This window comes from Buteo buteo, chromosome 26 (genome assembly GCF_964188355.1).
Source record: "Buteo buteo chromosome 26, bButBut1.hap1.1, whole genome shotgun sequence".
NCBI lineage: Eukaryota > Metazoa > Chordata > Aves > Accipitriformes > Accipitridae > Buteo > Buteo buteo.
The window spans coordinates 3,674,478-3,817,135 of NC_134196.1; the positions used below are offsets into that span (position 1 = coordinate 3,674,478).

General features: G+C 43.1%; 5 protein-coding genes and 1 non-coding gene across 7 annotated transcripts; 2 read left to right on the forward strand and 4 right to left on the reverse strand.

The window, feature by feature from the left end:
- Positions 1-879: 879 nt before the first annotated feature.
- ELK3 (ETS transcription factor ELK3) lies at positions 880-39,995 on the reverse strand. Its single transcript, XM_075057860.1, has 5 exons — positions 39,543-39,995; positions 22,378-22,586; positions 11,665-12,459; positions 6,232-6,354; positions 880-2,502 (listed from the first exon to the last, which is right to left on the reverse strand). Exons 2-5 carry the CDS (start codon positions 22,582-22,584, stop codon positions 2,404-2,406), a joined length of 1,224 nt encoding a protein of 407 aa, XP_074913961.1. The 5' UTR covers positions 22,585-22,586; positions 39,543-39,995; the 3' UTR covers positions 880-2,403.
- A 42,667-nt stretch (positions 39,996-82,662) lies between these two features.
- TRNAD-GUC (transfer RNA aspartic acid (anticodon GUC)) lies at positions 82,663-82,734 on the reverse strand. The gene has a single exon. It is a non-coding gene; the product is annotated as a tRNA-Asp (tRNA).
- Positions 82,735-83,046: 312 nt separating this feature from the next.
- On the forward strand, positions 83,047-100,089 carry LTA4H (leukotriene A4 hydrolase). Its single transcript, XM_075057928.1, has 19 exons — positions 83,047-83,239; positions 84,320-84,450; positions 86,525-86,645; positions 87,141-87,209; positions 87,899-88,003; positions 91,238-91,290; positions 91,944-92,016; positions 92,326-92,466; positions 92,653-92,676; positions 93,693-93,763; positions 93,877-93,988; positions 94,945-95,089; positions 95,171-95,274; positions 95,634-95,704; positions 96,274-96,328; positions 97,187-97,282; positions 97,800-97,882; positions 99,119-99,223; positions 99,560-100,089. Exons 1-19 carry the CDS (start codon positions 83,087-83,089, stop codon positions 99,678-99,680), a joined length of 1,833 nt encoding a protein of 610 aa, XP_074914029.1. The 5' UTR covers positions 83,047-83,086; the 3' UTR covers positions 99,681-100,089.
- Positions 100,090-101,714: 1,625 nt separating this feature from the next.
- Positions 101,715-117,018, forward strand: HAL (histidine ammonia-lyase). Of its 2 annotated transcripts, XM_075057734.1 has the most exons (21): positions 101,715-101,798; positions 102,660-102,981; positions 103,432-103,492; positions 103,654-103,681; positions 103,974-104,048; positions 104,147-104,219; positions 104,304-104,370; positions 104,558-104,595; positions 104,677-104,802; positions 105,906-106,045; positions 107,525-107,572; positions 108,616-108,763; positions 108,848-108,943; positions 109,062-109,120; positions 109,929-110,009; positions 110,883-110,948; positions 111,037-111,202; positions 113,633-113,767; positions 114,859-114,967; positions 115,065-115,134; positions 116,198-117,018. In XM_075057734.1, the coding sequence occupies exons 2-21, from the start codon at positions 102,735-102,737 to the stop codon at positions 116,345-116,347; spliced, it is 1,983 nt and encodes a 660-aa protein (XP_074913835.1). In that variant the 5' UTR covers positions 101,715-101,798; positions 102,660-102,734; the 3' UTR covers positions 116,348-117,018. The 2 variants fall into 2 exon arrangements, with proteins under 2 accessions (XP_074913835.1, XP_074913836.1); XM_075057735.1 differs by lacking the exon at positions 101,715-101,798 and having other exon boundaries at positions 102,657-102,981.
- Positions 117,019-120,138: 3,120 nt separating this feature from the next.
- On the reverse strand, positions 120,139-132,455 carry AMDHD1 (amidohydrolase domain containing 1). The gene is made up of 9 exons (XM_075057930.1): positions 132,270-132,455; positions 131,183-131,289; positions 130,120-130,184; positions 129,266-129,543; positions 124,965-125,190; positions 123,865-123,989; positions 121,408-121,501; positions 120,846-121,006; positions 120,139-120,393 (listed from the first exon to the last, which is right to left on the reverse strand). The coding sequence occupies exons 1-9, from the start codon at positions 132,404-132,406 to the stop codon at positions 120,279-120,281; spliced, it is 1,308 nt and encodes a 435-aa protein (XP_074914031.1). The 5' UTR covers positions 132,407-132,455; the 3' UTR covers positions 120,139-120,278.
- A 6,783-nt stretch (positions 132,456-139,238) lies between these two features.
- SNRPF (small nuclear ribonucleoprotein polypeptide F) lies at positions 139,239-140,538 on the reverse strand. The gene is made up of 4 exons (XM_075057815.1): positions 140,423-140,538; positions 140,201-140,326; positions 139,914-139,978; positions 139,239-139,359 (listed from the first exon to the last, which is right to left on the reverse strand). The coding sequence occupies exons 1-4, from the start codon at positions 140,423-140,425 to the stop codon at positions 139,293-139,295; spliced, it is 261 nt and encodes an 86-aa protein (XP_074913916.1). The 5' UTR covers positions 140,426-140,538; the 3' UTR covers positions 139,239-139,292.
- Positions 140,539-142,658: the final 2,120 nt, after the last annotated feature.

Genomic DNA, 142,658 nt, shown 5'->3' on the forward strand with positions numbered 1-142,658 from the left:
TGGGAGGGGAGGCGTGGGGCTGTGTGCTGAGGTGTGGTGAGCCTTTTGAAAAGAAAAAAATCTGCCTTATTAATAGTAAGGCCGTGGAAGAAACAAAATCATGAGCATCTGGATGCTTTTCCTTTTAAGAATCTTTTCTCCGTCACACACTCCCACGTCTCGTGTTCATCTGGGTTTTTTGCAGTGTGGTATTCAATACTTATTAAGTTGAAGACCAAATTTTCTTGAGTATCTCTCTTGACTTTTTAAACTCCTAGTGAGAGACACTTCATCTCTATGCCTTGTTCTCCCATTAGCTATACTGGAGTGTACAAGGCGAGACTACTGAAGTAGGCATTCATGCTTTTTTAAAAAAAAGAGGCGAGAGTTGCCTCTAGAGTACAAATAATTGCCTCTCTGTAACATGGTTACTGAAAAATATTCTATGTACCTGGGAGGAATCCCTTGAAAGTGAAATGTTTGATCTGCAAGCCCTTGTGATTTATCTCCACGAGGCTAGTCCATCCCAGCAGTTACCTGCTGCCTTCCAACCTATTCTGATTTTACTTCATATAAAGTTTCCCCGCACTCATAAATTTTGCGTAGGTCCATCTTCTGGTTTTGACTCCGTGGGCTGGTATCTCTTGTTGCTCTTAAGACGCTGAATCAAGCGAATGACTTCCCATACGTTTCATTCTCTTTCCTTACATCTTGCATCTAATTGCTCTGTTTATCAGCACTGGTACTTCAACAGAGATACGGCAGCTTTTTATCCCGTTAATTACTGCGAGTGAAACTGAGGAGTCATTTTTGGTTGTGCAACTCAGGAGCCTGAGGAAAATTCCTGCTGTCTTTTGTCAGACTACCTCTGCCCCAAAAATGGCTTTTCAACATCAGAACTGCATTAATAAAATGTTTATTTAGCACCTTTCAGGTTGAAGGATCCAAAAGCACTTTACAATTAACTACACACATCATCACTGAAATGCATCCAAGCAGAAAAATCAGCAGACAACTCACTGCATAAATTTCAAAAAGAACAGACTTTTGGCCAGCCGCTTGGCCAGAAAGGAAAGTAGAAGCTTTTAATGACCTGTAGCCAACAGGATTCTGATTTTGGTTTGGGTTTTGAAGGTCTCATCTGAAAAACCTACATGGTAAAGCTGCATTCAACCCACTTTAGCCGCCTCAGACAACTGAAGATTTGCATCGGCCTTGCCAAGATTAGAATCTGTGGTGCCAGGGAGTCTAGCCTAATCCTAACCTGACATTTAGATGACTAAGCCATCACCTCAAGGTAGAGGACATACCCAGTAAATTCAAGTTGCAAGTATATAGTAACACAGTGCTGTTTTTTAATCCAGAATTCAGCTGTTTATACATAAACATCCCACATGTACAGTATGCCTCTTCACAAGCACCAGGCATTAATTTACAGTCCTGTAACTTTTCCAGCTTTGGGGGAAGGGGAAATGCGACCTTCTGAGCTTTAGTAGCTAGAATAATCTTTCTAGGGAAATAGTAGAAGGCACTTGGCACGACTGAACAAAGCACCTGGAAATTCTCTTATCGGGAATGATCCTCATTCCCTGGGAGGACAGAGATTACCTGCACTTTCCAGCTGTACTGTTGACAGTTCGTAAGAAATATACGCCAAATAAATTCTGAGCAAGGTCTCCTTTTCTACAGAAGTATCCTCAAATGCTGGAAATCTCACAACTATACACAGCCCCGTTCTTCCCTGTTGCAAGTCAACAGAAGAATTTGGGCGTAAATGTGGCTTTGTTACTCCTAAATGCATCTCCTGACTGTAACGTTGATTACGTTTTTCACTTCAGCAAAGAAAAATTATAAGGCTATTTTTATACAATTTGAAAGCACTTAATACAAAGTTACATGAATACATTGCATCATATGGCCTATCCATGGAGAAAATACTGAAATACTACCATAGGGCTGTTCAATACTAGTTTTTTCTTTCAACTTTTTATCTTAATACTAGAAAATATATAAATCATTTACATGACATTATGCAAAAGAAGGCACAGCCGGTTATAGTTTACACAAGCACAATGCATAATATGCAGGAAAAGGGATTAAAAAGAAGCTTCACATCCTTATTAGATACATTGTTGCAAACCATTAAGAAAAGTACTTCATCAACAACAGAAGTGTTCAACACTTGAGAGCTATGATATAAAAAAAATTATAATTCATTTAATGCAAAACAGATTTATATATACTTTTATATATAAACACTGTTTAAAAATGCTAACATAATAAAAGTAGATTATCCATGTAATGAAAAGTGCAAACCAAAGTAATAGAGGGTTTCACAATGTCCTTCTCATGACACAGGAAAAACTAGCCCATAGGAATGAAGTGTTAAATCCACCAATAAGTCCTTGGCGTGATGAGGCGTCATCAGGATTTCTGAGCGTTTGGAGAAAGCAGTACTGGAGAAGAGGCTCCGTCCAGACTGGGGAGTGGCACTGGTATGTGACCATTTAGCAAAGTTGGAAACTGTAAGAGGCCAAAAGGTAAAAATTACTCTTTATCTCAAAGCATTCAGCCCAGAAGCACATGCATTTAGCATTAGCAAACGACTCCAGATGTTTCCAAGACTTGTCATTTCTGTACAGTAAGATACATACCAAGTGCCTGCCTCAGCCATTAGGAATGTAAAATAGAGGATGAAACCTGAATACCTTGTAAATGTATGGGGATGTATAAATCTATTACTGGCTATATTTTAGACAAAAGTTCACATAACAATACATTTATCATCACCCTGGGAAAGCGAATGCTGTAGAGAAATCTTTGCCGTCCATTCTGCTTCCAGAATGTTTTTCAGTCTACAAAATGCTAATTAAAATACATCCTTTTTGTCTGCCCTTCATAAAAGCTAAGCAGGAAAGAGCTTTGCAAAAGTGAAAGTCGAGATGTAGTTCTAGGGCAGAAAAAGTACAATTATGAATACAAAACATGGGGAAAATTACTCTCGAGTAATTACAGTTTCTCTCTGTATTGACTAAGAACCCATAAACTAGCTACGCCGGATCATTCAGTATGTGAAGCAGAATACATTGTCATTTAGTATTAACCTCCTCCTTCTGAAATACTGTGCAAAAAATACTTACTCAATACATAAGCTGAATATTCCTAGTTCATGACAGCATCCTGCCTATAACTTGCCTGCAGGGATGTGTATTGGCTAGTTCTTAACATCTGACCTGAGAAAAAGCAAGGCAAGTAGGTGGAATAAACTTGCTGCAGCATGAGGCGGGAATTATCCCAGCAGTAGATACTGATCTGGCCTCGAGGCGCTGGGTTTCTGTTGGCGTGAGAGAGGCAGAGCTGGATAACAGAGCTCCTGACTTCAAGTGTCTGGTTTATTTTTACCCCTTATCAGATCAGTCCTCCAACAGCCATCTGTGGTGTAATCAAGCTCTACACGTGCATATAATCTGCTTGTAACAGGATTACTCTTCCAGTAGGATGTTAGTCCATGATATCCGTCTTCCAACGTTCAGCTGAAAATCGTTCCGAGCAGTGCAGGCTCAGCAGCATGCGGGGGGGCTGGCACCACGCTCCTGCTGCGGCCAGGACTGGCCGATACCTCTATTTTAACCAAACCAAAGCTCAGGAACTGTTGCTGTCGCTTCTGCCAAGACTAATTAAAACACAGAACTTGGATTACAAGCTCTTGCTTTTCTAGCCTAGGTTTCTGAAGTGAGACATGTAAACTACAATGTGTTTCTTCTACAGCTAACAAAAAGAGGGTTGTGTGATCTCTGGTGTCTGTCGAGGCGGGTGGCATGCTGGCACTACGGCCCGGGATGCCAACGATGCTGATGTCACGATTTCATCCTTCCCCTGGTTTCCAGCCCAACCCAGCCCTCTTCTTCTTCTTCTTCCTGTTGTCTCTGGGGCCGGGACAATGCTCTTTGTTCACACGCCTCCATACAGTGGGGATCTGGGACTTGACTATGCCCTCTCGGTGCTACTGTCTATACAGGAGTAACAAAGAAAATACGCTGAATTTAGTTGGCACTTAATTCAAGCTAATCTGGTAGTCCTTAAGTTTGGCTGCATTTTCTTGAATTAACCAATTCTGTGCAAGTCTCTTGCTGTTCCAGTTATGTGGTAATTTCAAACTAATGATGACACATCAAAAGAAGTTTAATTACACAGCAGTGTGGCTTCAAAGGGAAGGCTTTCCAGGTAGGTCAATATATCACGGTAAATTGTGCAGAAGGAGGCTGCAGATTTCAGTGATGCTCTACATAGGCTGTAAGGGTGTAGAGGCGTAGGTGTATGGGAGTTGCTTTCACCTTATAAACATCGAAGGAGAGTTTTTTACCAGTTAATAAGCATCTACGTGCTCTGTGAGGGAGTATGCACGTAGTTGTGTCCAGCACTGCCAGAACAGGCTCCTCCTCGTTCGTTAAAGGAGGAACCGTGCTTTCCCATAGGCTTGTTCTGGGCTTAGCGGGATGGCTCCTGTCCTGGTCCTCGTACTATTCAAAGACTGGTACTAAAGCACTGCAGGTAGTGCCAAGCACAGTGCTATTGTGAAAAGCAGCACACACCTGAAAGAAAAAAATAAGGGAACCCGATCTCTCCTCCATGCACACCAGCAGGCAAGGGTGCAGAGGCAGGCAGACAGCCGCAGAGCTGCCCTGGGCTCTAGCTGCTGGCAGGCTGTTGACTCCTTCAACAATGACCAAACATTCTTTCAATTCCCAGCACAAATGACCAGGTGAAAGCAAAAGCAACTTGTGAAGCAGCTCCAGCTCCTTCCTCCATTCCCCGACTAGCTGCGTGGAGGGCGAGCCCTGCCCCAACACCTACGCGGGATGACCAACAGTTCTCGGTGGGGTTGGCTGGGCTTCAGCTGTGGTTGTTGTTTCCTATTTGCTGTTAAAGTAAAGCTTCGTGCTCTACAGACTCGTCATCGTGGCCTCTGCCTGACTCGAACACCGTTTACAAGGAAGGCCCTTTGGGTTTCTCAGAAGGGAGAGCCAAGGCCACTCTTCACTTCCAGTTCCAGCAGGGGCTGGCCAACGTAGGTCCGTACAAGCTCATTCCAGGCCATGGTGCAGACCCTTCTCTCTCAAATGAAATGTCTGGCTGCTTTTGACCACGGGTGCAAAAGTAAGATCTAATAGGGATAAATGAGTTTAGCTGAGTCACAAATAAGGAGCCCCAGGGCTCCATGCTCAGCTGTGCCAGTAGAGGTAGAAGGACTTACTGCCCCAGTGAGGACTGTACCTGGGCAGAGCGCTTGAGCGAAAGCCCAGCCGCGGAGTCGGGCAGTCCAGTCCCCGCGAAGGTTCAGAGGCTAGCACAGGGTTCCCCTCCTCTGTTCGTGTTGGCCCATCAATCACAGCAGTCGGGGAGTTCATTCCAGGGGTGTCCCTCCATTCTTCAGCTGCTCAGGTGACCATCAGCTTCTTGTGCTTCTTGCCAATCAGCATAATTTCTTCTGTGACCTACTGAATTGGCTGTTCTGCAGCAGCTACACCCGGAGCTGCTAATTCCATCCCCACCATCCTCTTCCTAAGTCTCGAGCAAATGCTGTGGCCACTGTGGTTTACTTAACTTTTGTATTTACCACATCTCTCTCAAACTTTGAGATTTTTACTCTCCCAGTACCCATGAGAGAGGGGACAATGCTGCCTTTCTCCTGTTACATACGGAGAGGTCATGTTCAGAGGTACGAAGTAACTTGGTTGAGGACACATGGATAATTTGCAGGAGAACTGGAAATGGAGCCTTGAGGTTCAGAGTGCCCTTATTGTAAACACAACTATGCCCTGTCTTTCTGAGTGAGAAGCAGCTCATTAAAACAGAAGGATAAACCTACACCCACCTTACTGCATGAGACCCAAATTGGTCTTGGTTTTCCCAGAGTCCATGTTCCACCACTCTCCTGGCTGGTCCCTGACTGGTCTGTACTCTCTTCCCGAAGCTCTGAGAGCTCAGTTACCTATTCCTACTGGAGTCCAGCATTTATTTCTGTTTCCTTCATACGATATGTGTGTGCTTGCTGCAGTAGACACTGTCCTGTAGGTTCGGACTGTGCCGCCAAGGCTTTGAAGAGGGTACAAATAAATAGGCTGCTCTTTGAAAGTGCCTGTTAACTCCAGTATTTTCTTAAACTATTTGAAAAGACCAGCAGATGCTCCCCTGCTGTCTCTTCCACATGTACACTTTTGGAAATGAAACCTGTGCATTGGAAAGACCTACCTGGAACAGAGTGTTTGGTCCCTGCAGCCTGGCAGGACTCAGAGGAGCAACAGGACTGAGGCTGCTCCAGAAATGAATGCTAGACAGCAGCGGGCTTGGGGTCAGCAATAATCCATTTGGGGTCTGCAAGACAAAAAAAACACCCCATGATGCATGCCTTGGGAGTTACAGCTCCATACAGTACTCACAATCCCTTAAGTTTTACACTTCACCTTCTGGCTCTTTTTTCCCGTGAATTCAGACATACAGCATGCCGAGTATACTGGCCAGCAGCAACTGCCCATCCAGCCCTGCATCCTGTCAATACTGGATACCTGCACATTTAATATTCCTTCATACACAAATTGATTTCATTTCTATCACAATTTGCTTAAGGAAAAGCACAGTTATTGTTTATTTGAACCACGCTCATGTGACTGTATAAAATACAATGCATGCCCCAGTGTCTGCAAACACAGCCTGGTCTCCTTCAGCATAATTTTCTACCTTTTGAAGGGCAGCAATTACTTGAACTGACTGCAGCTTTTAAAGCATTAATGCAATTGCCTGTGGAGCCAAAAGAGCCACTGCTGGTCTTTGAAGTTTACTCCTCTGATGGTGCCTGTTCAAAATGGAAGAAGTTTCAAGAAACTGGCAGCACACAGGCTGATGCAGCGAGAGGCAGGGGTAGGGGTTGGGTGCCCAGAGGGACAGCGGAGAGCACAGCTAATTGTTTGAAAAGAACCAAAGTGGCAAGAACCAAGAATCCAAGGCTTTTCCCAACTCGGAGGTGGCTCCTTCCAGGGCCATGGTGCACTCGGATTGCTGGGAATGCTCTTAGCACTTCTAAAGCACAATTGGAGTGGAGGTAGAGTTAAAGCACATGCAAATCTCCATTCAAAGGAAGAATCACATTAATTATTCTGTATCCAGAATAACTTTTATCTTTCCAAAAAAAGAACATGAAAGTAATGTGACAGTTTTGAACAAAGTATTTGGCATAATGAGTTAATCTCACCAGTAATCTTGATGCCAATTATCAAAATTAGTGCTATTTAGCAAAGCATTTAATGCAATTTGAGTGCACACTTAGCAAGTAAGTACACGTTTCACTGTGTAGGACAAGTGCCTCAGTGCTCTGCTGAACTGGGCCATCAGTTTGTCCAGAGTTTAAAATATGTAAAGAGAAGACAGAAGATAAGGAGTTATCTCCTCCCCCTAGTAACCAGCACGTCATGCATGCTGGTACCTGCTAGCTTCCCACCAGGCCAGAAATACAAACTCCCACATATGGCAATTGCAACCAGGAGTCTCACTTAACAACTGCTTACGCCACGGGCTGTCGCATCCCCGTTGCCAGGACTCTGCGGCGAGCAGGCTCAGAAGGCAGGTACCACAGGTCATGGGGATTTTCGAGTGACGGACGTACTATTTGCAAAGCAGTGCCTGAGGGATCGGCTGCGGTGTTTGAGGCTCTGTGCAAATGCACAGGAATACAGAGCTGCTCTGACGTGCTTGCACTGGAGTTCGCAACAGGGTCAAACAATTAGTTTAAGCCCAGCAAGAAGAGATGGGAGAGACAAGGTGTAGCAAACATTAAAGTCCTCCCGGTGAGTCCGTCCCAAGGTGTCCGAAAGGCTGTTTAATACAAAGAGCTTGGCTGCTCTTGAAGGGGACGATTTCTCTAAGGAATCTCAAAAGAAGCGGGGTTCACGGAGAAATGCAAAGGGAAAGGACACTGCCATCTCCCTTGTGCTGAAGGTGGTGGATCAGAAACACCAAACCCCGTGGAAGAAACCACAGTTACGTCCCAAGGAGTAATAAACATGTGATATTGCTGGGAAAGCAAAAGGTGTTGATGCATTGAAACAGCAGGTATGAGGGTCATAGGAGTACCAATGAGGTCAGGGTTTGGATATATTCGGGTGACAACAAAAGGGGCAAAGAGTGGGTGGAGGCCTGGCAAGGAGAAAAATTCTGTCTTGATCTTGTCAAGTCACAGCTCTTGTCAAGATACCACGATGCTTTCATGGGGCAGGAAAACAGCAGTACCAGTGAGAACTCCCTTCCTGTGCCGCCTTGCAAGCTGATGCTCCACGGGCAGGCGGCTATGGATGGGGATTTACAAGACTGACAAAGAACACAACAAATTAGGTCAGGATAAATTCTCAGAGATTTACTTACAGAAGAGCCTACTAACCTTAAAACCAAAGATGTAAGCAGCAAGACACGACAACATTTGACTAAGGACACAGTATTGTGCCAACTGTACTAAGACTTCCAATGAGCTACGCCTCGGTTCTTTATTTTTTTCTCTAAGGAGCTGCAGATATCCAGAACTGAAAATGCAGTTCTTGAGAGGATCTTTTGAAAATAATGAAGAAAACTTGGAGGTGTTTATTCCTACCTAGATACAGCCAGAGCAAGTCTTCAGAGAGAGAGGAGGTTTGAAACTGAGCTGTCCTCCATTCATCTCTGGAAGCATGTTAACATGCCCAACAACAGCGCTAAGCAAAAGCTCGTGTCCTCTGATGATCAGAGCACTAATGTCTGCAAGTTCTGCCAGAGCCAAGAGCCAGCCCAAGCAAGCCTCCAAACCTGTTAATATTTAATGCAAAAAGAGCACAGGGCCTCCCAGGCTTGTTCTCAGTATCGCCATCAGCCAAGCGTCAAAACCACTAGAGGAAACGTGAGTGTAAACACCACCACAGCACAGGCTATCCTTAAATTACATGCGGAAATTGATGTGTCACTTCATTTTCTGCCCTCACGCAGCTATACATCTGGTATCAGATGTGGAACCCAGTGGGAAGTTCCTACTTAAAAAACGGCATTGTAATCTAAGCACAGGAACAGTTTAAATAGAAATAATGCATTGCACAGTTAGGATTATCTTAAGCAATGATGTTCATGGCTCCTGATTTCTCTGACAAAGAATGCATCTAAGTACAATCTTTCTTATCACTTCTAGCTGTCAGATAACGGACAAGTGCTGTCACACATACATTACTTCCCAGGTCATTAGGCACGTGCTGGAGCCTGAATGGTGTATGTGGATACAATACAGACCACGCACATGCTGGCTGCAGGCACACTACTTTGTCCGTAAGGAAACAGCATGTTGTAAATGTTACAAATGCTAAAATAGAGGCCTGAAGAAAAAGAGTGAGTCAAAATTATATATCCACATTAGCCAAGGGAGAGCCAACAAAAATAACAGGCATAAGTAATCTGTAAAAAAAGCAAGTACTGAACAAAATCTAAATATCTCTCTTCGAAGCTAACTGAATGGAAAGCTGACATTTCTCTACCAAAGTATGGTACTGTATGCACTGTCATCTTCAAACCCATTTTTCTCTTCTGAAATTGGTTGGGCATATTACATGCCCTTTCACAGGTCTCCACCCAAGGCTATTTCTCATGACCAGCACGTACAGTGGAAAGCCATCTGAAATACCCTTTCAGGCAGCAGGACCTTCTCCCAACCTACATCACTCCTGGAGCAAGAACTAGTGTCTGACATCCTGTCTACCACTGGGATCTGATAAATCAGAGATCGTTTGAGACGTGATGCACGCTCTTTCTAGGACAATGGGATGACCTGCAGATTTCCAGCCTACAATTATGGCTTCAGTTATTTTGCATTGTGGTATTACAGTTATCTGAACACAGCTGTTATATAGTTTTTATTTTATATTCACTAGGTCAAGTATTTAGGATGCAGGGTGCTTCTTACTCACGCTAGAAATAGAAGGCTAAAAGAGAGGAAAAAAGCTATGTTGCTGTATAGCCAAAAGTTTAAACAAATGGACCCTACATGGGTGCCATCTGCCTCTTCTGTGATAGAATAACCTGTATAAAAAGATTTGTAATCGCATTAAGTTGGACAACAATCATCACAGCCTTAGCTAGCCATCCTGCTAAAGGAGGGCCACAATCATCCACCTAATTCCCTTCTACGTCTTTCAGGGGCACTAAGTACACCAGTTTATAAATGAATGAGGAAATTAAATGTTCAAAGAAATAATTACAAAATGAGAAAAGAAATCTCTGTTCATACTGAGTTTGGGGGCAGCAGTAGATTAAAGCGAGCTTGTAATAACTCATGTTGTCATTGTGTCTGGTTGGCATCTGATATGATTTATTTGTCAGATTTGCTCCTTATGAGCCAAATACTTACTGTGGTTATACCACAGTTAGAGGTTGTAAGAGTCTGTCAATGCACCTCAATTTTGGTTTGCCACACTTCTGTTCTTCCTGCCAAACATAACTTCACTTAAAGGCTTTACGATGTCAAAAATGACAGATAACAGCCCACAAAATCTTTCTTTGCGACACAACTTCACATCTCGGTGACTTACAGGTGTGTCTGAACTGCAGTGGCTTTGCACAAATTTGTGCCGGCTGAAAAGCTCAGTAAGAGCAAGTGCTGTGCTGGCCGAGAGGACTTGCTGGTGCTCTCACCTCTGGCAGGCTTTGCCGCACTGCAGGCATCATCCATGCAAAACCTCTTCCGACAGGGAAGAGGGAAGGGGATTCTGGATACAATGGGACCCCTAGACAGCCCTTAGTAAATGAAAGCTTGTAATGCACACCTTTCTATTTATGTATTTACCGTTCAGTTGGTTTCATTCAATGCCAGTATTTGCATCAACTTTTATTTCGGGGAGGGGGGGGGGTGTTAGGGGCTGTTCCCCATTGGGATAATTTTGCTCTTGGATTCTTTTGTCTAATTTTGCAGTGATAGCATAAGACAAAACTCACTAATGAACACACCTGGTCATTATCTACGTGATTTTCCTCTTCTCCTCTGAACTGCTAGATTTTTTTCATAGACTTGCTTGAAAACGAGAACTCGCCATTGACGTTACCACAAATAAGTGATTAAAAAGAACAGAATAACCTAGTGGTTATTCAGTAGGTCTGTACTGAAAGGAAGCTCTGGCAAATACTCTGTGGATCTGTAAGACTTTGGAAATCGAAACTGGCTTAAGAGTCTTGTCTTAGAAACCACTTAATTTGCTCCATATTCAAAAACTAATTAAAAGGTCGCACTGTTTGAATGGATACATCTAGTAGAGAAATCTAACATCCCACCATGCACATGCTCAGGTCGTGACCTACAAAACCCTGTGTTTTTCTTGTTGGCTCTTTCCTGCTTGTTTTGTAGACCTGGAAGTTGGTTTGAACTGATAAGCCATTCGTTCATGTTAACTAACGGCTGCCCATCTCGTTATCCTTCCAGGCAGTCTGTGAGCTGTGATGGCTTTTCCCACACTCATGTAAGGAACCCCAGGAGGAACCTGCTTTCCACCCTTTGTTCAGACCTCTGCTATGTTTCCCTCTTCCCCATATGTTTTTCCCATCGGATAATAGCATATAGAGCTAACACTCTTGGCCACACGGAGGGAATACCTGGCTAAAGCAAGAGTACAGGAGACAGGCAGGTCTCACCTGTGCAGTGAAGAAAGCTGGAGTCAGGGATCCCGAAGGAAGCGCGGGGCTGTTGAGGGCGATGGAACCGATGTCGGTGCTGGAGAGAACCATGGGTGGGGCGGAGATTTCCAAGCCTTTGGGTTTTTTAGCCTTTGGGGGAAGAGATGGAGATTTTGCCTTGGAGCCTGAGGAGAGGTTCAGAGGCTCAAGGGAATCTGAGTCGTGACAGCTGGACTCAAGGAAGAGGCTCCTGTGTTCTGCAGGGAGGGGTGAGGTGGGAGACAGAGACGGCGACCTGGAGGAAGATGATGATGGAGATGAAATGCTGGCGCTGTTGGGTAGCATTAAGGAAGATATTTTAGCTGATACTGAAGAGCTGAGAAAAGCAGAGGCAGCTGCTGTTTCAGAAGTGGAAGGCAACGACACGATGGGCCTCATAACTTGTTTGTCTGTTTTGTTTGTCACAAATCTTATAACAGTCCGAACTTCTTCGACTGGTGTGTTTCCTTCTGACTTCTCCTCCAGTTTTTCTGTTTTGATTGGCTTGTAAGGGTCTGGCTGGTTCTGCAGAGAGTTGATAGTGAAAGAGGAGTACAGGCCAGAGTGGATATATTCATTACGGCTTGTGCTTTTCAGTGCTGACAAGCTGTGCTTGTGCTGATCCCTGCTCTCGGAAGGCATCTTACAGTCGCTGTCCTGCAGCAAAAGGCTCTCTCTGCTGATTTCCACAGCATGTGGATCCATTTTTAAAATCTCAGGAAAGGAGACAAACTTGTACACAAATTTTTGTCCGATCACTTTCTTGATGATGTTCTGCAAATACAAAAGCAGATGCTAGAAAGATCAGTGTTTCAGAGGCACTGAGTACAGCAAACATAAGGGGGTTCACAAGGGCAGGGGGGCACTGCTCGCTCCTCAAGCTGAGCAGGTGATTTCAGTGGGGTTCCCACCGCTGCTCACCCCTGCTTCATTCCGGGAACTCTGCTCAGCCAGGGAGACCACCCCCTGCTGCTCATGGTGCCTAGCAAAATCATCATTACTAGGTGATAAAGACCTACTGGTGGACTGTTTTCCTCCCGCTTCCTCTGAGGTAGCTTGGGAATATGTTCTTTCCAGTAAAAACAATTCCACCGCCTTGCAGACTCGAGCTGTGCCACCATTTCCAATTCACAACAAAGGCAAACTCCTTCATTTATGCCTCCCAAAACTGACACCAACTACTCTGGGTATGAAATACTCTTGGAATGTCTGCAAGGGACAAAACCACCTCACCCCCCACCTCCAGTCATTTACGCTCTCTTCCCGACCACATCCAGAAGGATGGAACACTTTGACTGTCCTTCTTTCAACAGTCACGAACTACGTCTGTGACAAATGCAATCGCTTGGATGGGCTGGAAAAGTACTTGTGTCCTGCTGTGGCCCCTGTGCTATCTCGGGGTTTGTGTTCGCCTCAGGACGCTTGCTGGTGCAGGCAGAAGGTTTTCATCAGTCTAAACTGGCTACTGAAATTAATTATTTTAAAAAATCCCAAACCTCTTAAAGGTTTGTAGAACTATTTATTTTTTTCTTCCTATTTGCCATAACAAAAGTGTCCCCTTTATGGAAAGAACTGATTCCCTTTGAAATCGGAATGTTTCATGAGGGTCCTGTTTCCAGTCCTAGCTCTCCTCCTCCAACCCCGGGTACACTGCCTGCTCCAACACAATGCGCGGCATCCCCAGGGACACAGCGTGAGCTCCTCTGCAGAGGCACTTTATGGCACCAGGTACTGGCCTGGCCTAGAAAAAGGACTGGAACATTGACCACCCTAAGCCAAGTGCTGTGGAAGACAAGAAGCAGTATTTCCTGAGATTTCCATAGTGATTTCTCTCTTCTTGAAGCCCCCAGTGGAGAGTTTAAGTCACCTCTGAAAAACCCTTTCCAAGAAGTTTCCCTTTAGCGCAGCACAAGTCTGCTGCACCTCCAGCTGATCCTCTGCAAACAGACATTTGCTTTGCTGTGGATATGGGAATGTAAATATTTACAGTATTCCTAAAGATCTAATTTGTTTTTCATTCTACCACAGATTCCAAGACCAGTAGAGGAAACATTTGTTAAATTGATTGAAAATGAAAAAAAAAAAAAAGAAAGAAAAAGGAATACAAGCATCATCCCTATTTATATATGGACAGTACCTAGTGCTGGGTGCTTGCAGTGCCTGCACTACACCTTTTTTTGTCACAAAAGCAAGGCTCATTTTGGGAAAGAAGAGTCTGCCCTTGGGTATCAGAACCTCTTCTGTCTTTCAGCTGAGCTAGTGCACTCTGTAATTCATCTATCTGAATGTCCTGGCATTTCATTCAGGCACCTTCTTGAATACAAAATTAATCTTACAGAGAGCCCTGGGATGTAGCTTTGCTTCACAGGTCAGGAGCTGTGGCACAAATGGAGAAAGTTGTTTCCCCAAGTTGGTAACAGGGATCTGTAGCAAGAAGAATTAAATTCAGCAAGCTCAGACCAAAGGCACAAAGCTGCTCTCTTCTATGCCGAACTATACACATGTCTACCCACCTGGCGGATCCTGCAATGCCTGTTTTTGCCCTCCAAAAGTTCAGGACATCCAGTTAGCCCAGAGGATCTCAGTCTGCATGAGCTTTAATTCCCATGGCTTTGGGCTTGGTCTAGATTTTTTTTTTTTTGTGCTAATTAGGTGAAATGTTGGATGGACGTACTTTTTCTGCACTCTCAATATTACATTCTTCTTTAAAAAGGCAAAACCTCCAAACTACTCATTAAAAGGAACACCCCAACTGGATTTTGTTTTCTTTTTTTAAAATCTATTTTTTAATTTAAAATAATACCTCCCCTCAGCTCCTGGCAGCTTTGAGTTACTGTTACATCAATCACTAGCAACTGAGATCCCACTTGGAAAATGTGACTCCCAGCAGAAAAAGATTACATATATATGAGTGGCACTTTTACACTGGTGCAGGCTTAAAACAGGGGAACATTGCTATAAAAAGCAACTGAACAGGCTGGTGAGTTTATACTTCCTCTGTCGTTATTAAATATAGTTATATTTTAAGAAGGTCTCTCAGTGCGGCTCCTCTGACTCCGTAAGCCTGCAGCAAAGGCCCACTTAACGATGGCTGGAGATGAAAAGGACTTAAATGCAGATCCCTCAAGCACTTCGCAGGCTTCTCTTAAATGTGGAGCCTGAGGAAATCTCCATCAGCATGTAAGAGAAAATAAGGACGCAAATTAATTAAGTGCCTCTGAAATGCCACTGACTTTTCTAAATTTTTTTGACAATTATTTGAAGTGCAGGTAAAAAGCAGCTTACTTTTACCATCACCTCGGTGACCTGTCAGAATTATTCTGAGCTGTGGACGATGGTTCAAACCACAGAAGACAGTGACAGGCATCATGACAAGTGGGGGTTTTCCACCCTCAGTTTGAAAGGGCAAAGAAGGCTTCCTTATATTAAGGACTGCATTTGCAGGGAGATTAGACCACTTGCTCGGTAGCAGGACAGTAACTACACGTGCACATTTAGCCCTTTTATTTTGTTGTTTGAATTTTCTAGGTAAATTCCCTCATAAGCAGGCTTGCTATCAGTGCTAGCAGCTGCCAGCCAGGCTGCAGGAAGCTCCGGGGCTGTGCTGCTGGGGAAGGCGGCTGCTGGGCCAGTGCAGCTGCTGGGGAGGAGAACTGGGCAACCCCGCCAGGAGCAGGGGCTTCACTCAAACAGCTTAAAAAAAAAAAAAAATCTTATCAAGAGACAACACTTTGACATTTAGAAAGAGGGCAGGGTGTTGGGAATGCCCCTTTTCTGTTGGCTTCTTGACTGTTCCTCACTTGAACATTTTACACTTCACACTTTCCCTCCTCTGTCCCCAGTCTGTAAAACAGCGACTACAGCAAACGTCACCAGCCCCCATTGCAAAGTGCTTTGAAAGTTGCTGATACAAACCAGGTACGGCACTGCCCGACGTCTGCTCTAGCACATCAGCCATGTTAGGGAGCTCAGGCTTATTCACACCCCATCACTTCAGACACTCTACGAGCATCTCCAAAACCAGCGTTACCCAAATGCTCTGAATCACCAGCTGGAGTGATGGGTCTCTTCCCCTGTCCTGCTCCACAGACCAGCTGGCTGAGCTAGATGCCAAAGGCTCAGTGGCCTGGTTCCCCCTGCAGCTTAAACCAGACTATAATGTGGTTGGGGGTTTTTTGTGTCAACTACGCATAGGCACTACTTCTTTTGGAAGCCCTCGTGAATTACACAAGAGCTGTTTGCCCATCTCAACAGCGCATGACCTCTGGGTTTCCTTCCATTTTTTTTTTCCTCCCAGAAGTTTTCCTGTGCATTGGTGCAACTCAGACTTCATTTCTTCTATCATGTGTTTGTGCTTTATTTTCATCAGCTCTGACTCTTACTCCCTGTTTGAGCCATTTAGAGCAAAGGTGTAACTATACTACCAGTGTGACACAAGGATTTTAGTGGCTTGGCTCAAACCTGTTAGCTAGCAAGTTTGCTGGCTGCAGGAGCCACTCAGGAGACTGAGCTGGGAAATGGGACCCAGTTCCTAGTTGAAATTCAGACTCATGAGGGGCCTCAGGGGCAGGATGACCAGATCGAGACTTTTTTCCTCCTCCCAGGCAGTGACCTATAATCGGGGTGCATGAGATCTCAAAACTTATGGCAGAACAGGATGAACTTGTCTGTGGGTACTAAACATCCCTGTTTGGGAAATAGGAAGAAGGACCAGAGCTGTAGCTGCTGCACTTAACTCCCATTTGGATGTGCTGCAAATTCCCTGGCTCCAAGAGTACCAAGGGATGCAACACGTGTAGGGACACTTAGGCTATGAATTCCTCAGAGGACTCTACAAGGGGGGAGCTGGGCTGCCTCCAGCTATTGGGAACCCTACCCAGAGAGAGGGCTGCTCACCCCCCAGTGCCTGAAGTACGTAAGCTGGCAGGAGGTACCTGTGGCTGCATGGTTTGCTCCAAAAAACAGGGCGTGTGCCCACATCAGCGTGCGCAGGCAGGCAGATTCTGTTAACATCATACTTTATGCGCTTATGCTTATTATACTGTGCGTAGAAGCTAGATTTTGTGAAATTTTTGATGGAGGCACAGGTGCTACTAGATCATGCACCCGTACTGACCTTTGGAAGCACAAGGCTCTCATTTAGCCAGATTTCAGTCTCTCCTCACCCACCTCCATCTGGAAGGCAAAGGCCATTCCTCTGGCTGGCACCTTTAGCCAGCTTCTCTGCTCTCTCTGCTGCAGTTTACTGGGCGTCCCTTTCCTCTCACATCAAACATGAACTATTTGTCACTTCTTTTGGGGGGGGTTCTTGGGTTTTCTCCTCTACCCATCACCTCTTACTGCATATCAAATTCTTTACTCACATCTTTCCATAAGAACAGCACTCAATAACCACTTTTATGCCATTTCAGACAAGCACTTTCTTGACTTCCACACATCACTCTTGAAAGAATCTCCTTCCAATTCTCTAATGCTCCTTCAAGTATTTCCTTATAAGACCTCTTATCTGTACCACTACAAAACGTATAGCTGGTACTCTAGCACCATCATACCGCTATTGTTTCATTGTAATATTCTACTTCCCCTGAGGTAACTCAAGAGAAGACCTTCCCAAAAGTAAAATAATAAGTTTCCATTATCACTTTATATCCTGAAGTTCTGTAAGCAGACCAAGCAAGGGACCCTCTTCCCAAAACAATTCTTCCATGCTGCCACCCACACTTTGGCACTAAAAATAGGAACTAGTAACCAGGCTACCGGGTCTGACCTGTTATGGGAGGGGAGGGAATGCCATGGGCACCTCTGAATCCTCAGAGCACCTGAGAAGCTCTGTCCCCTGCACTGCAACAAGCACAAAGAAGCCCGTATTATTTGTATACTATACATCATACTGCCAACCCATCTAAACAAGCGGGCAGCCACTAACTGAAACTAAAATGATTTATTCTGTCTTTAGAAGACAAATTGAATAGCACTCACTGAGTAAAGCCTGGGGCCACATACTGTTCAGAGAGGATGCAAAAATATTGAATAGCTGCTCATCGCAACAGCATGTGACTGTGTAATTAAAGATGCAGCATAACTCATGCAAACATTAAGGTTACCCAGGGAACTGTGACTCTTGCATTTCCTAACTTCTGAGGGCTTGACTTCCACAACTGTTACATCCTATTAATGTCGGTATCTGCATGTAATTTCCTGGATTTGCCCTCCTTCCCTCAAAAAAAACCTCATGGGGAAAACTCACTAGCTTCCCTTTTGTGGTGTCATCTTTAAGTATTTACAGGGACCTTTAGTAGTCCTGAAACCTCTAGAGACTTCCAAAAGGTATCTGTCATTACAGCTATCAGAAAAACAAAGTAACTGCGCAACTTCAACAAAAAGAAACCTACTAATCCTACTTATAAAGATATCTCAGTTCTACACATCAAGCTAAAGTGCTCTGCGTGGGAACAGACGTGAACGGTTTCCTTGCCTGAAAGCATTACAAGAGATTTCTGACCAGCAGAAGTGTGTGACATGATGGACATGCTGCTCAAGCTGCAGGTAGAGAGAGTGGAGGATGCCTTTCCTCAGCGCTATCTGTCATCTGTTCTGCTGCTCTGTTGAGGCAACAGGGGAAATGCATTAAATAAAAAAGGGGGGAGGGGAATTCAGGTAACAAATGAAACAGAAAATGGAAAGTATTCAGATTATCTACAAACCTTTAGCAACCAGAATCATGGTAGCAAATTACAATCAGGACATGCCACACTCTACGTTTCCTGGGGTGCTTTATATGTGAATTTAACATAAATCTAGCCATCAGCTTCAACAGCACATCATGCTTGCTTTCAAAGCCAGGCTAAGGAACTTGTCCTAATTGTGTTATTTTCTCCAGTACTGGAATTAATTTACTTTTAAGTTCAGATGAATCAGATGATGAATTTTAACAAGCCAGCGTTCCCCCCAAGCAAAATGGCAGAGCTCATAAACCTCCATTTATCCAGTGATCAGTTTTTATTTCTCCACGGTGAATAATTTCAAAGACAAACCATGAAGCAGTAGCTCAGCTAGTATCAGCTGTATGCAGTAGCAGCAGAGGGCAGCCCAAAAAAGGAAGGCCCATCCCATGTGCCACCATCATTTCTAAAGAATCACTGCCCTTTGCCTCAAACTCACATGCTGCCAGATCATTTGGGTTGTAGGTAGGGAAGTCCCTGTTGATAATTCCACAACCCAAACAAAGTCTAGCCCAGAGTTCTGCCTCTTGCCTTTCCTGCTGCTGCTCCCCAGCCTGCAGCAGAATGTTTATCCCATTTCCTCGGTGTGCATCCCAGCACATCCAGCTGCCAACACATCCCTCACTGCCAACAGCAAGGGAGGGGACAAGGATCTCAGAAGGCTCCTTAAGGCCACCTCAGGGTCAAGACTGCTCTTGGTTTATCCCACAAATTGGTGAATGGTCCAGAGGAGAGGAGTGCAAAAGTCCGAGAGAGGCTCTTACACTTCACCAGCCCTTTAAATAGCAATAGCCGTGGTTTTGGTTTGGGGTTCAAACCCTGATCACAATACATGGGGAAGAAAGAACTCATCCTTCTTTCCATCTAGGAGCTACGACCTCCATTGGGCTGCAGAACTCCTGGAAAAATGGCCAAAATCCTTGTGCCACACCTAGATAAAATTTGCAGACAGAAGAGAGCACAGAGTCCAAGAAAGCAGCTGTAAGAACAGCAAGCAGTCACCTCAGCCAGAGCCCTGGCGAAGAAACTGTAGAGCCACTCCTCTGGCAGATGCTGCGTGAGCAGAGACGAAACAGATGACAAAGGTGTGGGTGTTCGGGGGGGGGGGGGGGGGGGCGGCAACTGAAAACAGTACAAGGGTAAAAAAAAAAGGTTAAGGGATAAAAGAAGAAAAGGAGCCTCAAGTGAGGAGCCACTATATTCCATTGATTTGAAGAGATCAGAGACGTCTCAAAGGAAAAGCGGTACAAATACCTCATCCCTTGTTTTTAAGCAATGCCTGTTCAGTCACTAACTGTGTGTATTTGGGCTCTGCCTGCATATGCTGTTCATTCACCAGCAGGCACTCTGTGTCCACTGATGCTAGTCAAGTTTATAATCAGAGGGGCTGGAGTCATATAATGAAGCGAGCTTCCCCATGCTGAGCAGAAGCCTTTTTAGCACTTAGTGAAGGGGAATTCATCACACCAACTGCTCGGAACAGCCGCTGCACTGTCCTCTCTGAATCCTTTTGTGCCTTCTCAGTCAGGCCACCTTTGAAACACGTTAAGTGGAAAAATCTGACTTCTAGTGGACAAAATACTAAAAACATTTCATTGCAGAACTCACAGCTCTAAAAAACTCTTACAGGAGAAGAAGGAGTCCGTCCAAATTCCAATGTAAGTAATGAAAAGTGATCATCAAATTGCGCACAGTTAATTTGCAGTCAGCCTGTTTTTTGATTGCTGTGTTAGACCAGCTGCATAGTGCCCAGCCCCACTGTGCCCTTCAAGAATTAGTGCACTACAAATAATACATGACAACAGTACTCTGAGCTCAGTTCAGCAACAATATCTAGTTTCCTCTGCCTTGTGCAGGCAGCAAGCATGCCATAACTGTGCTGAACACTGGTGTTACTCACTGTGTAATCTCATCTCACTGCCTTTTCTGAAAATCAGTATGACAACAGACCAGTAAGCATGGCTATGAAGTTTTCCTTTTTAATATCCACAATCTCTAACAGTCCTTCTTTTTAATATTTAATCTTCAAAAATATAGGAAATAGTAAAACATATGAATCTAGACATATTATAAAAAAAAAATCTATTTAAGGGGAAGTAATCCTGAAAAGATTTAATATTAATTGGTGAAAACAATATAATGTTCATCCAAAAAAGGCTGGAGAAACAATTTGGAAATTCCTTGAATTTGCTGGAGTCTGAAATTGAGAAAGGTGAATATGCAAGATATTTTAGCATCTCCATATTTGTGTTCTACAATTTTTTCCTTTCAGTATCTTGATACATCTGAGAGATTCCCTTCAAATATCCTTCTATTACAGCAATCTAATACATATCCTGGTTATTCCCTGTTCTCATTTTTGCATTCTCTGCTGTACTGTTGCCACCTTGCTTCATGCTGAAGAATAAAACTAAGGACTAAATGTCAAAGTGAAGGATGGTTTCACAAGAGTGACAGTGATCTTATGAACTCCCACTATATAGCAGAAATTTTCTTTTCAGAGGCGTTAGCTTCCAGTAACCTCTAGTGGCCTCTTCTAGATTGTGGGCATGCTCACAATGTCTGAAAATCAGAAGCAAATTAAGTGATCTAAATAATTCCAGATTACTATGTTCAATATGTTATTATTTCAGATTACAGTTTTAAATGAAGAGGTTGAAAGTGGAGCTTTCAACAGCCAACAGTTCTGCCCTAAGTGTACGCCTACACTATATGCCTGTAACCAGCTTCTGAGAGTGTGCAAATAACCACAGCTTGCCAGTTGTAAGGTTGCTGCCTAAATTGTGCTGACTCCTTGGGTGTTATTAGTTCTATCAAACCTCAATAAATGTATCTGTGAAGGAGGGGCAAAATTCAGTAGGTCTCGCAAAGGCAGAAAAATTGGATGAAGAATCCCCTGCCTAAGCACATGTTCCACTATTTTGACTTGAGATACCCAGAAGGTAAGTTCCCAAGTGGGAGTAAATTTAACATTCTACAGCAAATACAGTCTTCACCTGAGATGAGCTCAGCATGACACTACTACCTTGACAAATAGACCCAAACATACCTCTGCTCTGACACCCACCATCTGCCCAGCCGCTTCTGCCTCTGTTTGCTGCTCTTATTCTGCACTTTCATCCAGTAAGGCATCACATTAGTGCTCTCTCATATATATTGCTGGTAATCAAATGATAGCAACATATAATCTAGACTATTGTTGAAGATAATGCAGATTTTGTCCTAAAATGACATAGTGGAAAATTTCCAAACTCTTACAAACACTGAGCATTAGATAAAGGAATAGTTACAGTGAGATCCTTGTGAGGTAATACTGCACTGTCGTAACTGTAGAAGCATTTCAGCAGTGTATTTCCAGCTAATAAATTAGGACCCAATACAATTGTAGAAAAGATTTACCAGAAAGCTCAGGCAAGACTAGGTAAAACACTGGCCAACAGGATCTATGCGTCCCACGAAAACTCAGTGGACTTTCCCAGTAGAAACTCAACCCCACCCTCTATGCTGTTGGGTTCTTTGTTTGTCTTTTCCTTGTTCTGACACGGGTGATACCTGCTGGTAAAGCTGCCACTCTGCCTGCTGCATCGCAGAATCACTGCTTTCTACCACCTCCCTGCATTCCAGATGATCCTATGCAGGCTGTAATAATCAAACAGTTCTCCGTTATCAACAGTTATTTTATTGTTGTCAAAAGCTACAGAAAATATTGGGTAGCCAAACGCATAAACACATGAAAGCATCAGTAAGTGTAAACCTAGGTCAAAACCTCCCCTCCTCAGGAAATGGGATGTGCAGTGTTTTCCTTTGCATCTTTCAGCTGCCCTCTTACCTCCACTGTGATTGCCTTCAAGTACTGTTGTCTGTTGTAAAAACTAGTTAGAGGAACTTTTGAATAGCTTCCACATAGAGGTGAAATATTAAATGGTAGTGTTTCTATTTTCTTAGTCTGCACGAGAATAACAAAATTTACCTTGTCATAATAGTATCTGAGCGCGCGGCTCAGCTTGTCATAATTCATATTAGTTTTGTTTTTTCTGAGTCCCCACAGCTTAGCCACTTCTTCTGCCTTGAGTAGCTTGAATTCGCCATCATTAGACGTCCAGCAAATCAGGTGCTCATGTTTCTGGTCTAGCAGCAACTGCAAAAGGAACTGCCACAGTGTGATTGCACTCTCCATACCTACAAGGGACAAAGGAGAGCAACAGTGTGAAAAACATTTGGGAGCAGGTGTTCCACCCAATGCTCATTTCAGCAATAAGCTCTGTGTAGGAGTCATCCTACGTAACTGAGCAAAGGAAGCAACTATATCGTTTACAACCAAACATCCACAAGACCTACAGGTCTTGCATTCCCGTTTCAGTACTTTTTCCACTGCTATTTTCTGAAGGGACACACAAAATAGAGTGAGTATTTAGAAAAGCATTGCCCGCATAGTTCACATGGTACAGGGTCATCTCCAGTTGCTGTCTTCAATTCAATGTATGCAACCACCCTTCAAAGGAACATACAGGGGGCAAAAAAAGGACTTGATGTAACCATCCACTGAAATGAGCCAAAAACCTGCTGTTTACTGTCATGAGAAGTATATTGAAGTTGTTCGGATATGTCACTGTGAAGAAGGGGAGGAAAAGGGAAGACCAGAGTCGTTGCCTTTGGTTAGAGGACGAGAAACCACATTCTTTCACCCTCCCACCACACTCTCCCTTCCCTGTGTCATACAGCCTTTACGCATTTTGTTTCTTCCAGGGCCTGAAATGGCTCTTGCTGCTTCTGTTTGTCAAGTCAAATAGCTCAAAAGATATTATCTATCTTGCAGAAATGCTGAAAGTTCAGTACAGTTAAGCACAGTAAAGTAAGTGATGTTTACCCTGAACCTTTCTCTAACAGGGATCTTTCCTTTCATTATCATATGCATGACTGAGAACTAGGAATATTTTTAACGGTGCCTAAGTCTCACTTTTAAGGTTGGCTGAACATTTTTTTCTCTAACTGCCTGAGCCCTCCCCAGAATAAACTTTTTCAGGGACTGCAACAGAGGGATAAACTTAAGAATGACTATATTCCAACTCAGCACAGGCACATACACAGCTTAAAACTTGGGAACATTACCGCTGAAGACAATTTATTATTGTAATGAAGATGTAGCTAAAACTGACCTTTTAAACTACAGAACTACAAAATGAGATTTTCTCCTGCTTTCAACAACATTGCCAGCCTTAGCACGTCAACACTATATCAAACCATTTTTTCTCGGCCTCTTCTGATACTTAATTTGGACATGTTACGTCTAACTAAGGCAGATTTAAAGATGCCGGTAGTACTGGGTTAACGGACTATGCTGCTAATGGGGCTAATTATTACCTGACTTATCTTTGTACATGGATATACAGTGGATATTTTTGTCTTTATCTAAACGAGCTCATGATTTTTCACTTCCTTGCTCATTTTGCCTCCTCATATATTACTGTTTGTGTCCTAATAGATTATTGCATGGCCAGAACATGCCAGGCTTACTGCCTGACGTCTCCCTTGGTGCAGTGACCACGAGAGGGCACAAGACCTCCAGCTATCTGCCACCCGGAGCGGCAGGAGATCCGCCTCTCCCAAGTCTGCTCCAGCACTAGGGAAATCAGGTTGCATAAGCTTCACTAGTGTAAAAGCACAAGTTTAAGATACCAGAGGATGGTGTCGATAGTTTTACAGAAAAACAGAATTTGGAGCTCTATTTTGGTCCAAATAATTTCTAAGTACACTGGCCAAACAAGGGTTTGCAGAATTAATGATGGTTTTCTTACCCCTGCAAAAGCCTTATTTCTCTAATTAACTGAGAATCCAGTCTGAATGACAAGGACAAAAACACCTATCCCTGACACCCAGCTGTGTAACACAGTAACTACAGAGCACCTTCAAGAGATGGCAGAGGTTCCCAGGACTGCCAGGTATCCTTGAAACCAAACTGCCTATATGGACAGATGATTTGGTACTTTCAAAGGTTTGCGTTTGCTTCACTGCATTTTTTTATCACTTTACACAAATCCTTTTCCACATACCGTAAGGCAGAAAAAAAATGTATAGCTAGAATTACATATACCTGAAAGTTATACACTTGCTTTAGTCTTTAAAAGTTCCTTTAAACTACAGCATCTGTGCAAGTATGAATGTCTTTAATGAATTATTTATCTGTAACATCATAACTAATAAAGCATCCCTATTAATCTGGCATCATATATACTTACTTTTTATTTAGTATTTATAAATTTTGTAACTTCACTAAATGTGTGTAGGTATATACAGCCATACTACTTTAAAATAATCTTAGTTTCTGTACATCACATACTATACAGCAATACTCTGCATAATTTCAGCTTGTATCGTACAACTCTTCTGAACAAGAAATCACAAACAGAACCTTTGTTGCTCTGAAAAATTAGAAGTAACTTATAAATTTCTTTCTTGAAAATTGTATTAAAATGTCTACAGGTGTCCCATGCTACAAAGACCTGTCAGCAGAACTTCAGCTGAGGAAATTAAAGACGGAAGAGAGTTATAGAAGCACTAAACCAAACTCCACCACCATGCCACTCGCCAAAACAGTACAATACCTCAGAGGTGCAATTCTCTTATCTAGACCTTAAATTATATCTTCCTTCAGATCATCAGCAGTCATGCGTCTTCAGAGAGTTTAGGTGGAACTGAACTCACAGTGACATGCATTTTGCTGCCATCTCCTCCATCCCCATTCACCTCTGCCCAAGAACACTCAGAGGGTAACCTACAGCTAACGTTGCACTACGCTTTCCATTATGAACCTGTTTTCTGATGCTTATTGTTTGTAAAATTAAACAGTTTTGGATTCCACTTTATCTACTGAGTGTGGGCCTCACGGTGACTCAGCCACAGGCATAACATGAAATGCACGGACGTGGGCGAGGACATCCTACAGGAGCACCCACTCCACACTATCTGTCCCGGTGACTAAGGAGAGGTGACTTCCATCAGGTTATTATAGAAAAGGTTACTGCCACCTTTTCCAAAGAGGTTCAGTTCTTGGTGATCAGTTCTTCAACCAGCCGAGATACTCACATAATCTCTGGGGGGCACTTCAGGTGCTGGACCCAGGGCAGTTGGCTGTGGTGGGATCAGATTTAGCCAGCTCCTCGCCACCCTGCTTGCCTTACCATCAACTCTCCAAGTGCATAGCTCTGAACAGGCTTTAGAAAGGACCCGGGCACCTCAGAATTCAGCATCGATGTGCTTAATTGGTACGTGCATGAATCTCCTACTGGATAGGACCAAAGTCTGCTCATACAGAAATGAGATTATAACAGCCCAATGCTGCATTGTACTCCATGTCCATCTGCCACGGAGCTTCTGTGTAAAGCTTCCCATACTGCTTCTATAACAACTGTATCTATATGATTCCTACATGAGGCAAATCATGCAAATTACATCTTCAGCTTATCATTAATTGTATGGTCCTTTTTTTTCTAAGCACCCAACTTGAGGTGTTCAGGTCTGAGTTGCATTGAATATTCACAGCTGTAACTACCTTTAACAGAAGCTTTGCACTCAGCATATATGGTGATGTAAAATCTTAAATACCTTTAATTTGGTAAACTGGTATTAATCTTTGCATCTCATTTCCGTTCTCTAAAATGTGTTTTGCAGGGGAAATCCAAGATCCTGCAGTGACAGGATTTTTAAACTGATGCAAAATATTTCATTTCCAATCAAGTGAACAGAAGTATTAACCTGCCTTTCTCTGTGGGCACCATTTTAGGATTCCACAAAGTATTAACTATCCTCTTGGGAGGACAACGTGGCCACACAGTGTACTAAGCCTTAACTGGTGTCTCATTTGAGTGGTAGAGCAGAAGAATCACGACAGATGTATTACAAGACATGTCATTTAACCACAAATGTGCTACCACTATTAAAATTTATTATAAATTATGACTGGGAGGAGTCAGAAATCTTCAGAAAACACTGTATTTCATTTATGTGTTTTCTAATTCTTTTGAATTTTTACTGACTCAAAGGGAATTCAGCGTCTTGCCTTAATTTGACAGAAACGGGTGTTAGGATGTGGTCACTTCCTAACGGGCATGTATTTCACATTTCATTCAACTCTTTATTAATATTAAATAGTAATAATAAATATTCCTGTTACTTCTGTGCTCAGTACAGGATTTGAATGCTAGGCAATAAATAATACATGGAACCACATACTGAATTACATGGAATAGAAGAAAAATAGTTTAAAAAAATCACTTATTTAGATAGTGACATCCATTTATGGTACAGAATGAGACAGGCAACCTATGTAAGAAATATATTCTGTGTCATGGAAAGCCTAATCAAAATTCATATAGACAAAAGAGTCAATTATTTTTTTCATCTATTAATACATGGGGGTTTGCCATCTTACCATTTTTTAAATATTTATACAATGCATTTGACAGTCAAAGATATTTTCTAAGCCATGAAACAAAATTTGCCAGGTTGGCCTGACCTAAATAGCCTAGTAATTTTACTTTGTGATCAGTTCCACTACTGCTGATGCAAATAATCACTGGCATAGCTAGAAGGAATTATACTTGGAAATGCTGCATTAGACAGCAAAAGGATATTTCAGGACCGAGTTTTCTGAAAGTCCATTCCTCAGGCAGCTGTGACGGGTAACCACACTAACACCCTCTGCATTACCAATTTACATTCTTTCAGATGTGTGCCCCCCCATACAAAGCCTACCAACTGCACAATCAGTGTGATACAATGTGATCTCCACATATCAAATTTTAAGTTCAGGACTGATTCGGGAAGGAGGTAACTCAGAATATCTGTGCTGATAATACTGCCCTTATTAATTTCAACCAAATTCAGGGACTTACGGAAATGCCTAAACTTGGAGCGGCAGCAAAGTCAACACCATAAGCCTCCCTGAAGAGAATAATAGAAAAGGACAGAGACATCCACAGGACAAAGCATCCCATCTAAGAGATGATTTTCCTGTAAAGGGCGTGCCCAAGTTCCTCACTTAGGTGAGGGGCCCAAATGCCAAACACTGTCTCTCCCCTTAGTGTGTGGAGAGTGACTTCTACCAACACGAGCAAGCATTACGAAAATATTATGCAAGTTACACTAGAAAGGGTTAAGATGCATGAATACATGTGCTGACGAGCTGCATTACCATTTTTTTCTGACCAAGACCATACATACAAAATTCTGTATGACAAAATGTCAGTAAAGTGGCATTAAGGTAAAAGAAAAAAAAAAAGTCATTAACTTGCTGGACAAAATAAAACAAATAAGCAAGCCATCTTAAACCCAGGCAGCAGAAAACCAGGAGGCTCAGAGACAAAGCTAGCTAAATAAAAAGCTCAGTATCAGAAAGATTTATGACATGAACTGTGAGATAAGTAGGATACTCTTTGGGGCACTAAGTTTTGCAGGACTCTTGCACAAGGAAAGCTGGAAGAAAAAGGCAGATAGCTGGAAAGCAGCTCTGCAGCATTCAGGACCTCTGCAGAGGTCCTTAGCTTCCATACAACTATGTTACAGCTGTGTTCTTGTCTTCCATTCTCCCACATACTCTAGGTTTCCTACCTGGATTCTTTCTCCCCATTTTATGTTAGCTTCCCCACAGCCTTTCTAAAATAAAGAGATATACTGCTGATCCTGGACAATCAACATGAACAAGTTCTGAAGGCTAAAACCAGGAATCCCTCCAGGCATGAGGATCAAAAACGAGTGCTTTGTTGCTTTAGAGGGTCCGCAGAGGAACATCTGGGACTCTGAGCGATAAACCAGGTCGTGGGACTTGGGGCAGAGGGGGGACAGCTGAGTGGGATAGACTGGCTGGGGAGCCCAGAGGCTGAAAAAATCAGCTGGAGATCAATTAAATCAGGAAGACATAAAAGCCATGTTAGCCAACATTATGCACTGTAGGTAGTCATAGAGAGATGGTGATCAGACACGTACATGAAAAGGATTAAGAGGCAGAGTCAGGGCAGGGAAATTCATTTCCCTTAGTGTATGAAGAAACTGCTGATTCCTTCTCCAGCCAAAGCAGCTGCAAAAGATTCAGCTCCTTTTTGTATACCCCACCACAGCAGGCACACACCTCCACTTATATTTCCCTTACAGGCAAGTGTGTGCTTTTGCAAGCACACAGCATTTCTCTGTAACAGATGCCTTTTTTTTTTTTTTCCTTTTCGACTACTCTGGAAAACGTGTGTATATTTTTTGTACATCCATTTACTGCTTTTGTATCCTAATTCTGGCCCACAGCACGTTTCTCTGAGCAGCGTGACGTGGGGCATTGTTAGCTTCTCATTCACGTTAGCATTCGGCTTCCTTTATTTCTGCAGGTTGCAGCCAGGAAACTGGAAAATGGGCCACAGGAAACCTGGCCTCCTACATCTGTCCCAGTTTGTAATAGCAGCTCTGGTTTTATTTTTCTAAGTGTCTCAGGTTCATTTTAACCCTTGAGATGACTGCTGCAATAACATGTTAAAGAACGTGACTGTTTTGTCATTATTTTTTTTAACCACCATTTCTCAATACTAAAATTTGAGATTTGGCTAAACCATACTCATTTCTAAAGTATTTTAATATTTATAAAATAAACAGTTATCTAAGTTTTAAAAAACTTTTGTTGGAAACTACCAAAACAATTCCATTCCATAATGACAAATATCAAAGAGTGTATTTTGAGAAATATATGGAATAAGGCAGTCTCTAGCTGTTTCAGCTATATACATTTTTAACATAGTTCTAAAGCAAATGTCTATATGGAAAGTTGAACAGCTTACAAATCCCCTAGGCCAATTTTTCTCTTTTACATTTTAGTTTCTATAAAAAATTGAAGCACACTTGTTTTGCATTTGATTACAGAAGGAAAAGGGTGCTGCTCATCCAGAAAAGAAACTTTTCCAGAGTAATAAAAAAATCAGTCAGCCGTAACATACTCCACTGAAAATTCATCTGTACAACGAGTATATCATGAGAGGTTAAAAGACAACTGCCAAATCTGCCCAAATGTTTGCTCAGAAACATTTGAAAGAACAAGGCAAAAGTCTGAGTCAGTCCTCACACTTTATTTCTCAACAGAGATGCTTCAAGGGTGATAAATAGGATGTGGTTGGTGAAAAGTTAGTGATTCTTCCAGAAAGGAGGAAAAACAAATATCGATTTGTTTACTCAGAAAGTTTTCAAATACTCATCAAAGGAGATCTTACTGCTAATTTAATTGGCCTTGAAAAAATAAGCTTGCAACTAAGTGTGTAAATGTACCTGTTTTAACTTGATGCAGAACTTTCTCTGTTAAAGGTAATAAATCAAACTAATGGTGCAATCCATACCCAGGGCACTTTAGGGAACTATGTGTATGATACAGAATGCTGGTAATTTTTCCACATCCAGCAACCAGGACATTTCCTGCCAGAGCATCCTCCGAGTTCTTCCATTGTGTTGAAACTGCAAAAACTTTCTAAATCAGGACTTCCTCCTATTATATTTTAGAGGCGTCTTTCTGGGAAATGCAGATTCAAGTGAAAAAAAAAAGAAATAGGAATTCCTGCAGCACCACCCAGTGGAAACACTAGAAAAAGTTACAGAGTGCCCAAGCACACAAGTTCCAATTTGCTGCAAAACTACAGTAATATTGCCGCACAAACCCAGACTGGTTTAAGGATGTGCCAAAAAAACACAGAGGGTTTTGCTGGCCCATGTACTTAACATGAGTCACATGAGGTATGTATGCCTACTCTGCCACTCCTGTGTAATAGTCTCCTCTTCATATTCTAACGTAAAAGATTATTTACAGTAATAATTTACAAGGTCTCTTTCTTAAGCATGAATACCCACTGTTCTGGCCCAGCACATTTAAAAAAATAAACAGACTCTTGTGGTTAAGAGCAACACAAAAGAGACAGCAGCAAGATCTAGCAAAATATTATAGGATAACATCAAGTTCCACTGCAGAAAAGAAAGCATTCACACACATGTCCAGTAACGCTTCCAGCAGGTACATTTGGTAATACAATGTTTGCAGTTTTTAATTATTTTAACTAAGTCAAAGAAAGGCTGAGGCAGATGTCCAAAGGAAGAAAGTTCTGCAACCTCCAAATTAATACAACAAAGGACTGGTCGCCTGCCAAGCAGAGGTGTGATGACACCGCCTCTAAAACACGAGTGCTTTCAGATTCTCCATAAGGATGTAGTTCAAGAAACAGGCTTAATCCAACTGGAGTAAAAGCCCTAAGCAGGAGGGAATATGGCTAGTTGCCTCCCTGTGAAAGGCTTAAAAAAATAACCTGCTCAACTATTTCTAAAACTAGCTGTAAACAAAACTACATAAATCCATAATGGCTCCAACCGTTCACCTTGGGACAGACGTAAAATGAATGCAGACTCCTCACACTGCTTTCTGTCTGCTCATGTGGTGCACATCTGTGGCACGCTGGCAATACGCTACACTGCAATCCGAGGGACTTCTGCTTTCAAAGCCAGCCCTATATGTTTATTTTTCCCATATGACTTTCTTTTACATTTTTGTCAGCATCAGTAGGACACAGATCATGATTATTTGACTGTCCTATATAAAATTTCTGATAGTCCCTTTGATAAATTCAGAGAAAATATGCACACACAAAAAAAATAGCTAAAGAGGGCAGAGGATACAGCCTCCAGGAACAGTGGCTATTCTGAAAGTTTACTTGATGTATCAAGCCATGATTACTCCCAAATGTAAATGCTTTTTCCTTATCTGTACCTCCTTCTTAAACTGAAGTATTAAAATTTCCAATTTTGTGGCAGCAGACCGAATGCTTTGTAACTTATGCTAGTGGCTCTAATATTTTAAATGGTGTATTAATACTATCAACTGTCTCAAATGTCACTTTTAATACATTTTGTATTCCAATTTTTAAGCTAACCTTCCCCTCTCGACTGACTTTTCCTAGACTAGAAACTCAGATAAACAAGCAGGTCTTTTTAATACTGTGAGCAGAGAGGAACCTGGCCAAAAGGACAGGAAACACAGTCCTGGGAGCTCTGTTCAGGCAAACCGAGGTGGCTGGCAATTTCCGCAAGACCTGAAGCACAGCAAGATCACTGCAGCTTACACTGGCAGTCAGACTCGCCTTCCTATACACACTGAATTTTCAGAATTTGCTGGATTAGCAAAATGAGCCATTAAACTATTAAATAACACACAGGGTTACCTGTATATTCTCACGTTGCAAGGGGAGTCAGTCATAGCATTATACTGAGAACAGTGTACCACAATTCAGCAGATGGTAACCTACATACATACAGAGATGTTTTACCTGGACAATTTCTTCCCAAAACATTAGCGCTATTGCAATAGTTCTTGGAGCACAAGCCAGGGTGTAAGTTCCTTAGTCATAAAAAATGAGCAACTACTCACAGCACTAGTCAAGGTCTGCATTTCTCACTTTAAATGCTGTTATTTCTGTGTGCAACGGTCTCATAGTAAACACCTAAATTAAGAATCACTCTTACATGTCAAAATCTCAAAAATCTGCTGTTCTCCTTCTTTCTCCATGCTAATCAAAGTTCTGCTATGCATGTTTATCACACGCTAAGCTAAACTGAAACCCAATTAAAAGATTCTTATCTCCTGACATTATTCACTTGTCTACTACACCAACAAGAACCTGAAGGTCACACCTACACATTTCCCCTAACATCGATCATTAAACACTGGAATACCCAACAGAATGCATCATAAAATACATGAGATTTCAGCCACCAGAAGATCTGATTGTTACTCTCCTGTACTGTCTGTGTCCTGTGTACTTAAACTAATTCTCATGGCTGCTGTGAACTATGAAGGAGAGACAAATGGGACACTATTTCAATGATGACAGCAAACTTTGCTGTATACAAAGTGCTTAGATTGCCTATGCTTAGAGGTGACATCAATACACCAACTGGTTTGTTAGTGTCTCTGCTGCTCAGGATATAGAACAGCCACTCTTTTGATTTGTACGCTGAATCCTGGGTAAGATTCCACGTTTAAATAAAATGTAAAGACTCTATCCCCTCTCCTCAACTTGGATGAGACTGCTCAGTCAGTTTTATTGTACCCTACTCCCAGGGAGTCAATCCAGCTTTGATGCTGCTGTGTTTTGGAAGCATTTGCATTGCAGAGCTTCAGTACTGAAGCAGCAGCACTGAAGGAGTGCTGCAGTCATAGTTTCTATACCAGCCCTATTCCACGCTCGCAGTTTGCTAAACTAACCACACACGCCAGTTGCTCTGAGTCTGCTCTGAGTCACCAGACTTCACAGAGGTCTATATCTAGAATCTAAACCCACATTCCCATCTCAGCTATATTAGTATAGCATGGAAGAAAGTCTCTGAAGGTAGTCAACTTTCTCCAGATTTCACTAACAGAGCTGCAATAGGAATTCATTCTTACTTTCTAAATGCTTTTTAGAGATTGTTTCTTCTCATGAATTACTGTTAATTGCTGGGAAGAGATAACAGTGGTACTTGAGTCTATAAACTTTTTGTTTGTGCTGTATTGTGACTTGATACAACAGAGGCCACTCAACATTACCACAGTATAAACATTTCAAAACAATAAGACTCATTAGCATCCTTCCCAAAAAGCTTAAACTGAAATACATCTGATCAATTTTCTTAATATACAAGAAAAAAAAAAAGAAAGATGAAGAAATATACAGATACAGTAAAGAGGTGCTGTCACCACATTAGAGGCAAATGGATGCATAATAGAAATCTGTTTTCCAGATAACTGTCAGCTGTTTTGCAAAATGAGAATGGGAAACTTATAGGAGGACATTTGATTAAAAACATTTAGATTCTTTAGATGAAGTATATAATCAAAGTCTACTCTTTTTTGTACAACTGCAAAAGTGTATTTTACACAAACTTCTTTGTTCACTAATAATTTCAGAGAAAGACCCATCTTGTAAAATTATATTAACAGGACTTACTGCTGAGGTTAGTGCTTAGAAAGGTTTTACCAATTTTAAATGATTGGTAAGAATCATAAAAATGACAACCAAATTACTCATTCCATAATTCAACGACAGCTAAAACTAGAAGACAACATGTAAGATACAAGTCTTCCTCTCCTAGTACCTCAAACTATCTTCAAGTTAGGATCCACAAGATAAAAAAAAAGTATACTTTAAAGCTGAAGAAACTAAGACACGGTTGTTTGCAAGACAGCCAAAATACATTAACATGTAGTAATCGGTATTTGCAAAGGTTATCCAAGCTATATTCTGAATCTTCAAATATTGAGTAGTCCATTGGCAGAGACACAGACGTGACTGAAATGACTCCCTGAAGCGGGTCTGGGGGAAGCCGTGGAGTGGGCAGTGTCCTTCACACACTCAGCACATCCTGACACTGAAAAATTTAGAGCAAAGCTATGGAAGACGAGGAGGACACTTGGACAGAGCGCAAGAGCCACTCCAATGCCTTAGTTACATTCAAGGCCTATGCTAGAGTTCGAATGTTTGCAACATGCAGTTAGTCTCAGTGCATTAACAGAAGTGCTGACACACTCAAAAACAAATACATCCCTAAGTGCTTTAAAAGATCAACACAACTACGTTTCTGGCTTCCGACAGAAATTCTTCTCCTGAAGACCCTTAGCTGTATCTAACCGCTCAGATGTAGACAGAGCACATTATATCATCTTTAGAAGCCTTTGTTTACATGGTTGATTGATAATTATCTTAAAAGTTCATAGGTGCCGTCAGCTAGGTGAGCAGTTTTCAACATGTGGTCCATGCATGCAGGGGTCAATGGATTCCTCCTGAAGGAGAGGCAAAATTACCCCAGTACTACTACAGTAGGCTCAACTGCAACATAGGCATCTGCACAACTGCTCCAAAATAATTATGGATCCACAGACACAAAAAGGACAAACCCCACTGCTCTAGATAGTCAGGCAATGCTACTTGAGCAAGCAGGCCAAAATCAGACACAGTTGTTGGTAACTGTAACGCCATCGCCACATGAGTAAAAAAGTATAATTCTCAGCTGAGTTGTATCTGCTTAGGACATGGCAAAATTTTGCCTCAGATGTTCTTAACTGTAATATAACTTTAAAATAATTACTTAAATACTTAGTTATTCAGTACACGGCGAGATACTGACCATGAATTACACTGATTAAGCAGATCAACAATTCCAGGGTACTTTTTGGTACTGCAAAAACTACTGCGGTATTCATACAAAATTAAAAATGCAGAATGATTATACAGTTATTAATTGGCATTGAATTAGCTGGCAGGTAGCGCCGTAGCGGTACTTTCATCTCAATGCTTATGGCAGGTATTTTCTTCAGGTTTTGCTTTTAGAAAAGCAGCAAGCTTCCTTCAAAGAGCTTTGAATGACAATCCACTCTTGACAGCAAACCCTTAACAATTCGAATTCTGATACCATTACTGGCCTATAAAACCACAATGGGTTAAAGAAAGTTTTAAGGACGAAGATGCATTTTCTTTTTGTGAAGTGCACAGGTAAGAGGTACTTTGTGCTTCATCTGCTTTGTTTCCATACATGCATGCAGCCTTGTATTTTGCAGTGCAGCGAGCTGGACTTCCTGTGCCTACACCTTGACATTCTCCTCAAAATCGTGACTAATTCTTTAATCATTCATTATTCAACAAAATACTTCAACATGAGAACAGGCATATTCAGTCTTTCAAGAGCTCTCAACAGCCTCCAGAATATTAGTTGATTCATTTAACAAGCCACAGATGAAGTAAACATCTGTCTAATGATTCAAGACTGTGAGATTCCCTATTGTGGGAAACACCAAGGAGAAAGCCATGGTGAATCAATCCAAGGATACACAGCACAATATGATTTTCAAAGGCCCCTAAGTGACAGCCTGTTGCATGAACCATTGGGTGCGGTCACGAAAGACACACAGCAGCTCAAAACCAACAGTACTCTTTGAAACTGGCCCAGGCTAACACGTGTCCTATAATCAGCGTCACAGCTCTAAGATGGATTCAAGCAGCAGCATCCAGGCATGCTGCACACCCGAGCCGCCACCACCAGAAGAAAACCGTGGACTGATAAATAGTCTGAATTGCACAAAAGAGTCCAACCTGCCATATCTTTGTGGGAAGTACTAGCTAATTTACCAGTTCTTTGCTATCTTGGATTATTTAGTACTTGACAGAGAACCACTCACAGAGGTAACGGTAACTACATGAGCATACAAATTTTATATGAGGTCACCAAAACACACTCGCTAAAATAAATTTTTATAAATACATGCATCACAAGTAACTGTGTGTTGGTTCTCCCAGCCTTATCCCACTCTCCCTTATCTTTAGTAGCCAAATGTCTGTTTATTTTGGCATCTATTTCTTTCTTCTGAAGCAACATGTTGTCATGTGGTTGCATTCCCAAGGCTAAGGTTTGTGTTTTCCATAGAGCTGAGGGACCTCCATGTGCCTGTCATGTACACCTATCTTCCTACGTGTAAACATATGATCCTCAGAGCAAGCAACAAGCTCCGTGCACCTTGGTGAACCTGCAAAATTACTTTCATTCTGTGCTAAGTCCTCCAGAACATATTTTTAAACTAAGGTAGATTTCAGCTTCAGTTATAGTTAAGTCACTTGATCCTTAACACCTTCCCTTAAGAATACCTCTATCATAAGAATGCCTTCATCCCAAGAAGGGCATTACAACGAGAAGGTAAAGTTTACATAATTGGACTTCACGCACAGCAAAGGGGAATACTTCGGTCTTTGGAGTGAGATACCTGTTTTGTTTTCATAATTTAAGTTTAATGAAATAACATTAAGTAACGGGAGCAAAGAACCACTGTGAATCAGTAAGCAGTGAGAACTGCTAACGAATAAAACAAAATAGATTTTTGTTTCCACATATAAAAGTGTCCATGTGCACAGTGGTTTATAAACACAGTTACAAGGAAGGCTGTAGCTGAGTTTCTTCCCCTGAGACCATGTTGCTTATTTCAGCTGCTGTGTCTAGATGGAGTTGGTGATACCAAAAGGATATAAGCCTGTTGTTTTTTTCTTTTTAGGAACAACTGATGGAGGTTATTTGGAAAATCGAGATATAAGCAATTATGATAATATCTCATCCCTTAGCAGACAGTATATATTCTTCTCACACACTTTCATGTTTTGTAAATTAAAACAGGTAAAGAATAAAATCTCAGTGACAGACATTTTCATTATTTCAGTGGAAACCATCATGCACTATTTGATATTTGGGGAGTTTTTTCTGTTCCAAACAGAACTGTTGTATTTTTAACACATCTTTGGATTACTTCTCATTCACTCTTTCTACCATATAGAACACACAACCAGTACACTACTACTACATCTGTTTTTCTACGAGGACATCAAGATGTTTTTACTTACGCTGAGTGAATACAACATATGAAACGTATATAGTGTAGATAGACTATATATATATCTCTGTACATATGAACGTGTGTGCTTCATCTACACTGATTCAGTAGATGGCACACTGAAATTCCAGCAATATTTAATGCAGTAAGCGGCCAATTTAATGTCCGGATTTCAAAGAGAGATAGTAAGAGCTAGGGAACGCACTTCAGTAAGAGTTTTGGTGTTGTACACCACACTAACTCTTCCATAACATAATCAACAGATTTTTTTAACATTATGCACAGTAATGAACCTCTCTCTCTAAAATGTAGAATATTACAAAAGCAAGAAAACTCCAAAACCGAAAATAGCTCCGACTACCTGATGACTGCATTTGATTGAAACAGAGATTGGGCATTTTCTGTTTTACATACTATTCTAAAAATTCTTCTCTGCCCAACTAGGAAATCAAGAGGCATCTGTGTCTGGAGATCGTGTCACTAATCCATTAATAAAAGTCCTCTGTAAAGTGATGTTAATGAAGAATCTGTGCAGCTTGGACATAGGAAGTACAGGAAACACTGAAGATCCTCAAAGGTAAACATGTGGTACACTGCAATTAGTCCTCCATCCAAGTACTACTTTTTTGCACAATATTTGCTACTTTAATGCTATCACATGACAGTTCAAGTAAGTAGCTAAGTGTTATTTCCTATTACATGCAATTTTATTCACATTTTTTGACATTTCCTTAAGTTAAAACCCACTTGCAAGCAAGACTCCATTTTCTTTGTTTGCCCCAAACTTTTTTTTTTGCAAAAAGTTGTTAATTTCTAATTTGAATTAACCATCAGTGGGGCATGGCAAAAGTCTTTCTAATTCTGAACACAGACTTCTTTCATGACTGCTATGAAAATAAATCATCATGAAATAATTACACAAACCACTAAGTCCAAAGTGCTATGTACAAAAATCACTCGAAGATTAGATACGTAAGCACCAATACAGGAAGGTTATGTGAGTGAATATACTTCTCAAACATGCCCATCACCTCAGTATCTTGGTACAAGACTCTTTTAACCACACAATTACATACAGTTGTCACAGATGCACAGAACATGCTTATCATAACACAGCCTTCTGTGTACCCCATTTCTGTACCTCACCCTACAAAACTATTTATGCATCAATTACATTTAATCTGAAAGAATCGAAAAGCCTGTATGAGGAAAATAGGAGATGAGCCATGACTTTCTGCTTGAAATTAAATGAAACCATTGACTTCTGAAGTTGTAGTCCTCATGACCAGAAAGATGCTGCATTGTATAAACTTGTCTTAGCACTACACCCCTAAGTAAATAAAGATGTAACTTGCCTCCCTTTCAACTGCAATGTTAGAAAGGCTGACAGGGCTTCACAAAACCCTCCTGTGTTAGGGAACGGAAACTCCTAATGAGATTAGTTGGTGTGTGTGCAGACATTACTTAGCCATGACTAAATGGGCTCTCTTCCTGCAGCCAGTGGAAAATTCAGGGAACTTTTTCCCCCTGCAGCATCAGAGTCCCTCTAACCTTCAGCAAAGCCAGATCCAAAAACAACTCTCCACTTTCTCTCCCTTTCTCTCTCTCCCTCTCTCTCCTGGGTTTTTTTTTTCCCCCTTCCCTTACAAACATTTTTAGTGTTTTTTCGGTTGGTCGTGGAAACTATCCACGTCGGCCAAGGGGTCTTGGGGCAGGGGGTGGCTAAGAAAAGCGGGGAGGGGGAGGGCCGGGGAGAAGGCAGATGACTACAAAGGAAACTGTAAAAAGGAGCAAATATATAAACCTGAGGGAGAAAACCACAGAGTTTCTTTGTGAGCTGCAGTGACTCATTTTCAAGATGTTGTCTGCTGCCAGTTTCAAACCGGAAGCGCATGGCAATTAGTCTTGCTGTTTCCAGACAAGCCAGAAACTCTCCCGACACTTTTTTTTTTTTTTCTTTTTTAAAGCCCCTTCTGCAGTTTCTGCAGGAGCCTTCCCCACACACACACACACAAACAAAAAAAAAAAAAAAACAAAAAAAAAAAAAACCCGGCCCCTCTCGGCCTCGCAGCAGCGCCGGGGACCCCTCGGCACCCCCCCCCCCGCCGCCGTGACAGGCGGCCGGGCGGCCCCCGCCGCCCCAAACGCCGTTATCGTGATGCTGCTCCTACGGGGCGGCCCCGGCAGCCGGACACCGCCGGGGAAAGGGGAGAAGGGTCCCCTCTGAGGGGGGGTCCCAGGGCTCCCCCCGACCCGCTGCGCCCTGTCAGGCATGTTGTGTTGTGTGTCCCCCCCCCCCGCCTCTCCTCACACGCTCCGTCCCCTCACCTACACCCGCAGCTCCCGGGGGGTGGGGATGGCGGCGGGGCCCCCCTCCCCGGGGGCCCCTGAGGCGGCGGGACACACACAACCCCCCCCACAGCCCCCCACCACACACACACACAGCCCCCCTTGCCCTCCACCCGCCGCCCCCCTCCCCTCGTTACCCCGGGCCCGACCCCGGGGCAGGACCCCCGGCCCCGTGTGGGGCTCCGAGTCGTCCCCCCCCCCGGCGCTCCTCACCTCCAAGCCCGCCGTTTCCCCCCCGCTGCCCCACCAGTGAGGGGTGGGGGGGGACACGACACACACACCCCCAAACCCCAGCAGCAGCCGCCGGGCCCCCCCCGAAGCCCCCCCAAAACTTCGCAGGAGCCGGGGCGGGCGCGAAGCGCACTTGTACCTACCCAGAGCCTGAGGGACTTTTCCGCTCTCTCCTGGTAGTTTAGAGGGAGCCGAGTAAAATCCCCCGGTTCTCCATGCTGACAGTCTTCTGCGAGCGCTCTGTTGCTCTTGTAACGAGATCCTGATTTTTTTTTTTTTTTTTCCTCCCCTCTTTCTTTTTTTTTTTTTTTTTTTTTTTCGGCCGGGGTGTGTGTGTGTGTGTGTGTGTGTGTGTGAGAGAGAGAGCGAGCAGGAAGTCAGAGCAGTCAGACAGAGAGCCGGCTCACTTCCTTTCCTGCATTATTCCCCAGGCGGTTTGCAGTCTGTGTAAACAGGCTTTTCCTCCCCTCTCCCCTCTCTCTGGCCACTGATGTGCAGCATGGCTGTAATATAAGACACACACGTAGTAAAACGGGTTAACGGTAACTCCGCCGGCTCGCAGGGAGCTCCCCCGACCTCCACCTCTTCCTGTGCTACACCCCTGGGGAGGAGCTTCCCGCCAACCCAGCGCTTGGCCCACCGCTGCCGCCGGGCTCTGAGGTGGCTCGGTGGAAAACGCACCCCCCCGTGGGGGTTTGGGTTGGTTGGTTGGTTGGTTGGTTGGTTGTTTTCCTCGGGGGTGACAGTCGTGAGGCGCTGATGAAGCGTTTTACAGAGGGACGCTTCAGGACGGGGAGGGGGACGACTCGGGGTGAAGAGGCGGCCGGCCTCGTCCCGTCGACGCTCGGCGGGGCGTTGGGTTGCCTCCGCTTTGGGTCGGTGGAGGTTGAGGGGTTGGGTGGAGGTTGAGGGATCGGTGGAGGTTGAGGGGTTCTGGAGGTTGAGGGGTTGGTGGAGGTTGAGGGGTTGGGTGGAGGTTGAGGGGTTCCGGTGGACATTGAGGGGTTGATGGAGGTTGAGGGGTTGGTTGGAGGTTGAGGGGTTGGTTGGAGGTTGAGGGCTTGGTGGAGGTTGAGGGGTTCCAGTGGACGTTGAGGGGTTGGTGGAGGTTGAGGGGTTGGTGGAGGTTGAGGCGTTGGTGGACGTGGAGGGGTTGGTGGACGTGGAGGGGTTGGTGGAGGTTGAGGGGTTGGGTGGAGGTTGAGGGATCGGTGGAGGTTGAGGGGTTCTGGAGGTTGAGGGGTTCTGGAGGTTGAGGGGTTCTGGAGGTTGAGGGGTTGGTGGAGGTTGAGGGATCGGTGGAGGTTGAGGGGTTCTGGAGGTTGAGGGGTTGGTGGAGGTTGAGGGATCGGTGGAGGTTGAGGGGTTCTGGACGTTGAGGGGTTGGTGGAGGTTGAGGGGTTGGGTGGAGGTTGAGGGATCGGTGGAGGTTGAGGCGTTGGTGGAGGTTGAGGGGTTGGTGGACGTGGAGGGGTTGGTTGGAGGTTGAGGGGTCGGTGGAGATTGAGGGGTCGGTGGAGATTGAGGGGTTGGGTGGAGGTTGAGGGCTTGGTGGAGGTTGAGGGGTCGGTTGGAGGTTGAGGGCTTGGTGGAGGTTGAGGGGTCGGTGGAGATTGAGGGGTCGGTGGAGGTTGAGGGGTCAGTGGGGAGCGATAGATCACTGGGTGCGCTCAGTTGCCTTCCCAAGATGGACCTGGTGTTAGACGGCAAAGGACAGAAATGGCGCAGCAGCCTCATTGAGGGGAACAGCGACTTAAAAGTCAAGGGGCGCCCAGGTCGTCGAAGCGGAGCTGGATCTTCCAGCTCCACGTCATACCTCAGGGACAGAGCAGTGGTAGTTTGCCCATCAGGTTTTGACCCTCAAGCTGTAGACCTCAGATCTAAACTGTTGGTTTGGATTTATTAAAAGGCACACATTTCCAGTATTTGGAGTTTACATCCTCTATGTCTTTTCTTGCATCTCATATATCTGCATTTTACTATTTCTAACTTTATTTGGAAAGTCTGAGAGTGACTGACATTATCGTCCATCTGCCCAGTGCATCAGTGCTGTTCAATGCATAGTATTTTAAAATCAATGCTGCGCCGCTATTTCTTTTAATGGTCACGAGATTTATCGTTCCAGCACAAGAACTGCAGTTCAGAATGTTCTTGATGTGCAGTGACACAGAAGCTATGATTATTTTTTATCACTCTGTTGGGTTGTTGCTTACGATGTCGCTGGGAACAAAAGTATGCTTTGATGGAATTAAAAGGTTCGTCACAGTTGGCCACTAAGCATTAGTCAATAGCATCCGAACAGCTGGCGGTGAGCAAATTGCGAGTCTCTTGTGGAAGTCCATCAGGTTTCTTCCTTCTCGTCCTCTAACATGCCATGGGGGAGCAAGAATAACACGGTACTGGCACACCAAATTATGTAACTTTGTTATTTTCCTTAAATAATGCCCTTTTAGAAGTCCTCCTGAATTTTAGAGTACAGATGTGAGGTCTGCTAAATCCTCATTTTGTGGTTCCCAAATGATGAAGCAGTAAAATGTTTAACTTGAGATAGTATATTTCCTAGATTAAAACGCACAGTGGATGAAGTCCTTGCTGTGAGCGTTAGTTTAAGTGGGATGCAGGAATCAGTCTTTCTTTGGGAACTACAACTGAAGACCCGGGTTTGCAAAACCAGGGCAGCCAGAGAAGCTTTTATAGTACCAATATGCAATGTTGGGCTGACAGGTGGGGGTACCAGCATTCATCTTCTACATTTATCTTTCATTGATTTTGTGAACAAGAGACGAAGCAGAGATATTCCAGAGTTGGCTTGACCAGTTATTGGTGCGGAGATCTGAGAGAACAAACTCTCAAAACCAGTATAACTTCTTTTCTTTTACAAAGAGTAAATAACACTATGTCTTAAAAAAAAGATGTTTAAAAATTAAGATGTTTCTTTTATTTATTATGCTGTAACTTGGTTGATGGCGCTAGAATTTTTTTTACAGCACCAGTCCTTTTTTTGTCTAGATCATGAGGTAGAAACCTAAATAAAGCTGCCACACTGGAGGTTGGACGGCCACTGGATGAGGGCTCTTCATATTACCCTATGGATGCTGGAAACGAAAGTGCAGAACTTGTTTAATGGAATAAAGCCACCAGGATATGCTGGAAACATGAGGAATTCAGAAAGCTGTGCTGGAAGTGGAAGAAAATGGGAGCTTTTGGCCAGGGTTACTGATTCTAGCCCTATGGATGTCATCGGGAAAATATTTTTGGAAACTACATCTATGTGCTTGATAAAAACACTGTGTTTTACAGAGTGGTTGCCGAAACTCTCTCATCTGCAATATCTGCCTGGCTAAATTAATCTAGACTTACATTTATCCTTAAGGATTATCTGATGCAAAAATAAAGGATGATGAATGAGGAAAATTGCAGGTTTGTATTGTGTAGGAGCCTTTTTCTTCCGCAAAAGCAATTCCACTCAGAAAACCTATTAACGTAATCATAAAAATGCTAGTTATGTTTTCAGTAGAGTCACTAGACAACTTCTGTGTCTCGATTCACATCCATTCATCAGCATATATTATCATTACAGCTGTTAATTATAAAGCCCGAATCCTGTCCTCAAGCTGTGAAGATTTGGGGTTTTAGCTCTGGAAATTGTTGTTCCTTGCTCGGAGTTGGTCCAGACAACAGCTGTCGCACTCGTAGAGGACTAAGTGTAACTAGAGACAGCTCTCCTTCGACCAGTAAGGCAGGTTACTGCTGCTGAAAGTCCTAATCTGATGGGTTCAGGGGACCCTTGAACAAACATATGCACCCAGGATGTCTCTGTGTCCTGTTTATCTAGGGAGAGTGCAGTTTGTAGAAGAGCTTGTGTTTATAAACCTGTCCTTCTGTTGAAAAAATTGCCCCAAAGCATTCCTAAGTATAGTGACTATAATTCTGCCTCATTTTTATTAGATTACATCAATTAAGAAGCCAGGCTTTGTCTGTCCTTTCAGATTGTTTCCACCATATTTTTAAACTGTTCATAAATCTCATGTGCTGTTGTAATTAACCAATCTAAAAGAAGGAAACAAAAAAAATAAAAGTAGATTTGCTGTGCTTCAGGTGTCTGTTTAAGCTCTTCAGGCTGAGGCTCGTATCTTTGTTGGTCTAGGTTTTAGTGTAATTTCACTCCGAGCCTTGACTCCCACTGTAATTAAATTATTAAATTGAATTAAATAATTGGAATGTCACTTTGCGGTACGCAATTTTCCTTAAATGTGCATAGATGCTTACAGTCGTATGTAATTATCAAGAACAAAGTTGAAAGCAGTTGGAAATAATTGTTGTTTCATTTAATATTTTAACTGTGAATATATTTAATGAATGTATACATTGCTTAACCTTCTCTAAACATTTTGTGTGTCTTTCCAGATTACAGGCTCTGTAGTGAAGAGACTTCAAATTTGTGACTGCCTTTATGACAACTAACACTGTATGTTCTGTGGGGGAATCACTCGTAACCATTCTTCTCTCCTATTTTCTGGTAACTCTAGCTTGAATAACCACCGGCCAGGTTACAGGGGGATTTCCAGGGGATTTTGGAAAGGGGGTATATAGAAACTAGTTCCCTGAGTTGGAATGACAGCCTAATTCATGTAGGATTCTTGGTTGCCCTTCACAACATACTATTTAAATGCCTTGCAAATGTTGCATCAATATCGATGAATGTTCCTCTAGCAGGTTTGGCTTTTCTCTTTCACACTTTCCTGTAGCTGGACAAACACGGGCTTCAGAGCCAACAACTTCATTATTGCAAAAAGTCCCGGGGGATCCATACCACTCACAAAGTGGTCAGGTCCTCAGTTTTATCTCATCTCACAGGCAGCTTCACTGGCAAGAAAAGTGCTGGTGCAATACTGTACAGTGCTACCTCCAGGGTGTAACACTGACTCCAAACCCATGGAAACTCAAGAGATTGGACTGCACGTTGTTCCCTGGCAAGCATTATTTCTTCCTGGGCTTTCTGCTGAGCTATCTAGGGTAAAATTGTGAGCTTTAGAAAAGGTTTTAGATGGCAGGCATCAACAGAACTGTGTTCTCTGTTAAGAAACCTCTCGTTCAAAGTTAGATTAGTGGGAAAAACAATTGCATGTCATCATCAAAAGGTTCAAAACGTCATGCCACATTTTCTGGAACAAAGAAATTCTGCAAGTTTTAACCTAAAATGTTTCCTGTCAGAGGCAGGAGAAGGGCTAAGTGGTTCTTCACACCATGAAACAAGTATATTGTGCAGATGGTGGGACCTCGGCAAGAAAGCGGGAGCCTCTTTCATCCTCCCAGGGACTTCTTTTTCCTTTGGGGAGCATGTTCCAGTCCCTCGTGACAGAGGCTGTGAATGAAAATTGCTGCTGGGTTGCAATTAGAAGTCTGCCTTCAGTCTTAAGGCAATGATGTTTTGGAGACCCCGAGGTTTTCCTCTTCTCCCCTACCCACCCATCACCACCACTACCACCCCCCGGAAGGCTGTGGTGCTTGATCAGGAAGGAGTGTTTGGGGGAAATTACTGCTTTTACACTCCTCTTCCTCTGGCACATTTTTGCTTTCCTGAATGTTTTGCTTTCCCTGTGTGTTGTTGTGGAAGAGAGCACATGACCCAACACGTTTCGAGTAAAAGCATCACTTGCGTGTACAATTTCATTAGGTTTGCCTTCTTAGTGAAAGATTTATAAGGAATTACCTCCTGTGTGCAGTGTAATTGCCTATGATTTTTTGTCATTTAAGGAATGTCGTGTCTCTGTGTGTTGAAGGAGCTTATAGCACCTAAATGAAGAACCCATGAAAACAGGGAAAGAGGATTCCAAGAATCTTTGAATAACCGTGAGGTCTAATCTAACTGCAAAGATTAACTGTTTCAGAGGTCACCGTGCTTCTCTTAAATCTTTCAATCTGTTCTACTGCAATTTCTTTTCCAGGCTAATTAATTAAATTTCTGAGCTAGAACTTACTTGCATTTTATCGGTCTCTTTCCCACCCTCTCCCCATCTCCCATCTGTCTATTTTAGTCTAACCTAATCTCTAAATATAACTTAACCAAGGTATTTCTACTGCCAAATATCACCATAGCATCTGAATATAATTAAACTGCTTTTACTGTTCTCAAAAGCTTTTGGTCAAATGGAGCGCAGCTCACTGCTACTTCTCTTCAACCCACACTAATTCTAAGATTTTTAAATGACGAATGAAATTGTGCAGATTTTATCTTCAATACATGACCTTATAGCTTTTATGTTTCCCAGTATGACACACACTTTGGGAGACATTTCTACTTAGCAATTTTCAGTTAGGTGTGAACGACAATATTTTTTTCTCTTCTACTTACTGTGTATTTTATTATGATGTTCCAATGATTGTATTACTGTGTTTGTAGTTACAAAGTTAATTATGCATGTTCTTGGTGATATGCATTTTCTAATAAAATAATCAATGTTTTCTTAAAGCCCTCTCTGTTTTCATACTCCATAGCCATAATTATAAACCTCATATAAAAGACACTTTGGAAAAGCAAATAAATCTTCAAAATATCTTTGTTTTTTTAAAGTCAAAACTAACTCCTTAACCAGTCATTGGTGCAGACCATAAAGTACATGCATTATGTGTTTCTTATGGGAAATGAGTGCTACTAGGAAATTATAGCTGCCTTTTGCTTGCTAGAAAATCCTTTTTCTAAGTCACATTACACAAGAAAGTTAAAAAATGAATGTATCTTACTTCCTTTACCTTACATGTGCATATGCACTCATTTTTCTTGATGAATGGTAACAGAGAGAGACTTCAGAAAATAATTCAAAGCGTGTAAGTTAGGACCCTTCCGTGAGTGATACGGAGGTGCCTGCTTCTCTCTGATGACCGTGCAGGGATCCTGGGAAGCCTCCCCAGATAACTCAACCGCCCAATTTAGATGCTTAGAGTTAGAAGACATAGATATCCCTTAAATTCATATTCTGCCTTCAGTACAGCTGAAATGTGGAATCGCTTTTCAGCTGTCTATGAGAGGAATTTATTCACAGGATTTTTGTTATACATTTGAATGACAAATACGAAAAGCTTTCAGTGTAGACATGCTCACATCTAAGTCATTTGAAAGTGACAGCGTTCTGATCCTTCTAAAAACTCAAGTAATGCAGGCTTGCAGTGTAAACTTGATCTTGTTCCTCCAAAAAATTCCCAGTTTGTACATCTTTCATCTACTGGTTTGCTCTGTTTTAGATCAGGACTGCTGTCCTGCCTTAAATACACACGTTGAAAAGCTGATACCTGTTTGCCCATCTGATACCCTTTTATCACATGCTAGTGATAGTTACAGTTCTAAGAAGATTGCTGATGTGCAGCCAAAACTACGATTATATGAATATTGCCTTGGTTGTGGTTGTGCGCTCGTCTGGGTGTTATCCAGAGATGCCACATTTACACGGAAAGCTTTTTCGATACAAACTGTAGGCTCCTTCATAACCAGACTCAGCAAAACACCATGAACACAAGCCTCAGTCCATACTTGCTACACAAGTACGTAAGAGTTAACCATGTGCTCTTTTGTTGTGCCTAACACAAAATAAAGTCAAGCAACCACAAACCTAAGGGAACAGCTAACATGGCTTTATCCCACCATTGGCACCAGCACCAGCATGGCTGCTCCAGGTGAGGGGACAGGTCTTCAGCTATACCCCTCTCATCCACATTTCAGCTGCATGCAACACCAGATTTAAGCACGTTCTTAAGCTTTGCTGAAGCAAGATCTTACATCCTTGTGTAAGAGCTAGTAGTAACCTTGCTAAGGTTATGGCAAGTTTCTTTTGACTTCGGTGCATTTCAGTCAGGGGTTTATTGTGGAAGTGATCTTCAGGGGAACTTTGGTTAAATACCAAGTTTCTTCAAAATCCTATACAGATCGTCGTATAAACTTGTTAGTCCAGCACGTGCTCGTTCTATTAAAAGGAGGATGCTATGACAAATGGATTATTGCTTACATTACTCCATGCAATATAGCTCACATAATTCATGTTAAAAATTGCTTTGAGATATTATTGTGAGAGAAATTGCAAAAATACATATACACATAGAAATGTATAGTAAACTATGCTGTAATGTAAGTAACATTTAAAGAGAAAAAGGAAATGTTACAAACTGTTGGTAAATTTTTTGGATGCTGTTTATGTTTGAACTTTTCTCCGTTTTCCTGTAGAAACTTCCGTATCCTCTTCCTGTGTCCCTACAAAGTTTTGTACAATGCAGAACAAGAAATGCTACAGGGATTGTGCTCCACCTTTCTCCTTCCTGCTGGGATATCCTTTCTGTAGAGAAATGTAAAGTATGTAATATTCAAGTAAAAATGTTATATTATTCTTTATCTCAGTCACTTTCTGTTATCTACAACATATCAAGCTGAGTGTACATTGGTTGCACCACTATTTTTACGTTTTTATGACATACCAGTTTCTCAGCCAAAGGTAGCTAAAATCTATTACAAAGTTTCTTGTTTTCCAGAGTCTTATCAAGGGTTCATGTCTAAGCCAAACAAGACAAGGGTGGGTTGGGTTTTTCTCTTCATTGTTTCGACTGAATTAACAGGAAGGGGGGAGTGCTTTACCTGTCTGACACTAGAGCAACATTCATTAGCTCCCACTTTTCACTTGTCTGTCTGTCCAGACTCTGTCTGCATCCTTGTGGGAATTGCATGGGAATTTCTTAACTCCCAGTAATAAATAAGGAAATTAGTAAGGGCCTTTGATCTGAGTTCCAGTCTTAATTCATTCTAAAAGTCAATACTTACAATAAAATAAAGGAACAGGACTTTAAAGGCTTAGTTAATGTTAATGCACCATGTTCCTGAGCAGTCAGTGTAGGCTTTTACCATTGTACTGTTCCTCTGCATGTTGGAAGCCTGTTTTATAACCGTACACACATATAAATGCAGATGTATATATGTATGTTTCTCATTTAGACCATTTAGCAGTTCTTCCCTAGCAATAGCAATGAGGCACGATGGTGGTCAAGACAGAAGAGAATTATTCTGTAGTCTGGTAGACAGAGAAGATCAGAAAACAAACTGATTATTCGTTTCAAATGAAGTTCATGTATGGAAAATAATGAATGATATGCTGGGCTACCGAATTAAAATAATGTAAAAAGGCAGAGACTTTTAAAAATATGCAGAGGCTTCAGACAATTTGTTGAAATACATAGCAAATGGGAAGTAGATATTTTAAAATTTACCTTTAAAATAATACAGAACAAAACTCCTCTCTCTGCATGGATGAGATCTGCTGAGTTAAAAGTTTCTTATAGTTATCCATCTTTTATTTTCCCCTCCACCTTTTCTGATCATGTATCTATCTTACTGGCTTGTTTAATCTTTCTTTTTGTGCTAAATAGAACAGGCAAACAGAATAAGGGGAAATGTTTTTACTTGTAGGAAATTAATAGTATGAAGAACAAAATAAGGATGTAGCCAGCAAAATTTGTTATTTAAAATTTGTGCCTTTGCTGATTACCAAACTGATTAAGAAGTATATATCAATTTAACCTGTATTTTATTTATCATACCTATTTATATTATAATGATCTTGCCTGACCTTTATTTCTGTAAAAATTATTTCTTTAATAATAAGTAATTTAGCACAAGGCTAACATATGGCAAGGAATAGTCCCTGAAAACCCCCCTGTGTTTAAAACTGATAAAATGACACTGTAAATTGATGAGAGTGTTTTTTTTCTAAGCAAATCACAAGATGGCAGTTAGCAGTGGGAACTGTACTTTTGCATGTGGCAAACATTTATGATTGTGTTAGAGCATTTGCTTTTGTGGTTAATAGATTTGACTCCAATTCCTGTTCTGCTCAGGCTCCCTCATGTCTAAATTAACAGAACTGTACTGAAATTTTTGGTATTACTCTGAATTTTCATTGGGCTAATTATGAACAATTTCAGAACCTTGTTGGTGTTTCAGAAATAAATATTGACTTCCCAATCCCAAAGAGACAGAAATTACTTTAGCCCTTTTTTTTTTAAAGAAATGAGTCTTTTGTGATCACACACCATGTGAATGCAGGTGAGGGAACCTGCATCTGTGCGACTGTAGGTTTGCACACTGTGATGTATTTGCATGGCGTCTGCCAGTTCTCCCCCATAACAGGTAACCCAGCTTTCCCATTTCAGCCAAATTGACAGAAATGCTCTCAAAGGTCCAACCAACATTACTTCAAGTTCTATGAAAATTCTGTGAAAATTAGCTCTTGGAAAGAAGACCCTGTTAATGTGACATCAGGAGGAAGCGTAACTGAACTCAGCAAGTCACAGACACCAGTGAGTCCACATGATGATATGTTGTAAATGCCTTAATCATGTGATTAGAGTCAATTGGAGCTTGCACTTACTAGGCACCAAAAAAAAGGTCAAAATATGTAAAGCCATGTGAAGCCAGACTTCATTATCTCTTCCTTTCTGGAACAACTTGTTTTTTTGCACAGCTCCACAGAGATACAAATTCTTCGCTTCCCATCCAACACGCACAAAAGGCTGCTGGGAAAGACTGGACTCTCTTGGGGCCAGTGTTATGCCAGTTAAATGTAGATTACTTAACAGACTTCAACCTGCTTCTCCTTTGTTATATCTTTCCTCTTTGGTCTTTCTGGTTCTCTCGATAATCTTGGTTTGCTTATCAGAGCCTCATGAAACCACACTTCGGAAGGTATAGATAACTCTATTCTGCTCTCTGGATTAACCTCAAAAGCAGTGCAAACTGTTCAATACCTTCCCCCAGAGGTTGCAGGAGTCTTCTTTCCTTGAGGGCATCCGTGTAAAATTGCACATGTGCTAGTGATCTTAACAAGAACAACATTTATTAAAAACAAGGTGAAAACTCAGCGAAAACAAGAGAGATGTGTATTTTACCCTAATTTATCAGTTACACTTCTGATCAGCTATATTAGATAAGACGGTCTCAGCTGAGTTTTACAGAGGAAGAAAAATACAGACAAGTAGCTTGGTGAACAGCTTGCTTCAGTCTCCAGAGGGTTCTCTTGTTGCACAGCCAGCCAGACAGTTTGAACCAGTGGCTTTCTGAACTAGTTTCCCCGATTACCTACGTGCCTAGGGCTGTACACTCACTGCTTCCTCTAGGACGAGTGGAAACCTTTACGTACCCATACCAGCATTAGTAAAAGTGGAGTTATGAGACACATAGGTAGTTGGTTTCATGTGATGCTTGTGTTAGCACATTTTTATCACTAAGTTATTGTGGTGTCACAAGGGGAACCTGGGCTCCATGGAAGTGGACAGGGGATGCTCTAGTAAAAAGACTTTTTACTGAAAGTAAAGAACAGCCTCTTAAAAGTTTAGCAACTATTTCAGAGCCTGCATTTTCAGGTTGGTTGGTTTGCTTAAACATCATTACAAGCAGCTCCAAACAATTATTTCTTCACCCCAGAAAAACAGTTTCATAGTTGAATTAAATTTTTAAAAAGATCTATGTGTGTGTTTCTATGAGGATTTTATTGAGGCAAAGACACATCAAGAAGATGAGTCCTCTGTGTAATTCTGAAAACAGCGAAGCCAGGATCATGACTTGCGTCTCCCGTGGGACGTAACCAAGTTGGGCATTTACCATGATGCTGAAAGGGTTTCCTTCCTCTTCCCCATACTTCCCCAATTAGCATGGTCTGCGAGACCTCCATGCACTCAAGGGCCCCATCACTAGGTCATGGCTATAAGTCATATTTAGAGCAGGGCTGCATCTGCCCCTGCAGGTTCCACAGTCTCCACTTCCATTTCTCTCCCATAAGCAAAAACCTTCCTTTGGGGCCTGATACTTTCCTCAGTCGAGCAGGACAGCTGTCAAGGGATTTTATGTTTGTGAAGAAACAAAAATGAGTCACAGGCTAAAGATTAATTTAATAACCTAGAAACAGATGCCCTTGAGGATGTGTGGTATAGTAGAGGAAACGGCAACTTCTATCATGCTTGTCTTTCTCCCAGCAAGAATCACCTCTGTCTTGCCTCACTGGAGCTTTGCCAGCTTCTTTTAAGGTAGGTCTGCCAGTTTAGAGACCTCTAGGCACAAAGAAAATCTGGAATTGTAGCATTTCAGTCCTTTTTAATGAGTTCTTCTGCTCACAAAACTGCTTAATTTCCGTAGAGCTCTACCAAAATAGAGTCGGTGCCTGTTTTCCAAGATGCATGTTGTTTCATCACCCCTCTTCAAAGTTCTGCGTAGCTGTGAGTGGGGTGGAACAGAGAACTGAGATGTTCTGGGTCTCGTGGCAAGGGTGCCGGGAAGAGATGAGCAGTTATTGATAGTGGTCCTTTGCTTCAGGAATGGAGAACTTGGCTGTTTCAAGATCTCTGCTGAACTGTGAGAATATTTTATATCTTTAAGGGAATATTATCTTGCAGTGATTTGCAAATTACTGTATTGTCACCCTTCTCGGGTCTGGAGAAAAAGGGAGGTCATCTGCCTGGAAAATATGTATTTGTACTTACATGAGGAGGAGGTGGAGCCCCGGGTCTCAAAGCTAGGGCTTCTGGCATTGTCTGCTAACCTGTTCAATTAAATTGCTTAGAAAGGGGACGGCAATCTCTGCTAGCAAGATATCAACCACCCTGTCACTCTGTAACAGGTATATGCTAATTGTGTGGCTTCGAGCAAGACTTACACTGAGTCATCTGTCTGGAGATGACAAGGAGTCATCTGTCTTTGAGATGAGAATGGGATTCTTCCAGGGTATAAAAGAGGAAATATCAAAGATGGAAAGTATACAAAAGCCATTTAATCTAATATCTCCAACTTCCTTGTATGCAGCATGAAAAAGGTCTACTCTGAAGAGCCGTAAAGCAAGCAGCACATTCTATGTAAGAAGAGAGAAGTGAAGTGAAGAGAGAGGAGAAAGGATTTAAACTGCATTCAGCTATACCTAACAGCTTACGCTATATATACTAATATCCTAAATCAGGAGTTATACCCTCAAATGTAGCTGTTTGTGGGCTTGTACACCCAACAGAAATTCTATGTGTTCACTAATATTAATGCTTATGTACAGGGTTGCTCTGTACTGATTGTGCTACTATATGAGATACAGTACACTACTGGGTCCAACATTAGGGCTGCAGAAAATTATTGGTCTGTAAAATATGAACTGAAGAAAGTTTAGAAGTGGCTGCTTTGGGCTGTCATCATTGGTTAAGAAGTTTCAGAAAGCCCTTGTACTGATGTCCTAATTAAAGAACTCACTTTTTTTTTGGTCAATGAAATCAATGAAATCTCTGCCCCAAAAAATCAAAACTGTTGTCACATTTACTTTCCAATATTTTGGAAGTTGAATTCTTGCATATTGTAAGCCAAATGCACCAAAGAATTCGAGTCTGTACCTGTGTGTGTAACATCTTACATGTCTTAATATTACAAAGAAGAAAATCAGGTAACAACCAAATCCCTGATTTTAGTCAGACACATACTTGGGATTTTTTGAGTGAGCCTGTATTTTGAACATCAAAGTTCACTGAGAATGAGGATTCATTTGCTAGTGGGAATAAGGACTGTAGCTGTGTGTGCTAAGTGTTCAACAGATAAGGATGAAGCCTCTAACCACACATTTTTTTCTTTGTGGGTTTTCAGGTGTGGCTTTTATTATGTTCTTCCTCAAAATAGTGAGGAAAAAAACAGTTTATGGTATGTATGTTAAAGTGGTTAACTTCTAGATCTCATTGGGATGAACTCTATGCTTTGCAGATCAGTTGTACATTTTTCTAAACCTTTCAGCCTAGAAACAACCCACACACTGCAGTGGAGTGTATGTGATGTTAATATCTGGAAACTTCAAAGTAGCCTTAGTCTCCGATTTATAAAAAATAAAAAAAACATCCTTTTAAGTAGCATAATGATCAGCTGCAGAAATCTTAGACTACAGCCTCATTAGTGTCATAATTTAGCAAGGAAATTCTTGATGAAGATAACAGATCATCTTTCGAAGTGTCATCTCTCCAATTTTTTTTTCAGCTATGCTGCAGAGACTTCCTTTTGCTAGCTAGGACTATTTTATTTGCTCTCTTCAAGTCATGTCAGCATTTATTTGGCTTCTGCAAATCCTCACTTACTTTGTTCTTTTCATTTATTTTTTCAGGCCTATGATGCTGTATTTTCACCTTATTTTTCACTTTTTCAAATATGTTGTTTCCATATTTTGAGGATATATCAATAAATCTGGCTTTCTTTGCCAAAAAAATAGGTTTTACAGGTCTGGATTTTATTTTATATTCACATTTAGATTTTTTTCACATCTGTTTCTTTTTTGCAAGTATTCTGAGGGAATCACTTTGCTTGCATTTTTTTCCCTTTATAAAAGCACTCAAATTCTGTTCCTATTTATTGCAAATGTTTTCATGTTCAGCTATCTGCAAAATAAAATTCATTTTCAGCTCATTCTTGTTTCAAAATAAAAAAGACTATGGTTTTAGGAGGCAGACAGGAAGCTATGCCCTTTTGACCCAAAGAACTAAGAGGAAGGTTGGGAGGAAGATGATAAAGAAAAAGCAAAGGAGGATACGATCTGTGTGCACTGGTCCTAGATCTTCAAAGTTTTAAATTATCCCAGGAGGAGGTGTTTGGGGAGCAATCCCAGGCAGAATGTGGAAGCATGTTGTAGTCCACCATGCTGTATTGACTTTTTCTCCCTGTCCCCAGAACTGTAACTTGTGTATAGCTATTCTAGCACATTCCATAAAAGACTGGGTTTCTGTGATCCTTTCAACAGGTTCTGTGTGAAATTAGTGTTTCCGAGCACAAAATGCTCCTGAACAGTTATGTCAGTCTAGGAAGTGCACATTACCATGGAAGTGGAAGCCTCGGCTACACAGATACTTGGCATCATGGTTTCTTTTCTGCACCTTCCTCTTCTTCACTCTTTCTCATTTCATCATTTTCTTCCTTTCACTTATATACTTCTCTATCTTGCAGCTTTTTCTCTTTTTCTTTAATATTTATGTTTATCCTTTTTACACCTCCCAGCCCTCTTGGTAATCTCCCAGTGCCTGTTGGAAAGGAAAACAGGGCAAAGCTTATCTTTTCCCATTCTGCAAATGAAAATCCAGAGGATGCACACAGAGAGATGCAGAGATAGGAGGAAGGAGTGCTGTTGCTATGGGAGTCTTCCCTGCTTCCTCTCTTCTGCAAGAGCTTATCCTTGGAGAGCCCTGCAGGGTCCTGGAGACTTGGGACAGGAAAGGGCTCTGAAACTCTTGCCCAAAACAGAAAACAGGTAACTTAATCCTCCTTTTATCCCACAGGAACCTGAGGATGAATGGGTGTGCCCAGCAAGTGTGACAGCAAGGCAAGAAATTAGAAACAGTCCCGTGAAGGAGGAGGCTGGAAGAGAAGAATGGGCAGAGATGTCAGGACGGTGCTTTATACTTCTTGGCGTGCGGAAGGACAGGGAAAGGCCAGGAATGCCGCTGCCTCCCTCTTGCATTGCCCAGAAGGTATGGCCCTCTCGCATCGGCCAAGCGGACGAGGACCTGGGGAGGAATTCCCAGTGCCAGTGTGTGTACCAGGGCTCCTGCTGGCCTGGGGCAGCTGAGTGCAGAGTCCTCCTGAGAGCTCGGAGCAGGCAGAAGGGCCCAGCTGGTAAAGGAAAGGGACAAATGCGTACGGGCCTTTCTTGTAAACTCAGCAAGGTTTTCAGAGTCTATGTCATGACATTTTATGCCTTGCCGTAGGTTTCTCCTGGTGAGTCAAACACCTTGTACAAGCAAATCATTAGCTGCTGCAGTGAGCTAAACTTGTCTTTAATTACAACTTCTTCCAAACGTCTCAGACAGTTGAATTTGTGACCCTTAACATTTATCAAACCAAACTTTCATACATCTGTTGGATTGAAGTGCTATTGGAGCTTACATTTTCAGGCACTTACACCAAACAAATATGAGTTTAATAAATGTCTGAAGACTGTGATGAAATTGTGGTAGAGAAGAATTTGGTCCAGTCTCTTCAGAATCAGGAAATATGTAGCCAGGTACAATAACCCTACTTCATACTTGCATGGGTAGATGCACATGAGTTTCTCATAAATTCAGTGACTTCATTCTTGTTGATCATATTTGACAGCTTTTACATATACTTGTCCACTTAATATCTTCCCAATACAGCTGACAATGAATAAAATGTAAAGTCGCTGATAAGCCGAATTGCATGTTTCCACTTAAATCTGCATTCCTTGTTGGGTCCTTTAGTTGGTTTTCCTTAGAAATGCCCCAGTGTTTTGCCTGCTGTGTTTGCAGTATACCTGTACTTAATGTTCTTCCATTTCCTTTGTCTAGCACAAGATGCTGTTATTCCACAAAGTCCCAGGGAGAGTAAAAAAAAAGAGAAAAAAATGTTAATTTCGGAAGTAAATCTGCTCAGTGTTTCATCCCAGCATCCTGTCCTCCTGCTGCTTTTTATATGACCTTTTGCACTGCACAGAATTCATTACTATTGTAAAAACCATGGTTTTGTTTCTTACAAAATTTCAAGAAACCCATGCCCTGTTTTAAAGTAGATGGGATTCACAAATTGCAAAAACATGCCTTCTTCCAAATCCTTTTCGTTCAGTAGCAGCTCTGCAAATTTGCTAATTAGAACCACTAAACCAAAACACCCCAGTGATAACACCATGCAGAAGGAAAGGAGAAAGCGTCGTTATTGCTATTTTATTTACCATTTCACTGCAGGACAGCAGAGGAACCCTAACCAGGTCAAGACGGCATTGTGTCAGGTGCCGTACACAATAAATAGCAGTTCCTGCTCCAGGAAACGTGAAATTTGTGCATATATTTATAGCCAAGTCTGTGGCCCCATGGTAACTCATTTTGTGATTACCTCTACAAATGCTAGTGTCGGCACCCAGAAATGTTTGTTGCAGCACACAAACACCTGTGGTTTTCCTCGGGCTGAAGCCCAGTATAGTTTCACCTCCACACAAGGGTAATAGTGCCTTAGTGTAAATGGAGCGGGATAAGACCCAAAACACTTTGTGTTCTTTAAATGAAAGACACTTTATACACATATATGTTTACTGAAAGGCCTTTCAAAGAGGCATAATTACGCAGGCATCTCTGTGTAATTCGCCTGGGTCAATGCTAATATTAGAAAGTACTTATTCTGTGGGTCAGACGTATTGCTGCAGCGTGCAGTCCCTGGCCTGTGTGTCCATAATAAATCACTCTACAGAAGAACTAGACTAACCAGTATCTGTCTTGGCTTTTTTAACTGCAGACCACAAACACTGATAGAACCTAAAAAGTTTGCTCAGTCTAGACCGAGCGGAGAAATGGAGGCACACGTTGAATTTGCTCTTTGGGGAGTACATTCTGCTGCTTTTAAGGAGGCAAAGTCTACACAGGACACCAGAAATGTCAGGCTGCGCACAAGAGCAACAAATGCTAATAGATGGTTCCTTGAAAATCATTTAGGTTAATACAAAATAATAGGTTTGCAGGTGTACTTTTAGAGCTTGGGAGTGCGTCTAGCGTCTCTGGAAAGTGCTGGGTCGACTGTCCACACGCAATCGGCGGCAGCGGGTGGGACGCTGCCACCTTCCTTGTCCCATCCTGGAGGGGACCGGTCCTTCCCTCCTTGAAATGACCCGAGGAGCCGCGAAGGCTGCCGTCGGAGACACGCCAAGCCATCCCTTCTCCATCGTCCCCGGCTCCTGCAAGGGCAGTCGTGCAGGAAAAGCCACCCCGGCCGGCTGACGGGGTGAACCGTTGAGCTGAACCGGCAGCCGATGACCACGTCGCCGCTGCCACGGTCTCCTCCTCGCTCCTCCAGAGGCCGGGAGCGAGGAGGGCCCTGTGGGCCGCGGTGGGAGCGGGGCCGCTGCCTCCCCTCCGCCGGGAAGGCGGGCGCCTCGTTTGACTGGAGCTACGTTACAAACGGCGGCCAAGGCCAAGGGCTGGCGTATTTGCAACCCAAAAGCCCCCACGGCGCCCAAAAGCGCTTGGCTTGGGGTAGCAGGAAAGGACATGCTGGGCCGTGGGTCAGCCGCGGTCTCCTCAGCAAAACACACGGACCCTCTTTGAGGGAGACGGCCTCCATCTTGAACCACGGCGCAGGCCGTCCTTTTGCTGTCTACCCGGGGGTGGCGTGTTTGTCACAGCGCTCGGGGTCTCCTTGGTGGAAATCGCGCCTTCCGTGGAAAACGAAGTGCTGCCTCGTCAGGGCCGAGGGATGCTCGGAGCGGAGGTTGCTCATGGTTTTGCCCGGCGTCCATCTACGGACGCACGTTTGGGGATGGAGACGTTCCTCTGGCCGACTGTCCCTTTTTTTCCTGTGACTTCCACCCGGGTGTCCCCGAAGGCTTTTTTTAAGAGTCCTCAAAGCAGTCGTTTAAGGGCAGTGCCAGCATCTGGGGGAAAGCGCCGCGATGGGAGGGCTGCACCCAAACCAGGACCCCCGAAACGGCGTCCTCGCAGCCCCGATACTCCCATCCGCGCCGCGGCCGCCGCGGGGGCCCCTCACGCCGCAGCGGAGCTGGAAGCCAAAGGCAGGAATTCCTGACTCGGCTGACCTGAATCCAAATATCTGAGATTAAGAATGAAAAAAAAAAAAATTAAAAAGCAGTTAACTCTTTTCAACTGAGTTAATAATTGATGCATTTTCCAGGCTTGCGTCTTGTCTGCCTGGGAGCAGGAAGCACTGCCCCTGAAAAAAAACCTTTGAGACACCGTTTTCACGTGTTGCCTTGGCCCGTGGGGGGTCACAGAAACAGGCTACCACCTGGGATGCCCAGGGCTGCTCAGCCTGTAAAAATACAAGCATCCAACCCCCCCAGCATCCCTCCTCGGAGCCCAGGATCGATACGCATCAATCTGGAGAAGGCTTTAAAGGGTTATCGGGCTGCGAGAGGGAAGGGTGGGGAGCGGAAGGCGCGGGGGGAACCGCGGTTCTCTTACAATCGTCAGATCAAGTCACAGGGTGGAGGAGGATTTTCCAGATCCTCTGACCTTAAGGTTGGGGAGTGAAAGGAAGAGGAAGCACATTTGCACAGATCCTCTGTCAGAGCTTCCTCAGGGAGGGGCTCGGTCCTTCTGGCCCTTTGCGACATGCGGGGCCACGCACACACATACGCACAGCTAAATAAACACGGGAGCGAAGTTCAAAGTGGACCCACAGGAGAAAAACCTCGTCTACGGGAACCTGTTATTAACACTTGTGTTCGCCAGCCCCCCACATCTTAAACATTCAGTGTTTAACCAGCCATAAAAGAAAACATTTGCTGGGTATCAGGAATACCTTGCAGTCCTGTATCACTTTCTATGATTTTTCACTCGCCTTATGAGGCATTAAGCCTGATTAGGCCTTTAGAAGACTCAGAAAAGTAGGGAAACTGAGGCGTAAAACATAAATTAGTTGGTGGGGTCACTTGGGAACCCTGTGGTAGAGCTGGGCAGGGAGCAGAGACCCCATAGTTCCCCATCACTTACTTTGCACCTGATCCAAAGCCCATTGAAAACACCAGGATTTTTTTTATTGACTTTAATAGGCTTTGGCTTAACCTCTTCTGCCACAAAGACATTATCATCTGTATTTTATGGCACATCCGTCCTGCAGAACAGATGTCTGAATCCTCAGCATAGGTTTCTGGGACAGTGAGACATATTAGAAATAGGCATGAGATAATCTCTTTCATTTCCCTATTTTACTTTTTTCTCAAAAAGTGATCATCAAAAGCAGCAATTGAAAGGTTGATTAACAATACAATAACATTTCTTCTATGTTTTTTTCCTTCTCCCTTGTTTCTCCTCTTGGTCTTCTTTTTCTTTTTTTTTTTTCCCCCTCCTTATTTTGTTTTCAAGCTACAGGAAATGTTAGCGTGGGCCATTTTAGATTAGGCACAGTATTCAGTGGGTGAGACCCTCCCTACAGTATATTTCGAAGAACAATTAGGACGTTATAACTGTGAAGAGGCACTCAGACCTGCACAATTCTCAGTAGTTTATGTTTTCTAATCCTGAATAATTCACCTCCTGCAGAACATGAAAAATAATAACCTAGCACGCAAGGAATTCACCTCCTTACGGTAGCAGAACAACTGCCTCAGCCAACGTGTCAAATTCAGTAAGTGCTCCTTTCAACAAGCATTTTTTTCTGTTCCACACATTATATTTGTGTGTGTGAGTGCCTGCGGCAGTGTAGTCTCCTGGCAGGTGAGCCAGCTGAAGGTAACTGAAACTTTTTCTTGAGTCACTAAGCTAATTCGGTGAGGGTAGAAGCCGTGTTAGCATCTCTGTCGACCCTACGGCTGGATCCTCATCTCAAGTGGCAAGGCAGTTCCGTCTGCGCAACTCTTGGTCCGATCACTTTTCAGCATTTGCCCTTTGTTGGTTTGTCAGTCTTTCTTTAACACATCTAAATCATTCTGCTGCATTTTCTTTTCTATCCACCTGTACTCCTACATCTCTTCCTTTTATCGCTCCTATGATGCTGATACACAGAAACAATATAGCTCTTCCAGTGGCTGCGTATTTTAATCTTTTGACACGAGGTGGTGTTTACACAGCGTTCTGTTCATCACAGCATGGAAGAAACAGACCCTTTAAACAGTGATTTACAAAGCCTTCAATCTGACATTTCATATCAGAGAACCACTGGTTCTGACAAATAAGCCAGCACATCTGAACGTTGGTATGCTCTGTCTTTTTAATGTTTCTTTGCTTCCAGTCATCAGCTTCAGTTTAGTCTACGTATTTCTTCCTCTTACTTCTCAGTACTTTACTCCTGTGAAAGAGATAATAATATTTACTGGCTATTACCTTCTAGAGGTCTAAATTTTATTCCAACAAGATAACAAAGATAGCAATAGGCCACTTCTGATTAGATTTTATCTCTGCCTATTGGAAAAAACCCACTATTTGCACAGATAAAAGGACCTGGACAGAATAAAAGCATGAAATGCCCTCTCCTTAGAGGCAACTAAAATCTCTTGCCTTTATGGTTTAAAATTGCCTGTGAAAGGGCTTTGCCATCAAGAAGTCTGCCAGTAGCAAAACCCGGGCTCCAGCACGTTTTGCTCACTGCTGGACTTCTACCAGCCAGGTCATGGTGGAGAGGCAGCGCTTGTAATGCTGGTGAGTGTCTTTTTCCAGGTCATCTCCATCCAGCCCCATGCTGCAGAAAGTCTCCAGGGTGTTCTGTACAGGTCTTCTTCAAGAGGCTCCAGGGTGAGAAGAAATGGTAGGAATTGGCCAGCTTAGACTGAACTCGATGCATGAGCACTGACAATCCTCAACTGGAATACGCAGCACAAAAATTCAACCTTATCTCCCAGTTCTCAATAATGCCTGTCCTCACTGTTGCCATCTTGATAAATATTGTGTATATGACCTAAGTATTTATTGAGTTTTGACCTGTTTAGACTCCTGGATGCTTCTGAATAACCCTAATATTCTTCTTTTTGCAGCTGTTGAGAAAATTGCAACCCTGTAATAACCTGCAAGCTGGACTGCTGGCTGCAGAGTCAGAGCATCTTTAGCATCAGCGATTCATCCAGTAGCTGCAATTTGTTGTAGGTGTACCCGTACTTGTATACTGGGAAAAAGCTCCCTTCAGTACAAATTTCGCTTGCTCGGTTCTCCACTTGCTGGCTGAGGCAAGACAGCCACATCACGCTGATGCTCGTCTCAGCACCAGTCACCAACAAATGCAAAGTCCAGCTCCAGCTCTCCAGGTGGGAAAGTCCTTCGTGAGACAGGTCACTCCTTTCTGTCCGTGACAGCACCTTGCTTGAACATTTGCATTCTCTTGGAGCAGCAACATTATTACCAATAGGAGGAAATCAACAGGACTGGATTAAACCATACCCCTTACTCACATAAGAGACAGGAATGACTGCAGGCTTTGTGCGTGGAAACCAAAGGCAAATCTCATTTCTTCAACTCAGCATTTCTTAAGTAACTCTTCGCGCATATACACTGGGTCTCCAGCGATATCTCTTTGCCTGTTCCCAAGTTTAGTCACATTGGTCAAGGGAGGAGAAAGACAGACAGACTTCCTTTCTGAGGTTGCTGTTCCTCCTGCCTAATTCGAGGGACGCTTTCCTGGAGCTGGTGTCACGGGCTCCTCCATCAGCCGTTTCTGCCCCTCGCTGGAGCCGCCTGGAATGGGTCACGGCTGGATGGGTTTCCCACAGGAGGACTTTGTGTTGGGAACAACCTCCTGTGAGAACTGAAAAGCAGCGCAAAGCTAAAAGGAGCTCGGTGTTTCCTCTCCGAGGTCAGGAAGAACAGCTTCCAACTTTTCAATTGCATGGTTTTGCTCTGCCTTGTGCGGACAGAGGAGTCGTATTTGTCTTGTTTGTAGGCTCCCAAGAGAGGCCAAAACTAAGCTACAACAGATTTCTACATTTCAGCAAGGACATATTGTGGTCTTTCAAGGAAAAGAAAAAACAGCGTTGCTGTTCACAGCTCAAGCTGCCACTGGAGCAACATGGCAATGTCTTTTTCGTAAACCAGCCTGTGTTTACTTGCTAACTGGCCTGGTGCTCTCACATGAAATGAGACAGCTTGCACATTGTGCTCTGCGGAGCTTGCACAACTATCCCATCTTGCCACCTGCAGCAAGCACTCCACCAGCTTTGGTTATGGTTCCTCTGCATGGAGTCCTCTACTTTCTGCCATTTTATGAGACTTTTAATGCTGTGCAGGCAGAAATTTGAGGCAAAATCCCAGATCCCATTTTAGAAATATCTTATCTGCAACTCCAGGGTCTACTGCCTCTGCTAGCTGAGCATTTTGAGTTACAAAAAAGTAGTGGACGTTGGTGACAGAGCTTACGTTCTTTAACAATTTGCAAAACTTATGATGGTGTTGCGTTAATTTTTGCAAGGCGTTCTGTTTTCCACCTGATTCCTATCTGGCCGCCTTTACAAGGCTTCTGAGGTAAGGGCTGGGGAGCACTGATCTCAAGCAGCAGTGTGCAGTACAGAACCATGCAGGGAATTATCCTGCTCTCTGAATCCCCCGACGTGACTTTTCCCAGGTTGTGACGTTGATGGGACCGAGTCCAAGAGAACCACACGCTACAAAGCAGCAAGTCTCATCCCCATCAGATGGTGAGAATGCACCTTGCCACAGTACGGTCAGATTTTCTAATAGTGAGGGCCAAGTCCCAGCTCTAAGATAGCGCTGTACAATCAGTTATAGCTATCAAACACCTGGAAATCTGAGATCAGCGTGAAAAAGCTTCAAAATTTGTTTGGGCATAATTTCTGAGCAGAAGAGGGAAGTGTCTGGGGAAATGCAGCTGTATGAATCCTCACTCCTCCTAATGTTTCTGCTTTTCTGATAAAAAACCAGTGAGCCGGACTTTGCTAAAATTTTCATTTTCATATCTCCAGCTCCAGAGTAGAGCACCTAGTCAGCCTGCTGACTTCTCAGGAGTGGGTCGAAGGGGTTTAAAGCTGCTCCCTGGTACGTCAGCGGGAGCACGGAGGTGGGACGTGGGCCAGCACCGCGGCTCGGGCACGCCGCCGAGCGGGCTCGCACCTCGGCAGGGGAAGGCAGCGAAAGCCCCGCGCTGGGAGCGCGCTGGCAGGCTGCCTTCCTCCCCGGCTGCTGGAAAGGTGGATGTGATTAAGTCAAGTGGCCTGACCGTTAAAACCACTGGAACGGTAATTGCAGAGCGAAGGCGAGCCTGGGCTCTGAGTGCGGGGATGCTCGGATGTGATGGATTTGTTTAGCTTGTCACAGAAGTGGAGACCAATGTTAAAATTTGAAGGGCGCTGGTCTCTGCGAGCGTGATGGGTTTTAGCTTGTGATTTCTTCTAGAAAGCCTCTCTCTCTCTTTCACCCTCTTATTATTTTTTTTTTCAAACAGATAAGGACACTTGGATACTGATGCTGGAAAGGAGAGCGAATTATTCTGCAGCAGGAGCCAATAATAAATGAATCGCTCAATTTTTCTTTCGGAGAGGAGGCAACAGAGGGTAGGGAGATGGGAGGAAGTGCTGAATGTTCAATTAACCAAATGAACTAACAAGCTAAACTTTGGGGAATGCTTTACATGATATATTACCATGCAATTAAATGGCAGTATGGTATTACAGTGTTACATTATATTCCATTTAATTTCCTGTAAGCTCTCATGACGAAAGCGCAGGCGAAAGCTGATTCTATTGATCTCTCTTGCTCTAACCTACTGAACAGCTCTTCAGCAGACGGGTGACTGTTTTCCTCAGGTTAGTTACGTGAGCGTCATCTGGACTTGCACACCGTGAGGTGATGATTTGCTCATGTGAATGGCTTCACTGAGGCAACTTCACGTTTCCCTGCCTCCCTCCTGGGGCAAATTTGGGATGTCATCTTGGTGAATGTAGAGTGTGGATAGCTTGCTATGTGATGCTAAATTTTTGTTGTTCTTTTCTTTCAGTATGGCCAAAATCCATGACTATGACTAATATTTTTCCCAGTGCAGAAGTGAGTCACTTTTTAAAGTGGTTCAAAACCAAAGATTGATGTGATATGTGTGTGTGTGTGTGTGTGTGTATAATTAGTGCTGCAGGCTTAAATAGTGTCATTTTGCCACCTTGTACCAGTCTTCAATCACTAATTCTCTCTTCATCTAAGGACCAAATCTTACATTCAAGAGTAACTATTCACTTAAAGCATAAACAATCAATAGGTTTGTGCGAACGAGGGACGTTAAACTAACATAGGAATGCATTGCAAAGTAGGAATGTAGCTAAATGTATTCTTAAATGCTCAAGGCCTTAATGAAAATCTTGATTGTTGGTCAGGTACTATAGCACTGAAGTATTACTATTTCATAACCCTCTCATTATAGGGAACTTGACTGGGTTTCGTGCTAGTCTGAAATTGCACAGTTTGTCGTCCTCCTTCGTTTCTCTCAGCATCTGTAGTTTCTGTGGTGCACCACCAGTCTCGAAAGGAGCGTAACCTGGAGAAAGGAAGGAGCGCAGCAGGTCGGGACTGAGCTGTGCAGAACCGCTGTGGCAAAGATTACGCAAGATACACTGAGACCATGTCAGCTCCTACTTACTGATGTTAATTTGTAATTTTTATGAATGCCATGATCAAATAAATTTACAAAAACATAATCCAGATTGCTGGGGCAGAGGAACACTGAACACAGGGCTGCTCTAACATCCTGTGTATTATTGGCCCAGAGCCACTGCCAGCTGCAACATTTTTCTGTTAGAGAGATGAAATTGCTGCTCCCGAATGCACACAAATATTTAAACGACTGACACAATATAAACCAATGGATATAAGGACATAAGAAATAAAACAGCCTTTTGGCGATAAACCTTGTTGAGGGAGCAACAGCCTAGTAAATCCTATCTAACATTTAGCAGAGCCTTAGACCTGACGCTGACCTCTGCCAACACATTTGTGTGTAGATTCGATAGGAATCCCGGCAGTTTGGGGTCTTGGTTTTCCTTTCACCCATCTGTTACTAACGCAGCCCATATTTGACGTGACTGTTCCACTTCATCTGAGACCTGCCAAATAAAAATTCTCTTTTCCTTACATGAGTAATAACTACTAATAATTTGCATTTACAACACATTGCGACTTCTCTCGAAAAGTGAAAGCACTTCATAAATAGGAGGCACGGAGGTTTTTAATACTTCTGAGAGGCGGTGTATTATTTTCACTATTCAAAACTAGAGAAGCTATCGCAGAGAAAGTGCCACATTCAGTGTTATGGCTGAAAGAGAAAGGCAGAGCCTTGAGGAGACTGCGAGCCCCTTGAGTGCTTTTGCCACAAAACCACCCAGCAGTAAATGAGAAAACTGCATGCACCATAAAAAGGGTAGTCACACTGAATGAAGTCAGTAACGGTACCTATGAAATACTAAGCCATTTTAGAGTCGAAGAATTTTTATGAAACCTGTTAATTTGAAGTATTTCCCGTGGGGCATTTTGAGTCAGATTCAACCTGCTAAATAGAGGGAAAAAGTGCTAACTCGCATTGAGGGAAAGGTCAAAGCTACACTGATTAGCAAATGCGGGAAATAACTAGGCTGTCTATGGTTCAACCCGAGGGGTGATGATAACTGCAGACCGCAGTCCTCCCGCCCCGCGTGCCTCAGCAGACTCCCGCTGACTCGATGCTCCTCACAGCAGCAAAGATCTTCTCGCAAAAAAAGCACTTTATGGCACTGGAGGGTTCGGTAGGCTCCCTCTTCTGCACCGCGAGGGTGGAGGGAGCTGGGCTGATACGAAGCCGGGTCTGTACCGTCTCAGAGCCTTGTGACGGGAACTACAGCAATACGTTGCCTAGTAATGATCTTTCTAGGGACTCAAAAGGCTTTATAAATTTTTAATGCTCAAAATTCATTTTCTGATAGCCTTAATACAGGTTTACGATTTCAGTCTGTGAAACAATAGCTGGCGCGTGTTCCCAGTTATTAAGGCCCTACTACCTTTTTTTTGTTTAATTTTCAGTAGTATCTCAGGTTTTTTCGAGGTCACTTTTTTAACAAGAGCCATGGCAACAGTTTTATCAATCTCGGCTCATCGTTCTGGGTTGGGCACAAGATGGGGTGACTCGGGTCTTGCGCAAATCACTTTTAGAGTGGGTTTAACTCCTTAAGCTCCCTGTGAAGCTGCTCCTCCTTTACACCAGGGTAAGTGCAGGATAAGGATCAGGCTATCGGCATTTGCAGCTTCTCTTCCCAAGGATCCGTGCAGCAGAGTCTGCCTCTGCGATATGGGTAGTGAATATATCCATTCTGCTCCACTTCCAGGCATTCATTTCCTGTAACATAATTTTTAAGGAGTCTCTGGCAGTTCAGTGGAAGGAGATTTTTTTTTTTCTTTCTAATCTCTCTTAAAGACCTATTACCACTTTTAATTACCGCTGTTTAATTTTTAAGGACAAAAAAATCTGCCCAACTTGTCGAGTTGCTTAAGTCTCTGGTTAATCGCTCCTAATTAACACGGCCGCTGCGTCAGCCCCAAGCCGAATGAAGGAGAAGGCAGCAGAGGCAGGGACCGTGCATCTACCCACTCGTCTCCCTTTGTGGCATGTTTGTACCTGTGCTTCCCTGCTTTTTTGCCTTTTTAGTCCTTCCCCAACTGCGTCACGGATACATCGGCACCGTAAGGTCCGCAGGACCAAGACGGTTTTTGTCTCTGCTGGTGGCGTGTTGGGACCCCAGGCTCCCACCATGGCCAGCTGTGGTGCCCCTTGCTATCCGTGATCCTCACACCGCCACGGTCACCAGCACAGCTCAGAGCCACCCTCGCTGCCCGCCCGGGTGGCGAAGGACCCAGTATCTCTCCTCTCCCATCTCCAAGCGGGGCCGGTGCTGCTGGGGATGCCCAGCCTGGGCACTGGGTCTTACCCAGTCCAGGCTACGGATGTCCCAGCCATCTCATCTCCCCGATGGACGGGGGGTCAGTTAGATACGGTGCTGGAGCACAGAGCACACAGTAAGAGGAGACAGAGGGGAAAAAAGGTCTTGTTTTCACACCGCCCGGCTGCAGCGAGCTGCGAGGCAGGTGAGAACATTGGGAGAGGACGGGCTCGGTGCTGGATGTCTGCAACACAGCAGGTTTCCTCCTGCCTCCTACACAAATCCCGTGTGGTGACAGCTCGCCTGCTGTCACCGACAGACAGCCTCTGATCATCACGGATATCACCTCCCTTCGTTCCCCAGGGAAGGACGGGATGAATACCCTGACACGGGCAGCGAAGTGCTCTGGAGATGGTTGGTGCGTGGTGTATTCTGCTGTCCGAAGGGCTTGGGTAGGGGTCCTCTCTCTGCAGCTTTCCTCTTCCTTTACGCTCCTTCCATTCTCCTCTTAAGAAAACTTTATGGAAGGAAATTTCTGTGTTTCAGGCAATAGCTGGCTTCTATCAGTGCTTCTTGAAGAGTTCATGATTCCTGGTTATTTATCTGATGTGCATAAATGACAATGTGTCACTTGGGTTGTGTTCGAACGGAGAGCGCAAAATAAATAATGGTACGATGCGTTAGGCAGCTTTTCTCCTTGAAGACATAATGAGGCTGTTTACTGCTGGATCATTGATTTCTGCAAACTCTGTTGTAAAACCTCCTACCGCCACCATCAGGACATCAAAATATAAAATTCTTTTTTATGCAGAACACAGCATCAAAGCCAAAAAAGTCAGTACATCCAATAAAAACGTGACTAGGATATAAATCTTTTGGATGTACACAACAATATGTACTGAATTGGAAATTATAATAGTATGTCTTGCCAGAGGGACATCCATAAGGAAAAGTATGGGGGTTTTTTCCTGTAATTTGTGCAATAGTCATGCAGTAAATAAAAAATCTGAAGAAAATAACTTGCATTGCCCATATTCATGAACGTGAATTAACGGGGCAACTAATAATAACACTGTAAGGACATTAAGAATATTTTTGCCTTACCTCAGTAAAAGTTGTATGGCTCATTGAAGACTGTCTTCTTTCCATGTAGATGCCGACTGTATTTATGAATTGTCAGTCAGCTTTTGTGTATAACCTGGAAACCTAAATTCCTAAAAAGTTCTTTCTGACACTTTGCAAATGCAGTCACAATTGCCTATGAAATATTCAACTAACACCAGATATAGCCAGAAAGTACCACATCTACATGGTGTCATCTGGCCATCATCAGGAAGTCTTGGTTGAGGCTGGACTGGGCAGGGTGTCAGTTGATGGAAATGACCTCCTTCTACCATGATTTATATTAGCAGACAATTTGGTCCTCTCTGTACAGTTTTGTGTAGTAGCTTTCTGTAGTCCAAATAAAGAATCACTAGTACAACAATAAATAATAAAGACATTTCTGAGTACATTGCAATGCAACACACCAGATGATTGCTTTTACAACCAAGCACATGACCAAGGAAAGCGTGTGCTCTACTGCCTCAGCTGCATTAAGTTATTGTTTACTCTTATTCACTAATAAATAATGTCCCATTCCAGGCGAATATGGTTTGTATGGTTTTGATTAAAATTATATCAGCCTTATATTGAACTGTCTTTCTTGAAGAAGTTAAGCTACCCTGCTTTAGTATGAGTAGCTCTCTGCCTACTATGCAGTTGCTCCAACCCACAGCTCTGCTGTTGCTGCTGTGGTTAAGCACCCCAGGACCCCCAATGGGTGTGCAGGCAAAGCAAATACCTACATATTTTTGGGGCACACTAACGGTAAGTAGGTATTTACTGTCAGCAATTATGTGCGTACCTGGGTCCTCATTGTCTGACGACATCATGTATTTTCTAAGGAAAGCCCTTGTGATTTTACTGTTTTAAACTGTGTAACCAAGCACTAAAAAATTTGTAGGAAGAACCTTTGATGCCTTGATTCAAGAGGGCCCGGTCTGTGATAGCGAGTTGTTTTGGGACAGGTTTGTCCTTTGCTGGTTGTATGAAAAAGAACTTTCCGTAATTCCCAGGAATTAATTTACAAGGAGACACTCATTAAAGTGGAAAGCAATGGGAGTGGGGGTGCCAGGGGAGTGAATAGTCATTTATTATGGTCATTTATGGGAACAGTTTTCAGAACAGGTGGAGGTTTCTCCACAGCTCAGTGAAGGGAAGCATTTGGCCCCGATGGGGTTACAGAAAATCTCACAGGGAAGTCTGTGGAGGAACGAAAAGAGATGCAGAGCGAGGGCAAGCAGCCCGCAGTTCTGCACCGCACAGCCGGCAGTCTGTTGTAGGAAGGATGGGGATTTCTTTTGGACTACATTTCTTGAAGTGCTGGGGAAATACGCTGGGTCAGCAAGGAAGCTGGAAGAGCAGGAGAGTACAGGGTACAGGAGGGCTGGCAGGTTTGGGGTCTAGGTGTGAGGCTGGCAGAGGTCTTCCAGTCCTGGGAATGGGGCAGGAAGGTTCCCAGGAGAGGAACTCCCCATAGCTGAATTTTAACTTTGGAAGAGCTTTAGACCAAAGGACCAAAAAGCACAAAAGCAGCTTCCTAGCCTGCTTAGGGCAGCTGATTCAGATGGGGAATCAAAAGGCATGATATCAGCTAGGTAAGTGTTACTGCAGACCAGTAAGGTCCAGCAGGCTGCTGGGAGGAGGGTGCTGCACAGCTGAGGTCCTGCCGAAAAGGACTCATGTCCTGGGTGGACATTTATAAACTTTCAGGAAAAAATGCCTCCAATTACCTGAGTTTCCATGGAGGTCTGCGGAGGAAGACATGGTCCTTCAAGACCAGCCTCTAAACCATTTACCATCCAGTTTTATGTAGCACTAACAGCTCAGATTGCATCCAGATGGGAAAACGGTGTGGCTGTGTCATTCCTTCAGCCAGTTCTCCCCACCGTGGAAACATGCTCTGCCCATGCTCTGCTAGCTGGAATGGATGACTGGCTTAATTGCATTGCCATATTGCCACTTGTATTTGCAATAGCCACCGTCTGTTAAGTAACTAGAAGCAGGAGGAGCAGTTTTGTGTAAGGTGGAACTAGGAAGGCCTGGTAGCGTCTCACATTTGAACCGTCTGGCATCTAAGGAGGTGTGAAGTCTAGCAGATGATTTTCTTCTTGTTGAGAAGAAATGGTTCCCAATGGCTTTCCTCCATGATGCCTGAAGAGGGCGAAATGTCACAGCCTTCCCCTCAGGACAGGCGCTAGTAGCATTTCTCTTCCCTTCCCAGTTACTTATTTTAATTTACCTTTACCGAGCATCATTTCTTCAGCTCACGGTAGCTGGGCTAAGCACAGCGGGTTGTTACACCCCTGCTTGTGACTAGTCTCAGACACACCGAGTGTGATTTTGGTTTGTAGATGCTCACCTCCAAGCCAAACCAACCTGTCTGCCCGCACCAGCACCCTGACCACCTGCTAGCCTTCCAGCAAAGCGCTGGAAGAAGCCAAAGTTCATTAGAAGAAGGCTGTATTCCTGACATAGCGGAGTAACAGAGCCATAAGTGGGTGTTTGTGACCCTCCAGGGATGCTCTTTGCAGGAAAGATACCCCAGTAATCAAAGCGGCCGGAGTCCTGCTCTCAGCTCTGGAAGACACATTGGGGTCGTACCAAGAGGAGGACTGCAGAAAACTGCTATTCTCTGCACTGAGCACAATACGGGGCAATCTGAAACAAAATTTAACCAGGAACAACCACTCTTGCTTTGTGCTTTCCAGAACCAGAGGCAAAAATGCCTCCTTCGTGTATTAACGTACTGGATATGCAAATGGCTCCCTCTGCTCTCTTTCCACATTTCAGCTATGTTTGCATACTGTATTACAATTATCTACAAATGGGTTTTATAGTGACAGATTCCAATTCTGAATATTTAAATAGACCGGATCGCTGTATCTCATTGTACAGAGATGAGATTCTCTTTGTTTCCATACAAAGGGGTGGAAGGGGGGTGGGAGGGAGGCAAAGGGGAATGTGGGAAAGGTGTGGAGAGATGAGGAAAAAGCCACCTGGAAAGGGCAAAGGGAAATGGAGAGCGCTCCACGCACAAGCCTACTTTGGCTCATGAATTTAACATGTGTGTAATGTTTCTTACGAGAAGTCATGTGATCAATTTAAACTAGCCCCTAGGCAAGTCTAATCTGAACAAGATGCTCTGAGACAAGCTACAAATTGCAGGGTTTAATAAAAAGGGTAGGCCAGAGTCAGCAGAGCAGAGGATAACACAGGAGGGGGAAAGGGCCAGGATAATATCAGAACGTGAAATGAAGTGTCCATGAGAAAATCTTAATAATACGTTACACCGAGGTAGCAAAGACTGGAGAGGAGACATTGCATTAGAATTCTGCACAGTTGGAGGTTAAGTCGTGTAAGATATCCCGGCATTTACTTCATATCCATGAAGAGCGACACAGTTCTTTTAGCTCACTTGCACCACTGCTGTATCCGTGTCTTGCATTGTGTCCCTACCATTAGGTGTCACCACTCCACAGCTGTAGATTTCTGAGGAGATAAGTCTAGAAAGTCTGGTCTAATATTGCAAATGCAGTATTTCTTTCTTAAGGGTTCCCAGGCTACTCCTACAAAAGGATCTTCCTGGGTAACGACCTAAGCTACTGCAGCGGACAGACAGCGTGGTACTGGGAGAGACTGGCCAGATCCCAAAAGCCTCTGCCGTTTCTGGAACGGTTTGGTTTCAGGCTCTTAATATTGAGGTTTAACTTCTGGGTACGTTCAGCCTCAACACTGCAAAAGAAGGCTCTCGCCTGGCTTTCAGGGTGCCTCGCTCGCCTTGCTGCTTGGCTTGTCCTCCACTCGTGGCTGGGACCGAGCCTTTGCTGCTGGCCCCGATGGGCGACCAGCCTGCACGCCACGCAACTTGGCTTCACGTCATCCGCGCTTCTCCGACAGACCGCTAGTCTAGCTGTGGATTCACAGGGCCCCAAATGAGTGGGGTTAACACGGCTGGTTTTGTTTCACGGGGAAAAGGTAACTGAAATGGTGTTCCCACTTCTCTGTCTCATGTACCATAACGCTCTACAGCTTCCCCATGAGATCGGACTGTACTACGAGGAGTTGAATGCTGTTGGTACAAAACCACTGTTGGGAAAAGCAAATGTCATCTGCTTGGCAAAACAGATTTTGGAAATCACAGCGATATTTGTTAACTGGTGACCACTATGGGGATGACCGGTAATCCCCACTGCAATTTCCATGGAGTTAAATAACTCTTTACATGGAAGTTTTCATCATAAACTGGAAACAATGGCCAAAATGTCTAGATCAGCCAGATTAGATCTGCGCAAGCTTGGCTTCCTAACAAAACCTCAAGCAAACCCTGTAAGTTTTTGGCTCCTGGCACCGCTGCCTGACCCCACTCCCCAAAGGCTGGGAGAGCTGCAGCCCCCCGAGCACAGCGACCGGGGCAGGGGTATGAATTGCCAGACTGCAACCGGCAATGACTTTCCAAATTAATTCAACACCTGAAAAAACCAAGAATTCTTTGGAAATTCAAGATAAAAATTTCCTCTTGTAACTGATATTTACTTAGCAACATAAACAAGGGACTGAAGGACAGAACATGAGTCACAATGTGGAATTAAAAAAATCTGTAATTTTTGCTGATGGGCAACCGCTCTGTCACGCTAACTGCTGCCAACGAGCTCATTTTGGCCTGAGACTGTGCAGACTTGTTTCTCTGATGTGTCAACCTCTTCCGTAGTGTTGGGAAAGCAACATCGACCTAACGAAGTGTGAGGGCCCCATGGTAATAGTCTTCTCTTCCTACCTTCCACCCTCCTCCCATCAGGGGAGGAAGCTAGAGTGGTTTCTTTCCTTTCAATGTTCTCTTGCTTCTTAAATTAGTTGTATCTAAAGAGGCTGCAGGGGCTCCACGATGCTAGGTTCTGCATATAGTCCATACACCTTCCCCACAAAGCTTTGTAGTCAAAATCACAAGATAGACAAAGGGGAAACTAGTCTCGTTTAGCAAAAATTGCTAAACGAGTCACACGAGGAGTCTGTGGCAGAGCCTGGATGTGCACAACGTTCTCCGAAATCCCAGTTGGTGCCTGTGACAAGACTCGTGCTGAGCACCCCTGTGTCCTTCCATCCAGACACTACACTTCGGAGTCCGAACGAGCACCCTGTAGGACGTATGGCCTGCCAGGGACAAAACCAATATATCTAATTAAGAACATAATTGATTAAGAGCCTCCAGAAGCAGACCAAACCAAGGGCCCACCTCACTCAGTATCTTCTCTCTGTTTAAGGAGATCGGCATAAAAAAGATGAAGTACAGAGTGATTTTTCCCCTGGTATAATCTCCCAGGTTATAGAAATCCGCACTTTATAGATTTCAGGAGTTGGAAGCTGCATCCACTCAAAAATGTTTTAAAGGCACTGTCAGATCTAGGCTTCATGGCTGTTTAACTCTTTTGAACCTGTTTCTACTCCCAGTGTCCACAACATCCTGTGACAATGAATTTCATAGTTTATATGGCTGCATTTAACTCATTTAACTGCATGAAAAAGTGCTTTCTTTTGCTTGCCAAAAATTTCATTGGGTGCCTCCTAGTTCTCCTTTTATGAGGAACAATAAATAACCATTCCCAGTTCATCTTCTCCAGACCACTTGTGATTTTACAGACAACTATATTAAAAAATATTTAAAAATACACTCCCTAAGCTTTTATCAATGTCTTCACATCAACATACAACCTGTTTCATATTACTTGAGTTGAAGCCTGCCATGGCTGTTGTCCAGCTACATATTTTAGCAACAAAAGTAAATACGTGCAGCCAAGCCTCTTGCATTGTTTTGTGTATTTGTCTGGCAATATTGCTTCCTCCTTTTTAGCATTTGGTAGGAAGTATTTATTTAAAAGCAAGACTGCGTGCGTACTCCCTCATTGGACTGTCTCAGATACTCAGAGTGCTCCAGACCTTAACTGGAGGAAAATTGGGGAGAAATCCTGCTGGATATTGGCAGTGTAAGAAGGGCAAGCGCTGCGTGCCCCGTGAGCTGGACTGACGGCTGGAAAATCTCACTTGCTGGTGGGCGCGTGTCCCAGAAGGGCAATTTAACTTCCATCGCCTCTTTGTGTGCACAGGGATTCGCCCCGTGGTTTGAGGTTTGCTGCCAGCCGGGAATAGGCATGGGGCGCAATTATACATTAAATGCAAGCTGAAGTCAAAACTGGGTGTAGCTGCTTACTCCTAATAAATTTTGGGAGTGAGGCTGTGCAGTGTGAAAGGTCATACGCAGGATTTCCTTTTGATAAGACATGCCTTGCTGCCCCAGAGGAAACAGAGGCTGCCCCGCATGTCTGTGCCTGCTTGTTTGTTCATTTCTTTGAGGTGTTTGGTAGACTTTTAGCCTCCCTCTGGCAGCCCACGCATTGAGCTGGGGTGCGTGCCGTATTCCTCACACAAGCCCAAATCCATTGTTGCTGACTGTTTGCTCTCCTGGCTCGCAGAGGCTGCAGGTGAAGGAAGGTCTCACCGCTGGTCCTGACACATCCCAATTTCCAGAGCTACAGAGGGGACGCAGCCCCCTTGGCCACCCTGGAGGGCCTAAAACCAGATCCCAGACAGCTGAACGGGACTTTGGCCAGAGACCTGCAGAAGTCAGGCACTTACAAAATAAATGTATTTGATTCTGCCTTCTGAAGAGGTCTCTCGAACTTGTTATTTCCCCTTCGTGAGACCATTTGAGCCAAAATGACACCAGCTTCTGCTAAAGAGAGCCATCTATGCTATTTCTTCAGTCCAGGCTGTGCAGCGTCTGCCCAAGCATCCCAGTGAGTGCTCAGGATGAGAGGATCCCACTCTTCAGAGGAGTCCCACCAATTACAAGCAGTATTTCTTAACACATCTGAGGGCCTGCCTGTACCTCAATGCTGTTCTTGTTCAGCCGGAGTTTTCAGCTCTGATCTTTCTAGAACCTTTTTCTCTGCCGAAGGTGATGCTAGACAACTCAGCAAAGACCTTCCTTCAGGTCATATGCTGAGTACAATGAAAAATCATCTCAGTCAGCCCTTGGCCATCTGAACTCAACCAGACTCGGGCAGTAAGGATGCAGCACCAAGGTTTTCCCTTGGGCTGGGGATGTCCCCCGTCTGTTTCAGCAGGGAAGCCAAGGGGTAGAGGGGGAAAGGTCTGCAGTTAATGGCCCAGAATGGTTCTGCACAAACCTGCACAGGAGCCCTTTCCTCTGGGTGCATGGCTTTTCCCAAGAAGGTCCTGCTTCGTGGTTTTGGAGCTATCCCTGCACCAAACAGGCAGGGCTACAGGCATCCTGGTGTAGCAACGTCACTTGGCTGAGGTGATGCATGGTGGCCAAGAGGAGAAGATCAATCCCTCTGCTGAGAGCACCACAGGCATGGAAACCTGGATGTATGGGGTGCTCCACAGGCTTTTAGTGAAGAGAGTGCCACCTGAACAGCAGACTTTATCAGTTTGCACGTTATGTTGCATGTAATGCAATAAGTTGGGGGAGAGGCAGGAAGGCATTTCTGCCTTATGAAATAGCCATGCCAAAAAACAACTAGGAGAGAAATATGAAAGTTACTGCCTGTGTTGTGAAAAGCTGACTATGTCCGTGGTAACCGTCTCCAGTTGTTCTCAGGCTTGAGGTATCCCCATTACAGACAAAGGGGGAAGTCTGCTAGTACATCTCTTTAGGGCAAGAATGCTGTGTGGACTTTGTGGGTATTCCTGCAAAGCAGCTGAGATCTCTGGGGCAAAGGAATAGCAAACAGAGATGACTAACGAAGACCATTGCTGGGAGCAGCTCATTACTGCAGAGTAAATGGTGGGACTTATTAACCAGTAGCCTAAATGAGGATAAGCAAAGGCACACCTGGGTTTGAGAAATAGAGGACAACAAACTGTGAACAAGCGGTTGCTGTTCACAGCCTCACAGTCCTTGACTGAGAAGTGATGAAGACTCACATTATCACCCAGTGATTTTGGAGAGAGCATTTCTCTTTTGCTCTTTTGAGAATTCTTTTGCTTCCTTTCCCTTTTTTTTCCTCCTCTATAATAAAGTACTGTTTGATTAAACCTCTTTCATTGCTTATTGTGAAAAAGCAGTTTGTTAAGTACTGGCATGGAATAACTCCATTTTCCCAGCTTAACCTCTACAAGTTGAAGCCAGTGCTTACGCCAAAGCCTAGCAGAAGGGTCACCGAGGCAAATACGGATTTAAAAACATCAGATTCTTCTGTGCCAGACACAAAACCTTTGAAATTTGGAGGGACTGGCAACACCATGTAAGCATGTGTAGTAATATAAACATTGCTTTAATGCCAAGTCTTCAGATCACGCTCCAAGTCTACACATAAGAGGGGGCAGAAATTTAAAATCAAATGGTTTGTGAAAATTTCGATCGGTTGGTGCTGCGTTAACAGCAGAACGCTGCAGATGATGTGAATGTAGTAAATCAAGCAGAAGAAATAAGCAACCCCTCTGCAGCCTCAAAAATTGTAGAGAGATAAGGTCACGGTGACTGAAAAGAGGAAAGCACATGACTAAGTTTTGCTTCCAAAACTATAACAGAAGCTTTTGCTGTTTAGTAAATATTTCTCCTCTGCTCCCATTCCTGAGTAAAGACATCTGTAGTTGAGAAGTATGAGACTTCTGCTTTTTGCTGAAGCCTGTGGGTAATATGGTATTTTGCTGCACAATTATTTCATTTCTACTTGTGTTCTTGCTCTGGTTTGCATTCCTGCTCTGAACTTGTACATGAGGGACAAATATCCAGGTAATTACACGCAAAAGCTCTGCACTGTCTCCCTGAAGAATCAAAAAAAGGCTCAAAGAAGCAAATCTAACTAAAAAGAAAATCAAATCTATCTAAGGGAAATCCAGCCCACTGATCTACAGGTGTAGACTACTGGCCTGACAATGAGCTCAAAAGCAGCTTAATTAGGGCATGTTACACTGACCAGAAGTCATTGCCTCGTGTGGAAGCGGGAGGTGACAGATGTATTTCTGTGCATCGGTTGGTGAAAGTCAGCACCAGATCTAAGTGCAAGTCAGTAGCACTCCTACCCCTAAAACAATATCCCGAGTTTATCCAGAGGTCAGCTTGTATTGATCTCGGGGGAAAGGTCACTTCAAGCTGAACCCTATGAAAACAAACAGGAAACCTCATCTTGGAAACGTTTAGATATTAAACAACAGAAACAAAAATACCTTTGTGATCATGGAGTTTATTCTGCAAGAAGATGATCATCTGTGTCCTATTCAAGCAAAGTGCTTCATTATGAACTGCTTTGTGTGAAACACATATACTACCCCTTTTGTTTCAATGCCAATTCTTGGATGCTTAAAATTTAGTATGAGCTTGTTTGTTTGGTACCTCATGGAACAGAAAGGACCCAATCACCCAGAAGCAGATGTTCCTCAAATCAATAATTGAGAAGATTATGAAGCTAACAGTAGCTATAGATACATAGAAAACATAGATTATTCCTTTATACACTGCAATTGTACCTGTGTAATAAAGTCTTGTGTGCACTAGGGTTCTCAGGTGGAGAAGGATGCTGCAACCCACTGTTGGTAAATGCATGACTAGAAAGAGGAAGTGTTGCCATCCAGGAGATTTCAAAAGCTTTATCAAAGAAAATATCTGAGGAAAAACAAAATGTTGAGCGGGCTAAGTGGTGTAACAGACATTTAGCATCAAATTAACAGAAGAGTTAACTGTGTATCACCTGGATTATTGTTTTTGAGGCAGGAATTGTCCTTCCCTGAGCCTGTCATGATGACACCTTGAGGCTGCCAGATCTCTGCGTACAGTTAGATAACATCCTCTGGAGAAGAAAACACACTGCATGCCCTGAAGTGGTAAAAATGAATCGTGTCATAACTGTGTAGAAATGCAAATACAGGCAGTTCAAGTGGCAATTTTAATGTTTGTTACTTAATAGTGTATCCCAAAGGTGTAGGTTAACATTTTCAAATGGGTATTATGATTTGGGGGTGTTTTAGTTTTGAAATAATATGAGTGACTCTGAACATCAGGTCTCTATGATACCTTAAACAGAGCACCTCAAAGCTGAGGCTAATCATTCTGGTGGTGCAAGCTGTGTGCATGTCTAGCAACATGGAAGTTTAAAAAAAAAAGATGACTGCCCATGCAAAAGTATTTTAAAAATTGGAAGAAAGGAGGAACTGAAAATATTACAAAACAGATTCCCTCCAAATGAAAAGAAGAGTCATGGAAATTATATTTAACAGACCATCCAACATGTAGAAGTACAGCTGTATGAAATGGTTTTTGGCTTCTGAAGGGAAGACAGGACTGAGAAACTGCCTTCCTCAGAAAAAACAGAAACAGAATAGATGCCCTAAAGCTGCTCAAAAATACATGCAGGATAAACTATTAACAAGATATTGCTTTTAAATATTTTCCACCCTATCTGTCCCAGGAAACCAGATCCATTACTGGTTGTTCATGTACAAAACTGAACAGTTCCTTGTAAATCATTATGCTCGAGTACTAAGTGCTCAATATGTTAAGAGCTACTGGAGAAAAAGTGGACGTCTAATTTACCCTTATTATAAGCTAACGTGGAAAGATGCCAGGCTAGTCTGGAGAAGTAATAAAACCACAGCACGCATTGGGATCGAATGCCTGATGGTGGCCTGGGTATTTTTTAATTGGCGGGTAGGTCGGCGTCCCATCTGGCTTAGATTAGCGTTGCTCCACTGACCCAAGTGGGGCTGCAGCAATGTGCAGCACCTGAAGACCCAGACCTGCGTAAAGAGATTGGAAATTTTCAATGAAAGGACTCTGCCACCAGCTCCTCGGTGGCACGCTGTGCTCACCGACCCGCATCCTACTCCACGACAGTTGGTGTGCCAGGGGGCCGCGGCAGCCGGCTATTCCTTGGGAGCTGGTGGGACCGTGCTGCCGCCGACCAGGGCACAGCCTGGCAGCACCGGCACCAGGCGAGCAGGGCAGGGATGGTGGCAGCGACCAGGGACAGCCACGGCCCAGCGGTCATCCTCACGGAGCTCTTTTCTCGGGAGCTGGCACCATCACAGAGCCGGTCGGGGGCACCAGCAGCCGGACTCCTCAGTGCAGGGAGAAGAGTGCAGAGCTCGTTGGCATCCTCAGGGCTGACAGTCAGAGGATACTGACGATGACAGGCTAGAACTTTTCGAATGAAGATTAAATTCTTCCAGCATGCTTTTTTTTATTTATATGATCAGCTGGTTCACCTTGTGTAGGGATCAGAAGCATACAGCAGCTACTGGTGCGACTTCTGAAGTGCAATCACGTTCCCCTCTCCTCTTACCAGCCAAAAGGTTTAGCACCAGGAGTCTCTGTAGAAGCATCAAGGTGGAGTGGAGGGTTTGTATCCTTCTAAACTGTCAGTTCATCATGCTTATGTTGGATGTCCTGACCTGCAAGAAAGCTTGTGAACAATTTGCCATTGTCTGCTCCTGCTATTAGCCCTTGCTGAGCACTTACAGCAACATATTTTACTCTGCTCTACCTGATCTCTCTATTTATTGATTAGTTTCCTTCTAAGTGAGAACACAATTAGCATATTTTTGGTAGCTGCTTCTGTTTAGGTTTCCCCATTAGGACTGCCTAGAACAATTGCCAAGAACTTATTTTTAACTAGGCTTAAAACATGAATTTATTGCTATAGTTATTAAGAAGGGGGTCTCTCCTTGCCCTTAGAGTAACCAACATAAAACCTCCAAGATTCTCAGTGCTTAAAAGTTTGTGTTTCATCATTACTAATGACATAAAGCAGTTTCCAACATTTGCAAGCAATCTTTTCCCTTCCAAAAATCTTTTTGCCAAAGGTTAATTAAAACGTTTGGCAGAGGTAAGCATACATGAAACACACTTAGTTAAATACACATATGGATACAACACACAGAGGACAGAATACACAGAGTTACACACTACCCAGCGCCTGAGCATGCTTAAACAAGATGCTTTAACAAGGTGCTGTTAACATGCTCAGGCTGAACGTCCAGCCCAGACTTCCCCTCGGCGCTGCTTTGCTACCACGCTGTGTGATCAGCAAGGCTGCAAGCTGTAGTTTGCTTTCCAGCCCACTCTTGTCTTGTGGTTTGGCCACAGCTTTCTCTCCCAGCTGTAAGGCTGATACCAGCTCTCTCTGAGGTTTTGATAAGGTGAAGATAATAAAACACACAGGGGATGGCAAGCTGAGTGGCATGACTAGAAGCATCAAAAGAGATGCAGATGAAAGCTGTACGTGGATCATTCAATAGGCGTTTGAAGAAGAAATCAGGGCAAGATTTCTACTAGCAATACAGCAGTGTTTGCTCCTCCAGATTTCATTAGTGCCGGCCCTCACTCAAACTTTCCTTCTGCAAACGCTGCAGGAGGCTTTCTGCCAGTGCTCCCTCGCCTTGTGCCTCCTGCGGACTTTGCTCACAGGCAACCCAGCTTGGACCACACCGGCATTCTGTCCGAGGTGGTGCAGGCAGCTGTAGCCGGGCTTGCCAACATTGCCGCTGGTGTTCCAGTGGTGCTGGCTCCACGCTGCTGGGTGGGCTGCGACAGCACCGGAGCGGGGGGGGGTGCATGGGAAGGATTCGGTACCACAGGAGAGGGGAAAGTGGTTGAGCTGACCTGGGGGAGACTTAGGTGAGAACAAAGTACCCTGCAGGGGGAGAAAGGCTGACCTTGAAAAAGCCTGCTCAACACCCTGAGCTCCTTGCTCCTCTTCCTTTTACCTTTGCCCACGTGCAAATGAGAATGTCTTCCCGGGACTCTAAAAGCCACACATCTATGGCAAAACTTTGCCTCTTGTGTTGTTTGCTTGTGCACCGTGAAAGCTTAATCTGAAAACAGGAACTCCAACTAAGCAGGTATGGAGTTGCTTGCAAGACTCTTTTTTTATGCCTGCAAAGCACTGTCAGCGTATTTCTGTTTTGAATGAATTGCTTTTCTAATCCCTTATTGTTTTATTACAGCTGAAACTGCCTGACTGGATGCCAACACATATGAACTACTAAATGGTTCTTACATCTTATTTTATGGTCCCCCCTCTATTTTGAAATAAACTGCCTACTAAACAAAATCAGTTTCCTTTTGTTTCTGATGACATATACATGTGGATTTTCAGAAAGGGAAGTGGGTTTGGGAGGAAATTCAGAAATTGCAAAAGGAAAAATGTTGGGGTTATTCTTTCTTCCTTCTATAATACACGCGACAATAGACCTACTGAAACCCCCTCTCCTGTCTGGGTCTATCTGGGTTTGTCTGCATGTGGCTTTAGTCCAGCTGGCTTATACAAAGCTCCAAGGTGTCCCTGTGGATGATGGTCCATGCCACATCCACTCTTCTTCATGTGCTTCTCACATTCCCATCTCAGGGTCACATCCAGATGGGACAGCTGGGGCAGTGGGATGCTCTTGGGAGGCCCATGGGCTTTGCCACCAGCTGGTGAGCCCACGGAAAGCACCTTTTGGTCTTGCCCTGTGCCTCAAGCCTTGCCTCCCTCCTGTGCCTGCAGCAACCCGCAGCTCCTGATGCGCCGCTCCTGCGCCTGTGTTCACAGGGGCTGAAGATGTGCCTTTTTGGGAACTGACTTCTAAGGGTAAAAAAAGGTTAGGTTCTGCATTTGACATTACACATCCATGGCTTCCAGCAATGTTTTGTCAAGAGTAATCACCCTTTGTTGCCAAACTTTGCTGTTAAATTTGATCTTACCTCTTCCTGCACAGAGATAATTTTTCTTGTGCATGTCCTCACTTGGGTGCTTGCTGCTGTGTTTGTGTGGTTGATGCAAGGTCATTTGTGGTACAGAATAATTTGCTTTCAATGCCCGGGTCCGGGCATCAAATTCATGTTGTCAAAACTGTCTTGAGTGCACAAAGCCGGGGCCAGAGCTGGGCCCTCCATGCCCCCCACACTGAACGCCAGCACACACAGCCCGCACCCCTCGCAGCCGGCTGCCTCGGCCTCTTGTCTCGGGTCCTAATTCCTTACCCCTTTTACGTGTGATCGGCCGCGGTCCTCTTTCCTGACTGGGAGAAAGAGAAATTGGGGCGATCGCATTTACTGCTTGGCACCTGCTGACCACCCACAGAAGGGAGAAGATCTCTTTTAGTACCCTTGCGCTAAAATGTTAATAAACAAATATTGCATTTGAGCAGAAGGATTTAAAAAAAGAAGGGGTCAGGGGTTGCCTAAAAAAAGCATTTCCGACGATAATAAGTAAATGCCAGCAGGGATGCTGGAGTCCCGCAGTTGTTTTCCAATGTTCTCTTGGCTAGCGCAGCAGATGGCACCGGCCCGCTGGCTGGAAGTACGGGCTGGGGATTCCTGGTCTCCAAAGTTCTCGCTTTGAGGATTAAAACGAGGGGCTGCGTTTCCGCAGGCCAAGAGATGGCCTTTGGCCTCCCGCCTTCCCTCTTCTGCCATGTCCGTTTGGCCTCTCCTTCTTCCCACTGTTTCTACCTCACGGGTTTTGGTGACGCTGGGTTTTTTTTTCCCCCATCTTCATTCAAGAAGAAAGGGGACTGTTTTCGGAAGGCTTAATTAACCCTCGTGTTCAGCTGTTTGAGCCATTTAAACACAAAAATTCTTTCCCCACACGTTCTCTCAGGTAAGCAGCTGAGCTGGTAAAACCCTGCAGCTGCCCCGCCGTCCCCCTCAGGCCTGCAGCAGGTAGGCAGCCAGGACCGGGCTGTTTCTCGTTTTAAACTTGCAGTAACTCTTCCAACGGCTGCCTGGCAGCAGCTTTGATTTCCCAAAGAATTGGTTTTTTTAGCCTCTAGGGTAGAGGCCACATCTGCTAAGGGGGGGGGGGGGGGATTAAAAAAAAAAAAAGCAAAAATTAAGCGCCTCCCCGTCGGGGAATCGAACCCCGGTCTCCCGCGTGACAGGCGGGGATACTTACCACTATACTAACGAGGAACTGCACGAGGTAACTTTCCCCAGCAGCCGCCAGATGGTTTCTAGGAGCTGGCAGCCGGGCCACGCGCCGGCCCCGCCCCTCGCGGCCAACTCAGGCTTCTCGCCCCGCCTCCGCCTCCTCCTGGCCCCGCCTCCTCCCGCAATGCACCACGGGAGTTGTCGTTCCCCTGCGCGCCGCCTCCCCGCTTTCGCCGCCGAGGTAGGAACTACAGCTCCCAGGGATGGGCGGGGCGGGCCCGCCCACCCCCTTCCCCGCGGTGGGGCGGGGTCGACGGGGGGTGGTGGGGGGGGTGTGAAATCGGTAGGCGGGGTCGGTGGTCAACGGCAGCGGGCGTGCGCGCGCGCGCGAGCGATGGCGGCGGAGGACCCGTGCTCCTTCGCTGCGCCTTCCCGCTGCCTCACGCGGCACCTCCACCTGCGCTGCCGCGTGGACTTCGGCGCGCGGGCGCTGCGGGGCACGGCCGCCTTCACCGCGCGCGCCGAGCGCGGGCCGCTGCGTTGCTTGGTAACGGCGGGGCGGGGTGTGTGTGTGTGTGTGTGTGTGTGGAGGCGCCCGCGGCTACTGAGGGGAGACCCCCGCAGTTCTGAGGGGAGACCCCCGCGGTACTGAGGGGAGACCCCGGAGCCCAGGTCTGAGGGGGAACGGGGGTGCCGGGGGCCGTCCTCGGGGTCCCCCTCGTCTCCTCCCGCCTTCTCCTCCCGCCTCGGCGTCGTCTCCCCTCGGTCGTGCCTTTCCCCCCCCCTCGCCGTCCCTGCCGCCTGCTCGCCTCGGCGCCCGTCGGGTTTCGTCTCCAGTTGGTCGCCCCCGGGCTAGCAACGCCTTTGGGGGGGCTCAGGTTTCCCGCTTGTGGAGCCTAGAGCCGGCGCCTCGTGCAAGGGAAGGGTGGAAATGTGTGGGGTTTTCCCCTTAAAATGGCGAGGAGCCCGTTGCCGAAAAGATGGGGATAAACCATCGGAAAGCTGCGTTCGTGGCTTTTTCGCGTGTGTGTTTTATTACCCTAGCTGCTTTCTCAGCTAGCTGTGCAGATAAACACGTAAACCTCTTTAGTGTTACGCTGCATGCGAAGTGAAGTTTGGAGGTTGTGGGATCTTTCTGCTAGCTCCATAAAATCCTTTTGTGATTGGCGCTTACTTTTTAGGAAAAAAAAATCCATCCTGGTAAAGAGTAAAACTTCACTCACGGCACGTATGGGAGCACTGCATTATTTAATTCATCTTCTCTTGCATGAAAGTCTTGATTCATAGTGGCTGGTTCCAGGAGGGATGCCTTAACAGGGGCTTTACTTTCATTCTCATTTCATGGCAGCACTGTGAAGTCTCTTACCTCTGTAGTTTACTTGGTAAACTCCCCGTTTTCCACTTTCGTGGTCAGAAGGTGGTTTCCTTCCTCTTCCCCCTCCAGTTTTGTAAGTTCAGTGCTGCTCTCTTAAAACGCTGGTTCCCAGTACTTGATATAGTTACTTGATTTTTCTGGTTTTACTCAGTAAATACTTTTTCCTTCAAAGAGACTTGTGTTTAAGATTTTATGAGTGCTATGTTAATTATTACACTATCTAACAAGTATGTAATATTTGCTTCATTACAGGTCTTGGATACAAAAGACCTACAGGTATTTAAAGTGACCGTAAATGGACAGGATGCAAAATTTGTTTTTGGAGAAAAGCACAGTTTCAAGGGGACCCCCCTGGAAATCACACTTCCTTTTGAACTAAGCAGGTACACACTTTTGCCTGTCCCTTTAGGTAGTTTCCAAAATGCACTGTATAAGCTGCTTGTCTCCCTGTGGGGTCGTTGTGTAAAGCTTGCAAAGGGACTTGTAAATTAGGGTGTTGCATTTATTTGGTATATGATATTGTAGATGAATTTAATATTTGGCTTTCATTAGACAGCCAAAACTTTGGGAGTCTTTGTACTGTTTCCAGGTCTTATGTACAAAATGACTTGCCAAACTAAGTAACGAAATGATGTGTAATGTATCACGATTTTTCCAATGTTTCTTATCAGTAATATTCTTTCTACTTCAGCTACCTGAATTTTGTTGTGTTCAGAATTGCTACAGCATGGCACATATGGAGTTACAGACCCTGTTTTCCTTTCTTTTATACAAGGGCTGATCCCGCATGTCTGTAGAACTGCAGGTTACCACTATGATTAGCTAGAAACATGTCTTCAAAGAATAAAATTTTTATTGTAGCCCAAGTCCCTAAAAACTGGAACTTGTGTTTTGGCAGCATGATGGAGAATGAACTAGCCGTAGTCTACCTTTTAAGTTGCATGAAATAAGAAGTTGTTGCCAAATTACAATACTTTTATGGCAGTTTACTTTGTATGTTGTAACTCTGTGGTATCTCACATGCCAAGGCTGAAAGCTGTGACTGTATAGGAAGGTTCCCTTGATTGAATAAAATTGTATACTAAGTTGCTTCTTACTGTTTTGTTTTTAAAACTGGTTATTAGTGCTACAAACTAGTGTCTGGTTTCTAACTTTTTTTTTTCCTCTTCTCTGAATTAGTGCAATTTAGAAACACACATAATGTGGAAGAGAAAGAAATGTCATACAATAGCTGTCCCTTCTGGGGAAACACTTATTATCTGATATGAAACTGAACAAGTTAAACAGGCCACAGCAGAAACATAGGCTTATGTCTTTTGTTTGACTTTCAGCTTTTTTTTTTCATTGCTAGATTTCCTTGTAAGAAAAAAAAGCTACAAAGAGGGAGTTATGAGTCATGATCGTAAGAATTTATAATCTTGTGTGAGATGTAGTCCTGTATACAAGTATCAATAAAACAGTGATAGGAAAAGAGTTCAATACAAAAGTCTGACTGTTCAGTAAGCAACATATCTTATGGTAATACAAATTATTTTCTCTTGTCAAATATGTACTTTGGAACACTGGTTATAAACCAGATATGTGTACCTGGTCAGCTTATCTAGTGTCCAACTCCTCTGATTAGCTGAAGTTTGTTCTAATTTATGGTTGGATTGTTAATTCCAGAATGTTGCATGTATAACCTGGAACTTTCCAATAACAGAAGCAAGTACTTCTATGTACTTTTGGTGTCAGTGATGGTTATGATATGTTTTTAAAAAACAAGAGCGTGAATGTGTCAGGTTTGTGTGTGTTCTCTTGTTAGCAAGCTGGGACCTGTCCTCTGTGTTAGTTAGTTTTTACTTCACACCAGTTCTGAAATCCTGAATAAAATTTGAACGTTCTTCATTTTTCTGGTTAACCCTACTTTTAATAGGGTTTTCCAGTAATTCCTATTTTCAGTAATTTTTTTTTCTGCTTAAGGATCATACAGAACATAACATCAGCTGCAAAACCTGAAATTTTTTATTTACAGAATATACAAATCCTATTTTATTAAAGTACATATGTTCTTATATAGGCTTTATATACTTTTTTGTTTGCTTACTGTGGTGGGTTTTTTCTACTTATGTGTACAATGTTAGATAGTTGCGACAAAACTGTATGTATGTAGCTGGTCCAAACGGTTTAAAGAAAAAGTCCATGTCCTCCTTGAAGAGAGGAGCAGAAAAGTTTCTGGTTAGTAAAGACAGTAGTAGAGGTGTCTAGTAGAAGTGTCTTGGGACATTAAAATTGAAATAAACTAGCTAATTTTTACTATCATAATTGAAAGGGAAAAGTTCTTTTTAATATGCTACTTGTTCTTTTAATGCTTTTGAGACAGTGCTGCAGACCTATTTTCCAGAAATCTTTGTAGAGGATTTCAGTAGTGATCGGGAGTTGTGTCAAAACAGTCTGACTATATTCTTTATTACACAGGGGACAAGAAGCAATTGTCGAAATCTCTTTTGAAAGCTCTCCAAAGTCTTCAGCTCTCCAATGGTTTACTCCAGAGCAAACTTCTGGAAAGAAACACCCATTTCTCTTCAGCCAGTGTCAGGTTGAGTGTATTAATTTGTTTTTGAAACTTGTTTACATACCCCTGTAATTCCCCTTGGTTTCCAAAGAGTTGGAGAGGAAGGCTAGTAGGGGAAAGTACAGTAGCCCATAACTTCTAATTGTGTATGTCAGAGATCCTAAATGATAACACTTAATAAGTCAGGTCATTGCTGAGATTTTATTATATGTTTGCAGTTTAATAATTCCAGAACTGCTTTACCCTCTCCAGTATTCTTGTTGAAGAACATGCAGTCCTTTACAATCAATATATGTGGCTATTGATCTGTCTTCCCTACCATTATTTCTTTGAGAAAAGCCTTAACTATGAAAACTACTGTAAGCTATAAGGAATAGGAAGTACTGGTTTGTAGATAATGAATTTTCTGGAGGAGCTGTATAGATTTCCAGTATAATATAGTAGTTTGATTTATTTCTAGTCCTCTGCATTACAAAGATTGTTATGTTTTAGCTTGCTTTTTTTCCCCTTCCTCTCCAGGCCACCCACTGCAGAGCCATCCTTCCATGCCAAGACACTCCTGCTGTGAAACTAACATACTATGCAGAGGTAGGTGAACCTAAGTCATGTGTATCTAAATAAAGGCAACTACTACAATGGGTGAATTTTTTTTTTTTTTGTACCTGCCGGCATGTGGCCTAAAATAAAAACAGAGAATATTGACTTTTAGCTTAATGTAAGAACCAAAAGCTGCTCATCTTCCTTGTGGCATTCCTCTGGATTTACCATTTTCTTTTATATATGTCATCTCTTTTTTCATTCACATGTATCTTTATTTCCAAAAGAAAAAAAAAAGTGCTGTAGCAGAAAAGAAATATGTTCTTAAATCAGGAAAAGCTGACAGTAAAACAACAAAGAGTGCCGTAAAGTAAAAATACTTGAAATGGCTCTCATATATGCCTTAAGTAATATGCTCTGGTACATAGCTGGGGGATCTTTGCAGTCCTGGCACAAGTAGTCTGATTGGTTTAAGGAAGCAAAAAGCGAGATGTCCAACTTGACATTACAGTTCAGTAGTCTGAAGAAACTTTTAACTTCTGTCAAAGGTAGTCCTTTTGGTTACTCAAATATTGCCAGCCTTTAAGACAAAATTTTCTATATGCCTTACGTTCTACTTGATGGAGAGGACTTAACAACAGAATGAATCCGCGCTACTCTTTTTGCTATCACTGCTTCTAGGGTATTGTATAATCCTGTGTGCTAACTGAGTTCCTCATAGTTGGATAACCTTCTTTCAGATATCCGTTCCTAAAGAGTTGGTGGCTCTTATGAGTGCTAATCGTGATGGAGAGATGCCTGACCCAGAGGACAGCAGTCGGAAGATATACTGTTTCAGTCAGAACGTAAGTGCTACAGGCTAGTAAACAGATGCCTAAGGTCTTACTCCTAACTCATGCAGTTCACAGTCATTTCAGATATGGTTTTGATATCATCAGTGAATCATAGAATCATTTAGGTTTGAAAAGACCCTTAAGATCATCGAGTCCAACTGTTAACCTAACACTGCCAAGTCCACCACTAAACCATGTCCCTAAGCACCGCGTCTACACGTCTTCTAAATACCTCCAGGGATGGTGATTCAACCACTTCCCTGGGCAGCCTGTTCCAATGCCTGACAACCCTTTCAGTGAAGAAATTTTTCCTAATATCCAATCTAAACCTCCCCTGGTGCAACTTGAGGATATTTCCTCTCGTCCTATCACTAGTTACTTGATAGAAGAGACCAGCACCCACCTCACTACAACCTCCTTTCAGGCAGTTGTAGAGAGCGATAAGGTCTCCCCTCGGCCTCCTTTTCTCCAGACTAAACAACCCCAGTTCCCTCAGTCGCTCCTCATCGGACTTGTGCTCCAGGTCCCTCACCAGCTTGATTGCCCTTCTCTGGACACGCTCCAGCACCTCCATGTCTTTCCTGTAGCGAGGGGCCCAAAACTGAACATGGGACTCGAGGTGCGGCCTCACCAGTGCCGAGTACAGGGGGACGCTCACCTCCCTGCTCCCGCTGGCCACACTGTTTCTGATACAGGCCAGGATGCCGTTGGCTGCCTTGGCCACCTGGGCACACCACTGGCTCACATTCAGCCGGCTGTCAACCAGCACCCCCAGGTCCTTTTCTGCCGGGCAGCTTTCCAGCCACTCTTCCCCAAGCCTGCAGCGTTGCATGAGGTTGTTGTGACTGAAGTGCAGGACCTGGCACTCGGCCTTGTTGAACCTCATACAACTGGCCTTGGCCCATCAATCCAGCCTGTCCAGACCCCTCTGTAGAGCCTTCCTACCCTGGAGCAGGTCAACACTCCCATCCAGCTTGGTGTGGTCTGCAAACTTACTGAGGGTGCACTCGATCCCCTTGTCCAGATCATTGATAAAGATATTAAACAGAACTGGACCCAATACTGAGCCCTGGGGAGCACCACTTGTGACCAGCCACCAGCTGGATTTAACCCCATTCACCACAACTCAATCATGTGACTGACAGTGCTTCTTTGCCACTATAAAAATACAGGGTATTAAGAATTTCCAGTTCCAAAAAGTCAGTAGGTGCTGGTGATGTTTACTTGTCATTTTGGCATTCCCAGAAAAGCCTGTAAAGTTTTGAAAATGCTTAGTATACACAAAGCTAGTACTGTCAAAACCCTTTCTGTCTGCACTGATTCTTGGGAAATACTGTGTGGACTTGAATAACACAGGAGTGCGTTTTGAAAAACAGATCCTACAAATTTTAAGCTTACCAAGATCTTAGCAGTGAAGCTGAGCACTGGAACCAATTTCAACTTGAAGGGAAGCAAATTCTGACAGCAGATTTTTTTAAAGGTGAAAAACTTGGCCTTTATGGAAAGTGTCTCCAGCTAATTAAAGATTACTCCTAAGGATGAAGTTTTATTAAGTGGTGCAGCTAGTTTAATGATTCCACTGCACCTAAGTAGCAGTCTCAATTTACTCTCCTGGCTTTTTTGTTCTCACAGCTTTTTAGGTTATAGTTCTGATGTTTATGGGATCTCTTGGTGAGCTTAGTTCATTCTGCTGAACAAGCAGATAAAAACGAACAGAAGTTTAAAAAAGAAATTGTTTTAGTAAGCTGATCTGGGCTGCTGAGGGACTGAATGAGTGCAAGGAGGGATGGATTTATGTGACCGGAGGAGAGGAGGGGAGCCTACTCTGAACTGCAACAGCTGTTGGGTTGATTTGGCTGCTATGTGAAACCCAAGAGAGGCAAGAGGAGAGGAAAAAAATTGTCACCTTCTCTGTGAGCTCTTTAATATGCAGTGTTCTGCCTTCTCTGTGGAGGCAAAACATTTGCCACTCTTGGTCTAGCGCATAAGGCTTCTATGTTGTATGTTATTCAGAGCTGTATGTTATCTAGAAATACACTGTTGATAAGTTTGCTGGACCTGTAAAAAGAATGGCATTTAGTCTAATTGAAATTATACTACAGTTTCTAATGCAGGAAAACATTAGATTAATTTGTTAGAAAAGGCATGTGTTTCATTAAACAAAAAAGAAAAATGCATCAAACTCTTGGATATGTATGTGTGCTGAGCTTACCTAAAACTACTTTTTTTTGCCCCTGCATGGCCAGACTGGTAAGAAATGTAGTGGAGAGCAGCCTCTGTAAAAATGAATTTATTACCCAACAGCCATTGAGATTTGAAGTAATTTTAAAATTTCAGATTAGCAAACTGGGCATCAAAATGTAGGGAAATATTCACAATCTTTTAATAACCCATCTATAACACAAGTCAATGGACTTCAATCTTGTCAAGAATATATTTTGTGGGTTAATATGCAAAATTAAAAAACAAGAGATGATATGGATATTTTAATAAATGATATTGAAATGGTTTGGGGATAATAAATGGTGGAATAAACTTTTCTGAAATGTTGTTGCCAAGTAATTATGATTTGAAGTCTTACTTATTTAACAGTGTTTAGTCAGATAAAATGGAATTTTGTCAGGTAAGGCTGCATTATCCCCTTCTGTGTCCAGAGCACTGGGAGAAAGAATTTCTCCATAAAGATACTGTAGCTTTGGAATTTCTTTCATTAAAATAACAAATATTTAGAATTTATTTCAATTCCAAACATGGAAATCAAATATATACATTTTGATTTTGCTGAATCTTTTTTTATCCATAAATATTCTTTGTTTACTTAAATTCATTAAAGGTTTTCCTGCATCTTTTTGTGTGATACAACTGCCTGTTATCTGAGCAGTGTCTCTTAACTTCTCCTTCCATAAAATTTAATGGAACTAAAATGAATATGGAAAACTAACTTTCTTTTGAACAGTAACCAAACCAGTGGCATTTTTATATGCTCTTATATATGCAGATTTTTTTCAAAGAGAGATGATACTGCAGTTTTTTGGCCTTTGCATGAAAGATCTAGGAAACAAGTATTCCTTGTAGATAGAGGAGTATAATTTGGGGAGAAAAAACAATGCCTTTATTATAACATAAGGCAGGAAACTATGGAGGAAATGTGCACTTTGCTTACATACCTTTGTTTTTCTTTGAATCGGTGGTGTTGATAGCTCGCATTACAAATAAAATTTCTTTTTTTCTCACATTATCCATTAGGTTCCCATACCTTGCTACTTGATTGCTTTAGTGGTTGGAGCTTTAGAAAGCAGGTGAGTGAATCTGCACAAAGTATAAATATTAATAATCATAATAAATCTCCAGAGTTACCTTTTTTGTTTGTTACTTGGTCTTGTTTCTAGTTTTAATAGGTCTTAGAGATTCAACAAGCCTGTTTATTTGTATCAAACTGCATGTATCTTGATTCAATCTTGCATCATTTTTTCTGTAGAATATACTTTTGCTGTAAGTTAAAGAAATACTATGAAGAGTTTGGAATTGATTGGAACCACTAAGGGCTTTTTCTAGCTCAGGGAATAATATCTTTTTCCTCTAGTAACATATAAGCCTTGTCATGTACAAAAGGCAGAAAGTGATAGCTTCAGCTTCGTTGCTCATCTGCACAAGAATGTGTTAATCTAGCCCATAATAATGCTTTTGTATTAGGACTTCACAGCATTTAAAAATCTGTAAATGTGTTTCCTATTTATTTGTCCTGAACAATAGATGTGTGTGGTTTGCTTTCTAAAGCTTTTTCTAGTGTTCCTGTAGCAGTGGAGAGGAAAAAGACAGGAAGACTCTCTAATGAGTTTCTTCAGCAACATGGGTTACTCATCAGCACATTTAAATGTATGCTCTCTGAATTAGTTTCCCATAGAATTATTTCCAGTTCATGGTGTCTTCATAGCATTTTTACTTTCAACAGAAAGATTGGCCCAAGGACACTGGTGTGGGCTGAAAAGGAGCTAGTGGATAAATCGGCCTATGAATTTGCTGAGGTGGGTAATTAACAACAAATGTTTTGTAAACTAACTGTTTCACATAGTTTTGGAAAAGGAACAGGCTGTAGTTCAGTATTTTTGTCATCTGTAGCCCTCCTTTCTCTACCTCCCACCCCAAAAAATGCTGTTCTTCTATCACAACACAAAACTGCTACTGAACATAAATATTGATACAGTCTTGTACTCATTTTGCATGTGGGACATCCCAAGGTGAAAGAGAATGAAGTGTGGGATCAGTAGCTTATAACTTGTTCAGTGTTTGTAGTCAGAAGTTATGTTAGAAACTAATGTGAATTCTTGTTTCAGGCTGAAGCTATGCTGAAAACAGCAGAAGATTTAGCAGGACCCTATGTATGGGGACAGTATGATTTGTTAGTCTTACCACCTTCTTTTCCTTACGGTGGTATGGAGAATCCTTGTCTTACTTTCGTAACTCCAACACTATTGGTAAGTTCAACACTGACAAAAGTCAGCTTTTCCTTAGGGCTTGCTTATATGAATCCACAAATTGATTCATCTTCCTCTTAGAAAGAACTCTAAATGTTCCTGCCCCCTTTTGAGTTAGGGATCATACGTGAAACTGCTGAGGTTTACTTGAACTAACAACTGCTTTTTTTTTTTTTTTTTTTTTAGGCAGGTGATCGATCTCTATCAAATGTAAGTGCAAAATAGGTTCATGTCTTCCAAGTAGAACACAACTTGAAGTTGCATCTTAGCTTCCTTTGTAATAGATGCCTGAAAACTTGGTCTCGTGTTCATTGGGGGAATGAAAAGTTAAGGCAATAACTTGAAGTCTTGCAAAGTGAGTTTTAGTTCTAAGTAAACTAGAAAAACTGGAGACATCTATTTTGTATAATGAACAGATGAAAATAACATGGGTGCTTGTGTGTGTAGGGGACTGACAGCATTTAGCTGCTCAGTAGCTCTTTCCCTGTCCTCTGTACAGATGTGTTTAAAAACTATAATTGAATTGATCTCACTGAAATTGTTTGCAGGGAACTTCTTCCTCTCTGTGTCTGTCTATGTACTAGAACTCGCATTGTGTACAGTTCTCTTTTGAAGTGGAAATCATGAGTACAATTTGAATAAATTCTGTTTTTTTCTGGAAAGTTGAATACTCTGGATGCTGAAAGACATACAAATGTCTTTCTACTAGACTGATAGACTGCTAAAAAAATATGATTGTCTTATCCCAAGAATACTGAAATATTTGACATGGATACTTTTTAATGTATCATGCATCGTTATCCTTCTAGGGGTGACTGTTTTCTTCCTGTTTGATATTTTAGAACATCCCAGCACTGCAGAAGTTGCTTAGGTGGGAAAGTAGTACTAGTCCCTTACTTAGCATGGATCCAGTATCCTGAAATGTGATTTCATAAACAAGTACCTACACTGTGCTACTAGAGGAATTATTTTTGTTGATCAGTGTGGCTCTTTGACTTGCAGGCTGCACATTCAAAATTATTTCTGGAGAAGGTTCTGTAGGATAGTGTTAGTCCTCTAAATAAAATTTATATGGATAAGTTTACAGAGCTGTGAATGCTAACTGGCTCTGGGAATGTAGTGCAGTAAATGAGGTCCCATTAGGATTTTTTCTTTCTGTTGGGATTTGATGCTCATTTTCCAGAGGAGTCTAAACAGTAGATCTGTCATTGTTTTCTGTGTTTTAGGTTATTGCTCATGAAATCTCTCACAGCTGGACAGGAAACTTGGTAACAAACAAAACATGGGAGCATTTTTGGTAGGTCTGATATTCAGTGCAATGCAAGTCATATTTTAAAATTAATCTGTAAAGAGACCAACTAAATTCATTTTGCCATCCTACCAGTGTTGACTTTATCAATATATTTCCAGGCTGAATGAGGGCCATACTGTATACCTGGAACGCAGGATTGGTGGTCGGTTGTTTGGTGAGCAGTTTAGGCACTTTCAAGCCCTAGGAGGTTGGAGGGAACTGCAGAATACGGTAAATATTTTTAAAGTTATGATAACTTTATGTTTAAGTATATACCTAAATAAAATAAAGCTGATTTCATGCGTTTCCCACAAATAAGACTTGTCTAGTCAGCTTTCCTAACACTTTCTTATTAGAGGATGAACAACTTTGATTCCAAGGTATATGATCTCTTCCCAAGGTAATAGCTTAATATAGTCAGATTAGGTAAAGCTTTTTGAACTGCTTTAAGCTGTTCTGTAAGGATGAGCATCTTTACAGACTCTCTTGGTTGTTTTGGGTATGGCTAAATTGCAATATTACCTGTTAGCATACCGGTAAGCAGCTGAAAGCTTGTCAAAATTATCTGCAAGCATGACCATTGATTTCCAATGCCTCATGCAAGTAACTGATTTCTTTTTTTTTTGTGTACTGTGTTATAATTGAGCACATTCCTGATCTGTAACTGTCTAGGAGGGTTGTTTATTTCTGTGTTTGGGTAGCATAGTTAAACTTTAGTTATCAGATTTCCAGCCTGTGATATTTCCAGCCCTCTCATTCAGTTTGGTGATGCAGTTTACCTGACTTACTATGAATATTTCCTCGTATTTTATTCTTTATACCACCCATTTAATTCAAGAAGTTTAGATAGTTTGTTAATAAAGGGATAAATATAGATAGTTTACTAGGTGCTTGTGATTATGACAGACAAGACAGTAATTAACTGCTTTGAGACAGCTTGAGCACAGGGTGATTGATCCTCACATCTTTGTTTGACACATGATCAGACACTGATAAAATGAGAAAAAACTTTATTAAACTATGTTTTGTGCAGATTCAGAACTTCAGGAAAAAGAATGGGAAAGAATGCTTTGAAATGAAGCCATCTTAGTTTTGGATGGATTATACCTTTGTAAATAGGATTAGTAGTGATTTGCAAGAGTGCTAGTTTTCCTAGATGAATATTTTTTCTTGTGTCATTGTCACAGATAAATACTCTTGGAGATAAAAATCCTGTAACTAACCTCGTCCCTAATTTGAGTGAAGTAGATCCTGATGTTGCCTATTCGTCTGTTCCATATGAGAAAGGCTTTGCTTTGCTTTTTTACCTTGAACAACTTCTTGGAGGACCAGGTAAATGTTAGTCAGACTTTATATATAATTGTTTCCCATTTTAATTTCAAACACTGAAACAGTTTGTTTTTTACCTGTCAGATGTCTTCATTGGCTTCCTGAAGGCTTACATTCAGCAGTTTGCTTATAAGAGCATAGTAACAGAGGACTGGAAGAAGTTCTTGTACTCCTACTTCAAGGATAAGGTTGGGTAGTATTCAAAACTAATTGTTTGAAACCTTTTAATTCTATGAAACTATGGCATAGATCAGGAATTACCTTCTTTAAGGACCAGGTCTTTATCTTTCTCTTCTTTATCTCAAGATCTTAATATGATGTAGTGTGGCATCTTACAAAGATGGGTTTGTGTTATGATGTCTTTTTTTTTTTTTTTTCCTAGAAGGAAATAGTCTGTTTTGAAGTAATCTGTATAGGATTCTCCAGGGTAATTGGAGGGCTGTTAAAAAAATGAAACAGAGCAAAAGATTGAAACTAGTTTTTGTAGGGTATGCTTTTCTCTAAAAATAACATTTAAAATTGAATAAGAATTTGTGTTGCTTTGTAGGTAGATGTTCTTGATAAAGTTGATTGGAACTCATGGTTTCATGCTCCAGGAATGCCACCAGTGAAACCTACGTAAGCTGCATTGTTTTATAGTTCATCTTTTCCGTCCCCAGGTTGCACATGATTTTCCAAACAGTCATGAAGCAGTTTGTAAACAGGGTGAAAGTCTTCCCACAAACCTCTTATTAGAAAATGTCCTAGTACTATGTAGAAATTGATACAGGTCCATACAGGAGAAAAAAATGTCACTGTTAATATTTTCAACTTTTTTATTCTGGTGGAAGCTCATTTTGCTTCGAAAGTTGCCAGGAAAGATTCTGTTCTTCTGACAGTTAGTTACAACAATCTTCTCTCTTCAGCTATAAGCTATAATATATGTACGAGCATATATGCTCCCAAGCATTTATCATTTTAGGAGTGTATGGGATCAAGGGATAGTGTCACCTATGCGCAAAATGTTTCTAACTAAAACTGAAATATTTCATTATAATAGATGTAAATTGTGTTGCAATACTGGTTTGGAGCCTACAGCAAACAAATGTGGAGCCATTTCAAAATAATTTCCAAGCATTCTTGTAAAAATATTACAGGAGCCTTTTGTGTTTCCAAAGTGTGATCCATTGTTTTTAATATTTTGACAGGTATGATATGACACTAGCAAATGCTTGTGTTGCCTTGAGCCAAAGATGGATCAAAGTGAGTGGTTAAAGAATGGTGAGGTGTCTGTATCTTGAAAAGCTAGTTCTCTTTATACAAAGTGAGCCATTCTCTCCTGAAATCTATTGTTTGCTGAGAGAGAGTGTATTTATGGTGATAGTATGGCTGCCAGGGATTTTGCATTTCGTAGACTAGCCTTTCATCATAGCGTCTGTGGATTTGCTGTGACTTCTGTACGTGAAGCACAGTACATATTTTAACAAGGCACACAGCCAGCTTTTTGTTATATGTATGTAGTAACCAAACTGAGAATATTCTTTTTGAAACCCTGATATTGTGGCTCGATTTAAAAACAAATGCCAAATCACTCTACATTAGTGATTGTATTGTATTAGCAAGAATTCTCCTACATTATACTGGACCTAGAGTGCACTTCTCATCAAAAACTGAAATATGTAAATCATAATAACTAATACCATACAATTTTCTCATAATTTTAACCATTAAACTCATACAACTAATAGAGAATTCGGCATACCTTCCTTTTGTTAGCTCTATGGCTGTTCGCTGTACTTGTATGTTATCTTTAACTTTCTTCTTCTCAGTGTTACTTTTTATAGAAAAAGTATTTGATTTTTCACTTAACTTTAACAGAAAGACAGTGGAGATAAAAAGATCAGTGGAGAAAAAAAGTGAAAATTGAAGTGAAGAATGCCAAACATCAGACAGTAGCTTATGTCCCTCTCTTCCCTTTCTTGTGACATCCTGCACAAATACAAATCAGAATCTTTTTTATGTGGAATGGCTCAACAGTAAATGTAGATGTCCAAACAAAAAATTACACCTGATTGTGCTTTGAAATACCTATTAAAAACTTAAGTAACCATTCTCTTTTAGGCAAAAGAGAGTGATTTGGGCTCATTCAGCTCAGCAGACTTGAAGGAAATGTCATCTCATCAGTTGATTGAGTTCCTGGCACTGTTGCTTCTGGAGGTAAATGCATGTCTGGGGTAACTTGATTCTGGTATCACAAAAGCAGCCACAGAAGCCCAAGTGTGCTTTTGGAATTTCTTTTAAGTTTTGCTAAAATAACCAGCTCTCGCCATACATAGTTACTAAAACCTTCAGCCATACCTCCCTGATTACGTCTGGCTCTTCAGCTAACGAGCAACCTACAGAGTATTTTGGATTGAAGGGTAAAAACAAAACTACAAAGGTGCTTGAATTTGTCTGTATTTGATGTTAAGCAATTAAGCTATAAATAAAATGGAATGAAAATACTTTGTTTTGAATGTTTCAGTAGTACTGGATATGGGAATTTGCTAAGGTTTATTTCTTGCCCCTTCCCTAATACTATGAGAAGGTAAAAGGAACAAATACAAATATTTGTCATGGTAAGCTTTTAATTCCTTCATAGCATCAATCTTCCTGAATGAGCTTGTTTATTTTTTAAGTATGTGGCTTGAAGTGTGCGCCTGGCTTATTCTGACTATGCAATTTCCTTTTTCAGGCTCCTCTTCCAGTGTCCCATGTCCAACGAATGCAGCAAGTATATGACTTCAATGCTATAAACAATTCTGAAATAAGATTCAGGTTTGTTCTAGTATGGGCATTTTTCTAATATTAAATGCTTTCATAAAACAAAGTGTCCTGCTTCATAAATGGTCTGAGACATACTGTTGTACAGAAATGGTGCAGGGTTTTTGCAGGTTTTTTTGTTGTTGGGCTTTTTTGTAAGTACATGTGCAAGCAAGCTTACCAGAGTGGTATTCAGTTACTTGTGAATTCGATAAGTATAGTCTAGTAGAAGAACTGGAAGCGAGCAGCGGATTAGCTGTGCTCTATTTTCATCTGTCATGCTAGCAAAGGAACCTGATGACCTGATAACTTATTTGGGGTTGTAGAATTGGATAATACAGTAGTGAGCCTCTCTGTGACTCAAAGATGCCTGAAAAATCTTTCCAACATTTAGTCAGGACCACATCTTCAGGACTTACCTGACAGTCCTGCTGATGTGCCAGTGGGTTTTTTTCAACACAGTTTGGAAACTTTTGTCCCATTTTAGCGCTCACTGTCACAAAGCTTTTGTCTCACCAAAAAAAAGTAAATATCAAATGAAGTTTCTGAACAAGTAGGAAATGCTTCTAGCTAAATGGCTTGATTCTTGTGCTGTCCTAATTTCTTCTGTTTTGTATTTACACATCACTTGTTAAAAAAGGTATTGTTGAGGATAAGTGTTTAAGAGTATCTTGTAATAGCATATTTTGCTATTGTTACATACTTGGATACATTTGCAGTAGTGATGGTTATTCTGCCTTAACTAACTTAGAATACTTTTGTTTCTTATTAAAAAAACAGAAGTATTTTAAATATACAGTATAGTTTCTACTTCTTGTAACAAGATCAATTTCTTTTTATTTTTTTAAAAAAACCAAGCATATGCCAGTTGCTGGTGATGTTTTGTTTGCAATTTTGTTGGGTTTTTTTAATCACTTGGTCAAATGACAAGTGCTATATAATTCAGCTCTCATGATGAGTGATGCAACTGGACACTGCTGTAACATAAAAGAAACACATAGCTGCAGAAAATAATCCATTTTGGAGAAACTTTGAAGTAATTTTTTCTTATTTTATAGAAAAGTCCACTTTTGTAAAGTGCTAGTCAGAGACTAAATATTTTAGGTTGAACTTAGCCAGAATCTCATTCCCATGATGACACAGCACTACCCAGACTGTTTATGGGAACAGAATCATAAGATAACTAACCACTGCAAATGAGTGTAAATTTTCTTTTTTTACCACCACCACCCCTCCCCCCCCCCCGCCCAGGTGGCTGCGCCTCTGCATCAAGTCCAAATGGGAAGAAGCTATTCCTCTGGCTCTAAAAATGGCAACAGATCAGGGCAGGTTGAAGTTTACTCGGCCCTTGTTCAGGTAAAAGTAATCTCCAAATTGTAGGAGCTTATGCTGTTGGCATTTTTAGTATAATGGCATGTATAATACTTGACATGGTACATATATTTGTTGTGCTTCGAAGTGATATAATACAGAATTTTCTGTGTGCTGTGAACAAGCTTATCTTCAAAATTACTTTCCACTTGCTGACTTTTTTTAATAGAAGAAAGCCTAGGCTCCCAGTATGCACCTTAATGTGAGGCTTTCAAGGGAAAAGTGAAACCTTGAGAAAAATCCCCATTGTACTGTTTTCATAGACTTTTGTAATGGTGCTTTTTTTATTTTTTTTTTTCCCCCTTCCTCCTCCTTTTACAGGGACCTTTACGGTTTTGACAAGTGTCGAGATCTGGCTGTCAAGACATTTCTGGAGCATAGAGCCTCTATGCACCCAGTCACTTCAATGCTTGTGGGCAAAGACTTGAAACAGGATCAGTGACAAATTTACTGATATCTTTGAAATTTTCTTGTTGCTGAAAGAAGAGACTGATTCCACAAACTGTTGATATGTGTGCTTGATTATGCCATAAAATGCTTTGCTGCTTTGGTACTAATTTAGCTTAAAATGAACTTTCCAAATCAAGTTCACTACTTTCTATTTTGCATTTCCAAGTAAAACAGCAAAATTGCGAAATCTCTGGAATCGGGAGAATGGTTTTGTTACAAGCAATATTTAGAACGCACAGAAAAGCTGTTCTGAGATGTAGTCGTTTGTCAGTCATGGAATTTAAAAACATGGAAAATTAATTGGTGGATGGTATGGCTCTTTGTGCACAGCTTTCTTTTTCATAGCAATGTGATTGAAACTTCAAGTATCTGAAGACTAAAAAATAAATCTTTTCATTGTCTGCTTGTCTGTGTATTGATCTGTATGAAAAGTTTCGAAATAATAGTTTTGTTTTCTTTACTCTTGTTGTGGAAGAAATTTTTATTCTGGGTCTGAGAGGACTTTGAAGACCTAAATGGATCACAGCATTCAAGTGTTAGAGCAGAATTTCCATCTAGCCCTGTTTGTCATGGCTTTATTACATTAATCAGTTCATCATGTTAATCAGAATATGTTGGTTTTACTTATTTCTATTGGATCCTGTGCTCTGCACTAATAGTTGTCTGAAATACCTTCTTGTTCTCTTTTTTTTTTTAGCGAACTTCGGATTTAATACCTTACTATGCTTTTAGTAACTTATTTAAATTATTTCAACCCACTATATATTTTCAAAACTTCTAACAATTCCAACAGGGACTAAAGCCCAAGTCTTTCCTTCCCCGTTTTGAGTTTTTTAATATTTTCATTTTTTTAACTAGGTCTGGGCACTACCCCTTATGCTAATATAACAGCTTAGAGATAAGTTTAAAAACAATCGGAGTGCTGTTTTTCATATAATTGTTACAGCACTTCACGTCGATGGTTTAGGTGACACTGTTGTGAATACTGCCATCTATAGATTGTTTTTTGAAGTGAATTTGGGAAGAACTGCTTTTCCTGGAGATGATCGGTTAGCATAAATTAAATCTGTTGACATAGAGGCAGCCCCGTATCAAGGTGTAACAAAAAAAAAAGTGCTGTTTTAGAGGAGGAAATCCCAAATTATAGGTCATGGCAAAAGGCTTGGGTTTAATAATGGCACTTAGGATGGGAGTGGAGAGCCTATCAGTCGATTTATTTCTGTTCTAAGTTTTGATCGGTATAAGCTTTCAAGCAGATGAAGTTACATACTTTACTAGGAGATTCATCTTTTCATGCTGGCAGCTCTAATATAAATTAAGGCATGAGCATACTTTGTTAGGTTTTCTTGGTTCAAGGTATCCTGAGTTCTTCCATTCAACTTCAGCCTATGTATGTCTAAGGAGTTTAAATAAAAGTGATAGAAAAATTTACTCCTAGATGACCGAGGCTCAAAAATCAGTTTAAATTTTCTATGAACGTTGTGCCACTCAGCTTTTAATAAACACAATAACATACTGGCATTTTTGCAACCAAAATAGTGTTAACTTCCTTGTGTGTGAAGAACTTACAGGCTTTCTTGTGGTAAGGCCCCATGAGCCATTTGTTCTCTTCTTGCTACTCCTCTGAACGAGTGAGAACTTCTGCTAGAAAACTCACTGAAAAGAATTTTTCTAGACTTCAGATTAGAAATTTACCCGGTTCCTTTCATTCACTCCCAGAATCTAATTAGGCTTCTGCTACAGCATTACCCGAATGAACGGGGATTCTCTTGGGCAAGGCTCTGGTAGGGGGTATCTGGTGTTCACAGGTTCTGGGTCAAGCTGTCGGATCACAATGCAATCTCCCATTCTTTGTGTTAGAAATGTTTTATGCTACTAGTTTTGGGGTAACATTTTGTCATAAAAGCCAATATATTGTATATAGTGATTCGGCAGTTGGAATTCATGCTGCCAGCTAATCCTGGTTTCTTGCTGTCAGAGCTAGGAAGAAAAAATAGTGGCTGGTGTGGCTTTCGCTAGCGTTGTCCTGCTCTGCTGGGGCTATGTCTCCCACATAGAGACTCCTGCCGATGGGTCTCAAGTTAAAATTCCCTGCAATAATTCACCCCAGGTAAGTGCACTTCATAGTCGTCCCTTTGTCGGAGAACACTATTGTGGGTAGCATGGGCTATCAGTGTTGTTTTGCCTCTAAAAACAAAGGTATTTCAGTTTCCGTGTGGACATGGTAATTGCTAAATGCTATTTTGGCCATCTTAAGAGGTATTTCTCCATGTCTATTCTGCCATGCATCTGCCTGCAAAAGAGGCGTGGTATAGCAGCACCAGTCCCGGTAGTGGCAGGTATGGCCCAATATTTGTGCTATGTGTTCTAGCAACATCTTCCAGAGCATAAGTGAGCGGGTAACAGAGGGAAACTCGTTAATCTTCTCCTCCCCTGGGATACGAAACTACATTTGCTAACTTCAGCTTGGACGGAGCAAAGCAGGCTTGCTTCCTACACTGTCTGCTCTCATCCTGCTCTAGATGGAGATGTATGGGTATAATCCAGTCTCCCTGCAATCCTAGCAGCCGTGACCCACCCGTGACGGGGTGACTGTCTTCCAGCCCTCTCCCTCACGGAGGTTTTCATTAGTGTCATCTACTGCCAGGTGACAACTCCGTTAACTTTTGTTAAACCCTGAAGTTTTTAGAACAGTTGCATTCCAGCTTATTCTGATTGATTTATCTATTCTTGCTACATAATCTAGCTCCTAGATTTTCATTTCTATATTCCTGACGTGATCCTTAGAAAAAAATTTCTGTGGTAATGGGGGGGGTGGTTTGCCTTTCCACAAAAAGGGTGTGCTCCCTGGGTTTGGTTTGATTGGCTGGGGGCAGCTGGATCCATTGATCTCGCTTATTTACAAAGGTGGGGATTTTGGGGGTGGCTTTTTGCCTCTCTCTGATTGCAACACTGGACTCCTGCTTTTCAGGCTGTCGTGCGGTAAATGTAAGGCTGCTGCACGCTGCAGCCCTTCTTGGTCAAGGGACAACTTTGGAGAGAAAGCATGCCGAGATACACGGTGCACGTCCGAGGAGAATGGCTGGCAGTGCCGTGCCTAAACTCCACAAACACAATTGGGTGGCTAGGAAAGGAAGCTGTGAGACGGTACATGAAGAACAAACCTGACAACGGGGGATTTGCCTCGGTGGAAGAAGTAAAATTTTACATTCGAAGGTGCAAGGGACTTGGCTTGCTGGATCTTGATGATACAGTGGAGGATGCTCTAGAGGACAATGAATTTGTTGAAGTTGGTAAGCAAAACCTTAAGTAACGCATTGCAGAGTGACCACATTGGCATCTGAGTCAGCAAACTGTCCTTTAGTTTATCTAAAATTGTGACTGAGAGAGCCTCTACGATTTTTATGGAAAAATATCAAAATGCACCATGTTTTTAAGTATAGAACTATAGGTATAGAAGCTACAGGATTCTATATACATCATTTGTATATGATATCATATATGCTATATGATTGTATGGGATATGGAGCATATGTCCGAGGGTTGGGCAGCTCTTTTGCCTTTAGAGTACCTTAAATAAACTACATAGTCCCTTGTTATTTTCCTAGAAGCATACAAATATATTTGGGGCTGATAACTGCAAATTGGAATTCTTACTGGTGTGTATTGCAATGAATAACAAGTTCATTTATAAGAAGAATACAATTTAATCCTGTTCATGTTTATTTGCACATTTCTTCTAGTTATAGAGGGAGATATAATGTCCCCAGATTTCATACCATCTCAGCCAGAAGGAGTTCATTTGTATCCTTTTTTGAGCATTATGTGAACTTTTTTTATAATTCCCTAGATTTCCCTGGATTTTTAGTGTTCCTTCATTCTTAAAACACATTGCCAGCTGTAATCGAATGGTCACTGCCTGTGAAATCCTGTCTGCCCTTCATTTTCCTTTACAGAACTTTCAGATACAGCAAATACCGAGAACCAGAACAGGTATGAATCGCCAATGATTTTGCAACTTGGTAACAAATCCTGCTATTCACCAGCCGGTGCTGGGAGTTCAGCCACTGCAGCATTCAAGAGAGCAGGGGCTGTTAGATTGGCTGGGTCTAGGAATCTAAATTATAATGTGTTTATTATGTTTTTGTTAATGAGTTCCTATCTTACAAATGAGTGTGAGTGAGCTTCCTGTCATTGCTGAGTTTGGACTCTATTTTTTTCTTTTATTCTGATTATTAAGCAACTTTATATGTATCCAAAACTAAAAGGTGCTTCTTTGGTGTAGTATATTTTTTTAGATGGCAACAGCTTAACGACAGAGGACTTGGTCAATTTAGGAAAGGGGCTCTACAAGATAAAGGTAAAGATCCTGAACAAGTGCAGCTAAAAATTACTTGTTTGTCTTTCTACAATTAAACTTAAATAATGATAGATAAACTTATATTTAAACTGTTTTAGCTCACACCTGAAGCTGAAGCTAGAGTCAAACAATCACGAGAAGTGATTGAAAGGATTGTAAAGGAACAGACAGGTAAATATATTTACCTCTAATTATTAAGTGTTTAGAAAACTTCATCAGGTTCCCTCCTTAACCAGCAGTGTACGTTTCTTGCAGTTGTTTATGGAATCACCACGGGGTTTGGGAAGTTTGCCAGGACTGTCATCCCAAACAATAAGCTGAGGTAAGTGGTGTGTGCGGCTTTCTCCATCCTTTCTTTTCAGGAAAGGGAGACGAGGGAGCAGTTTGACCCTGTACGTGTATACTCTGTGGTTAGGTGAGAGGGCTGCTTCAGTATTTCCCTTTGCTTTGTGCAAAGTAAAACCTGACAAGACTTACTTGGGTTTTTACATATTATTTTTTTTCCACAGGGAGCTTCAAGTGAACTTGGTTCGTTCGCATTCTGCAGGTAGTAAGAAATTGCTTGGTGTTTTTCCCTTTGCTGCTGCTGTTGGTAGTGGGTTAGTAACCAAGAGGGTTACTGTTTCAGGTGTGGGGAAACCTTTGAGCCCAGAGAGATCTCGCATGCTGTTGGCGCTGAGGATCAATGTCCTAGCAAAAGGATACAGTGGAATATCCCTAGAAACGCTCCAGCAAGTTATTGAAGCATTTAATGGTAAAAAGATATTTCAAGAAAATCCCCCTTTCCCCCTTTTTTTTTTTTCTTCTTTTAACTCTTTCATTAAAGGGTGTAGCTCAATGGATCAAGCTATGGATGTTGGTCTTTTGACTTGGTAGTTGTTAGAGACCAGAACCAAAGCTTGGCTGTGACCAGTCCTGTAGAAGGTCACGGCTAGAGACCGTTCCTCTGTTGAAGAACATGGGATGTGAGCCGAAGTGACACAAAAGGCTGAGAGAAAGGGATGCAACAGGCAGAAGTTTGGGAAATGAACCTCTAAGAGGTCAAGTAATTCAAGACTAAGCTTGACTGAGAGCATGACTCTGACTCTGGGCGAGCTCTTCTACAAAGGCTCAAGTCTCTAACTTTTGTCCTGTCTCATATGCCACCATTTTTTGGAACGCCAGGATTTTTGGGTGGGGCTGTTACCACGTAGAAAACTGTACGTGTTGGTGTTTGTCAAACAGACCCCTTTGAGCAGCACCTAGTTTTGTGTTTGGTTTTTTTCTCTGTGCAGTGTTGTTCTCTGTTGCTCCCTCCTCCTCCTCCTCCCACAGTGGGTGAAGGAGCTGCAATTCAGTGTTTAACTCTGCAAAAGAAAAGAAACAGACTGTTCCCTTCCCTGCTTTTTCCACATTTCCGTGGGCTCCGTTTCTTCATTTCTACATGTTCAGTGTTCGGAAGGCTGGGGTAGGGGGAAGAGGGCTCAAAGATGGCTTGTAGGAGTTACCCGATGTTTAGTGGAGTGAGGAATGAAGAGGTAGCTTTGTCCGCACCAGGTGGTCATCCTGTGATGAAGAGTTGAGAAATGATGTTTTACCTGCCTGGCTGCAGATGCAATCACTCTGGGCTGTGGTCCCCCCACTCCAAAACCAAATGCAGAACCAAATGCAGAAGAGAATTGGTTTCTTTACAAACTGCAGCTAGCCTTCGAGCAGGGGCAAATCCCAGTCTGCGATGAGAGTAGTCCTGTTGGTGCCATTGACCATGATTGCAAGTTGTTACCACACCATAACCACACTGATGTGCTGGCTTCTCTGTTTTCCAAGGAGTGTATTGAGGGGAGGCTCTAACAGGAGTTGTTTTTGTTTTCTTTCTAGCATCCTGCCTTCCTTATATCCCTGAGAAAGGGACAGTTGGAGCCAGTGGAGACTTGGCCCCCCTCTCTCATCTTGCTCTGGGATTAATTGGAGAGGGAAAGATGTGGTCCCCAAAGAGTGGCTGGGCCGATGCTAAATATGTAAGACTTGTGCAGCTGATTGCTTTTTTCCTGCTTGCTGGCTCATTTGCCAAATTGGCTGTCACTTTGAGAGAGAGAGAGAGCTTTTGCTCAGATTAGGAACAGGTAAAAACCTTTGGATTTTTTGTACCAGTTTGAACTGGGACTAGGTTGCCTCTACCTTGAGGAAGGTGGGTCCATGAGAATGGAATAGCTGACTCACCTGTCACTGGAGCAGATAGAATATATAGCATGTTGTTAAGTCCTTAAAGAAATACCATGCCATAGTATAGCAATACAAGACACTGCAGTGACATCAGTTAGGACCTGGAGAGAGGGACAGGATGTGATATCAGCTTTGAAAGAACTGTTTCTACATCTTCAGCTCCGTAAGCATCAACACTGTTCCAACAAACCCAAGATTACCTCTCAAATTCAAAACTTCAGATGCTGAGAGTGACTGGAGATTTACTGGAGGCAGAAACATCAGTAAAATTTCTACTGATTTTATAATGGCTTTAAGTGAATACACAGGTTTAGACATTTCATTTTTGATAGATTAACTAGGGTTACAGGGAACCTTTATAGCATCTTCCTTTACAAGACAGAAGCTTTACAATGGAATTAATTTTTAACTAACTGTTATTCTGTCAATAACACATCAGCAGATTGATCTAGTGTTGAGTATCTCCAAGTCTGGCGCCTCTGGAGTCTTTCATGGTAGTTTCTTTTGCTACACCTATCACTTCTGTCCATGAATATTTGAACACCAAATTTATTCATGGATTGATAGCTGTACCATCACTGTAGGCTGGAGAAATACTGAGAACTACACAGGGAGAGGAGTAGGGAAGAAGCAGGCCAGGGTGTTGTGGACCTTCAGGACCAGAAGTTACCGTTGTACACTCTGAGATGTGTTACCTCTTCAGTTGGAAAGGTTGAGAGGACTCTAATCAGAATCAAAGTTACACCTTTCCCCCATTTCCCACGAGAGCGATTGCCCTATGGAATAGACATGTATAGAGTAAACTGAGTAGGACTCTTCCTGTCATTGGAGATTTTCTGTAGAAAGGGTTAGGGAATCATTTTATGAAGAAGGAATAGTTTATGCAAGCCAAACCTGCTATGAGGCAGAGCACAGGCCGAACTACATTCCCAAGATGTTTCCAGCCTTCTCTCCTATTACTCTCTCCCATCAGCTAATACATGGTAGATGTTAATGGGCTGTGACAGTATCTCACTTCAGCATTCCTACTACCTTCTTTTACTGGCACTGGGAAATGAGGTGCTAGCCTGGAAGCCCCAAAATGCTGTCTTTTATTTAGCCCAGCAGAAAAAAAATATTTTAAATGTTTGTGATAAAAAGCTGTTTTTTCTCCCTTCACTTAAGGAATTTGTTAATATTTTTATTTATGGAAACGTTCATGATTTAAAAATTTTGGTGGCTGAATTACTAAAAACATTTTTCATTAATTACCTTGTCATTAACCTCTTACACAGGTCCTGGAAGCCCATGGTCTGAGACCAATTACCTTGAAACCAAAAGAGGTAATAAAGTATAATGATGCCAGCTGATGAAAAACAATCATAGTCAATCACTAGTTGCTTTATACTTAATAATTTCAGCCTGAAACGAATTAACAGTCATTTTAAACCAAGCTTCAGAATGATATTAATGAAGTATTATCAGGAGTGGGATCCACCTCTCCTAGTGTCACCCTGCTTGACTTGAGATGTCAGACCCAAGCTTGATGTGTAGATTGGCCCTGTGGCCGGTGGAAAGAGATGGGCATCTTCAGAAAACACACTACATCATCCTGAAGCAGCTGTCTAAGAAGCCCTCTCAAGGTACCTATCTGCCCTTTGACCATAACAGGAGCTCAGATGACTGACTTGAGCCAGCTATCCGACTCCGAGATCATTAAAACTAGGTGAGATGAATCTCACTCCAAGTATTAAATTTTATGTGGGAACACAACAGATTGGAGGGCTGTGGAGCTCTCTGGTAAGGGGCCTCAGTAGCTGCAAAACAGCACCAGGAGCAAGAAGCCAAACCCAGTGTCTCCTAAAGGCAAATGGAAGGCTCCCATGGGTCTCATGTTTATTTAGAACAAACCTGAAGCTAGTTCTAACTGAACTCAACAAATCTTTTAAAGCAGTAATAACTTCTAAGGCTGTTTTAATTCTCCACTTCCTTATTATGATTGGTTTTCGCACCCCCTCGTGCTCATAACTTCTTTGGTTTAACTAATAACTTAAGAAATGAATAAAAATAGCATTCCATTTCCCAAGAACTGGAAAAGAATACAGATTTCCTGTACTTTTCTTGCTTAAGCTTGAAATAACATGAAATAAACCTCTTGCTTGGAACTACTGGAGCTGACTTAGTAGGGTCATGACCATTGACAATTTATGTAGCAAAGATGCCCAGTCCAGCTGTGCATTTTATGATTTCAGGATGATCCAGGAAGCTGAGCAAAGGTCTTTTAACTCATTCATATGAGAAGGAGAATTATCACAGAGATGGGGAATTACCACAGTCTGTGGAATAGCTGCAATGAATTTGCTTGACATCTGCTCTCTCTTTGAAGGGTCTGGCTCTCATCAATGGGACACAAATGATCACCTCGCTGGGATGCGAAGCAGTTGAAAGAGCTGGTGCTATTGCTAGACAAGCTGACATAATAGCTGCCCTTACACTTGAAGTCTTGAAGGGTACAACAAGGGCCTTCGACACTGGTGGGTACTGGGCCTTTCCTGTCTGTTTGCCTAAGAGCCGTTGACAAGAGAAACAAAACCTAACAGTCTAACTTGTTTTACTAGATATCCACGCAGTTCGCCCACACCAAGGGCAGGCTGAAGTAGCATTTCGATTCAGGTCCCTTCTAGATTCTGACCATCATCCATCAGAAATAGCAGGTGAACAATCTTAACCTTCACCCTTTCAGGTTACACAGGTCTAGCTGGATCTTTTGGCAGTAGCCCATACGCTTTTGTGTGACAAATATTTGGTTTTTTCCTCCCTTCTCCCTTCTAGAGAGCCATAGATTCTGTGACCGAGTTCAGGACGCATACACGATGCGCTGCTGCCCTCAGGTAAAAACTGACTTTTATTTCCTTTCATAGCACTAGATAAATGATGGTGAAGTTCCCCCACCAGAAATACTGTCAACTGTGCATTGTCTGACTCCATTAGAGGAAGTTGTTTTATTTTGCTTCTCCCTCACTTCAAAGTTAGTATGAATTAATCCTATGCACGCACCCATTAGGCAGCATCTAGCAAAGCTGTGTTCAGATCTGAAAGCGGCCGAGTGTCGGAAGCAGGGAAAGGTGCTGGTTTCTACTCTTGCAGGCTTTTTAGGGCATTTATTCTGCATTGATGCTAAGACCATGAACTGGGGAAAGGTGTTTCTGGAAGCAGTCAGAGTGATAGGTTGTTCCTCAACCTATAGTATCTCTAACATACTGGAAGAACTCAACCCTGTCAGTTTTAACGTGAGCAAAGCTATTAAATCAGTGGAATTAATGAAAGTTAATTAATGAGAGTTTTTGTTGTCTATAGGGGCTTTGTAAGGTTACGTCTCTCCTAATAACACTTTGGCCTCTGAAAAAGTATCTTATCTTCCATTTAGGGTAAACCAACCCAAACAAGTAAAAACCATCATATTTGGATTACCCTTTTAGCAATACTGTCAAAATAATAGTAAATAGAGTCTTTCAGATGTCTAGGATGGGTAGTGTCCCATAGTGATGCTCCTGATTTTAAAAGCAAATACAAGACCATCTTCATGTGTGGATGTAGAGACTGGGATGATGGGAAAGAGGGTGCCTGCAGCTTGGTTAGCAACCTGAAGATGAACTAAGTGTAGATACTAAGCTCAGGTGCTAATGTCTTTTGTTCTAGGTCCACGGAGTTGTAAATGATACAATTGCTTTTGTGAAGGACATCATGACGACTGAAATCAATAGTGCCACGGACAACCCTGTATCTTTTTGATGACTTTATTTCTATGTAAAATGTTGCTTGGCCTTTTTTATCGTTTTCTTCTATACAGTTATTTGCGTAGGAGGCAAAAAAGTCATAACTGGCTTCAGTCAATAACTACCATTGGTTGCAACAGCAACCTCTCTTCCTTTCTCCGCATCGGCACTGGTGCGTGCAAGTGTGTGTTGGGGCAAGGAAACCACATGTGTATGCAGTTTAGTGCATGTTAAATGTTTCCTAGATGAGAATCTATATACTTATATTGAATATGTGGATAGATGGGACCTGGCAACCAAATGGACATAGACGGATGGTGACTTGTATGACACATCTGTTGGTGCAGCATGAGTGAAACCTGCACTATAGAGCAAGATTTGCACTCAGTCAGGGAAGGCAGCCAAAACACGTGTGGCCAGTAAACCTCCTCATGGCTCAGCCTGGTAAACTCTGGGCACAGTTCCTGCACTGGTGCTGAGCAAGCCTGGATTCCCCTCAGCAGTATAATGATGCTATACATGACATCGCATCCATAGCTGATAAAGAGTTACAGCTTGTAACCTGTCTAAAATTGTTTCTGCCATGGAGAGAATCTACCAAGGAACTGAGAAACTACGCTAGGATCCGAACACATGTGTTTCTTTGCACCCCTCCCTGCCCCTGATCAAAGACCTCATTTTATATAGCCTATTTGAAAAAATGGGAGAACTGAGATTGGGTCTTCATTTTCTGAAAAGTGAACATGCGGATGTAATATAATGTGCTTCCAAATAAAAGCCTATTAGCACAAACATTCCTTCAGTTAAGATATTCTGATTAGTAACAGATATCTGACACGTATTTCACTCATGTTTGCTCCCTAACTTCTCCTTAAAGATGGTGTTTGCTGAAAGAGCAGAGACCATTTCTGGAGGAAATTTTCATGGTGAATATCCTGCAAAGGTAATTAATCATTTGGAGAAAGAAAAAAAACCTTGTAGTTTGTTTTGTTTGTTTCTGTCATCTGGTTTAATGAGATCTTCTTTTTTAGGCTCTAGACTATTTGGCAATTGGGGTGCACGAACTCGCTGCAATAAGTGAAAGAAGAATTGAGAGGCTCTGCAACCCCTCGCTCAGCGAACTGCCTGCATTTTTAGTCACGGAAGGAGGTCTGAACTCTGGCTTCATGATTGCACACTGTACAGCAGCTGCCCTGGGTGAGTGCTTGAGCAATATCATCAAGAGAGCAAGCTAGAAAGACCAATTTATATCAAGGCAGTTGTAATTTGGTAGTAGATACAAAGGGATCTCACTCTTGTTTTCCATCTCTTCTCCATGTGCTTTGTGCTGTCTGGGTGCAAAGTTTGAGTGTTGAGCACAGCTGCAGTTATTTCAGCTCGGCATTCTTTATTCTGCACTGATCCATGGGCATGTTTAGCATTCTGAGCATGCAAACCCTCAGGTGGACTTTGGTGGGAATGCTTGCCTGTTTGCATCTTTATGGGATTGGCAGGGAGTGCTCTGATTTAGAGTCACCAACACAAGAGCTCTGGTTGAAATCAGTGACAGCTCTGTACCCGGGAGCCTGTAAATCAGCTCAGACAGGGCTGTAATTAACAGCAAACACTGCAGGCAACAAGCATACATCTGTCTGAGCCACTCTGCTGAACCTAGAACCTCTGCTTGAATAGTTATGGTCTGTAAGCAAGGGGTACCTCTATTCCTTACTTCTCACTAGCACGGGCACACCTCTTGTCTCAAAGCTGAGCCTGATACCCTTAGTACTCGGTGTCTCCATTTGATGGCCAGGTCTATACATCAATATCAGACTCCACAGTCCTCAGGAAACTGGTGTTCCTGGGGCTGGTTATTGGAGGAGCACACTGAAAATAAGCATTATACATTTTTCCTCTAGTACTCATGACTAAGGCAACAAGAAGCCTGCTGGCCCCTGGGATATTACAGTTCATAGGTTCAGGAAAGCATGAGCCAATATAAAGATAAACATGCTATGAGTAGAGAGTAAATTATAAGAGATGCAAACAGACAAAGGAACAGACGATGTCGGGTAAATGCGTAGATAAACATCCTGCAGAAAAAAAAAAAGTCAATGAACTAAATTGATGTAATAAAGGAACCTTGCCTAGAGGCCGTTTTGGGAATTGGGGCTGGAAAAGGAGCTGAAGTGTTTGTCCTCATGTTTGAAGGCTGGAAACTTTTCATTTTGGCTGGGCAGAGTTTAGGATGCCTCCAGGCCTTAGCTGTCGCTTGGCTTCAGGTTTTGCAGCTCAGTTCCGCAATCTGGAGCGAGAGATTCTAGGGTGTTCATGGTCTCTACTGCAGGGAATGAAAATGACAGCCCTGCCTCCTAACTCATTGCTGCACTGACAGCAGGAATCCATGGGTTAAAACCATCTTCCCCTGGTCACAATAGCCAGGAATTTATCTAAAAGTGAAGTTTGAGCTCTCTTTATTGTTGTTGTTTTTAAACAAGATATTACTAATGTTTTTAAAGTTGCTCTGCCAGTTTCAAAGGTGTTGTTCACTCCTAGGGTTAATAGATAAAGCTGCAAAAAATTTGCAGATGTTTTGCAATGCCCCTGGATGTGTCTCTGCCTTCCTCTCTGGTAGCACTGTGCCTGCCAGACCCAACTGTTTGCAGTAGCCACATGCAGCCTCTCTGGGACCTGCTGTTGCCTGCCTGAATGTGCCAGCTGGGCTCTGGCCCTGGACTGTGTCACTCCAGCCTATTTGCAATTGGTGTCACCACCTCTCTGTTGCTCTTGTTGCTTTTCTGAAGCCCCTAATTTGGTGAGGACGTTATGCAGTGTCCTGCGGGGCTTTAGAAAGAGAAGGTCTGTGTGCAGCCAGAGCACTGTGAATGCAGGCTTGGTTTCTTCTCTTCTAAAGAGCAATTCGCAACCTCAAATTGTCATCAGATGGTGCCTACAACCCTTCCGGCAGCCAAATTCCTCTCGCTTTTGGGTGCAGCTTGAGAGACTTCCTCCAGGCCTCGCGCCCAGCTTTCAAAGCCAGAGTGCTCCCACCCTCAGGGGTGTGTGTGCCCAGAGCAGGGACATGGGCAGCCTTGTAGCGAGGCAAGGAGGGTGGGAGAGGGTTTGTGCCATGCTCCCGCAGCATCATGGAGCAAGTTCTGCAAGTGCCTCAGCTCCGATGAGAAGAGACAAGATGCTGATCTCTAGCTCTCTTCTTGAAACCAGGGTAGGGGCAGTATCTGTGACTGAAAACAGAGGGAACCAATGCTTTTTACAAAGAGTTGTCTTGAAGTAACGGGCAAGACCAGGCTTGTATTTCAGTTATGTTGTCCACTCTTTTTCTTCAGTTTCCATTGGGCCTTTGAGCCAGAGCAATTCAACCCCAGAGATGAGGGAGGAGTGAGCAGTCTTTCTATATTTGGTTAATATTTGCATCTAAAGACTGATATTGGTTACTGTTTTCAGAGGCAATGGTAGTTTTCAAGGTGTTTATTACAAATTCCTCAGTCCAGCTAAAACATCGAAGCGTCCTCAAAAGAGGAGCAGTAGTTAGACCTGAGGTGGTGGACGGGCTCTTTGCTCCAGGTTAGCCATTACTTCTGCTGTCTCGTGCCCATTCTGTCCTACATTCATTGCGCTGGATTTTTGCAGTTTCTGAGAACAAAGCCTTGTGCCACCCCTCTTCTGTGGATTCTCTCTCAACCAGTGCTGCTACGGAGGATCACGTGTCCATGGGAGGATGGGCTGCAAGAAAAGCTTTGAGAGTTATTGAACATGTGGAACAAGGTAAAATTAAAATGCTGATTTCCAGACAGACCTTATGTATGCAACTAGGTGAAGACATTAGTGCCATTCTTTTTAGATCTTTTTTAAGAAAATAGGAGCTAATGCATCTGAAAGAACTATCTAAAAAATACTGTATTAAATGCATACTTTTACAAGCATTTGGATCTTTCTACCAGAAATGAGGTAAATCTAGCACTAAGTGTTTCTTGTGAAAAGCTACTCAGGACACTCAGCAAAACTTTCCTCTCTTGCTTACGAGGACAGATTGCTCTCTTGCTTTTTATTTATTTATTTATTTGGCAGATGGTGTGCTTAGATACAGATGTCAGCTGTTAGCAGGAGAGCAGAGCAATACACAGCACACAAATACTGAACTCACTTGCCCACTTAAGTTTATACATATGAGTGCTCTGAAGACTTATTTCTCTGGACATAAAAAAATGTATTTCTATAGAACTAAGTTTGAGAAACCATGTGTTTCAACAGCGTGCTGAGAAACAGCGTGTCCTAGACCCAGTTGTTTCACTCAGTTCCTTGTGTGAATTGGCTTGTGAAAATGAGGAACTAATGCCAATAATGATCAGGTGTGAGGTGGGCAGATACAGTGCAGACTTCCCCAGACAGAATATTCTCCTCCAGAGCTCTGTAATTTTACTGGTGCTTTCACATGGGCTCTTGCATCCTTCATAGGCAGAACTTTCTTTTATAGTTCAGGCCCCTTTCTTCTCAGTCCTAAAGAGGTTTTCTGATTTATGAGGGCCATTAATTTGAGTATTCCAGATACCCTGGAAGGGATTCCTATGGATTTAAGACTGTGGTGACCAGGAGTTCCTGGCACACTGAAAGGCCTGTATGGCAGAGCACCCAAAATCTGCTTGCTAAAATGCTGGATACTAGCCCCAGTACCATCCATAAAACGATCAACCCTGCTGCTGGGCTGTCTCTCTGGGGTGTGTGAATCCACTGGTCTTTTCACGTTGCCTGAAACAATATCGTATAAGCCAGAACAAAGGCCGGGTATGGCTTTATATGGGAAACCTCGCCTGGAGCTGTACCTGCTGAAAATCTCTTTTGCTGTTCTGATTTCCTAGTTCTGGCTATTGAGCTGCTCGCGGCCTGCCAAGGCATTGAATTCCTACGCCCTCTGAGAACGACAACGCCATTGGAGAAGGTCTACGACCTTGTGCGCTCCGTTGTGAGGTAACATCAGATAAATGCCTCCCCCAGAGGTTACCCATCTGGAGGCTGGCGGTGGTGGTTAATGTTTGGCCAATGTTCGCAACGTGTTTCGCTACAGGCCTTGGATGAAGGATCGCTTCATGGCCCCAGACATCGAAGCAGCTCACAGGCTGCTCGTGGAGCAGAAGGTGAGCGTTGACTTTTCGGCACAGGCAGTAGGACCGTCCTGAGGAGCACGCTGCAGCTCTGCTTTGGAAATAGCCCTCCACGTGTTCACTGGATGGCCTCGCTGAAAGCACTCCTCTGCCTGGGGCGAACCCACCAGATTTTCTGAGATTTGGTTTTCCTTAGTTTTAGCGGGATGGATTTAGAAATCAGTTCTTAAACTTGCCCTGTGCACTAAGTAGCTTACGTTATTAAATCTGGCAGGATCCAGACATAGGTCCAGCTTTGAATCATTTGAGGGCAGGGTCCTATAACCCCACAGATGTCCAGAGAAATCGGCAGTCTCTCCAGATGGTGATCCTCATTCCTGGGGCGGTGAGCGTTCCCTGGCCTTGAGGCCCTTGGGCATGGTCTGGAAACAATAAGGGGATGTGGATGAGGGAATAGCAGTGGTGAAATATGCTAACCTGGGCCAAGCGTTTTGTACAGCTATGGGATCTATCTGTTTTATTTGTTTGTAAAACATAAGTAACAGAAGAACTGAGGAGAGTGAGCAAATGGGAGAAGAAAAAATCCCCCCTCCCCCTTTTTTTTTTGCCTTGCAGCTCTGACAGGAGGAAAGACAAAGGAGACTGTAGAACATTTTCCTTTTCTGCCTTAAACCCCAACCACCATCCCTTCCCTTCTTCTTTGACCGTGCCAGAAGCCGTTTTGCTTCCCCGTCCCCTTCATGACCAAGTGGTTTTGTAGCAAGTGGCAGCGATCCTCTCCCAACTATTGCACACAGAGTATTAACCTGGTAACAAGACAAGATGCAATGTTTTCTCCTTGAATCCTTTCACCTTGTCCCCCTGGAGCTGTATCTTTTCCTGTCCCCTGTCAACTCCATCCACATGCTTTTCCCTAAACCTTACTCTGGCTGCCTCTCTGGCTCCGCCGATTGCGTACAGCGTATCTATGTAGGTCTGTAATTCTCACCTCCATCCCAGTAACTCTTCTACAGAGTTTCCTGAACTGGTGCATTGATGTCTTAACTGACCTTTTGTTTTGCCTCTCACCCTGCTGTTTCACTTTCTTGTTTCACAGGTGTGGGAAGTTGCTAAACCTTACATTGAAAAGTACAGGAGGGAACACATCCCTGAATCGAGACCCATTTCACCAACAGCTTTCTCCCTGGGATCGCTGGAAATGAATACGGGTGTTAGTCATGACCACGGGCATCAGGATGAACTTTAAGAGTTGCAGTCCTCTGGCAGAGAGCAGATCCTTTCCAGGACCTTGCCTGGGGGTGGCTGTTCTACTCGAAGTCAATGTGGTTTCTCCAGGTTACCCGAAGGACCTGACTGTCTAGCTCAGGAGCACATACAGATAGCAGAGAAATATTTCCTCATGTGTGAAAGACAGCTTTGTCATGATAGTGTGGTTTTGACTCAATTACCTGAGCTTCTGAACACAAAACATTCAGACTCCTGCTGAAACCAGTAGATGTTTTATACAGGGCCTCCTGGATTTCTTTTTTCAGCTCTTCACTTGTTTCCTCTTCATCTGTGCCAATGATACCAAACAGCCTAGGTTTGACATTCTCATTTGGGGTTTTTTTGTTTTTTTTTTTCTTTGGGTAACTGCTGTGGTCCCCTTCATTCTGCCACAAGCAAAATTATCTTTACACTTAATTCTTCTCTCTTTTGCAGATCATATGTGAGGTACAGGTTCTTGTAGAACAAAAGCATCTTTGGAGCAGATGCTTCACAAATCAGAAAAGCTGTGTGCATAAAAATGTGCTATGGCGATCATTGCTCCAGAACAAATATATTGTATTCTGGTGATGGACTACACTTAATGCAGCTTTCCAAGAGCTATGGGCTCACACCTGCAATAAATAAACTGAGGCTTCACGTGTGGCTGTAGCAATCTATTTTCCTGTCATGTGTGATGATGAAAATGTAAAGCAAAAGCTTAATTTGGAAATAAGGAGGACAGGTGGAACAGGGGCCAGGAAAGGGGGAGAAGGAGGAGGAACCAGTTCTGAAGCAGTAACACCAAGATCTACACTCCCATGGCTCATCGGGTATCTGCCTGTCCCCGCAGAGGGGCTTGTGTTGCAGCCTGTTCGGTGTTACAACACTGACCTCTGGCACAGGCTTTGCAAAGGAAGAGTCAGGACTTGTCACTGCACCATGATGTGAAGTCTGACATGTTAAGGCTGGTTAACAACCACCAGCCTTGGCACCACCGGCCTGACAGCCACGGCTGTGGGGGGGTTCAGCGTGGGCTGGAACTCGTCCTGGGCTATTAGCTGTGCTGCAAGGGGCAGTCAAAGTGCTAGTGTGGGGCTACACTTGAGTGTCTGAGACCTGCCGTGTCAAATGTGCCCTGAGGAGAGGACTAGCAGGGAGACACCCAACCTGGCCAGAAGACCTGACAACTAGGGTACCCACCCATGGTGGGTGAGCTCCTAGTTCAGCTCCTTTTTGCAGTATCTCCAGCCTCTGTCTCTCCCTCATGCGCCAAGTCTGTCCCTACTCTTTCAGCTTGAGGCTTTCTCTAGCAGGGGTGTCTCGATCTCACCTTGAAGCTGTTCCATTTTGTGTAAAATCAGGTTTTTAATTAAAATCGAGTGTGAGAATGAATAGCCAGGCTTCTAGCCTGTAGGGCCAAGCATTTGCCTTCAGCCTTATGTTATGGCTAAACAATACAGTTCCTTCAGCAGCAGAGCGGGCAGAAGTTTCTGCTGCGCTGTTACCTACGTCCTGCTCTCGGCCACTGCAGGAGCCAGCACAGTGAACGTCATCCCTGAAATGAGCCACGTCAAAAACAAGCTAACAAAAAATCTTCCTGCCTTCCCTGCACGGCCGTGGCGGTAACAGCCCTGCAAACTGTGCAACAGCAGGACCATGTAGCTGTCTGTCAGGAACCACTTAAGCCAGCTGCACGGCTGAGGTATAACCACATCCTCTAACTGCAAACTTGCCACTAATTACAGCCCTGGGCCATGCTCCCAAATGGCTACTGGATTTGGCTGAGCTGGTCGGGCAAGCACGTGGTTTGAGGTTCCCGTCAGAGCTTGTGTGTGACAGCAGAATCCCCCCCCTCACAGCAGTAGTTTCAGGCCATGAATGCCTATTCCTGTCCAGCATGAGAATATTTGAGGTTTTTCTTATGCAATTTTGGGCTCACAAATGCCTTAGGCACTTCAGAGAGGAGCTGCTAAGCATTGCTTCCCGCTCACCTCCGCTTTTGGCTGCCTGGGAGCAAGGGACCACCAGCTCACGCTGCAGCACCGTGGCCTCAGCTTTGCACCACACGTCTGTGAAGCCAAGAGGTGCCACGCTGGCCGCACGCTGCGTCTCAGAAATGCCTGCGCTTGTACCCTGACAGCTTTCCCCAACTGTCTGCATAAATGCTATTATGAAGGTTGTCTTGGGCAGAATGGACTGTGCAATCGCATACTTCAGATGTTCTTCCAAGCTCTATAAAAACAAACATCCACGCTTACATCTGGTGCAACATCTGTTTGCAGGAAAACGCGTCTAGTGGCAGGAATGCCATTAAATTGTTTTAAAAACTGATTTAGTTGGTTAGCCTGGCTCAAATAAAGCATGAACAAAGATACTCCATGGGATGGCTTACGTATTTTGGATGTTAACAACAGATGTGCCCAAGGCTCAGGGAAATCAGAAGGCCATAATAAAGCTCATACATGTTTGTGATAGCTTTCAAATACCTGTTAATCAGGATGAGACTGTTGTCCTTCCTCAGGAGTCTGGTTCACTAAAGCACTCTGCTCTGTACCACAGGTCATGTTACCTGCTTATATCAATAATTATTTTTGATGCTAAGTTCTTCATGCTTGTCAGGTGTATTTTTATGAGTTCACCTTCTGAAAGTGAAGCCTTTTTGTTTCTGCAGCCATTTGGAAAGTTGAAGAAAAGCCTCAGTCAGTGTGTATTCAGAGACCCTCCCTACCCCAGACCCTCTGCTTAATCATTGCAACAGCTTGAACTCTCCAGAGCTGTATTATCCTTTTATCTATATACTACATCCCCAAATAATGGTACAAGCCCCAGAAAAAAAGTAGTAGCTGAAAGAAAAAAGAAAGAGAGCTTTAAAAAAACCCAGGATCTTAAGTTTTGACATTGTTCTGAGTAGGAGTTATCATACTCATACTCAACTTGTCATCAGAAGCACATTCAAACTTCCATGAACAAATATGTCTGGTGTTATTTCAGGTTCAGTCTAGAATGAATGAAATCGGGTCTTTTTTGGAGCATCTGCACAACACTGCACGTGATCTCCTTTTAAATTTCAAGGCAATTGAAATTTTGAGAGGTTGGCTGTACTCACCAGACCTCACTGGGCTAACTGCCTCAAAGAGTGAACCGTAAGGTTTTGGCATCACTGATTTCCAACGGTAGGCCTGATTCAACCTCTAACTTACAGTGCACTCCAGGGTTCAGCAGCCCCCTGAGTGGTGCACCTGATTGCATTTTCCTCTCCTCCTTCTCCTTGTGCCCCTACAGCCCTGAAGGAGGTGCAAGATCCTCAGCAAAGGAAGATGTTGCAGATCGGCTGCAGCACCTTGCTGGGCTCCTGGCTGCTGGCTCCCACTGAGTTTCAAGGCTACAGAAACGAGGAGATTTGGTATTTTGGAGAGGTAGGATACTATGCTTCCCACCACGACTGTGGTTCCTGGAATCTGCTGAGTTTGAGGCTGAACATTGCCTCGCGATGCTGTGGCCTCCCAGCACTGCCAAGGGCCATTCCAAATGTGCATGCCTGAACCCTTGGCCCTGCATCACGGGTTACTTAACATCACTCTTCCCAGTAAATCTTACCGGGATCCAAACTTCTTCATTCATTGGTGGTTTGTCTGGGTTATTTTCAAATATAATAATTTTGTAGATTAAAACTGTATAGGAAACCATTTTTGGAAACTATCTTATTTGAAATGGATACAATTAGGAAATATTTTCACACAGTGGAGAGAAGGACAACACACGTGAAGATGCACCGAATGGGTAACACTTGGTAAAGTTTATTTGAGTAAGAGGGCTCGTAAGGTGAGCAGGCAAACAATTTACCGGTAAATACAAATCTGATTTGTCTGTTGTGTTGAAATACTCCATGCTAATTTGATTATAGTAGCTTCCTAAATTACTGTCTTCTCTCAGTAACTGCTCATTGTCCCACACATCTCATTTTGATAGATGACTTTTCCTTTCACTATAACGTAGTTGATCAATGCTTCATGTCCCCCAAACTGGTAAATCAAGTGCTCCCACCTAAAAAGACCACAAGATGTTTAAGAATATCCAGACTTGCATAAAAGCAGGTCACATACCTAGTATACCTGGCAATTATAAAAGATTTGCTTGAACCATGGGAAAACACTGTACCATGTCTACATGTTGATCACTGGTTGCGTGAATACAGTGAGTTAATGTACAAATCAGTAGAGAATTCCTTCCACAAAATAAAAGGTATTATCTGTAGATAATTTGTAATTAGGCAAGGATTATTTGTAATATTAGCCCCAAAAGCCTTAGGCTTTATTTTCCACTGGAGTGATTAAGGAGCATGAAAGTAGGTCTAAAACGCTAGCAGTGTCCCTTTTTTCAGATGAAAATAACTTCTAAAGCATGAGGAATTCAGTAACCTCTCCACTATCCAAACATGATGAAAAACAAAGTCCCTTATGTTCAATCACATTTCAAATGACAATGGAAGAACAAACCTTGGTGAATTTATGATAATAAGATCCCCCTGCTTGCCAGCCTCTATGGAGCCATGCGTGTCCGATTTTCCCAAAGCATAAGCCGCATTAATGGTGGCAGCTACCAGCGCTTCATTCATTGACATCTTCATGTTTACACAGGCCAGATGCATCACCATAGGCTAGTAGGCAAGTTAAGTGGAAAATGGGAGTTACCAGTAACACAAATAAAGCTGTTCATACCTGAAATCCCTAAGTACTTTCCTCCCTCCTTGTGCAACAGAAGTTGTCCTGCATAATGTAAATCTTGCCAACTCCAGAATAAGAACTCAGAAATCAGGAACTTTGAGAGCCATTTTATAAGCCTCTCAGTGCATATGAAGAACAGAACCCCTTCTGGTTTCAAGAATTTCTGGCAAAAACTACCATCACACATAAATAAGCGTGAGCAGTTGTTTAAGCAGGGCATACAGCTCTCTTTGCGGATATGAAGGCTGTTTTAAGTGTGCAAGATCCATATGCAAGTTGTACTAGTAAGAGATTTCATAATTTTGTGGTGTCATAAGTATTGGGAATAGCTTACCATTGAAAAACAGTACGCATTAGGATTAAAGTCACTGCCAAGAGCAACTATAACTCCTTCTTCTAACATTTTTCTAGCTTGAGGTTGCTTCAGTCTAGTGGGAAAAAGACACTTGTCAGTACAATTCACTTAGTTATTATATGATGATTTACAAGAGCAAAAGTCATCACTTGGTTTGGCTACATTCATGCAGTCAGTTACACTAATCCTTTTTGGAGACAAAAGCCCAAATTCTCCCCTTGGCTCCTTACCTATCAACCTACAGACAGCATAAATGGGAAGTGTGATCCACTGCTTTTGCAGTAACAGCATGTGGCAGCAGCCAGTATCAAGCCTCAGGCTCCAGGCCACTGAAATTCTGGTATCTACCCAGACCTCAGCCACTTAAGGATTTACAAGGTGAAAATCTTCATTTCTCAAAAAAGTAATTTTCTGGTCCTTAGAGCTTCAAAGACAGGCTCCCAAATATGAGCAGTGGCACAAGCAATGCAATAGTCCCTTCCTGATTCTGTTGGCAATTCGAAATAGTAAGTTGAGGCTGCGAATTTAATTTTTATATATTAGAGGATTTTCTCACTCAGCGATGTTAATGCAAAAAAATATCTTCAATAACTTCAATATATGGAATAGGCATTTCAGAATTGTTCAGCCATTGGATTGATCTGGGTAGGTGTTTGCAAGGGTGGGCACTAGGAAATACACTCTCTAAGAAGGTCTAGCCACAGTTGCTGTAAGGCCAATAGCGCCAAACGTCGTGTCCAAAAATAAACCAGTGTAACAATAGAAATGAAACATTAGAGCAACTGCTGCTCAAAAAGTAGTCTGAAAAGCACTGCAGTTAACAGAAAAGAACAATAAATGAGATCTCAGTGAAGTGCTTACATTTGATATAAGACAATCCTCTCCCTATAGAAGCCTCTTAGCAGATTTATGAGAAAATACCGCCCGTTCGTGCACAACACAATGCTCCGGGAGTTAACTGTGTTTAAAAAGATTTGTCTGAAGAGCCGTTCCCCATCCTCACTTGTCTTTCCAGCCTCTGCATCCCCTGCCGTGCTCTGCTGCCAGACTCCTTAGAGTACTGCCGGCAGTGCTTAGCCAAGGCCAAAATGAGAGTGTTCTTACCATTAAACAACTCTCCAGCCCAGCTCTGGTCATCACGTGAAGCCCTGGCCACTACTGCGTTTCTTAAAACCAGGGGATAGCGTCGGGGCAGGACCTCCCGAGGTCTGAGCTCTCCTAAGTGGTGTGGAAGGAGCCGAGGGAGGCCAGCACAGGATGCACCACATCACCTCATAGGAACTTCTCATACATTGCACATCTAATACTCTTTTAACCAGTATCTCATTCATGGCTTCTTCATTTTTAGACTGGGAGGCCTGTGTTCAGTAAATAGTGCACCGGACACTGCAACAAATAAGGCTGCATTTTCTACGGCTCGTTATTATCCCCGTCTTAGGCTTATCCTGAGTTTATAGACTTTCCACCCCAGAGTCTCTGGAGGAATACGTGAGTTACAGCCGCAGCCTTCTGCAGAGGTGGCTGCATCTCTGTTTCCTTTACCTCCCTGCCTGGGATCAGTTTGCTGGACCACACGTCCTCCCCCAGATCTGTGTTTTGGCAGTGCACGTAGTTGCAATCAGCCAGCGGTTCAAAAGCACGGGCGCAGGACACGAACAGCTAACCACAAATAAAAACACAAGCACGGACATAGAAGTGAGCACAGGTGGTGATGGCACAAGCCTCGATGCCTCGGAAAGCAGGCTGTTGAAAATAAACCGAAATCAGCTCAAGGGTCTTCTCTTCACAGGAGGGGAGGTATTAGTGGGTCATGGTCCTCATCATCTAATTAATTGGCTTATTTTTGGCATTAGGGATAAGCAGGTGAGCCATCTATGCTTATCTGTAATACCTGCATATGGAAAATAGTGTTCTTAAGGAGATTCTGCTCAGTGTTGCCTAGGTAAAATCAGATGAGATTTTTAAAATGTTATCTACAGTCCTTCAGCTCTTTTGATAACCAAAGGATTCATTTGCCAGCAAAACCTTCTGCAAGAGAGCAAATACATATATTGCAGATATAATTTGCCTGAAAAGAAGCCAACTCAGTTTTCAAAGTCTAAATGGATTAAAGAAAACCAGTCCAGTTTTCTTCTTAAATGAATGCCTGATTATTACCTTAGCCAGTCGTAAAGGTTAAATTCCAGTGTTGACTGAACCACTCCAAATCTACTGTGAGACTTCTGAGAAGTAGGCTATCGCCTCATTTTTGAGGATTGCCGCCAGAAACAAGACATAAGGAGGCTCATTCAGCTCTTTGTATTTGTGATTGTCTTCACTGATCCGGCCTGATCCTTAAGGCATAGATACAAGCTTACGCTTTTACATTAAAAGACCCTAAAACCACAAACATGGGTTTGCTGTTACAAAAGTTTTCCTCCAATCTAGTGGCCTTACCTTAGCATGTAGGCAGTCGTTGGTAAAAGGACAGCGGCGCACTTAGCTCTTGCCATCGCCGTGATGCCTTCATCACTAACTTCTTCCAGGTGGCTGATAGCCCGGGCTCCTAGTTCAGCTCCAAGCTAAGCAGATTTTCAAGAAAATTACTCACCATTCTCAATTAATTCAGTAAAGCAATATTGTTTGCAAATGCCTGGAGGAGACAATTCACTAGTAATGTAAAATTTACTAAAAGAAAAATCATAAAGAAAGCTTGAAAGAGCAAACAGAATACAGAGACAAAATATTTGCTAATTTACTGCAGGAATAGTTGATCACAAAAAGGTATTAACCATCCACCGAGTGGAAGCATAATTTCAGTGTTGTTTTTAACAGACTAAGACACAAACTATGCGACAGCTATGGATAAAACCATTATCAACTCCTGTTCACAAAGTATCTGGCAGAAAATGGTTGACAAAACTGACACTGGTTGCAGAACTAGTAGTGCAACTGCTGCCTTCAATGGCGAAGCGCCAAAAAGGCTCTTATGATTAATCAAGTTTTGGGGTTTTGGGGGGTTTTGTTGTTTGTTTTTTTTAATACAGCAGATAATAACTTGAGCAGACTCCACAGGAAGGAAGCAATGTTTAAATGATGGTGAAATATGGTCTCAGAGTGACTCTCTTTATCAAGATATTTGGAATCCTATTCTTGACTAAACCATCCCTCTGAGTGTGCTCACATCACATCTGACTCCTTGCTGCTAACAGGACATTCAAGGAAAAAAGATTTTTCAAGTTGCGTAGAAACCATGTTTTTGTGGTTCACCGATATCCACCTTCCCCATCTGTATCCCATGTGGAAGATAAGCAAAGTCAATGTTTGATTAGGCAGCGCACGTTAGTCCCAGAGGTCAAGGCTTCCTGCCATGTCCTGAACTCCAAAGCTGCACAAGGGCTGCGCTTTCTACCGTCTGATAGAAACAAGTGTCTAGGAATGGTCTATTTTATACAGTCTTAGAAAAGAAAACCTCGGTTTTGAAAACTGCAGTTCTTTTAAAGATTCAGCTGCCACAAGAGCAAAAATGGCTTAAATGAATGTTAAGAAAGACGTACCTCAGCGGATTTCATCGGATGCAGTTCATCACCATGAAAGTTGATCTGTAACCCTATATCTTTCCCAGCTTGAAGAATTCTCCTAGTAGACTCCAGATCAAAGACTCCCTTCTCACAGAACACATCTATATTGTTAACATGTATTTCACCACTTAGTTGGAGTTCTTTCAGTTTAGGGAGATGGTTATTGATAATGTCATCTGTAGCTTCAGTAGCAGTTTTCCCTCTAATGAAAAGAAAATGTTATGGAGCTGTAAGCATAACATCCCTGAAGTCTGGCAAACATTCAAATCATACATGCAATTACTAGGTTATTTAGAAAATGATACAAATACAAATAACTCAAAAAACCTTCAGATTAAAAAAATTTAAAACTACTGTAATTCATGTACTCTCAAACAAGAGTTACTTTCCACTCAAAGAATATTAGATTGTATTACTATATATATTTTTATAAGGTTGGCGTTGTGGATGCTAACCAAGATACGGGATATTTTAAAATTAATTCTTCTGCTTTCCTATTCATATATTCTGACCTCCTTATACCTTATCCTAAAACACAACTATTCAAAATATGTAAATGATTATTTAAATATGTTGAATGGTTTTAATGCAATATTTTTATGCAAGTATCAAAGCTCAAAGGGGATGTGAAGCACAAATCATTATTTTAAATTTGCCTCTCCTCCTTTTATATCATTCAGAATGACAGCTAGAAAACTGTTTCTAAATCAGAGGGGCCTCCCGAGGTTCAATTTACGAAAGTCGGAACCATTTATGAACTCCCCATTACACAAAGATAACCCAGGAGAGATCAATAAATGCCTTTGAAAGAGTGAATAATCCCAAAATATGCAGCTGAGTTAGTATTTTGCAATTTCAAGATCTAAAGATAAGTGACGTACTGCAGCTAAACGTCTGTGACATCTCAATCCTCATTTCAGGCACTGTAAGGCGCGCGCGGAGCGGCGTTATACAAGTGCCGGGGGTGGGTGAGTTGGGAGCTTTACTGTGGCAGTAAATTCAAGAAGCCCAATTCTGCTCTGATTTACAGACAGGTTGTGCAGTTATAAAGCAGCGCAGAACCCGGGTTACGGCCCTTCTTTGGTTCACCTCTCGCTGAAGGGTGGGGGTGCTCAGGCTTTTACCATGCCAAACCTTCTCCTTTTTCTTCTCTTGCTCAGCAGCCTTTGGAGGAATTTGGGCTGAAAGATTAGGACCAGAACCAAGACAAAACAGAGGGAAACACAAGTCTTTTGTTTCAGTTTGGGGGGGACATAATGCCCAAGAATGCAAAACTGCTGTTGTTTTAATGTAAGAGACTTCTGCTCAGGAAATCACTTTGAAAATTCTTCCTAAAGATGAAAAGGGCCTAGTGAATCCTTGGCAATCAAAAAAAAAAAAAAAAAAAAATCAACAACTTAGAATCACACATCCCCAAAATCATTAATTTGATTCAAAATGATGACTAGAGGGATAAGAGATCAATTATTTCTTTGCCTCCCTGCTGTGAGCTTTTTAGGTTCAATTCCTAAAGAACTGGAGATACTCCGAGTCTGGAAGTTCCAAGGCTGGAAACATTTTTTAAAAGCAATGGATGGGAACAAGGATCACTATAAACAGAGCAACCTTATTTTTCTCTAGGATGGCTCAGACTAAAGTAGCCTGCGCTGTTTGGCACACACTTCAGTAAGTACTGAGTATTACCAATGCACCGTTTCATAATCCCACAGAATAATTGTGTTTGTAAGGACCTCTGGAGCTCATCTGATCCTAGCCCTGGTGCAGAGCAGGGTCAATGTGAATCATGTGTCAATGGTGCCTTCTGGATGCAGAAAATCAGACTGAATTACTGTATACCTAGAATCATGAACAGATACACGAAGCAAGTTCTCAACATCTGCCCAAAGCTAATTTCCAGGTGGGAAAAAAGAATAACCAGCGCTGGCAAGTCTGGAGGTAGACTCCTCTTAAGACTCCACATATTGAAGCTTTACAAGACATGCTACATATTGCAAGACGTGGCAACATGGAAGAGTTGACACCTTGATCGATTAAATGAACTTTCTGGTGATGCTTCTGCTCTAAGAGGTCAGACTTGCAATAGTGAATTAAGCCAAGTGTAAGAAGCAAGCAAATGGCTTAGCAAGAACTTCACAAAGCTCCTCGGGAGCAGCCACGTGGGGATCTAAGCAGCATTTTCCATGAGCAAACATAACACTGCTTTCTTGTTTCACATTAAATAGAATGATTTTAAATTGATTCAATGTTAGCAGATTGGTGGTAACAAATTTGCACGACTATGATCATTCCAAAACCATCAGAAGATTATTAGACTGTTAATGGCTATCTAGTCAAGAGTGGCCATTAAGTACCTACAACAAAAAAGTGCATTACATTTTTAGACCTACATAAATCAAGAAGATTTAAATAAAAACAGTTAAATCGATCTTCCTCTTTTGTTTGTATGATTTATGCATAACTGAACTACGGGGCAGTTTTATGGAACATAACGCTGAAAGAAAACTGGCATGAGCTTAAGTGACTTGGAAGATGTCTGTTTAACAGCTTCTAGAATCCCCCAAATCATCATCACATTTGCATAAATAATATCAAAGAGCAATTCCCAGCCCCAAGCCTGCGGACAACATGTTCCCCTTGCGATCCTCCACCGTTACTGAAGCTGCAGGAAATTCAGAGTTTAAAATTGGAGCTCAACAAGGCGGGATGCTTCCCTCAGCACGTTACTGGCCCAGATGTTCAGGAGCCAGCCAAAGGCTCTGAACATCAGGCCTTGGATCAGGGAAGAAGTGCAGAATTCCTCCTGGTCAAAATAAAAACCTGAGGCAGAGACTAAGTTTGAAGGGTAGCAAAAAATTCAGGCAAAATATTCTAGACATGAACATCTGAATGAAGAGAGAAGAGGATTTAGGAAGAACCATACTGGAAAAATCAGTATTCCCTTCAGGAAACTTCCTCAAATCCCCAACTACCTTTTCTCCTTATTTAAAACACAATATCCTCACTACCTGTATTTTGTTACGGTTGACATGCATCAGTGGGGACAGAACTCTGCAGAGAGTGAGACAGTATACCTGTCTTTCCAAAATATAAGATTTGATATATTTGTAAAAATACTGGAAATTATTTCATTAGTTTACAGAAATGCTTGAAATATTTTAGTGGGAAAGACTATCAGGTTTTGACTGAAATCCTCCCAAGGCTTTTTAGGGGAAGAGGAAAGGAAGGGCTAAGAAACATATATAGTTTGGCATAAAACTTCCAATTATATTTTACAGTTAAGTCCTCCAAACTTTAGTATATTTACTTGAAAGAAATATTTGGTGTTTTCAGCAGATTTTAGTTACTTTTTTCTTAACCATCTTCCAGTACTGAAGATGACCCAGGATTCTTTTTGACTAACTACATTAACAAAAGATAATTTCCCACCCTGCTCCAAATGCAGGGTAATTATATTGCAAATAAATGTATTCAGGTCATGTTTTCTTGAATGTTGGAAAAGGTAGATTATTTTTTTTAGGTTTGGTTTTGTTTTTTTTTTAATGAACATCTCTTAAAGATTGCCAAAGTATCCCCATGATGCTAAGCCTGCCTCCATCTTACATGCCTTGTTTTGCGGCAGCCTACTCCTTAGTCTTGTCAAAATATAGGTTTCACATACACCCACCTAGCTAGAACTCCTCATTAATTCTTTCATACAATGAAATCTAGTAACTGGAAGATGTTATTTTCATCATAGAGAAAAAAATGTCAAAGTGAGAAAGGCTGGCTTGTTATGGTATGTCTACTAGAGCCATCAAAACAGTTGTGATTAAGCACCTTTACTTTAATCTTCTACTCATCTCATGCCTGTAAGATGGATGCAGTTCTTCATTGCATGGAAGCATAATTAAGCTTTGCTTACTGAGGTATATGAGGATTAAATACAGTATTTTTAAAAGCTCATGGCAGAGACAAAGCTTGAAGGGTAGCAGCAAACCCAAGCAGAAGAACTTTCTGTAGAGGAAACCCTGTAATCTGCATTATGGTCAGCGTGAGCATCAGCCGGAGGCGGGGATTCTGTGCTAAGCTTATGTTGGTATTCAATAGCCATTAAATAATGCTTCCCCACCTTCCTTCAAATTAAAATTTAGGAAAGCCTTCTGTAAATACTGGCTATTGTTTCAAATATGTTATATTTTTGGAGGGCTGGGCAGAAGAAACCTTTCTGAAAACAGCAGCCAATTTTCAATACAAAGCAGTAATACTTAACAAGGGCAAGAAAAACCAAGTCATATTACTTCGGCACAGAATGAGCTCCACAGTACGTTGAAGAAATGCCAATATCCATGGATTGCTTGGCGCGTTCGATCACCCTGAGCATTTTAAGCTCCGTTTCTAAGTTTAAGCCATATCCACTCTTGCACTCAACCAACGTAGATCCTGCTCTGCGCATGCGTTCCAGTCGGTGTTTGAAAGTATTGAACAGCTCTTCTTCTGTGGCCTTCCGAGTGTGCTCCACAGTAAAATGTATTCCTCCCCCAGCCTGGTGGATCTCCATATAGGATGCACCTGCCAGCTTGGGGAAAAAAGAAAACAAAAACCAACCCCGCCGTACAATTAGCTATTAAATGTGCATTTTCTGCCCGAGGGATTCTGCAAAGTGCCTTGAGGTCTCTTTGCAGTGAGAGAGAAAAGGACGGGAGGAAAAAATCCCCATTAATTCTTCCTCCCTCCCCCTCCTCTTTTCTCTCCCCTCCACTGAAGTGAAGAAATTATATAAGAAGCAACATAAAGAGAATTATTCTGAAGATTTGCTTCCCCCTAAGCCCAGGAGGAAAACCTATCTCTAGCTCAAAAATTCATTTATATGGAAAAAGAGAAAGAAAAATCCAAGATTTAGGTGGTAATAGAAGGCAGCACTCCTGTATTGCCTCAATTAATGCAAAAATGTGTCAAGGCTGGCTGCAAAGGCTGCAGTTACGCTCCTCTCTCAGCCTACCAGTATTCAAAAATCATCCCTCCCTCCTCCCTCAGTTAGATTATCTGACAGAAATTATATGTTTTTCTACAGATGAAAAATGGGAGTCGCTAGAAAGTAGAAATAGTTATGCATAGAAAAGAGGAAGAAAAATCCAGCTCTGTATGTCATTACCTTCATTGCAAACTCATGTACCCTATCACCAGCCCACACGGGGTGTGTATGTGCATCTACCAGGCCTAAAGAAAACAAAGTAAACGTACACTGGAGTTACTTCACGGTGTAAGGGAAAAGGTTATGAACATGCAAGCAGATTAAATGGACAGCAGAAGCTCCCCTATAAAGTCTCTATTGGTTAGAGAAAAAGAAAAATCCAACCAGCCACAAATCTAGGATTTTCTTCAAAGGCTATTAATTTTCTTTCAATTTTTTTAGGTGTGACACCTTATGCAAAATGCCTCTAGGTAAATGCATCAGTTGCTGAGTTTTTCATGTTGTTTTGATGACGTTTTCAAACCGTGGAAGAAATTATAAATGACAAACTTTGAAAGAGTTCATTAGACTGTAAGTCTGTGTTCTTTAAAAAAAGGCAAACTGCTTAGGCTGGGCTTCGTATGCTAGCACTTACTCTACCAACAGTCCATTTACTCCAGCAGGAGCTTTTTCTGCACGCTGCGAAACCAACACTCCGGAATGCCCAAGGCCATTGCAAACAAAACAGAGGTCTAACAGCTCGTGTGCTAACACCACTTGCAAAGTTTAACAGGCAATAGGCTTGCCCGGGTTTATTTTTTTGTTAGGTAAAGTTGCAGAGTATGCGACTTAAAATCCTGCGCTGCCCTTTCGCCTCCAGCCGGCCGTGGGCAGGACGGAGAGACCGAGCTCCGCGCTGGTGGGTGGAAATGGTACAGAAAATAGAGGTGAGTCTGGAAAGTCACTCAGCGGGCCAGCTACGTTACCGTTGCGATCTATGAAACAGAGGAGCCGATGTAGGACGAAGCAAGAGGAGACAGAGCTCCACCGTGAAGCCCCAAAAAACATCCCGAGTGCTGCAATTTTCTCCTTGCAGCTCTCCCCATGAGGAAGCTACGATGCTCTGCCCCTCAACACAAGACACTCTCAAACCAGTAGTGAACACAGAGGAAAAAGGATGGAGGGATGTTTAATACACATTTACCTTGTCTCTAAGCACTTTGCTGCCATTTGGCATTGTATCATTATGAAAAAACACACCTACCTGGCAACACACACTTCCCGGAGCAGTCAATTACTTTTTCAAACGTTGCTCCTGAAAACTGATTGCGAATAACATCTGCCCGGCCCACGGCTTTGATACAACCATCTCTGCAAACGACAGACAGCGAACGAACGAAGCGTGAGCCCCTTGAGAAGAGAAGTGGTCACTGTCAGAGCTCCCCGAGCACCACCAGGGACCGTCAGCAGGACTGAAGACGCACACGGGAGGTGCCGAGCTAATCTGATAGAAGTGCAGAAAACAGCGGGGTAATGCCGTGCTTTTCAAGTTGTTTGCCGAAACGCTCATCACGTCCTCTGCTTAGAGCCCTCAGGATGAAACCATGGTGCTCTTTCGTTCTAACTTCTGCTAGACAACATTATTTTTCCCTGCTGGATCAGCAGAGGTACAGCATTCCTCCAACACGTATCTGCAGGGCGCTCTTCCCCTCACCGAAACCAAACCATCATCGCCACTGCCCGGACCTGAATCATACCCTTGGGATAAATCTCTTTGGGGCTCATCTTCCAGTCAACAGCGATTTTCTCCCGGTGGAGCTCAAGGATGGTGCCGGGAATCCTACACCGCACCCGGACCTCCACCTCCACGAGAGGAGCTTCCCGGGGCGCACGCGGCACCGCTGCCCTTTCAGCGTTCTCTTTCTCCGGCTTTTTGCAAGCCACTGGAATAGTCACCGGGAATCATCACGGGTACCTCACCGAAGGTACCGCTGCGCTACACGGCTGAGTTTTTAAGCAGCGAAGAGCGGTTGGAGCATTTCGAAACGGGAGAGGCGTAATTATATACGTTCATTATTGACGACCGTTTTCGCTAATTGCACAAATTACTCCTAGGATTGCTATTCGTTCACATCAGTTCCCCTAGAAACGCGGCAGAGGCAAAAGAAGGCAGCAGCGGTGCTCAGCGCCAGGCTGGAATCTCTCTTCACGAGCGGTGGAAGCCCGACCGCGGCGCGACAAAGGCCGTCACCACGACACGGGCTGAAATTATCAAAACGACGGGGGCCCGTTTCGACGCCGGCAGCGACCCCCCCCCCCCACCGCCCTCAACCCCGTCCCCCCTCACTCACAGCCCCACCACCACGCTGGCGTCCCTCAGCACGGGCAGACCGGCGGCACCGTCCCGTAGCAGATACTCCTCGCCCCGGCCGCAGACCAGCACCAGTTGCTGAGCGTTCTCCAGCAGGAGACGGTGCCGGCCCGCCATGGCAGAGGGCGGCGAGGCAAATGGCAGGCGGTGAAGGAGGGGGGAGAGCGGCCGCCGTTGGGTTCAAAGTCCCCAGGCTTGACGTTGACCCTAATCCCAACCCCGATCCTGCCCGGGGCTGGTCTTTGCTCAGCCGGTTCCCAACGGAGGGTGAAGACACGAGGGGTGGAAGGCAAAACTGGGGACGGGGAGGACGGTTCCTGCGGGGTGGTGGGGGGGTGAGGATGGTCACGGCCACCCGCCTCACCCGTGCCACGTTCGGCGCGTGGGGGGAAATTTGGGCTGAAAAAGGCACAGGGCTTTCAGGGCGCTGTTCCTGATGAGGTCCAGGGTGACGCGACAACATCCGTACACCGCGCCGGTTTACGATGAGCTTCAAAGCACCGGTTTTGCAGGGTGGGGATTCCCAGAGCCCTCTGTCTGCACTGCGCTACCTGGAGATTTCCCTTTAGCCAAGAAAACAGCAGCTTCTGAACTGGGAGCACTGGTCTGCTCCCCCCCCTGCTCCCCAGCATCCATCACCTCGCCAGCATCCCAGCACCAGCCCCTTGGGGACCGCAACACCTCTCACCGCACCAGATATTCAGGCAGACCTTAATTTATCCAGGCAGATATTTATCCAAGTCCGCGATCGAAAGGTTTTGTGCACTTCTGCTGCCCCCTACAGAATTAAGGAAGGAAGAATCAGGCAGCAAATATTTACTCTCAACATGGATTTTTGGTTTTCTTCTCTCTTCAAACATTCGTAGCGTGCATACAGCTCCAGTAATTCCCAGCTGGAAAATGGAGTGTCTTTCTAAAAAAGTGGTCCCTCAAACACCTTTCTGGTGGTGGGAATCTTCTTTAGACACCTTCTTTTCTTTTGGAAAGTGGATCAATTTAAAATTCTTGTAACACACCTGCATGCATATACATATTCCTGTACAGCAGAAACAGATGGATAAGGTAGCTCTTTGAATGAGCCTTTCTGCTCAAGTCTCGCTTGCCAATCAGGCGAGGTATGCAGCTAAAAAGCAGTATTTTGCACTTAATAACAAACCTGAAAAGTGAGTAAAACCATGATAGCGTCAGGTGTTAGCTTGTGATACCGCTCCACCGGCTCAACGCTGCACCACGACATAATCTTCATCTTCCTCCTAAACATTCTCTCCCACTTGGCACGCAGAAGATTGACAGGAGAGGTAATAGGTGATGCTTTACTGCTTCCAGGAGTTCCTGCTGCTGACTTTGGCTTTCCCTGGCAGTATTGCGATATGTCTGAAAGCAGAAATTAAAGAGGAACCTTGCAACAGCGTGATAGCAAGGGCAGAAGGACACTCCATGGTGGGGGGGATGCTTAAGCAGCGGCGGTGGGGCGAGAGCCGGTGTGTCGGGAACGAGCCGCGGCACGCCGTGGTGGAGCCTGGCACTCGCCGGAGCAGTCCTGCCGATAAAAGCAGCGGGGAGAAGGTGATTTAGCTGGAGCAGGAGGGAGCAGCCCCCACTCGCACGCAGTTTCTCTGCGTGAGGTGGGATGGCGGGCAGGTAAAGAGGTCTAGAACAAACAGCTTCGCTGTAGCGCTGTCTTAAGTACTGCAAAGTCTTCTCCCTCGTATTCACTAATATTTTAGGGTGTATATGTTCAATGAGCAGTTCTTTCTGCCCTTGAGAGGACCACCAGCGAACGTTAAATCCCCCCCTGTATTTGCACATCCCCACGTTTAATTGCCTGCCTGGCCATCGGGTGCTTCTGTGAGCAAGGGCTGGAAGTCAAACAGAAACTGGCCCGAATGCTTCTTACGTTTATGTTTCTCACATCTACACATTTTTTGCCTTTTGTCTCTTTCAGCAATTCCAGAAAGAATTTCAAAGAGCAAAGGTGATACTGCAGATCTCTTTCTGGTGATCCGATCTCAGATTCCAGCCACTCGTAACATTAGTTTTGGTAAAAGGGGGGAAAAAAGGAAAGATCAATTCTGTGTAAAGCTTTACACCTGCGAGAACTGTGTTGTTACACTCTTAAGGATAAAATTCAGTTTGGTGCACTAGGTTTTTGCCAAGAACCAACAGCAGATCCTGATTTAAATCCTCAGAATAGGTGAAGATTTTGTGCTTAGTAAGACAGGAGTATATTTCATTCCCAGACTTATATTCTGCTTGCAGAAAACTTACAGCTGTGCTTGTGTAGTTGTATATGCCCTGGTTCTTTTCCTGTGAAGATTTTTCTCTGTAACAGATCAGCCTGTGAAGCAAAAGGTCAATCCACTGCAAAGTCAGTGGTTGCTGACATGCTGTGCCTGATGTATTTTTAAGAATACTGCCCAGAAAGGTAAATGCAGAAGCGGTTTCTAGGTTGTGTCCACAGGGAAGCCTTGAGTTTGATACAAAAAGTACAGATTCTAAATGTTGGGCTGTATTTTAAAAATGTTGGCAGAATTCATTGGATGTAAACAGAGGACGGTAGGGTGCTGCAGGAACCCTGCCTAAATTCCTTAAACTTAGAGACTTTAAATCACAACCTTAATGTTTCAGTGAAAGTGCTTTTTGAAAAGAATTTTAAAATGTAGTATCTTCAATAGTGTGATAATAATTTCTTTTCCTGCAAAATTTTATAGGTGTTGATAAAAGCAAACAAAAGAAGATAACTCCTTTTACAGTAAAAGATGGAAAGCCAGTTCTTTACAGAGCTGGTGGGTCTTTGCCTGCTGAAAAGGTGTGTGCTCCTAAAACAGCTCAAGGATAATATCCTATGCTCATTTTACTTATGTTATCACTGGCTGTTTTAAGTTCCTTGAGTTTGTCAGTTTAGGTTGGAAAATAACTCATTTCACCAAAAAATTAAACAAAGTAAGGTAGCAGAAAGAATAGAGAGGGAAAAAAACCCCCAAAACAGTAAAAGTAGAGAATCCTCCCTCTGTTCCCAGGTTCCGTCTTAATTTCTTTCACAAATTCCATAACCCCCGGTGATGGGGGGGACCTTTTGGGGGAACACCGCAGTCCGCCCCGGGGCACCTAATTCGGCAGGAGTGGTTCTCTCCGAGCGTAGCGTCACCTTTCCAACCTATGCGCCTTGGTTTCCTTTTGACAAAAACTGCCGCTAAGGGAAAACGGAGAGCTTGTGCGCACCCGTGTCCTGTCGGGAGCGAGGACGTGGACACATCCAGACCCGGGACCTGGTACCACTCCAGCATCTGGCCTTAGGGCCAAAGCTCGTCATTCTTTGCGGTCAGTGATCTGCGCAAGACAGAGTTCACAGCATTTTGTCTCTTAGCAACAATAAGAATTTAGGGTCTTCTCAGCTAGGTTGCATACTCTTTTTTGGCTGCTCCTAGGAATGGGAAGGTTTCCAAGTCAAAACTAAACAGCAAACAACCTGTACGTAAATGAGTGACACAAAAAATAAGCTCAAAACCACATGCATTGTGTGTTTCGAGTCTTGCTACGTGTCTTTCTAGGCTTTTTTTGACTTTGTAACTCCTTATCGTACTTAGTAAGTAGTTTTGCAGGGTATAATCTTCTGCTGATGGAGTGTACTACTACTTTGGCTCCGATTTCTTTTAACCCATAAACTATTTGCACAACTTAAACACATGAACGCATTTTATTTTTTAGTTACTTATATACCTTATATTTCAAAAGTAAAAACACAAGCCCTTTTATTTATATCTTTAGTACATACATAATGTAAGTGAATGGTTGCAATTCTTCTGACTTTTGGACTTGCTCCAGAAGAAAGAAAAAAATCTGTTGGTATCCATGTTGCTACCTCTGCACCAACCAAGAACCAGCTCCAATTACACTGATGTATTCAGAGTACCTTACCTTCATCTGCATTGCAATTCTTTTCACACCAATTAGGACCAAAATCTGAATTAAGCACATGTGTAAGTCTTTGTCTAACTTCACCTGCACGGGTTCTCCCATGGAAATGAACGGAACACGTTGTGGTAGCAAAGCTAAACAAACACATGCATCCATCTTCACAGTCTGTTGGCGTAAGAACTAAGATTAGTTATGAAGTTGTCCGGCAAGGTATTATTTAGTCACTGTGTTTGATGCCTGGTGCTATGCAAAAATAAAACCATCTTTCTGAGTTTGAAGTCTAATGAATGTACCTGTCAAAAAAGCGTTTTTGCTTTTGCAAAATATAAGTCCACTTGTCTCTCCTATTATCCATCTTAGCCTAGATTTTTGTAGAATTTTGACTTTTTCATCTAGATACAGGTTTTAAGGCCAAGGTCTTTATTTAGAGCGCTGCCCCTCCACAGAAAGCTACTGATTTTACTGGGCCTTTTAGAAACGCAGCAGTCTGCAGAGATTTGTTTCTTTCCACAGTTTGTCCTTCAAGGGACAATGAAAAAAATTTGGAACCATATCCACCTTTAAATGGACTGCTAGACTTTGTGATAAACTATCCTTTTTCTTCCTATCTGTACACTACAGCTACTACAGTCTGCTGCTACTATAGAAACCTTGAATTTTAGTATGAAAATGAATGGATGAAAGCCAGAGCGCTCACAGGGTTCTACCACATTTGGTGGCCAGGTAGCGGAGCCGAGATCTGTATGCAGTGATTTCTGTGGGGTCATTTACTGGTAAATAAGCAGCACTAGCTGAGTTTTTGTGGAATTGCACTCATGACTGACTTGTCCCTGAGACTTCCACTTTAAATAGCTGAAAACACTGACGGTTTTCTATAGGTGACAAACAATAGTGTTTAACCTGAAAGATAAACACCTTTGTGAATATGCTGAGCTATGAGATTGAGTTTGTAGATGTCCTTCGTGTCGATACCTTATTTCAGAAGCCTTTGCATCGAACCGCTGCTGGTGGTGATGCACAGAGACAGGACTGGTGTGGAGCTGGTGCTGAGCTCCCCGCAGTACTGCTCGGAGGGCAGTGGTAGGACTCCAGTCGCCCTCCGCCTTGAGTGGTTTACTCAAAGCTCATACCCAGCGCTTTGTGGAGGCGTTTAAAGCTAAGATGGGAAGCTGGCGATAGCGCTGGCTTTACTCCCGAATTAGCTTGCCATCACATAGCTCCTCTCCTTACACAAACCAAGGAAGCCAATGACACAACCTGTGGCATGTTGCAAGGCTTCTAGAAAACCTCTTTTTTTCCATATCATCTCAGGCTTCAGTGCAACGTGCCTGTACAAATCCTGTCAGGGAAGGGGCTGGAGTCTGCAAAGAGCAGAAAAGGGTCCCTTCCTCTCCCTTTTCCACCCTATGACCATGCTGAAAGCAGGCGAGGACCACAGCAGAGGACCAAAGGGACTTTTACCTTTTGTGAAGCTCCACGATTGAGATCACAGCAGGATAAAGGAGGAGTTCTATTTTCCCCACACGTAAAAGAGGGATAATACTTCTGTATCAGCAATCACTGACGAGAGAAGGGCAAAGTAACACAATAGTTGTAATTTACGTTCACAAAACGTACCTCCGGCTGTCTGGGTTCTGGTTTGCAGCACGCCTCGCCACGCCACATCTTACAGGCAGCGATTGTTGGATCCCTCAGAGCCTCTAACAGGGAGTCTCTGACTGGCAGCACTGACAAAGCAACAGCCCATCTTAGGAAATGCTGGTAGGTAAGGGACATTGTTATTAACCTCAGTCTTTAAGAGTAAACATTTGAAAATATGGTTATTGTGTTCCTGCCAAAACTTTTAACATTCCAAATGCCTGATAACAAAGAGAGACTTTCTTTTTATGACAGGGACTGGGAAGGTACACTCCCATTTTGCAGTGTGTTGTCTTGAGTCTACTAATGCCATTGAAGTCTATGGGCCTTTACAGCTGCCAAGAGGCTTTTCTTTGCACAGATATTAGCTACAAAGCCAATACAAATTTGTCCTTCCTTAATAAGGACTGTACAGCCACACTTCAAGATTCGTGACCCAAAGCAGAATATTTCTTAGAGACACTGTGGTATAACGAATCTCTGTATCCCACCTGCAGTGAAGCCTTCACAACTATTTCCAAATAGTTTATGAACAGGTTTAAAGATAGAGTGTATTTAAATAGTAACTACATGCATACTGTAAACTATATAGACTGCCCTATTTTCCTGTGTTTCAGATGGGAAGATAACTGGTATTTTGTTCACAGCCTTCAGCCATTAAAGCAGAAAAGACAGCTAAGAATGAGCCTCCTGCAAATACTGAAGATGACTTAATTTTTCACTTAGAGGTGAAACTTAGTTTCTATTGAAAGAAGGCTACAAAGCCTTAAGCAGCATCCTCTTATTAACCAATTCAGAGCTGAAGGAATCATTATGGAATCATCAGCAGTCTGCAGTAGGCACACCAGGGTATTTTTTTAAAAGTTCTTCTGTTGCTCATTCCGCAGCCCGTATTATCATCATTATGGAAAGAAAAGGCAAGTCCTGCAGCTCCTTCAGTCTACTCAGTGATGCAGCTTAGAATGACACAAGAAAGTCACATACACGTGACGAAACATTCCTCACCTTCTATTATACGTCAGTCTGCATTCCATATAACTACCTGACAGCACAGTACTGACACTGATGCTAAACTGAACTAACCCACAAATGAACCATCTATTTTCTTTTGGAGTACACGACTTTGAAGATGTAATTTATTCCAGGAATCACTTGAATTCAGGTATTTCCCATGACAGTAATGGCATTTGTGGACACTGGTAATACTTAAAAGTTGTGTTTGTTTTTAATTATCCACTTCTCATTCTAATATTTTCAGTTTTAAATTTAAATAGTCGCCTACTCCTCCAGCATTAGTTTTTTTGGATGCCAACAAAAAATAGGAAACCTTTTCAAGAGTTAACTTCCTCCATATTGAAATACAATGGAAAAAAGGAAACACATTATTAAAAAATTATGGAAAAACAAAACAAAGAAAAAAAAGTTTATTTCCAGGTATACAAAACACCTATTCTCTCATTTCTCCATCTTCTTCCTCTTCTTCCACACCTCTGATGTACAAAACATTATTGCACCTGTAATGGGAAACAAAGCATTCCCTTAACTGTAAGTGTTTTAATTTTCTGCCCCTTATATACGCTACTTTAAGCATTTTCCTCCCCAAGTGTAGCCTGGCAACAGTCAAATTCCACATAACAAAATTGCTGCTGTTGACCTTGTACAGCTTTCCACAAAGTTCGTCACAAATGCAGAAACACCGAGTTTATAAAAGCAGTAACTGGCTGACAATGCTGTATGAGAGATCTTTACTCTTGGGTTAACAGTTACGGTCGAGTTTAATTTCCAAGCGTGCAAAACGCTTTCGGTAGCAAAACACTAATACGCTCTACTAGTGCCAAGAGATTGATATACAGTAATCTGGAAAACTATGGTATTTAGTTACCTGAAAAAGAGATCATTAATGCTTCTTTACAAATATTTTCAAAATTCATTTTTCCTCCCCTCAGAAGGGATCTCGTAGCCTTCACACAGGAGTTATGCTAACACTTACCATCCCAGTTAGACAAAACCCGCAAGTTTCAGCGTGAGTGACAAGATTTACGGCCGCTGCCACAAATATGTCGATTACCTTATCAAAACTTCACCCAGGTGTCCGGACAGCGCACCGTCTATGTACTCCTCTGTGTTCGCAAGCTTGAGAAGAAGAACCGGCACAACTCGGGAGTGATTATAAGGCAAAAAAAAAAAAAAAAAGAAAACCCTTCGCAACGCAGATGGCGGGTTTACCCCGCGGCCCACCACCCCCCCACAGCAACCGGGCCGGGCCCAGCGACCCCGCTCCCACCGCCGACCCCTCAGAACCCCCCCACGGCCCTCCCCCGGCGGGGGTCTTACCCCCTTCCCCTCACACCTCACCTGCATGTTCATGTACCCGTCGACGGAGACGAGGTAACCCTTGTACTCCATCCCCCACTTCAGCTTCACCATCACCGGTTTCCCCGTCAGCCCGTTGAGGAAGGGTTTGGGGTTGAGGGGCAGGCTCTGCCGGGGGAGAACCAACGGGTCAGACCCTTCCCGCCCCTCACCGCCGCCTCACGGCCGTTAACGGCTCCCCATAACCCCCCCTCCCCCCCTCACCATGGCGACGGGACGGCGGCGGCCCGCGCGGGAAACTCCTCGTGCGCGCGGCTGGGAGAACGGGCGGCCCGACCGCTCCCCCGCTTCCGCTTCCGGGGAGAGCGCCGCTACCTCCTCTGACCCCGCGCCGCACTCCTGATAGGCTGAGGCGCTCCCCCTTGCCCCGCCCCGAAAAGAAAAGCGGGGCTGCCCCCATTGGCTCGGCCTCTCTCATTGGTCGGGTTGAGCGCCCTCCTCTCTTTACCAACCAATCGGCGGCGCCCTGAGGCGCGCCGGGGCTGCTGGGCGCCGCCATGTTGTGGCGGGCCGCTTTTCCCTCCTCACCTCAGGTTTTTCCCTGCGCATCTCAGGCCTTTCCCTCCTCACCTCAGGCCTTTCCTTCCTCGCAGGCCCCAAGGGGCCGGTTTCACCCCCCTCCAGGCTGGCAACTACCTCATTTAGCTTTGAAAGTCGGACGGCCGGAGCAGCAGCTGCCCTCCCGGCCGGGGGTGGAGGCACCGCTCCTGAGCAGTCGGGTGTGTGTGTATGGGGGGGTGCGGGTGGGCCCGTGTCCCTTCCCAACAGGGTGTTGCTTACTTTTCGCCTCGGGATTTACCGGCTCTGAGGACCGTGTCCGGCTCAGCAGCAGTTAAGCCTGTCTTGTGTTTCCTTCTCTGTGCGTACAGGTCGATCTCCACGAGGTGGCGGTGGCTCGTCACGGGAGGATTCGGGCAAACTCCCTTCTTGTTTACCTGCCGGCATCCATCCGTGGTTAAGAATAAATTAGCGGACCAGTACATTTTCGTTACTCCACACGCATAGATAGAAAAGCTCGGAGGTTATGAGACGCGTAAGCGATGTCTTTGCCAGTGCGCGAGTGCTCTACTCGGGCTCATTTGGCTCCCAGGTGAAGAAGTTGCCAGAGCTTTTCTTGGCTGTAGCGAGCATCAGCCTGTTCACGCTCATGAACAGCCGTCCTGCTCTAGCTATAATTTGTGATGCAACATTTGACAGGCAAATATGTTGAACCAACGTTTGTACTGTTTACTGATTTGTCACATCTACACTAATTTTCTCTATGCTCTGTCTCTGAAGTCATCAAGTGCCGCAATGTATATTTGTGTTCCTGCATACAGCATATTCCCTTCATCTTTAATGTATTGGATGCTGAATGTGGAAGACATACATTCAGGAACTAACCCTTCTGTAACAGAACTATTACATTTTTTATGCACCTTACCTCCCAAAGGTCAGTCTAGTGCCTTAGCGTTGAAAGCAAAACCATCGTCACCTGCTTTCATCTGAGTGTTTAATGCTGTTGACTCAACAACCTGTCTTCTCCAGATCCAGACTGTCCTCACACACAGTGGTTGTGATACCTTTGTGGATGCATAGGAATGAATAAGGGTTGGAATTGTAATTGTTTTTAACTGGCATGTATCAAAAGTGCACTCAGATACTTGTTTCCATGATCATTAGAAATGAGTGTGATTTTTCTTTCAGGGTGTATTGGGTGGGCAACAAAGACAACATCAAAATTATGCTAATAGTCTTTCTGGTAGCAAGACTAACTGTGGGCCAGCTGAAAGAGTAACTAAGTTATAAGATTTCTGTAAGGAAGTCTGTGTTGAGGCTATGTAGGAAAAGTGTGAACACAACAGGAAATGGTGTGTATATAGAAAAACTTTTCATGCCACTTGGAATAGCTGGTTTCAAGTGATAACATGTATAATGTGGCAGAATCCAATGAGCTTAGAGTGAGTGTCTGGGATAAAATCATACTGTGGGAGTAATTTTTGCACTTCTCTGACAATTACCAAGGATAAATCTGTATATCTGTGACTGGCAATATAACAGCTTTGGTATGTTATCTGTAAACAGCACTTCTTATTTTTATGTATTGAACCAATTTTGATCACAATGTCTCCTACTCATGTTGGGAAAACTTTTTGTGTACCAAGAAGTACAGGAGCAATTACATTCAGCTTTTAATACACTCTGTTCCTCTGACAGATGAGTAAATATTCCAGCCCTGTTGTTATAAAGTCATCAAAACCCAGAAGAATTTCCCAGGGTCATATATATCAGCGTAGAAGTCAGAGAGCCGGAGTGCCTGACTTCTGGTTTCACAATCGGTGCATGAATTCACGCGTCAGTAATCTCATCAGCTGTAGACTGGGTCTGCAGCAATTTTGTGTGACGGTGGGGTAGGAAGGAGTACTGAAAGCACAGAATGCGTGACTACATCTGATGTAGT

Bases quoted from the DNA above. Each gene is read 5' to 3' on its own strand.
- LTA4H (XM_075057928.1), top strand. From the start codon at position 83,087: ATGGCGGCGGAGGACCCGTGCTCCTTCGCTGCGCCTTCCCGCTGCCTC. The intron at 84,451-86,524 runs GTACACACTTTT...TTTATTACACAG, and splicing joins CTTCCTTTTGAACTAAGCAG to GGGACAAGAAGCAATTGTCG. The intron at 93,989-94,944 runs GTAAATATTTTT...TCATTGTCACAG, and splicing joins GGAGGGAACTGCAGAATACG to ATAAATACTCTTGGAGATAA.
- HAL (XM_075057734.1), top strand. From the start codon at position 102,735: ATGCCGAGATACACGGTGCACGTCCGAGGAGAATGGCTGGCAGTGCCG. The intron at 108,764-108,847 runs GTGGGTACTGGG...TTGTTTTACTAG, and splicing joins AACAAGGGCCTTCGACACTG to ATATCCACGCAGTTCGCCCA. The intron at 114,968-115,064 runs GTAACATCAGAT...GTTTCGCTACAG, and splicing joins CTTGTGCGCTCCGTTGTGAG to GCCTTGGATGAAGGATCGCT.
- AMDHD1 (XM_075057930.1), bottom strand. From the start codon at position 132,406: ATGGCGGGCCGGCACCGTCTCCTGCTGGAGAACGCTCAGCAACTGGTG. The intron at 131,290-132,269 runs GTGAGTGAGGGG...TGTCGTTTGCAG, and splicing joins GCCAGCGTGGTGGTGGGGCT to AGATGGTTGTATCAAAGCCG. The intron at 130,185-131,182 runs GTAGGTGTGTTT...TGTTTTCTTTAG, and splicing joins CGGGAAGTGTGTGTTGCCAG to GCCTGGTAGATGCACATACA.
- SNRPF (XM_075057815.1), bottom strand. The intron at 139,979-140,200 runs GTGAGGTGTGAG...CTTCTTCTCAAG, and splicing joins ACGGGTACATGAACATGCAG to CTTGCGAACACAGAGGAGTA. The intron at 139,360-139,913 runs GTAATCGACATA...TTCCCATTACAG, and splicing joins CTGGGTGAAGTTTTGATAAG to GTGCAATAATGTTTTGTACA.
- ELK3 (XM_075057860.1), bottom strand. From the start codon at position 22,584: ATGGAGAGTGCAATCACACTGTGGCAGTTCCTTTTGCAGTTGCTGCTA. The intron at 12,460-22,377 runs GTAAATTTTGTT...TTGTATTTGCAG, and splicing joins TCAGATACTATTATGACAAG to AACATCATCAAGAAAGTGAT. The intron at 2,503-6,231 runs GTAGGTCTTTCC...GGCCTCTTACAG, and splicing joins GACCAAACACTCTGTTCCAG to TTTCCAACTTTGCTAAATGG.